We start from the raw sequence: 135476 nt of genomic DNA on the forward strand, positions 1-135476 counted from the left end.
AGATCCCAAAAGTCCTGCGGTGCAGCCAAAAAATTTGAAAAGAAAGCAAGCCACCTAAAAAAGCAGAAGTTTAAAAATTATATATTTAGAGAAAAATGTTAACAACAGTACAAGTGGGCAAAAATAATGAAGGCAAAGCACAACTCAAGGCCCAGTTTCAGCAATACTGGCTCACACACTAAAGGCAAGATTTCTGGCCTCACAGCAGCCAGGTTCAAATCCCAGTTCTGCCTCTAAAAAGCTGCCTTTTAGGCAAGACAGTCCACCTCTGTCAGACTCAGTTCCCCCGGCTTTAAAAAGGGTGGCACCTGCCACCTGAGAGCTATTGAACAGATGACGCGTGTGAAGCGCTTACTCAGTGCCAGTGCCACTAGCGCTCTCTAAAATTAGTTACAATGACGACAGGCGACGAGGCCTGCGGCCTTCCCGGTTCAGTTTGCTGAGGACCCAGTCCCGCGGGGGCGGTCCACCACAGATTCGGCGCCACGGCGTACAGGTCTTCATACGCAAGCTCTTCCCTCAGCAACCTCTCACAGGCACCTGCCCCCGGCTCGGAGCCTTAATGGCCGCGCCACCAGACTTCCGCTTCCGGGTCACGGAGGCGACTTCCGGTAGCGTGACCGAGGCGCGCTAGGCCGGCGGGGTCCCGGAGCCGGAAGGGTCTGCGCTGACGGCCGGTTAACCGGACGCTGGGAGTGGCCAGGTGGGGCGCCGCTGACCCTCGGCCGGGAGGAGTGACCTTCGTCTTCCGACCCGGACGGGCCACTGGCTGCATTTCAGCTCTATCCGCAGTGGACCCCTTCTAATTCCCTTTCCCTGGGCTTCACGTGCTCCCCGGGATTCCCGTGATTAGGGCCCTTCGGGTGGGAGTCGGGAGACGTGGGTTTCATTCCCGCCTGCGCCCCTGGTTGGCACTCTGACCTTGGTTGGATACGCCCTTTCGTGGGCTTCCGCCCCCTTATTTAGTGATTGTGAGCTCCTTAATGGCAGGAACAATGGACTTCCCTGTTGACTCAGCTGGTAAAGAATCCGCCTGCAATGCGGGAGACCCGGGTTTGATCCCTGGGTTGGGAAGATCCCCTGGAGAAGGGATCGGCTACCCACTCCAGTATTCTGGCCTGGAGAACTCCATGGACTGTATAGTCCATGGGGTCGCGAAGAGTCGGAAACGACTGAGCGACTTTCACTAATGGCAGGAACGGACTTTTATTTGTGTTAGGCAGTGTCGCCTGTCCCGGGTACAGAACAGGGACAGTGTTGGAACTCCGTGTCTGCTTAAGTTGTTTGGGGTTACGAAACTTTGAAAATCTGGCGAGAACTTTTGATCTCCACCTACCAGCTCTCTAGTCCACCCTGCCTCCCACCATACCAATGCTCAGATAAAGGAAATTTCGCTTACAGTTAGTTTCAGATAGTTCACAGATCTCTATTGATGCCCATTCATGTATCCCAGAGCCTGTCCTGTCCTAGGCATTCAAATATTTGTAATCACAAGACAGTAAATGTTCAGTTAATTATTTTTTTAAATGCATGAATCACTATCCATTTCAAAGAGGAAGATAGACATCCTTAATTAGCAAGTAGGAACTGGCAGTAGTATGCCATTCTTGCATCATAAGTCTTTTAATAACCCTAGGAGAGAGCCATTATTCATTTCCCATTTGCCAGGTGGGGAAATAGAGGCAATGGAAAATAAACTTATTTTAGGTTATTCAACTTTTGAATGTCCAGGGCAAGAATTCAAACCCAGGTCTGAAATTCCAAAGCCCCCTGTGCTTAACTACTAGCTGAAGAAGGATTAAATGCGGGAATATTTTTAAATGTGCTCTAGCAATCTCTGTTTTGAGATTAACTTATGTAGTTATGTGATGACTGTCATCAAGATGGGTGATCTCAAACCAAACGTTGCATACTGTGGAAAGACTTGTCTGTCTACATTTCTTTTATAGTATCTGTGTTGCTTGTTTAATAATACTGTATTTTAAATCCTCCACTTTGACCCATGTTATTCAGTCCCTATAACTTTGGTGAATACTGATTTGGTTCTGTTGGATTGTTCTGTTAGACTTCCAAATTAGGTATTTTGATGATAATGTTTGGGCATTATTTCTTTTTCTTTTCTGTACTACTTTTAAAGGGACTATATTCAGTATCTTGGAAGCACTGCCAATATGTCTGATGTTCAAGAAGCCACTAACCAGCTCCTGGATGTGAATCTTCGTGAGAACCAGATGTCTGTACAAGTGACTGAAAGTGGCCCCAGAAGTGAGTCTGAGCATCTCCAAGTCACTATTGGTGCCACTGTGCCTACTGGTTTTGAGCAAACAGCTGCAGATGAAGTGAGAGAGAAATTGGGGTCATCATGCAAAATCAGCAAAGACCGGGGCAAGATATATTTTGACATTTCAGTGGACAGTCTGGCTCAGGTTTGAATGAAGCAATGTTTAAAATGGCTTTCTAAATAGATGATTTTATGTTTACTTTCTTAGTTTACAGACCTCTCTGGAATCCTTACTGCTTTTCTTTGCTCTGCCCTATATCAGGTGATTTTAAAGTATTCCTGCATTTTCTGTTGGGTACTGATTTGTAAGTTTGCTTTATTATTATTTTTTCTTTTAGAATTGATCCTAATATTTCCTGAGGATCAATTCACCAGAAAAAATCCTGTGAGACTCAGAAAGAAATTCTTAGTATCTGCTATTCCTCTTAGAATTTATTTACTTTGACATGTAGCTGAAATTTAGACTTCAGTGTTGAAGCATAAAGGGAGAGATTTTTCTTTCTATCTGTGTCAAATTTATTCATGCTCAAAAGTAATTAGGATCACTGAAGGTGAGAAGTGAAGGTCAGCAAACTGCCATCCCTCTAGAGTGAACACTAAGCTGTATCTCAATATTACATAAGCAACACGAGGGCAGGGATTATTGCCTGTGTTTTGGGGGTTTTTTTGGTCAACATTTCCCAAGCTCTTAGTGTCTGGCATATAGTAGACCTGTATTTTTCATCCAATGTTTAGTTGATAACCTCAGCAGCTTTGTAAAGATAGGCACTATCATTATCCTCATTAATCATTAAGCTTAATAATAGGTAATTTGCACAAGGTTACTTAGCTAATAATCACCAAGCTGAAGATCAGACCCTACACAGTATACCCTAGAGAGCCGTGAAGGCAGAATAAAGCCCTATTTCACTGCTTCATCTTTTCCTTCTCCCCTAACTCATGTTGCCCACAGAATACTTCTGGCTTCTAGTCTTCCATCTGTGTTTTTTCCTTTTCTGTAGGGGAATAGAACCTGATGGGTAGCCAAAAAGATGGGAGGGTGGGGAAATGGGAAAAGTTTTAAATACAAATTATAGGTATTAGCTGCTTTAAAATCTTTGTACCTAATTTTTATATTTAAATGTTGATAGTTTATGCACTTCAAAAGCTTGCCCAGAATTTGTCTCTTAACATTTTTTTTTCCCTACCCAGGTTCATTGTCTGAGATCAGTAGATAATTTATTTGTGGTTGTTCAGGAGTTTAAGGATTACCAGTTCAAAGAAACAAAGGTAAGCTTTCCTAAACATGGAAGCTAATTTTCAGCCATCTTCCCAAAGAGATTATTTCCACTTTTCATATTCTGTGTATCATTTAACATTACTGCTTCTTTTATGATAATAGAATGCTGCTGCTACTGCTGCTAAGTCGCGGTCAGTCATGTCCGACTCTGTGCGACCCCATAGATGGCAGCCCACCAGGCTCCCCCGTCCCTGGGATTCTCCAGGCAAGAATACTGGAGTGGGTTGCCATTTCCTTCTCTAATGTATGAAAGTGAAAAGTGAAAGTGAAGTCACTCAGTCATGTCTGACTCTTCGAGATCCCATGGACTGTAGCCTACCCGGCTCCTCTGTCCATGGGATTTTCCAGGCAAGAGTACTGGAGTGGATTGCCATTGCCTTGTCCGATGATAACAGAATACTGGGAGGCTTTTACAGTAAAACCCAGAGATTTGTTGATAATCCATTTCTAAAAGTTGCTTTTAAAAATTATTATTGCAGGGTGTGGGGAATGGGTGAAGGAAGTCAACAGATACAAATTTCCAGTTATAAGAGAACTGAACATGGTGACTGTAGTTAGTAATACTGTACTCACATTTTCCAATTGCTCAGATAGTAGATCTTAAGAGTTGTCATCACCAGAAACCTGTATGGTGACAGATATTAACTAGACTTGTGGTGATCATTTTCCAGGGTAAACAAATACTGAATCATTTTGTATATACCTGAGACTAAATTATATGTTAATTATATCCCATTTTCTTTTAAAGGGGAAAGAATAACAGAAGAAATAAAAATCAATATTGAAAAACAAAAAAATAAATCAATATTGAAAAACAAAAACTTAACAAGAAATAGAACAAATGATTTGACTTTCTGACAAAAGAAAGGCACCTTAGATGAGCTTTCCTGATATATATGGATTCAAATAGAATTGCTTCCCGGCTGTGAAGCAAAGAGCAGGCATCAGTTTGTGTCATCTACCAATAACACTTTCTCTCACCATTCTGTTTTTGCCCTGCTTTCTTCTCTAACTTGTTTTTTGAAATAAAGCCAAAGTAATATCTAAATACTCCTTCAGTTGTTAGGACAACAGCTTTGTTCCTAACTTGTATTTAGCATCAGATTCCTAAATATTGAGATGCTGCCTAAGCTGAAGGCTGAAAATAGATTGCAGGCCGGCTTTAGTATTTTTCCACATTGCTTTTTAAAGGTCTCATTTCCAGAGTCAAATGCTTGAAAACCTTTTTCTTTCAGTTTTATTGCCTATATTAGAAATGATCTTTTTAAAACTATGATGTGCTGATTGTCTAATTTTTATTTATTGGTAACAGGTTGATTTCCAAAACATCATTCAGAAACCAGTCAAACTGATATGAACCCACAACCTGGAAAAAAAACAGACCAAAAAGAATTCAGACTGAAAATAGATGATAATTTTATTAACTAAAAATGTAACTTTTAACACTAATTTTTTCAGCCTTCTGATGGGCATTGCCAACCAAATCATATCTACAGAATTAGTAAATAACAGGCAGGCTGCTGACAATCTTTGCTCCTAAGTATTTCAAAATTTTAATAGCTGATTCTATACATGAGTAAATGTTGACATATTTTAAAAATATGTGTCCATCTTAAATTCTTGCCTCTAACCTACTAGGGTATTATTAATAATATTTTCTTCAATTGCCATGTTTTTGCCATCCTGGAATTTGTATTATTTTGGGTATTCTTGATCTCTCTAATTGGAGGTGAATTTGATATTATGGAGCCATGTTTCCAGAGCTGCCTTCTAAGTAACTGCAAAGGAGGTTACTGGTAGAAGTCCCAGAAGAAAACAGCAAGGATTAAAGTAGATTTTCAGATCTCTGCAAGGGCAACTTCTGTTGCATATGACCATGAAAAATTGTTAAGCCCTTCGTGGACTTGAGTTGCAGCATGCCCCCAGTAGAACCTTGTTTTGTTTGGCTTCTAGTTTTCATTCTGTTGACCATCAGTTTTTTCCTTTGTTGCATTATACTTTCACATGTCTATAAAAACCTGTTCGTTTAAGCATCCTAATGGGTTCTCTATTTTTAAATACTCAGGTGATATCATGAATTCTATTAGCGTTTTTATTAACTAATTTTTTTAAAAGGGTAACAACTGTGATTTAAATTGTTTAGCCAGTTTATATATTTATTTAGAACGAAATTGTAAAGATTGAAAAAATACACAATGAAGCATGTTCCTCTGTCTTCATACTATCCATTTCCCTTCTTGAAGGCAACAGTTATTACCAATTTCTTAGATATCCTTCAAGAGATATTTTAATACGTGTATTTTTTTTACATATTTACACAAATGGAAGTATACTATACATACTGTTCTGTTCTGTGTTTTTACTTGTGATCTTGGAGATCACGCCACTGTCATTGTTGGATTTGACTGCATCACAATTTAATCAGTCCCATTTTAGGACATTAGGATTTTCCACACTCTCGTCATTACAGTAGTGCAATGAACATCCTACATACATCCATGTACATGTTCAGTCTGAGGATCATTTTCCGTTTGATAAGTTTATTCCATTGCTAGGACAGAAGTGTTTGGTCTTGGTTCTGTCATGATCATTTTCCGTTTGATAAGTTTATTCCATTGATATGACAGAAATGTTTGGTCTTGGTTCTGTCATGTTTATGTGACACACATTCAGCTTTTTAAAAATTTATGTGTTTGCTTTTTCCACATGCATGTGTTTTAAAATATTTGGAAAGTTTGTGTTCTTTATCTAGCTGTTAACTTTTATAAATACTGTTTACACAGTATTTCTTGAATCTCTGCTAAGAGCAGTGATGAAGTTGGCATATTTTCCACGTCTCCCCTCCGTCCCTTTCATCCTCCAGTTTTATAATTTTTCTTGGTGTTGACTCATATGCCTTTAAATCCTTTAAGTATACTTTAAAAAACATTAGCTTTAATTTCTATCCTTTGACCTCAGGGTATAAGAGAAGAAGATATCAGTGTGCTTAAATTACTAGCCATGTTCTGTTACCTTTCACTCCAAGGATACATCCCTTTGTAACATTTACATTCTGTTTTGCTGTCATAATCTGTGTGTTTGTTTTCATTTTAGTCTTTTCATTAAATTGATTATAGGCACACTGCTTGTCTTTTTGTTACAGGTTTATCTCTTGGATGGCATGAGTTCAGAAATGTTTGTCTTTCACCTCTATACTTGATTAATAGTTTGGGTTAAAAATTGGGAGTCATGCTCTCCTTCCTTAAGAATATCATAGACGGTGTTCGTTCTCTTCTAGCATGAAATGTTGCCATGGAGAAATCTGAAGCCAGCCTGTTATTCCCCCCCCTTATTTGTTGCTTTCTTGTTATTTCTGCTTGATGCCCAGGTGATTTTTTTTTTCAATCTTTGAAGTCACCGGAACATGTCTCCTTGTTGATAATTCCTAGTTAGGACATGTCAAGCTATCGAGCAATTTGTATCCATTTATATTTAAGTTTTCTTGAATTATTTTTTTTAATATGTTTTATTTTAAATCCCTTTCTCAGGGATAAACCAGTTATACATATGTAGGATCTCTTTTGATTGTCTTTGATGTTTTCTGTTGTTCTCTCTAGTCCTTTTAAAAATCTTTGCTCATTTTTACTGTATTTGCTTTGTTTTCCTTCACATCCCTTACTGTATTTTCAGCAGTGGCTTTCATAAATGGTGCATTCAGTGTGGTCTTCATTTTTGCCATGGTTTTGTTTTCTCATTCAACTTTTTCTTTGAACTTTACAAACTCCTGTTTCATCTTCTTCTGGCAGCTCCCCTCATCTTTTTCCTGCTTTTATATCTCTTCTTTGAGCTCTTACATTGCAGAAGTATTTCCTTATTACATATTTTTGATTTCATGTCAACATATCTCATCATGGATTTCAGTTGCTTTGTGTCAGTATCTTTCTGGTCACTGGTTGTTTCCTGCTGTTTGTTTTTCTGTCCCTTGCCTCCTTTTTTCCATTCATGTAAGTTTGGTGCTAATAAGTTTTGATAATTGCTCATCCTTGAATGAGGGAGTTCCTTCTTGATGGGAGATTCAGGAACTGTTCCAGGCCAGCAAGAAATCCCCCTGATTCACTTTGAAGTTCCTTCTGGCAAAAGGTTGTGGGTGAATGAGTTCTCCTTTTCCTTTTTTTAAATAGCTTTATTGAGGTATACTTTCCATACCATTTACTGAGTTCTTTTAACCATTCCTTCTCCCTAGTTGGAAGGGTTCAGGAACTTAAGGTTATTTAGTATAGAGTATTTCTGCACATCTCTATTGTTTCTCTCCAGCAAATAGAGCCAGTCTCTGAGAGTCCTTTTTCAGCCTCCATTTCTCGCCTCTGCTGCTTTTGGAAACAAACAAGATCCAGGGAAGCTCCCTCTTGATGCACGCTCTTCTTCCCTGCTTTTCCAAGAAGAATTTATTTATTCCTCCTTTGGAGACTGCTCCTCCCTTTGCCTGAGATGTGTAGGTATTCTTCCTCAGGTGTCTTCCTACACCTCTGCTTGAGCTTCCCTGCACTCAGGAATTCTTATGTTAGAATTCTTATGTTCAGGTTCTAGGTTAACAGATACCATGTAGATTCTATTACTATCAAGTTGGTATTTCTGTTGTTCTTTTTCTTGTTGTTTTTTTTTTCTTTTTGGCGATGCCGTGTGGCGTGTGGGATCTTAGTTCCCTAACCAAGGACTGAACCTGCACCCCCTACACTGGAAGCTCAGAGTCTTAACCTCTGGACTGCCAGGGAAGTCCCGGCACTTACCTTCTGAGAGGGGCCTTGGTAATGAACCTAAGAACTTTAGATGATGCTAAGTTATTTAAAGAAAATGAAATGAGAAGAGAGTGACTTGAGGGTAGAGCAGGTCTCTCAGAAGATGTGCTTTTTAAATTGCTGTTGAATAATGAGAAGGGAACCAGCAGTGCAGAGAGGCTGTGTGAAACACACACCTTCACATGTGACGCAGAGGTGGGGAGCTTGGGAGAGATGATCCTGACATGATACAAGAAAAGGAACATAGACAGGAGTTGGCTTATTTGGGCTTTTTAGGGAATTTAAATTTGGGGGGATGTAATAAGCTGTTGAGATACTTTACACATGATCAGATTCACTTTTTTCACAGATGACTGTATATAATATTTAGATACTGGATAGATACCTCTTTAATTTTTAAAGTTTGGGTTTTTTCTTTTCAAAACTATATAGTATATATACATAGCCACAAAATTAAATAGGAAGTCAGTCATTGAGAGGTCTGCTGCCCTCTCATGTCTTTCATCCACCCACTTCCCCTCCCTATAGGTAACCACTGTTAATAGTTCCTTATTTGCTTACATTTTAATCTAGAAGCCCAGCTTGTAATCTACCATTCTATCTTGTATTATTCTGTAGTGGCCTTAATTTGTATAAATCTTAATATTCTCAATTAAGACTTTAATTTTCTCAGTTACAGGCATTATATTATTTACTCTTTTGTCCTATATTCCTGCCACCCCCAACATAGCGATTAATGTAGTCCATAGGCAAAGTAAGAGTTTATTTGTTCAATTAAAGTGGTAAAAAATGAATGAAATTAATGGATTTCATTCTCTGTCTTTTATAGGAAGAAGTTCTAAAGGATTTTGAGGAATTGGCTGGGAAGCTTCCATGGTCAGACCCTTTAAAAATATGGAAAATTAACACATGTTTCAAGAAAAAAAAAACAAAGCGCAGAAAGATAAATCCAAATTTAGGTAAACAGAAGATTGATAATGGACGAGGAGACACAACAGTTGAGAAGGATGTTAAAAAAGAGTTCACTAACAGTGTCTCAGATTCACAGATCTTAGACTGTTATGAAAATCCAACCATCAAAGAAGAGGTATCAACATTAATAGGTGATGATTTGACATCTTGCAAAGATGAGACTGAGGAAACCTCAAAAGAAGAAGGTGATCCTGAAGTGCTGAAGTTTAGAGTCACGTGCAACAGGGCAGGAGAGAAACACTGCTTTTCTTCAAATGAGGCAGCAAGAGATTTTGGGGGTTCTGTTCAAGATTATTTTAAGTGGAAGGCTGATATGACCAACTTTGATGTGGAGGTAAGTGCATGTTCTTACTGTGATGATTCAAGAAGGTTGTCATAACAAATTTGTAGAATTTTCAAGACTGACTTAGTCTTATGGACAATTAAACTGAGGTCACAAAGTTAATGGGGTATCATTAACAAGAGTATGGGCAATGGAAACAGCTAAATCCAGATTTGTACTCCATAACTGTGTAGCTTTGGACAAGATATTCTCTCTGAGCCTCTATTTTGAATTGGAGCCAATAACACTTTATACCTGTGTGTCCTAAAGATTAAATGAGATTATACTTTTGAAGTATCTGGAATGATACCTGGTCTATACTACATGCTCAGTAGGTGGGGGAGCTATTGAGATTTGAGTTTTCTAAATTCTAACCTTGTGCTTTTTCTAACATGGTGTGGACACTCAGATTATAAAATTCAAAAGAATTAAAGCAACTGTTTTGTTGTTGTGTGTCTTGGTTGCAGACTTTACTACTAAAGTGGAGTATATTTTTAAAACAAACCTTGACCTTCTAAAATGAGGACATCATTGCTAACACTCATCCTGGAGCTGGCTCTCTTCTTTCTTAAATTGTTCTATATTCCCAAGCTCAGATCCTCTTTTACATGCTCACTCTCCTTGGTCTCAATCTTCTGCTATATGGGTGATTCCATGTGGGCCATAATGACTAATCTTTCCATCTCCCAACAGTTTAAAGGCCTCTAGCAGCTGATGTTTTTACCAAGGGGTTGTTTACTGTTGCTTTAGGGACACTTGAATCTGGGGCAAGTCGTTATTCTCTCTGTTATTTTTGCATATCGAATTGGAAGAGCAGTTCCTCATTCCTTTTTCCTTGTAACAGCTGTTATGATGATGAACAGGCTAACTAGAACAGTGATGTCCATAAGTTAGCAAAAGGGCTCAGAGGACAGATTCAGGAGCCATACTACCTGGGTTTATTTATTTATATTATTTGGCTGTGCTAGCTCTTAGTAGCATCTTTGGTTGTGACATGTGAACTCTTAGTTGCAGCATGCAGGAACTAGTTCCCTGACCAGGAATGGAGCCCTGGCCTCCTGCCTTGGGAGCGCAGAGTCTTAGCCTCTGGACCACCAAGAAAGTCCCACTAACTGGGTTTAAATCCCAGTTTATGAGCTGTATGACTTTGGGCAAGTAAAAGTGACCTCTTTCTGTCTTAATTTCCTTATCTATAAGAGGAGGATAATAATATCTAGCTCAGAGGGGGTGGACATGAAATGAGGTAACAAATATAAAGTGTGTAGACCAGTGGTTTGCATAGAGCTAGGTAAGTGTTAACTGCTGCTGTTGAGATCATGATGAGGAAATTTGAGGTGGAAGATAGAAGAACCCATTTTTCTTTTATTTGAATAGTTAATATTTAACTGTGTGTTAGAAAAAATATAACGAGGACCAAAAAAATTCTTTCACAGGCATTACTTATGAGTCAAATTTTTTTAAAGTACTAAGAAAATAATAGGTGTTAAAGCATATGTGGCCTGGCATTAACAGTTGGTTAATCTAAATGAAGGGTATACTTAGAGTTCATTGTGCCAGTATTCTTGTAAGCATTTCTATATGTTTGGAATTTTTTCCCCCAAAGTTAAAAAATTTTTAAATGCATTTTAGAAGCCTGAAAACCTTCAAAATATGTTTCTCTTATAAAAATCGGAGGAAATCTGGTTATACCTAACTTGTAAAAACAGTGAATCAAAATGAGAATAAAATAATTCTAAAATAGTATATACTTATATAATTTCCTTTATATGATGCTCAAAAAAATTTATCATGATTGTGGTCAGATTAATGACAGTTTGGGATGGGTACTGACTTAGAGGGCAAGAAAAACTATCTTTTTCTGGGTGGTGGTTACACAGCATGTACGTGCAAAAATTCACTGCACTACATACTTAAGACTTGTGCATTTTACTGTATGCAAGGTATACCTTAGTAATAAAGTAACAGAAATTAATGAAGCTTCAAATTTTAAAATCTTAGTAATAAGTATAATTTGAACTCTCTTAAAGCTATTTTATTCTGTCTTATTTTATTTGTAGGTTCTTTTGAACATCCATGATAATGAAATTGTTGTGGGCATTGCGTTGACAGAGGAGAGTCTCCACCGAAGAAATATCACACATTTCGGACCCACAACTCTTAGATCTACTCTTGCCTATGGGATGCTCAGGTAAGAGAATGAGTTAGCCTTGTAGGTTCAAGTGACACTTTGCTTTGAATTTTCCCTTCAAAATCTTCTGTGAGGTACTGTGTTAGAATCTAGTAGATAAAGAACAGGATGAAATGTTAAAGATCTCTTTCTTTGTATCCAGTGTTGATTCCTTGAGATTCTGAAAAGATCACGTAATTAATATCTCAGTTTTCTTGATTTAAAATTAGAATCATAGTTTTCATCTGCCTTTTGAATATAGTTGTCACATTTCTGTTTAGAAAGGATATATTCCATGTTGAGAAATAGAACAAATTTTGTTCTGTTCCATTTCTGTGCAGTGAAGCAGATGGATAGCAGAGATTTCATAAATGTGTATAATGTATAAATGAACACAGAGAGCTTTTACTTATATGTTAAAATTTTATACTCACATAAACCCAGGAATCATCCTGGAATTTTCTGCTTTACAAAGAACAAAATGGCTTTCTTTCTTCTTTGCTTGTTTCCCTTTGACTGGGTGTTTCTTTCCACCACTAGGACAAGATGTCTTCTCTAGGTTTCTGTTTGCCAGACTGCAAAATAGGTTTGATGTGAGACTTAAAGGATTATGAGTGAGGAATAAATGCAGAAACAGATGCAGAATACCTGTTACATACATTATCTGGCACACCTCGTAGTTAATTCTATTTCCTTGTCTTCCAATCTTTGCTTCTTCTTTTCCCCTGCTCATCCTTGGAATCCTAGTTCCTGTCAATTGGAACCTGTCAATTCAATGACAACAGTAGGAAAACTGGGCCCATTTGATTAAGGAAGAGCTCCTAGTCATCATTCATTTAACAAACATTTATTATCTACTGAAGGCATTATGGTAGGAGCCAGGAATATAGAGAATTATTATGGGTACAACTGTTAGAAACCTAAATAAGCTAGTTTAGAATTTTAAAAAGTGATGATTGTGTGGGAGTAGGAATTAATGGCAAAATACTGAGATGTCTTGGGGAACCCACAGAAAAACTGAAAGCCATGTCTTAAGAAAAGTAGGATCCTGGTCTTAGAGAAAACCACCAGAAACCTAGACAGTCACTTTTATCTCCCCTGGGAGCTTATGGGCTCTTGCCTCTACTTATCTCTATAAATGGCTCCCCTCATCTAAATTTATATGTTTCTGATTTTAAATAACGAGGGTTTCTAGCTCTTTGTTCCCAACTGTTAGAGAGAATCTAATTGACAGTTTTGGTCATGTGTTTACTCAGACCCAGCAACAGTGGCTGGGAGTGCAGAGTTGCTTACTCCCAAGAGGGTTGCCAAGGATTCTGTTGGTCTGTGTTTTGAGGGGCAGGAATGGGGAAGTAGAGCTGGACAGTTCAGTTCAGTTCACTTGCTCAGTGGTGTCAGACTCTTTGCAACCCCATGGCTTCCCTGTCCATCACCAGTTCCCAGCGCCTACTCAAACTCCTGTCCATTGAGTCAGTGATGGTATCCAACCATCTCACCTCTGTCATCCCCTTCTCCTCCTGCCTTCAATCTTTCCCAGCATCAGGGTCTTTTCCAATGAGTCGGTTCTTCATATCAGGTGGCCAGAGTATTGGAGTTTCAGCTTTAGCATCAGTCCTTCCAATGAATATTCAGAACTGATTTCCTTCAGGATTGACTGGTTGGATCTCTTTGCAGTCCAGAACTGTGGTGTTGGAGAAGACTCTTGAAAGCTGGACAGGCGTTACAATAAGAATCCAGTATTAAAGCAACTATTTATTAGAGAAGGAAATGGCAGCCCACTCCAGTGTTCTTGCCTGGAGAATCCCAGGACGGGGGATCCTGGTGGGCTGCTGTCTGTGGGGTTGCACAGAGTCAGACACGACTGAAGCGACCCAGCAGCAGCAGCAGCAGCATGATGGTTTAGTCGCTAAGTCGTGTCCGACTCTTGCCACCCCATGGACTGTAACCTGCCAGGCTCCTCTGTCCATGGGATTCTCCAGGCAAGAATATTGGAGGGGTAGCCTTTTCCTTCTCCTTGGGAACTTCCCAACCCAGCCATCAAACCCGAGTGTCCTGCATTGCAGGCAGATTCTTTACCAACTATAAAGCAACTATACTCCAATACAAATTAATTTAAAAAAGGAGTCCAGTGTTAGTCCTCAGGAATCTCAGTTTTGTGAGGGAGAACCATAATAGAATGTGGAAAGAATAGCAGGACAAAAGAAGGAAAGAAGAACCTTGTCACCTGTCTGAGGAAGAGATATTTCATAGAGGTGGTAACATTTAAGCCACTAACAGTAATGCCTCTAATTCTGACTCTGTCACCTATTAGCTTTGCATCCACAGATGGATGGGTTCGCATCAGCTTATCTGTAACTGAGAATAATAACAGTAACCTATCTCACCAGGCTGTTAAAAGGATTAAAAGAGATAATACATGCAAAGACCTTAAATCTATGCCTGGCAAATACTAAGAGCTGAAAACTAAAGTAGTTATTTTAATAGCAACCTTTATTGTCTTTAAAAGTAATTAGGAAAGGAATCCTGAATGAGTAATTGCCGGTAAACTTGTATTGATACATTTTGTACTTGACACGTTTGAGTTTTCAATGTAACAACACAAGTTTATATACAAAATAACAGGTATTTTCTAAAAGCATATGTACACACACACACATGAAAAGATCTACAAGCCAAATTCCATTCAAAGTGAAAAAGACTTTGGACGATAGAGGACTTTTAGTTATGTGTAATTTTTTTTAAGTGTGAGGATATAGACTCAACATATAGTTACAAATTTATCTTTAAAATAAATACTGATTGTTGTTTCTTCAGGCTGGCATAACAGACCTGTGATCTGACAGCATCAGGAGTAGTCATTGTGGGTGTCTTGGCTGTTGACATCTGTTCACATAGACTGTTTTCTTCTCTAGGCTCTGTGCACCTCAGCCCACTGATATAATAGTTGATCCGATGTGTGGAACAGGGGCAATACCAATTGAGGTAATAACTTTTCTTTAGCTTTTAGATAAGAAAGTGATGCATCCAGAATGTTCTAGAACCAATGGGTAATGACCAAGGTTAAGTCCATGGACCCAAGATTTGAGTGAATTACACTAGTAAGGCTGGAACTTTTGTGATAAGGATGTAGCCACTTACTATAAATAGCCAAGGACTAGACTTTAGATTAGAAGTCATGTTTATTCACTGGATTACAGAGAAGGCTGAGAATTACAAACTGATGAGTCCCATTTCTGTAGACTTGAACAGAAAAGATAATTGAAGGCATAAGCATAAACTGGAAGAGGGCATTTAATCTCTATAAAGTGAGATTATGTTTCCTAATCCACTTAGGTTCTTGAGGGAGTAAGTATAGTAGTATGATGAGGAAACCTAGGAACATCATTTCGATTTTTTAGGATGCTTAGCAAGGTTCAGTTCAGTTCAGTTCAGTTCAGTCGCTCAGTCGTGTCTGACTCTTTGCGACCCCATGAATCGCAGCATGACAGGCCTCCCTGTCCAGCACCAACTCCCAGAGTTCACTCAAACTCATGTCCATTGAGTCGGTGATGGCATCCAGCCATCCCATCCTCTGTTGTCCCCTTTTCCTCCTGCCCCCAATCCCTCCCAGCATCAGAGTCTTTTCCAATTAATCAGCTCTTCACACGAGGTGGCCAAAGTGCTGGAGTTTCAGCTTTAGCATCATTCCTTCCAAAGAACACCCAAGGCTGATCTCCTTTAGAATGGACTCGTTGGATCTCCTTGCAGTCCAAGGGACTCTCAAGAGTCTTCTCCAACACCACAGTTCAAAAGCATCAATTCTTCGGCACTCAGCTTTCTTCACAGTCCAACTCTCACATCCATACATGACTATTGGAAAAACCATAGCCTTGACTAGATGGACCTTTGTTGGCAAAGTAATGTCTCTGCTTTTGAATATGCTATCTAGGTTGGTCATAACTTTCCTTCCAAGGAGTGTCTTTTAATTTCATGGCTACAGTCACCATCTGCAGTGATTTTGGAGCCCCAAAAAATAAAGTTTTTTTTAATTTTTCCCATCTATTTCCCATGTTTTCCCATCTATTTCCCACTGTTTTCCCATCTATTTCCCATGAAGTGATGGGACTAGATGCCATGATAGCAAGGTTACAAAGTTTAAAAAAAAAAATACCATCACATCGAGAGGACTCAAAAACTACCTAAAGCAAAGCAAGAAATGGAAAGGCATCTTCTAAGTAGAGAACATTTAACAGGAGAGTTTGCTTGAATCATTGTTACTGAATCAATATTATCTAAACTTTTATAATAATGGAGAAGAAGGCACCCCCAGTAAAATTGCTTAAACTTGTGAAACAGCAAGTTCCTTAAATATAGTATATGTAAATCCAATGGGTGGGGAAGGCAATGGCACCCCATTCTAGTACTCTTGCCTGGAAAATCCCATGGATGGAGGAGCCTGGTGGGCTGCAGTCCATGGGGTCGCTAAGAGTCAAACACGACTGAGCAACTTCTCTTTCACTTTTTACTTTCATGCATTGGAGAAGGAAATGGCAACCCACTCCAGTGTTCTTGCCTGGAGAACCCCAGGGACGGGGCAGCCTGGTGGGCTGCCGTCTATGGAGTCGCACAGAGTTGGACATGACTGAAGCGACTTAGCAGCAGCAAAGCCAATGGGAAGAAACTTCAGGGAGGTACCACAGATTCTGAGTGAGCAGAAACTGGACACATGAACAAGTCCAAAGCAACCTACAAAGGGAAAAATAATCCAGAGTGCACTTAGGAAAGGACATCTGCCACTTGGGAATTAGGGTCCCAGAAGGAAATCACAGTAGTCCAGATGATTGCTGTTTTCTGCTAGTATCAACTAGAGAAATTTACTCTGGCTCAGGAGCCACACAGAGGAAAATCAGTTGTTGTCGCAAAGAATTCTGGAAACAAATCAGAGTATTCTCCAGCTGTAAACCATGATGTGTCTGTTGTCTGGAATAGCAGTGAAGTTCAATACATGTCAAGAAATACACAACTAGAGCTAGAGACAGTCCAGAAGAGCCCCTGGCACTGCCGATAAAAAGAAATGTTTGAGGCCTTTCCATGTAGGGGTAGACATGAGAATGTCAATGTAGAAAAATCTAGGCTGATATATGATCCAAATGAATGAAATTATGAAAGGAATTGACAGGTTATAGGACACAACTGAGCGACTTCACTTTGACTCTTCACTTTCATGCATTGGAGAAGGAAATGGCAACCCACTCCAGTATTCTTGCCTAGAGAATCCCAGGAATGGGGGAGGCTGGTGGGCTGCCATCTATGGGGTCGCACAGAATCAGACACGACTGAAGCGACTTAGCAGCAGCAGCAGCAGCAGAGACAGTTTGTTCACCAAAGTCTAAAATATTTAATTTAGAATACTCCCTTTAAAACCTGGAAGTACTACAAAAGCCTTGTCTTTCAGGAGCTGAAAATCTATATAAATAGGTTTAGAAGAAAAAATGAATATTGGGCAATCAAAAATCACCTGAGGCTTTCATCAAACTCTTCATCCTCCTCCCAACATCGCCTTTCTCCATTACCCTCAAAGATCTGGGCAAAAGAAACAGCTATGAAGCACTGTGTCCATGGATGAGGGGGTATTACTGTTTACCAAGAAAGAGGTGCTGTTATTCATCCCTAAACCAAGGGCAGAACTGTTTGTGCTTTCATGTCAGAAACCTGTTAATCTGCACAGAACATTGTTCATGCCTAGGGTAGTCTGTCACCTCACTGCACAAATAATATGAAAAGCTCAGGGTTTATGTTCTGTTGACATATTTTAAACTTACAAAATCCTTTCAAGAATATAGTGGTTATCATTCAAAAGCCCATGTAATGAAGATTACACTTCATTTAAATTCTTAAGTATTCGTTTCTCAGATTATATAAAAATCCCATAATCACAAAAGGGTATAGGTTAGTCAGTTTGATTTGGTTAACTTTTTCAGAGGACATTTAAAGTCTGCAAGGCCTCCTGTGTGGTAGGGAGTACTGGGTGAAGGATTGAATAACATACCAGACCTATCCTTAAGGAGTTCCCAGATTTGTTGAGGACCAGATAGGTACAGAAGTATGAAAAAGGGGACAAGTACAGTGGCAGATATATGTACAAAGTGCTTTTGGAAAGGCAAATGAGAGACAGCTTCGAGAGCTGGGGTTGATGTCACAGAGGCATGACGTTTGAGCTGGGTCTTCAAAGATGAGTAAGAGTTGAGCAAACAGAACAGGAGGGTGTTACAAGCAAGGGAAGTAGGAATGTTGACAGCATGCAGTGTTTTGCCACTAGAAAAGCATTGGATTATTGACTTGGATTGTCTTGAATATTGACAAGTGGTTGAAATGATTTTACCTTTAATCATTTTGGGTTTTGGGGGGTTTTTTTTGCAGTTTGCTAATTCTGTTTTAATAAATACTCTTGTCTTTTAGGGGGCTACAGAATGGTCTAACTGTTATCATATTGCTGGTGATAATAATCCATTGGCTGTGAATAGAGCTGCAAATAACATCTCATCTTTATTGACCAAGATCCAAGTTAAAGAAGGGTAAAAATTTATAAGATTTTGTAGCATCACTTAGACTTAGATAATCAAATTTCATATTGGCTTTATGAATTAATACAACCAGTGCATTGTGACATTATAACCAAATATACATACTGTGAGACTCCATTTAAATTTTAAGTTGACTGAAAGTAATTTATATTTTTAAAATATTTTAACTATAATTTCCCTTATCCTAATGCAACTATTTAAATTTCTGTCTTCCTTCTTATTCCTATATCTTCTTTTCCACATAGAAGAATTACATAGATTCATTTTAATTAAGTTTTCCATTATGCGTGCAGGCATCCAGCTGGGGACTTAACAGAGACACAAGCGATGTTTTATTGAGTAGGTAATGTACTTTGGAGAAGGCACCCCATGCAGGGGTGAGAGAAGGGGCCTTAGCTGTCCTCCCAGGTCTCAGGGAAGAGGAAGGAGATGGCAGTGGTGCCCTTTTGTCTGAAACTTAATTGAATACAAACAAGGAACTCAATCTTGTGCTAAATGTTACAGGAATTAGAGAAATCCAGGGGGAAAAGTCACCTAATATCAAATACTTGCCTATCCCACCCATATAATCTTTAATGTCTTCTTATTGGTATGCTTCAGGACCACTTTTGATGATTTCATAGTCTTACAGGACCACGTGTATCCCAAGATTTGATTCATTCATAACTCAGACTTTATAATCATTTTTTCACTTCAGAATCTGTTCTTATAAAACAAGTACATATTAAAATATTTTCTTATGCAATTAAAGTTGAAAATCAGTCTTAATTTCTAAATTTACTTGTTCTTACATATTGTCATGATAAATGTTTTAGCTTATGATCTGTGCTTTCCACATACATGCTACCGTAAACATGGTTACAAAGTTGCAGATGTCACTGATTTCATTTTAATTTTTGGACATTATAATAGTCTCTTGAGAAGTCTTTTTAAAATTTCATTCTTCAGGATATGTTGAAGCACCTTTTCTTTTGTCCCCACAGCAAACTGTCCTTGGGCTTGCCCATAGATACTATTCAGTGGGATATCTGCAACCTGCCACTAAGAACTGGCTCTGTAGACATTATTGTAACAGACATGCCATTTGGAAAAAGGTGAGACTTGTAAAAAATGAGCTTTACTTTGTTATTGTATTAGTACATGTCTTCTAAGTCTGTTGTATTTTCTTTGAGCTTATTCTGTCAGAAATCTTCAGTTTCTTTTAGGAGACTTAGGTTTTTACTTCCTTTAACAGTATGATAGATTCACCCATTTTGTTTCTTCTGAGAACTCAGAAGTGTATTAACTACACTTTGATCCTGACCATCACAGGAGGTTCATCCACTTTGTAGCCCATTGTTGAATTACATTAATACTTCAGAGAAAGGTTGAGGAAATCTCAGGATGTTTTTAATCACTAGTTTATGTGGCTTCCCCAGTGTTTCAGCTAGTAAAGAACCTGCCTGCCAATGAGGGAGATGCAGGTTTGATCCCTGGGTCGGGAAGATCCCCTGGAAAAGGAAATGGCAACCCGCTCCAGTAGTCCATCACGTTGTAGACTCCGACACCACTGAGCCTACATGCATCTTGGTTTATATAACTGCTTATACTAAGACAACTTATTATTATAGTTGTCAGTTTCTTTTTCCCTTAACCAGTTCATCCCATTCAAGATTCTAAGCAATTTAGTAGTCTGATCATTTATTTCATTGACACATAAATGGCAAAGCTGTGGCTTTAAAAGGCAACTTTTTTCATACTTCAGGATTTTCTTATTGCAATGAATTTTTAATAACTTCTCATATACAATCCTAGCTATTTACCTTTTGCAAAAGTAAGTGACTTATTCGACTTCCTATTATAGGATGGGCTCCAAGAAGAGAAATTGGAACCTTTATCCGGCTTGCCTGCGGGAGATGAGCCGTGTCTGTAGGCCAGGGACAGGCCGAGCTGTACTACTGACTCAGGACAAGAAATGCTTTGCCAAGGTGCTGTATGTTAGCACAAAACCTCAGCCTGTGACAAATTAGGGACCTTTTAAACTAGACTTGGGGATATTTGAGTAGGAAATATTTTCTCTTCTCCCAGTGTTTTTTACTAAGACCTCTGTGTGGTAGAGAAGCAGTTATCAACTAATTACTTTTCTTTTTGTGTATACACAGGCATTATCTGGAATGGGACACCTATGGCGGAAGGTGCATACCGTTTGGGTCAACATAGGGGGTCTTCATGCTGCAGTTTATCTCCTGAAACGTACACCTCAAAGTTTTGTTCATCCTTCAGAACAAGATGGAGAAAGATGTCCTTGGTAATACAAAGATCGAAAATGATTACTAATATCTATGATATCAGCACGAAGAACTTGCTTTGAGAGAAAAAATAGTATTAATCAAAGATTTGGTATAAATCTCTTCACCATAGTTAGGAAAAGGTATAAATGGAATTAGTCTTATAAGAAAGTAGAGCTTTTCTTTGGTGCTGTTTGAAAGGGGTAGTTGAGCAATTAGTACTTTTCTTAAAAGGCTTTAAAGATGCTAAGCCTACTAAAATGTTCCCGGATTTGGGTTTAGAACATTTTCAGGCTTTGTAACAGTTCCTGTTTTCCACTGTAGGTGGAAAGTTGCTCTGGCCTCCTGGAAAAGCAGAGAGCCTAATCAGAGCATGAGGTTACATTTCATTGCCTGTGCAGCTTTGCTGTTTAGTTACTCAAGTTTTTTACATCAGTTTCTAAAAATGAAGCATTATTATGCTTTGTAAAATAGTGTTTGTTCCATGACAAGCTAAATCTTATATGTCTTGTATATGAGACTTATAGTTTACTATCTGCCTTAAAAGTTATAACATCAGTGAATAACACATTAATCTGAAGATAGACACTCCCGTTTGTAAACAGCAGCAAATACAATGGTAAATGAAAGAAGGGACCAACAAGCCATATTTAAAGAAATTTTATTGTTTTCTTTTAGTACACAAAGGTGATGCTTTTCAAAATCAGACATAAACCTGTCAAAGTATTTTTGTTGGCTTTTCTAAAGGATTAGAGAACTGATGAATTAAAAACTTCATGCAAGTCCTTCTGTCATTTTTCTCAGTCACTCTGCTGTGCCGTGCTTAGTTGCTCAGTCATGTCCAACTCTGTGACCCCATCGACTGTGTAGCCCTTCCAGGCTCCTCTGTCCATGGGGATTCTCCAGGCAAGAATACTGGAGTGGGTTGCCATGCCCTCCTCCAGGGGATCTTCACGACCCAGGAATTGAACCAGAGACTCCTGCATTGCAGGTGGACTCTTTACCAGCTGAGCTACCATATTTGCTTTTCCAGTCCTTCCCAAAACAGTGGAAAATGAAATAACCTAAAAATTAAGTCGTGTGAAACCAGTGCTTCCCTGGGACAGATTAGATGTGCAGTTTTATGTGGGATTCTGTATTCAGTTTATCTTGGAGTTTCTGGCTACATTCAGCTTAGATTTTTCAGTGCCATGTTAGTTACATAACAGTGCAGTTCATAATTAACTTTTGATGTCTCATCTAGAATAAAAGGACAGTCTTTATTTCCTTTGAAAGAGAAGTTCAGATTAGCAGCATAATCCACAGTCTTTGTATGGTTTCTCTCTGATGTACCTCCTATTTGAGTATGAATTGGAAGTGAGACATTTATAAGGGTCTTATATCCTAGACTGGAGTTTCTACCATTATCAGAATGCATAGTTGGACTATTATAGGTTCAACATAAGATCTTTCATCTCTCACAAAATGTTTAAACCTTTTAAAACTGTTAGTCTGCAGTCCACAGGACTAGAGTTCAAGGAACATGTTTGTTTTCTTTGCTGCTTACCAAGTGCCTGACACATGTACCTACCAGCATGGACATTTAATATTTGTTGAACATAGACATTTTTGCATATTGGCTGTTCTTGAGTATATCAGGTTTGTGCTGGATCTATCATAGCTTTAGTCCTATTAAATACCATTGTAAAAACATGAACAGATTGGTTTAAGATGATATATGTAGTGAACACTATAATGGTTTGTCATCTCCCTCCCTAGTATTGTTTTGTAATCTGGTGACAAGAACAGGAAATGTGCTACGTGAGGGATTCAGGAAAGCTGAGATGAGTTATACATGACACTGGCACCTACTAGTTGCATGATCTTGGTTTTTCACTTTTGAAGTGGGCCTGCTGCACCATGGTAATATCAAAAGATGGGGAAGGTAATCTTAATAATCTGAACAAAAAATGACTTGAGGTAATAGACCAGACATTCAATATATTTTAGAGGGAGGAGAGAAATAACAGACATTGAGACAGATTTTTTAAGTTTAATGAAAGGAAAGGAAGATGGTTATCTGAGACTGACAATGTACTAGTGGCTAGAGAGAGAAACATTTGTTTAAACATTTCTTTTCAAGTGGTAGTAAGACTTTCAGAAAATTTTAGATTCTTAACATACCAGTGTCAGACATGGTTTAAGTCCGCGCTACAGGGACTGTAGAGTGAAAAAAAGGCAGTATTTTAAAATATCTGTAAAATACCTAAAGTACATTAATGCCCACAAGTGTGTATTATTAGTGAGTTAGGCAGAGAAAAGCCTTTTCCAAGTTTAGGTGAGGTGTTATGTAAGAATATAAAGTTTGAAAATTCTAGGACAAAAAATCAAAATTATTGTACCTTGGTTACATTTTTAAGTTCAAGAGAAACTCTCCTGTACCAAATTTTTAAATGTGTACAATGTGGAAAAACTATAAGAAGCTTGCTATATCAACCCTGATACCTTTGTCCTAAAGGCTAACACATACACCAATCAGTTATGAAGTAACAACTGTTTAATTATATATTCCATGATGAAAGAAAATTTTTACTGGGAAGGAGGATGGTGTTGTTGTTTTTCCCAAGCCCAAATTTTGAATTTGTTACTTGCCCTTTCTCTGTATGTCCTACCTAAAATTAAAACTCAACATGAACCTCTTTCCCCACTAAAACCTGCTCCCTGTCCCAGCATGCCCATCCTCCCAGTAATCCACATTTAACTCTGGGAGCCACTGTAACTACACTGACATATTTGACAGGTGTGAATGTTTATATATATATATATATACACACACTATGTTTTTATATATACACACACACACACACACTATGCTATAGCAGGTTTCTTCTCAGGAACTCTTTACATTCTTAAAAATTCAGGGCCCCAAGTAGCTTTGTTTACCAGTATCTTATCATATTAGATTAAAATGAGAAGAAAGGTTTCAGTAACAAATATGTAACATTAACATTTTCATAGAAGAAACTATTTTCCACAAAGACTGGCAATGTTGTGTATTTTTGTAATTCAGTTCTCTGAAATCTGTCTTAAGAGAAGGCACTGTGCTGGATTTTTATCTCCTGCATTCAGTTGGTTGAAATGTTACTTATTTGCAATTTTGTTATTTTATGTATTGCCCATGTAGAAATTAGTGGCTCACCTTAGTTACAGAAATATTCCAAGTGTTGGCCCAGCTTATTACATAGTAGCTAAAATCATTACATTAAAAAAACACTAAGTACTGAAAAGATGTCAAGCTCCTTTCAAGCTCCTTTAAGTTTTCCAAAAGTTCTACTCTTCACTTCCAAATTTGAAATTTTATCGATAACTGCTGTCAGTTGTTTCCCCTGAAAAGCTCACCTCCATCATACTCAGAAAAATGTCTGCCGAACAGCCAACTCTGACAACAAAAATTTGAGTCATTCTTTGGAGTAAAACTGGTATTCTGAGAAAACAGGAGCTAATTCAGCCTGCAGTTCAATTGCATATTTTTTCTTGAGACAACCAGAGTACTTTAGCATGTAGCAGAAGCACCACATGTAAACTTTCCATGTCATAACTTAAGTTTTTGGCCCAGATTTAAATAAATAATTTTACTATTTTCACAAGGATATCATTAAATGAAACATGAAACTCTGACCACCACACTGCAAATGGGTGACAGTAAAGAATGACTGCTAGTTTGGGACCACTGTTTTATGCCAAATGCTGGCAGTTTTAACTACCTTTGCTTTTCAACATTAGTGAAAATATCAGAATAAACTGAGATTTTAAAGTTATTCAACACTGTCTCAGGAAATGTGTTTATTGTGCATCACGTAGGATAGTCTGACGCTGCTGCTGACAACTAAAAGCAAAATAACAAAACACAGCCATGTTTGTAGATTCATCCACTGTAAGGCGTTAAGTATATTTCTACGGATGAGATATTCACACACACTTCCTTTATGTCTGACCACAAATCTTACACTCATTGTTAAAGAGTAGCATTACCATGATTTTTAATTTTTATCCCACACATATTTAGGAGCATCAACTATCTGTAAAGTTTCTCTATTACCATGTATGTATGTTCCTTTAGCCAATGCCATATAGTAAATTGTCCTTTAATATACTTCAGTAGATATTATAGTTTTTTTGGAATTGATTCTCCCTCAGACCACTGTGAAATATTAATCTTTTTAGCATTTTCAGACATAAATGGTATCGTTGTGCATTGAACATGTAGTCTTACAACCAGTCTTTTAAGCCAATGATTCATTCTTGAATAAGAAAAATATAAATTGGTTTGAGAAAATTTATATTCTAAAATTGTAATTCAATATAAAAGTTTATAAGTTGTGAGAAAATATTTAAAACCTTATTTCACAACAAGACAACAGAATGTATTCATATTCATGCTTAGGCACAAAGTCTACAAAATTTTATAACAACTGCATAATAATGAAGTTTGCTGGGATTTTGAAGGTATAACCTAAAGAGTGAGTTAACTTCTATAGATGCAGACATTCATACTAAACCTTAGGAAATTATAGTAAATTGAAGAATATTCAGCACCATTCAATTAACATCAGTGATGACAGTACCACATATCATGTAGCCTCTACACACGAGAATAAGTCAGAAAGGTTAATGAGTTGAAAAGTTGGTTTCATTTTAGTATAGTATTTCCGCTACATACAAATGAGTTTCATTCGGAGAACACACTGGTGAATCTAATTTGTTCCTAAGTATAACAAAGTTAGCCTAGGTATTGTTATGCCCAAGTTGTGAAATCTCCCAGGGACCACCATGGAGCCGATGTCCGATGCAAAAGCAATGGAGTCTTTATTACCAAGCTCAAGCTGGGGCCCCCACCGTTACCGACGCAGTGGCTATGGGAAGGAGCCCCGAGTTTTGGGTTACATTGCTTATATAGGGTATATTCATGTAAAGGGGGATTTCCAGGCTGGAGGACATCTGATTGGTCACCCTCTTTTGAAGGGTTGTGTGTTGATTTCTGATTGGGTCTTATTACCTAGGCAAACCACAAATTCCTAAACGTAAAGTCAGATTTTGGTCTGAGGTCTGATTGGCGTGTGGATAGTGGGGTGAGATCGGGTGACTTCCAAAGTCTTTTTCTGGGAACCTCACAAAATGGAGTTCTCTTTTTGACAAGATGGAGTAGCTTAGGTTCTTCATTCCCCCATTCCCAAGGATCCAGGATAGACCAAATCATGGGTCTGTAGTCAGATCTATATTGTCTCCCACTAAGGGGGCTGTTGGTAGGGCTGTATATTGGGACCTGAGCACCATAAGCTGCACCATGTTGATGCAGCTTTTCATGAAGGTTATTAGTTTGTTTAATAAACATGGTCCGAAGGTGAGTAGCAAAAGCAAGATAATCAGAGGCCCTGCCAAGGAAGATATGAGGGTTGTGAACCAGGGGGATGAGTTGAACCAGGATTCAAACCAACTCTTGAGACATTTCTTTCTCTTTTTCTCTGATTTAGCCCTTCCCTTAACTTGGCCAGGGATTCTCTGACCACCCCTGAGTGATCTACATAAAAACAGCACTCTTCTCCTAATGCGGCGCATAGGCCCCCTTGCTGGAGAAAAACCAAGTCTAGCCCCCTTCTATTTTGCAGTACTACTTCCGCCAGGGAGCTCAGCAACTCTTGGAGGTGGCTGATTGAGCTTTCTAGTCGCTCGAAACCAAGATCAATGGCTGCCCTTAGGCTGGAATAATGTTGATTCTGTAATACAAAAGAGGATATCCCGGTTCCTGCCTCCGCTGTTCCTAACCCCAACAAGACTGTGAGGGTTAAAGCCGTGACAGGTTCTCTCTTGGGCCGGTGAGAGTCTCCTAGTTGTTGGAAGAGTTCATCATTGGAGTGATAGAACAGTCGGGGGACTAATAGTACTAACACACAGATATCTTTTGAGTCATTTAACACCTGCCCATGTATACAAGGTGCTAAGCCTGTGGAGGTACCAGGTACTCAGTTGTTTTTACAGAGTCTGTGGCATTGCAGAGGTGTTGATAGGTTTGGGGGACATTCCCTATGCAGAGGCCCTGTCCAGTCACTCATTGGAGAGTTAATCTTGCATCCCCTCTTTGCTGCCATCGGCAAGTTCTGTGGTCTCTCGTTTGGGTGTAATTTCCCAGGACGGCTGTCTTCATAATAAGGGGGTTTGATGTCATAACATAACCAGCAACTATTAGGTCTGGGCGGGTGGAATTTAGGACCTGATAGGTACTATCTATCATGTCAAATAACAGGTCCTGACCATCTTTAACATTGGGCACTGTAAAGTTAATTTGAGGGAGGTTGTTTATACTGGTAAACCTGGGCCCGGGAGGCATCCAGGTAGGCTCTCGGGGCACTAGGACAGAATTACGCCCTATGCCTTAACTTGGGCCTGTCTGTATGGGCTCTATTTTTAGCCTAACAGTGAATAATAATCCATTATCATATCCTGATTGATATAGCCGGAGGCCCCAAGATTGTCCCACCTCCGAACTGGGGAACTTTTTTCCTTCGGTTGAAAATTTGAGCCTTACCGGGTTGCAAAGAAACCTCATACAAGGCCCCGTAACGAGAGATCCCCTCCCATGTCCCCCAGTTAATCCGGCGGGCCCTGGGACACGACTCAAAGTAATCAAGTCTCCTCGAGTAGCAGGTTCCCAGTCGACAGTCCCCGTTGACTCGCATCCCCAAGTGGCACAGTAAAATTTGTCAGCGCCCCCGCAGTTATTGACTGTTGCCCAGTCCCGGTCCCATCTTCCCTCGGGGCATACATAGAAGGTAGTGTCCCGCAAGGCTGCTCGTTGAATGAAATGACTGCATCCAGGTCCTGAGTTGGTAGGGGGTCGGGTATTGCAACGATTAATGCTGGCTCCACATTCTGGTTTACCGGGTGTTCTTACCTCCCAGTCACCGGTGTCCCAAGATCCCACGGCCAGAAGACAGAGGTCAAATTCCAAGTCCGGCCACCAGATACTTTGTAGGATAGATGGCCGAGGTAGAGTTAATTACCTCTCCTGTGGTCGTACTTAAAACCATCCAAGTCAGGTTCATGGGTTGATGGGGGTTAGCGGCAGCATCAGGCCATATAGACAACAGCATAAACAGTATTTTTATCATCCTTGTAGCTTGAGATTTGTCTTGTCCAGCTTGGCATTCCATTGGGGAAGGAACTCTTCTCTCAAGACGAACAGGTGTGCAGGCCATCCGTGAGTGTAGTGAACCCAAGTGGATATGCTGTCAACCTTGAGTGCGGTGGTCGTCTTCAAGACAACCAGGAAGGGTCCTTTCCATCTGGGTTCTAGGGTCTCCTGGTGATGGCGGCGCACGAACACCCAGTCTCCTGGCCGGTAGCGGTGGGGTTCAGGTGGCAGGCCTGATTCATACAGAGCCTTGAGTCTCTTCCATGTGTCCCTGTGGGAGATGAAAACTACTCTTTTGTCTCTGGTCATCTATTTCTTTTAGCACCTCTGTTTTTAGGTTAGGAGTTATTGGGGGAGGTATTCCATACATAATCTCGAAGGGGCTAAGTCCCAGTTGGTAGGGGGAGTTCCACACCCAGTATAGGGCTAAGGGGAGGAGAGCCACCCAGTCCCCGCCAGTCTCAGCAACTAGTTTTGTTAATGTTTGAGTGTTCTATTTACCCTTTCTACCTGTCCCGAGCTCTGGGGCCTGTAGGCGCAATACAACTTCCATTTAGCCCCTAAAGCCCGGGCTACCCCCTGGCTTACCTGAGATACAAAGGCTGGCAGATTGTCCGACCCTACCTGTGCAGGAAACCTGAACCGTGGCAAGATGTCTTCAATCAACTTTTTGGCCACCACCTGTGCTGTTTCTCTTTTGGTGGGGAAAGCTTCTACCCAACCTGGGAAGGAGTCTATGAATACCAGTAGATACTTGTATCTGTATCTACCCGGTTTTACCTCCGTGAAGTCCACCTCCCAGTAGGTTCCTGGTCGACTTCCACGCTCTCTAGATCCTGGGTTGGTTGGGTGCTGGGCAGCGTTGGTGAGCTAGCAGGCCTTGCATGTAGATACAATGTTTTTTATTGTTGGTCTGAAGTCTCTCATGGTTATTTTGGCATGTCTAATCAAGTCCTGCATCTTGCAGGTCCCCAGGTGAGTGGCGTGATGCAGCTTCAGTATTTGTTTTCCCAGCTCTTCTGGGAGGATCAGGGAGCTATCCACTGCCCGCCACCACCCGGTCAATTGGGTCATGGGCAAACTTTTTATCCAATCTGTCTCTTGGTGAGTAGTCGGGCTGAGCTGGCAAAACAGGACTTCCAGGGTTGGGCAGTTATAGGGTGCCTTCTATTACTGTGCCCTGGGCAACATCTCGGGCTGCCTTACCTGCCAAGTTGTTTCCTTTTGAGGTCGGAGTGTCCGACTTCTGGTGTCCCAGGCAATGTATTATGGCTAGTTTTTTAGGAAGCCATAATGCTGAGAGGAGGGCCTTTTTTTTCTTCGTTTTTGATCGTTTTACCCTCCGCCGTGAGGAGGCCCCTCTCTCTGTAAATGGCTCCGTGAATATGAGCGGTAGCAAAGGCGTATCAGCTATCAATAATGATGTTAAGTTTCTTGCTCTCTCCCAACTGGAGAGCTTTTGTTAGGGTGATTAATTCAGCCTTTTGAGCCGAGGTGCCCGGAAGTAATGCTTCCGCCCATATGATTTGGGTCTCAGTGGTTACTGTGGCCCCTGCATACATGAGTCCATTTTGGACAAAACTGCTCCCATCCATATACCAGGTAACTTCAGCATCCGCTAGAGGGCGATTTTGCAAGTCCTCTCGTGTTCCATGTACCTGGGTTAGTATGTCGCCGCAGTCGTGGATTGGGGCTTCTAAATCCGGGTTAGGAAGCAGTGTAGCTGGGTTGAGAGCAGGAGGCTGAAGAAAGATGATTCTGGAGGGGTTTAGCAGTAGTCCCTGGTAGTGGGTAGGCCGAGCGTTGCTGATCCATCTATCTGGGGGTTTTAGTATACCCTCAATGGCACGGGGGGCGGTGATACGCAACTCTTGCCCCAGTGTCAGTTTATCTGCATCCTTGACCATTAGGGCCACTGCTGCAATCATGCAGAGGCATGGTGGCCAGCCTGACGCCACGGGGTCTAGGTCCCAAATGTTGCATCTCCCTTTTGACACTCCCTGTTTTTCATCTACATACAGGAGAAAGGGTATTGTAACGTCAGGCAACCCTAGAGCAGGGGCTGACAGCAGGGCTGTTTTAATGGTTTTGAAAGCCGTCTCCATCTGTTCCGTCCAGCTGAAAGGGGTGTTTCTCTTTGTGGCTTCATATAAAGGTTTAGCCAGTTCCGCATAATTAGGGATCCAAAGGTGGCCAAAGCCAGCAGACCCCCAAAATTCTCTCACATTTCAAGGTGAATCTGGGGTAGGGATTTTGAGTATCGTCTCCTTTTGTGCCCCCAACAGCCGTCTCTGCCCCTCTTTTAGTACATACCCCAAGTAGGTGACCTCCGGTTGGCATATCTGAGCCTTTTTGGCTGAGGCTCGGTATCCTAATTTTCCAAGGGTCTGCAGTAGCTCTTGGGTGCCCGTGAGGCAGGTTTGTTGATCCTTGACTGCAATCAAGAGGTCATCTACATATTGTAACAAGGTTAGTTGGGGGTGTTGTCTGAACTCACCCAGGTCCTCATGAAGGGCCTCGTCTAAGATGGTGGGGGAATTCTTGAATTCCTGCAGCAGCCGGGTCCAGGTCAGCTCGCTGTTAATTCCTTCTTCCGGGTCGGACCATTCAAAGGCAAAAAGATTCTGGCTTCTGGGCGCCAGGGGAAGGCTGAAGAAAGTGTCTTTTAAATCTAGGACCGCATACCAGTGTTGGTCTGGTGGGCATGAGCTCAGGAGGTTGTATGGGTTCGGCACAGTGGGGTGAATATCTAAAAGTCGGTGGTTGACCTCTCATAGATCCTGTACTGGCCGATAGTCATGAGAATTGGGTTTTTTGACGGGGAGGAGGGTATTCCAGGCCGACTGGCAGGGTCTCAAGATCTTCTGGGCCAGGAGTCTGCGGATATGCGGGGTGATCCCGTCGGGCCTCCAGGGTCATGGGGTCCAGACAGGGTTGGCCCCTGGCTTGAGATCTATATATATAGGAGGGCGGTGTCTGGCAAAGCCAGTTCCCCGTCTTGGCCCATGCATCGGGGAATTCATCTAGCCATTTTTGAATGTCCACCAGGGGCGGTATAGGTTTCTGGTGCAACCGATATTCATCTTCTAATTGGATGGTCAGTACTTGGATCAGTCTGCCCGACTGGTCGAGTATTTTAGTTTCCCCTGGGAGGAAATGAATCTGGGCCCCCATTTTGGTCAACAGGTCTTGTCCTAACAGCGGGAAGGGGCATTCCGGAATGACCATGAAAGAGTGGGATACCCATCCCGCACCCAAGTCCACTGATCTTCGGGTAGTCCATTGATAGTTTCATTCCAGTAGCCCCCTGCACCCAAGAGGTGTTTTCGGCCGGTTTTCCCTGGGGCTCTAGCAAAACCGAATATTGAGCCCGTGTCGACAAGGAAGTCAATTGGGGTCCCCTCCACTTTTAGGGTTACCCTGGGTTCAGGGAGGGGCGCTGAACCCCGTCCTCCCTAGTCACTCATTTCTTCGATGGCCAGGATGGGGGTGTTTCGTGGCCCCTTTTCTCCTTGGGACGTTCTTTGGCCCAATGTCCCTCTTCTTTACAACAGTCACAGTTTTTTCCCCAATGCTGGTCGCGTAGGGGGACGATTCTTACCTTCAGTAGCTAGGCGGCGCAATTGGCACTCCTTTCTCCTGAGTCAGGAACTGTAGTGGCCAGCAGGATGCGTGCCATGTTACGGGTCTGGCGGTCCGCTGCTTTGGCTTATTTTTCCTCAGGGGTCTCTCAGGTGTTGTAGACTCTTTCTGCTACAGTCATTAAATCTTGGATACTCTTTTCACCCAGGTGGTCTAATTTTTGTAGCTTTTTTCTAATATCAGGGGCCACCTGATTGACAAAGTGCATTATCAAGGTGGCCTGGGTGCCTTCTGCTTCTGGATCCATGGGGGTGTATTGTCTAAAAGCTTCCATCAGCCTTTCCAGGAAGGCTGCTGGACTCTTGGTGGGGCCCTGTTGAACATCTCCTACTCTAGCTAGGTTAGTGGGTTTCCATGCAGCTGCCTTAAGCCACCCCCTCCCCCCACAAGAGTCTGGCGGTAGACCCGGAGCCTCTCCTTACCTTGTGCCGTATTGTAACCCCAGTCTGGTCGTGAAAAAGGAAAAGAGGCATTAATTTCATCTATATTAGTGGTGGGTTCTCCATTTGCCCCTGGGACCCTTTTTCAGGCCTCATTTTGTATTCTCTCTCTTCTGTGGTAAAGAGAATCTGGAGCAGCTGTTGGCAGTCATCCCAGGTGGGCTGGTGGGTGAAGAGCACAGTCTCTAGAAGATTGGTTAAATCTCTAGGGTTATCTGAGAACTTGGCATTTTGGATCTCCAGTTATATAGGTCACTAGTAGAGAAGGGCCAATATTGATGAGTTTGGTTTCCTTCCTCATCGGGGGGGCCGGCCACTCGTAAGGGGAGGGCAATGGTTGAGTCTGCCGGCCCCTCCAGGGCCATGGCTCACCGATGGCGTGTATTTTGTGCGGGCCCCCCTCCCTGTGTTTCGGCCCTGGGTGGAGGGATGGGGGGGGGGGCAGGCGGTGGTTTGGGGGGTTGGTAAGGGGGAGGGAAGAGGAGTTCTTCTTCTGTTCCCTTCTGCAGAATAGGGTAGAGTGGTGCCGTTGGTTCAGGCTCCTTGGGATTCTTCAGGCTCTTTTGGGTCACTAACACCTGATTGATAGAAAATCCCTGTTGAGGAAAGAAAGGTTTTACCCAAGGAGAGGGGGCGCAACACACTATTTTCCCATACGATGATATAGGGAACTTGGTCAGGGTGTCCGATCTGCGGTCGGATGATGATATCTCGGACTCGGTGTAGTTTCCAAATCAAAGGTGCCTTCTGTGGGCCATCCTACATTGAAGGTTGGCCATTCTGCACTGCAAAAAGTGATTTATTCTTTTTGACTTCCACAGAGGTCATGAGTGCGCATTCTGACCTCCTTGAAATGATCAGTAATCAAGGATAGAGGCGTGGGGCTAGAATGGCATTGCCCCATCATCCCTGGATCAATCAAATGTTGGTAAATTAACACAGACAAAATGGACAGCCACACAGACAAACAGAGAGACAGAAGAAATATACCTCCGGGAGTTCAGAGGCAAAACTGAAAGTAAGACGATGGCCTCCGGCTGTTCAGCAGGAGCGACCCGCTACCGTCTACAGAGAACAGGGGCACTCCGTCCCCTCCGAGGGGGTCGGGGACGTCTCCCAATGACCCACACCGGCGACCCGTTGGCACGTCTGCCTGAGTCATATACCGGTTTCAGAAAATAGGCCTTATCAGAAACAAGGAAAAAGAAAGAAAAAAGCTTACCGGCTGCAGATGACTCTCCGGATCAGTCCTCCCGTGGAGCCGGTGGGAGATCCTGGACGAGCCCCCAAATGTTATGCACAAGTTGCGAAATCTCCCAATGACCACCAGGGAGCTGATGTCCGATGCAAAAGCAAGAGAGTCTTTATTACCAAGCTCAAGCTGGGGCTCCCACCGTTACCAATGCAGTGGCTATGGGAAGGAGCCCCGAGTTTTGGGTTACATTGCTTATATAGGGTATATTCATGTAAAAGGGGATTTCCAGGCTGGAGGACATCTGATTGGTCACCCTCTTTTGAAGGGTTGTGTGTTGATTTCTGATTGGTTCTTATTACCTAGGCAAACCACAAATTCCTGAAGTCAGGAGTTTTTGGTCTGAGGTCTGATTGGCACATGGATAGTGGGGTGAGGTCGGGTGATTTCCAAAGTCTTTTTCCGGGAACTTCACAAAATGGAGTTCTCTTTTTGACAAGATGGAGTAGCTTAGGTTCTTCAGGTACCTAACTAACACAATTGACTATATTGTATTATACTGAAACAGGTTTATAATACTTTTCACAGAAACATTAATACATAAACATTTTTAATTTTTCAGTACCCTGAAAAGTACAATAATATAGTGCAAAGGCTGGCATAAAGGGCTGGCATCGAGGGAACAGGCAAGAGTTACTGACTGGAGGGGGGAGAGGAGGTGGGAGATAGTAGAGTTGAAGGTTATCAGCAATAGGAGATGGAAAGTAAGCTGCAGTTTCTCTGATACCTGACCTGGATGGCACAAGTTCTGTTTCCTTGCTGGACTCAAGTCTGTCTGAATAGCACAGATTCTGGTTCTTCGCTGGATTCAATTCTGTCTACCCTCTTGAATACCTGATCCAGTGATGTCTGGGTAGTAGCTCTTTTTTTCTCATCAGAGAAGACACAATAGCATTGGATGGCATTAACAGTTGCTGCAACCTCTATGTACTGGTCTACGTTTGGATCCTGTGTCTCAAAGAGTACCAGTGCCTCCTCAAAGAAAACCCCTACATCATGACGGTGTACACAAGACATGTGAACTAACTTACATGAATGGAGAGAAAGTTTGCAACTTGAACGTTCATATGTAAGGGACTTAACTGTATTACGAAAACAGTTTTGACCCTGAAGACCTCCATATACTTAGGCAACAGGGATACAGACATAAACAAGCAAAGTCATGCCCTGAAGGAGCAAGCTAAAGAAGTATGCAGAAAACACCCCAATTAAGAATTATAATTGTGAGAAATGCTATGACACCATTCAGTTGGGGAACCCAATATACTGGAGTTAAGGCATCATGGAAGGCTTCCTTGAGAAAGGAATCTGTTGAGACTATTCTTTTCAGTGACTGACATTTAGCTAGTCCAAGTCCTTGTCTTTCCATCTTGACTGCTACCACTGTATATAAGCCCTCATCGTTTCCTGTTTGGACTACTATAAAAGAACCTAAGTGGTCTCTCTGCCTTCAACCACACAGCCTATCCTGTATGTGCACCTAGATTAAATTTTCTAAAAGACTGTTTCCATCAGAAAAGACAGTACTCTAAATTGGTAATAGCTAAGCAAGTCAGACCAGAGTTTGGATCCCTGGCCCTTAATAAATTGCTGTCTATAGGAAAGTTGTTCAGTCTCACAGCTTTAGTTTCCTACTCAGTTAGATGAGGTTTTATGTATCAGAACCACACTAATACACTGGCCAAAATTCAGCATACTATCCAGTACACAACTGGAACTCAATATTATTAGTTCATTTCTTCTATCCTGTGTTTCCATTAGCTTTGCCTATAATATGCACTAGAGTAAGCTGCCACTGCTTATTACAGTAAAACATCTGGGATGAGATTTTGACTGAAGGTCAGTAAAAAGAAAAAAGTTTGTAAAGAGTGTTGACTGAACTGACCAGAATCCATTCGCTAGACATGCTTAGTTAGCTGGTAAAATAACTAGTTCTACAAATGTACCTGAAAATGTGTTACTGTTGTCAGCAGGAAGAGCCCAGTATAAACAACTTTTTCAAAAACCCAAAAAACTAGAAAACAAAGGGTAATCAAGTACTACTACAAACCAAAGGCCCAGGGAAAAAACTGGAAAGTAGGGTTATTAAATGTAGCCATGACTTTTAGATATAATCAGAGAGGCAGAAATAGTCTCTCTAGTCACCAGTAAGGGTATACCTTAGTGGTATACCTTCAACTCTGGCCTACATAAATCTAAATATTTTATTCCATCCATTAACAGTTCTCTAATATTCCAGTTTCTCACCCATTCCATTAAGACTCCATGGGGGGTCATGGATAAGAAAAAGTCTTCTAGAGTAATACATTCTCCAATATAAAGTAGTACACTATCAGGTAACTAAATCAACAATTCTCAGTCTGCAATCTAAAGTACCAGACTTCTGGGTACATGACCTAACGATGTGTTCCATAATTAAGGTTGGCCTGTGAACTTCCCTGGTGGTCATTAAGACTCTGTGCCTCCAATATTTGGTGAATTAAAATCTCACATGCTGCCTAAAACAAACTACTCTTACCCTCCTGATGCTGATCCCTATCACATTTTGTATTAATAGTTGCAAACCATAATTTACCATACCTCTTCTGTACACAAAAAATATGATAGAAAAATTTATGTTCAAATTTTATAAATCTTTTAAAAAATTAAGAGCATTTACAAAATCTTCAATTCTCGCATGCAAGTATGTTTTCATTCTACTCAGTTTTTGTCCTAGGAGTTTAAGAAATAATATGGCTCTACTTCAGAAGGAGCTAAGTAGTGGGTTTGTTTAAAAAACTGTTAATAAAAGTCTAAGGAATTCAAGCACAGGAAGAGGCTAAGTGCAAGGGTTTGTACAGGAAACCCAAGGAAGAGCTAAATGGCCGACAAATGTATTCAGAGACCATGAGGCATCAGTTTCCTTTATGAATAGAATATTAGATAATTTGGGTTAAGTTTCTCCATAAAAGGAGCATTGTTTCTGTGGACTTAAAACTCTTATCTGAAAATCAATTTCACATATAAGTCAATAAAATCATTTATTGAGTACTCAGCTCTAACTTCAGGCACCGAGGAATCAAAAACAAATCCATATCCTTGAGGAATGCATGTAGTGGGAAAATAGACAAAAAAGGAAACTTCTTTCTCAAAAAAAAAAAAAAAAAAAAATTAACTTGAAATAGTCTAACATTCCTTCTAAAATAAAAACAAAACAATCTGACCTATAAGCTTCTGAAACTACTAAAGACAGGCATACTGTAGTCCCACAGGACTGTATTCATAGTGTGATTTCCAGCCTACCAACATCGGAAGGATATAAAAGACACAGAATTCTAATGCCCCCCCACCAATCTTAACTGAATTCAGAATCTCTGGGTGTGAGACTGGGAGTCTGCATTAAATAAGCAAGCCAATTATGTGCACATCTCACATTTTAAGGAAAAATTTTAAGTTAAAAAGTTTCCCTTTTAAAGTCCTATTCCTCACTAAATTTGTCATCATTATGGTTTAATGAAACCCCACTTTCCTAAAATTCATTATGTATTATTTTTTGAAACACAAAACACATCAATACTTGCTTTCTCAACATTGTTCAAGGCAGGTTTATCTTTAGAAATGGTTTTCTGGATTTAGCTGTCAGGAAATGGTAACCTGCTCCAGTATCCTTGCCTGAAAAATCCCATGGATAGCGAAGCTTGGTGGGCTATAGTCCACCAGGTTGCAAAGAGTCAGACATCACTGAGCAACTGAGCAGAAGAATACAAATAGGTATTGGGTTGGTCAAAAAGTTCATCTGGGTTTTTCCATATCATACGGAAAGCCCAGATGAACTTTTTGGTCAATCCAGTATTAAAACCTGCCAACCAACCAACCTGGCAGGAGTCAGGGGTGGTGTGGGAGGAACTTCAATGTGCCAGAAGTTCCTTACTGCTCTGTATGAAGAGAAAATTATCAATGTCCATATAAAGATTGAAGGCAGGAGAAGGAGATGACAGAGGACGAGATGGTTGAATGGCATCACCGACTCAGTGGACAAGAGTCTGGGCAAGCTCCCAGAGATAGTGAAGGGCAGGGAAGCCTGGTGTGGGGCAGTCCATGGGGTCGCAAAGAGTTGGACACTACTGAGTGAGTGAACATTAAGTATTCTGCAATCCAGAGTCTGTAGCTAGAGCCTCACTAAATTACAGCAGTAATTTAAATTATATAAAATTTAAAATTCAGTTCTTCAGTCACAACTGCCACATGTCCAGGGCTCAAGAATAACTTCTGGTTAGTGGCCATCATATCAGCACACTACAGAACATTTCCATCACTGCAGAATCTTCTACTGGACAGTGCTAATCTAGAACACTAGCCAGCACACAAAGAAGTATTAACAGAGGACAATCTATCAAACCTTATAAAGACATCTACAAGTCACTCACTCCGTGTAAGGTTGGCTAGCCATCAAGGAATATACTAGGAACTTAGGTACAACACTTAACAAGAAGCTCAGAATAGTTAAGAGAACTTAAATAAGCACTGACAACCACCTGAGAAGTGCTATGATTCAACCTGCTACGGGACCAAGAGAAAGGGGATTCTAGCTTAAAGCATAGACCACAGAAGGCAAGATCATAGGGGAGATATTTGAGTTTCAACAGTATTTATTGGAAGGGTAAGGACTATCAAGGGTAGCATTCCAGGAGGAACCACCCTACAAAGAGGTCTAATAATGTTGTTTGGAAACAAAAAGGCTGTTAAGATGAGGTTGTCCACTGAGGGACCTTTCACATCACGTTTGTGATGATGGAATTCATCCTGTCAGTAGTTACCACCCAGTAAAGGAGTTGATCAGTTACTTCCATGCTGTATCTTTGTATGAGAACAACTGTCCTGGACACATGAAAGTTGTATCAGCAGATACCAGACACAAGAGATACTAGTTCGGAGGATACTAGCCTTATGGCAACTGAGCTCGATTACTAACTGTTGAGCATATCAATGAAAATGGATTGAAAGGTATTCTAAGGATATAAAAGAGATGCTGCTGAACCTCACGTCCAGTTCTCAGCAAAGCAGTAGTCAAGATCATCTGGACTACTCAGAGGGACAGTAGAATCCCAGCTGAGGTTAAAAAATTAAATGAATATCAAGGTAAAGACTCAAGAATATCCATAAAAGAGGAATAAACGCATTGCTGGGCAAGAGTGAAGCCTATGCTCGAGCTAGGTAGCCTTAATTGGTGGTGAAACCTGTCTAGTTTCATGACTCACCGGGATACCAAGAACAGGAGAGGAGAAAGCCAATGGTATGACTGGGACAGGATGAGCAAGTATAACAAACAGAAAATGGGCTGAAAGTATGAGTGAGAGTTGCTAAAAGGCCTGACTCTGAGAATGCAAGGGTGGGGAATTAAATTTTTAAGATCTAATCTAAGACGCTCTGTTTTGGCGGTGTAGCAACGGTCTCAAATGGGGAACTCAAGAGATCATGCCTTTAACCTATTTCTCAACTGTCTCAAACGGGGAGAGTATAAAAGTCAGGAGATCAAGCTTTTAACCTCTCTCAATCTCCTGGAAAAAATGCAACAAAAGGATGTTAAGAAGTAGTAACACGCAGTCTCGCTGCATAAAATCAGTCCCAGGTGTTGCCTGGACTTCATTTCACTCCACCACCCCATTATAATTATTTTGTGACACAAACTCAAGTCTGTGGGAAGATAAAGAAATTGGGTTCGTCCTCTAAATCTTATACCTGCTCGATCCACTGCAGGACAACGCCCAGGATTAAGGTTAAGCCTGGGCAAAAGAATCCCGCCCATAATCGAGAAGGGACTCGACATGGAGGCGATGACGAGATCGCGGGGGAGGGAGGGATTCTTCTAGGCCCAGGGCGGTCCTTAGGAGGCAGGAGGCAGCAGAGAACTCCCATAAAGGTATTGCGGCACTCCCCTCCCCCTGCTGAGAAGGGTGCGGCCTTCTCTCCGCCTCCTCCACTGCAGCCACCTCAGGATTGCAGCTCGCGCCGATTTTTGGAGAACATGCACCTCCCACCCACAAGCCAGCCGCACCGACCCCCACTCCTCCCTTCAGCCCCACGGGTCCAGGAGCAGGTCGGGCTAGTCTTGTCCTTCAGGCAGCGGGCGCCCAGGGCGGAGCCGCAATCACCACCACCCAGAATCCTCGGCCCGGCAGTCCGCCCCCACCTCCAGCGCGCGCTTCCTGCCACGTTGCGCAGGGGCGCGGGGCCAGACACTGCGGCGCTGGGTCTCGGGGAGGACCGTACCAACAACCGCCTCCCCGCCGACCCGCGCAGTGGTTTCGCTCATTTGGGACCCGAGCCAATAACAAGGGGCCGTTCCCTGAGCTTCAGCAGCCAATCAGATGCCGAAGCCAAGCAGGCGGCGGGTAAACCGACTCCCCCGAAGGAAGGGGAGGGTGGTAGGACGCCCGCGCGAAGCCACTTTCGCTGACCCTCCCTTCCCACCCCCACCCCTACCTCCCCGTGGGAGGCCGACCGCGCCTGCTCATCCAAGTCTCTCTCCACCCTACCTACCTAAGCACCCACCCAGTGGGCAATGCGAGAGTCCCTAGGCGGCTGCGCACTCCCGAGGCTGTAACTGACAGGCGCTTTACTCCAACCAAAACCCGCCATTTGTGTTTTCACACACGGCGGGAGGAGCAGCAACCAATCAGTGACAAGATAAGAGCCGGAAGCGCTCCTCCCTCTGCAGGAGCAATGGCTCCGTCCGGATTCGAGCCTTTTCCGCTCCCTTCTCCCTCCCCCTTCGCTTGCCGCAAGGGGGGCCGCACTCTCGCCTGCCTCTGACCACCTCTTTCCCTTTCAGCGTAACAAACGCTATGCTCCCGTCTTCCCACCGGGGAAGGCGACCCCCAGATACCGGCCAGACGACCTCAGCCACCCATCCCCCCACCAATCCGCCGGACCCCCTCCCACCAGAGTTCCGCTCCCCTACCTAGCCGAGGCTCTCTGAGGAGCCGGAGCCCCAGAGCACAGCCTCTTCTCTAGGTGGCCCCGGCGGCTTCCGCTGATTGGCAGCGAGTTGGCCAATGGGTGCGGGGCGGTGGGCGGAGGGGCCAATGGCGCGGCGGGAGGGGGCGTGTCCCGGGTGCCCCTGGCGCCGGCGCTGGGAATCCCCGTGCGGTCAGTGGCGTTTCCGCTCGGGCAGCGGGCTGAGTGAGCTGCTACCGCCGCCGCCGCCGCCGCCGGGGGAGGGGCGGCCGCCGCCCGCCTGCGCTCAGAGACTCACGCAGCCCCAGTCCCGCCAGTCCGCCAACACTGTAGTGCCGGCCCTCCCTCCTTCCCTGGCCCTTCCCCCTCCCCGCCTTTGGCTCGCTCCGCCTTTCTGCCCCCCACCCCCACCTCACGGGCACGGGCCATTCCCGGCCAGGAAACGCCGTGGCGCCGCGTTGGGCCTAACTCGAGTCCTGCTGCCTCCCGGGAGTGCCGTGCGCCGCAGCCCGGGCCCAGGCCTGGGACAAGGTAAGGGTCCAACAGAAAAGAGAGACCTACCCTCACGACCGGGCTCCGGGGGAGGGAAGGGTCACCTCCTCCGTCTCCCCGCGCTTGCTCTCGGGACGTGGGCCTGGCCCTCCCCAGGCTCTCAGTAGGAGGATGCTGCCCCTTCTCATCCCCCTCGCCGCCCCCCACACATCGTTGCACCCCTTTCCCAGGCGGAGAGGCCCCATCCGTAATCTCATCGACCCCACTACCCTTTTCACGTCTTTCCTGGGTCAGGACGCTTCCCCTCCCCCCACGCCTCTTCACCCCTTTTCCTGGGAACTGCCTACTCCACGTTTACCTTTTACTTGAGGATAGGCCTCTCACTGCTCTCCTCTCAAAATACACAGGCACACTTTTTTTCCCCTCCCCAAACCTCACCCCCACCCCCATTCGCGCGGCCTTGTGACAACTCTGATCTTTCTGGGGGGGGGCTTCGATCTCCCCACCCCACCCCCAAATGTTCCTGGACGCCTTCCCCCTCGTCCTGGGGTCCCCATTCCAGATGATTGCTTCGTTTCCCACACTAAGGACATTACCTTCGCCACCCCCACCTCACATTCTTGGGCTCTCAGTGGCGTAAGCCCCAGTATATCTGAGATGGCCTCACTGGATTTGTAGGGTTCTAGCTTGGAGTTGAGCCAGATTGTGTCGTTTTCCCTGCCTTGGGCGTGGAGAGCGATCATTTGCGAACGTCTTTAAAGGCAGAAAAATGTAGCCTTTATGAATTCTCTTTCCCTCTGCGTGGAAGCCAGGGATGCGAAGTGAATGGTGATGAGAAAAAGCCCTGGTTTTTAAGTAGGTGAATCGCGTGAGAGGGAAAGTTTCTATTGGGAAAGCCCCTTCTATGCTAATTTATTCTACAGAGCTCCTTTGCTCCTCTCACTTCTTGGGAATAACTGGTCTTTCCCTTGGATACTGATGCTGCAGCCAGCTCTGCTGGTCTGGGTCAGGGTTGCGTGTATGACCTGCATTTTCTGCTTTCTCATGTTACTTGTGCAATGTGTTCACCACTAACTCATTTCTTGCCCAGACCTCTGGGTTGCATTGGGCTTTGTCTATACTTAGTTTATTTTTCCAGTTTTCCCCGTTCTCATAGTACTAAAAGAATCCCCAGGTCCTCTGCAAATTTCCTTTATCTCTTGATGAAACGAGTTGCATTTAAATGACATATTTATGACCAAGGTCATATTAACATTTTTGTTGGGCAGATGTTACATATTACATAGCAATACTGTGATTAGGGTGGATCCAGCTGAGTTGAGTGTCCTGAGCTTTTCAAGAGAATGTGTACCCCCTATTTGGGAAATTTTCTTGATTAGTTTTATATCAATGTTTGTAGGTCACTCTGAGAGGAAAATTATAAGTGGTAATTTGAGGTGTGTGGAATCTGAGATAGTAAACCTCACCTTTTCAGAGGTTTCTGGGCCTGTTGGAGGACAAGAAATTTTTTTATTAGATTTCTACCGGTTTTTTCAGGAGGATCATTAGTTTTCTTCTGTAGCCAAAAATTCTGACTCGTTATGGGATTAGAATCTTTTAAGGTTTACTGAAGATGTCACTGTGTAGAAAAATGATTATGTCCTTTGGTAGGACACAACAGAAGCTTCTGTCTTTAACTGCAAATTTAAATTTGACTGTAAAGAGAATGTTTAGCAAATAGGCCTTTTAAAGACTAAAGGTTAATCTTCACTCCTAAATTGGTGCCTTATTAAGTGTATATTTGGAATTTGGTAAATGTTGATTTTTCTAATAAAAAGCCACAGTTAAAACTAAAAGGGTGACCTTAGGATTGTTTCTTTCTAAAGGCATAATTCCAGCCCTTCTGGCATGGAGCACTGGTCCAAAAAAAAAAAAAGAATGTGTAAGGAGTGGGGGTGGGGTAAGAAGAAGGTTGTTCCTTTGGGCTGGATCACAGGGGTGAGTATACAAGGCAGCAGCAGCTGCTGGCTCTGGAGCTCTGGTTGCTACGTGAGGAGCTTGAGTAGTGCTGGCTGCTGTCTCCAGGGAAGGACAGCAGTGCAGCGTCCATTAATGCTGTTGGCTGCAGGGAGCTGCACTTAGGCAATGGCTGCTTCAGGGCTAAGACGGAAACCTTGCTTTCCTGGGAATTTTCACTGCTGTGCTGGTTTGCATTTTATTGGTGGGGAAATGAGAATTAGCAATTCATAACCTTCTACCCATTTATGGATATCAGCATTTGGAAACTGAATCGTAGTTAAAGACTTTCATGTTTGGTTTTTGTGGCAGATTTTTGGTTTTAATCTGGGGATTTTGCTTGGATAGGACCAGAAGTTCCATTTGAGTTTTAATTTTTCAATCCTTTTAAAACCAAGGTAATAAGAATTTAAGGATCTTCATGAGAACCAGAATGGAGAAAATATCAGTTGATTTTTCTGCAGCTGGCATGTTTTCCTCCATCTTTTTAATCATTAAATCAATTTTAATACTTTACTTGTACGTCTTCTTCCTTCCAGTTGTTAGACCATAGTTACCTTATTGAACAGATGTTTTGCTAAACATTTTACTATATTTAGGGTCTTAAACTCTAGAAACAACTGTCCTTTGCAGAACGATTTCTATGTATAAATATCAAGTATTTTCTTATTTTCTGTGTTAGTAATAGATTTCTCCAAATTAGATTATTTCTTTAGAATTTGACCTGTGATATTGATTTATAATATGTGTTGAGTATAGTTGTCTAAGATCACAAGGATCTATATGTTTGACAGTGATCCATTTGAAATATGACAGACTAGAAGGAATACTCAGAAATTGAATAAATCTAGTATACAGGATACTTGAGATGATAGCATCTAGGCCCCTTATGTAGTCTTTCTTCTTCCACGGTTCCCACAGTTTAGGAAGATCTCTGATTAAGCAGAACAGTTTGTTAAATATGGAAGTACTTGAAGGAGAATCACCAGCCCAATATACCATCAGTTACATCCGATACTTAACAGATAGATGCCTGTTATTGTCTCCCCCTAAGACTCAGGCATCCTATATATATATATATATTTTTTTTTTTTTTTTTTCCTTCAGAATTTTAGTATGTTCGGTTTTGTGTAAATGAACCCAGTCATCTATAATGTGTAGTATGACACTGGCGTTTGTGGCGGGAACCAGAAAGAATGGAAATGAGTTTTGTCATTCACAAATGTTACTTGCATTGTCTTTCAGTGTTGCAAGGGGAATAATGAAACAGAACTTTTAATGGATAACATTTTAGGTGGTTCTAATTCTTATTACTATCACATATAAAAGATGCCATATCAGATAAGTATGGTTCTACTCATACTGGCTGTTTAACATAGATACAAATGTCTGTAAGTTGTCTTTTATATAATATGAAAGCTACCTTATAAAATAATTGCTTTTAACTTGTATTTCCTGTTTGGAACCCCTTTGAGATCTTAACGTAAGATCATTTCCTTAAGAGCATAGAAGGCCTTTTCATAGAATTTATTTTACCAGCATGCTTGAAATTTTTACTGTCTTCTGATAGTGTTTTGTGTCCAGAAATGTACATACTTTGGGGACTTATTTTGGCCTTTCTGGAGGAGGATGGCCACTTCATTTTGTCCCTTTGGACAGGAAAATAATATTGTTCAAAATGCATATGTGCAGACAACCACTTTTACGTTATCCTCTTCATATTCAATTAATTTATGAAATATTGGGCAGAAGCTAAAGACAATCAGTGATTGTTGGATACATCTTACCAGTGAAAAAGTGGATCATGAATAAAATAAAGTTTTCTTATTTTTTGTTATTTAGGACAAATGAAACTTCAACCCTGCAAAATTATGAGATAATATATATTTAGTAATACAACTGGCGGTTATTTGTAAAAAGAAAAAAATTCAGTCATTCCTCAAAGTGTAATGTACCTATGATAAATAACGATTGATACCATTCCTTGCTGCCAAAAATTCCAAAGTATGTGATGAAATGGCATTTTTAACCTTTCTGTTGAAGCAGTGATGTCTCTTGTGGTGAAGATTCAGGGTAGTTCATGAGAGGTTGATAGATTATCATTTCTTTAATTTCTCAGTACATATTTTGTTTAATCAGTTAGTCTTATGAAAAATGTTCTGCTGTATATTCATTCTGAGTTGAGTAGATACCCCATAGCTTGGTGGGGGGGGGGGGGTCAGTGTTGGAAAGCATTGCTTTAGAGAATTCTTATTCTGACAATATATTAAACTCCTAACATTTTTGAAGAGAAGTATAAGAGATAAAAGGAACAATGAAGCAGAATCTCTGTCTACTTTATATCCGCTCTTACCAAGCAAGGAATTTGTAATCCCATCCTGCCTCACTCAGTTTTTCCATCATATTGATTTTGTTTGCTGAATACCTCAGGGAGAGATGTAAGGGTCACTTTAAGTATCTTTGACATAAAGACAGGGATAAGGAATTTTCTGCATATTGGAATAATGTCTTAGTATTTTTAAAACACTAAGATTATTGGATGTCTTTATCTGATATATGTGACTTGATAATGATCTTACCGATATCTGTGCTCTTCTGCCTTCCCTTGAAGTATGAACATTCTCAGGAGTTTTGATGGCAGATTGAAGTAGTAATCATTTCCTGAGCTGTGTTAGTCATGTATATACACCTAGAGCTGAGGATACTCCTTGGCCTGTGTTACGAATCACAGAGAAAGCAGTAGATGTAGGACTTTACTCAATGTTTCTGTCTGGGGAGTCAAGTTTCTGATGTGTTACCTAGTTGAGGGAAAATGCAGAATTCATTGCTGTGCTGTTTTGAAAAATAGATGGAACGATGGGAGGAGCCAGAGATGCCTGCAGCAGGACTTGGTCTGAGTAGAAAAGGAAGATTTTTGTTTCAAATTGCCAGCTGCTTATGGCACACTGACTTGCTTATTATGCCTCTAGTTGGCCTGTCAATATGGCCAAACAGCTAGATAAGTGCAGGGCAGGACAAAGGGCTCTTTGCACAGCAGGGAGGCAGTGCTGGTGGGGGAGGGGCAGGAGGTGGGAAAGGCAGGAGGAGGAGGTTCTCTTCCCTGGGAGATGATTCAGTTTGGCTTACAGTTAAAGAAAACATTTATAGTTGCTACTCAAGCATTGAATTTGTGCCAACCATATAATGGTAACCCCAAATTTAGTATATCCCTGAATATCTGGTAGGAACCCATCCCTTCCTCCAAGGAAAAATGAAATCTTAAAGCTTTGTATAGATTAAAAAAATAAATCCCTGTGCTCTACCCCCTAAATTCAAATCACCTCCCCAGTAGACCAGTTCTAGAGCATCTGACTGTTGAATTCTCATTTAAAAATAGGAAAGAATATTGTATCTGAATAAAACCTTTATATTTCAATATTTGATTGTCCATATTTGATTATTGGGTTAGACCAGAATAGTAGAATAATTTGTTTCCCTTTGTAAAATAGTTACGTGTTGTTAGCTGCAATTTTATATCAGTATTATGAAGAGCACCCTTCAGCATTCAAGTGTTGGGTTGCCATCATGTAAAATGTTAATTAAAGAAAGGCTGATTATTATTTCAGTCTCATCGCTACTTCCTGGACAACCTGATATTCCCTAGAGATTACCCAACCTCCCTTTTAGGTTAGGCACAACCTTGTTTGATACGTAAGTGCTCAGCTCCCAGCTGCAAGTGGGGTGGTTGCATCTAGCTTATTAGAATTAATATGAATCACAGAGTTGGAAGAGATCTGACCTTATTCCTTTATGCAAAATCATAATGAACTACTTCAAAGTTTGTGTAAGTTTGCATTAAAATTTTAAAAGGATCAATGTCCTAAACAGTATTTATAGTTACTTTTAAAATGTTGAACAGTGCATGTGTGCCTGTTCTTTTTGTTTGGTTGAATTTTTGGGCCAGTTGTTTTTAAAAAACCAAAATATTGAAGAATTGCATTTACAGACAAGTTACACAGCAATTATTTTGATTGCAGAAGGAGTCCTACATTTTAAAAAATATATATATTCTTTTAAATGCTTAATATGTTTTCCAAGAATATGATTTTTAGACATAATTGATTTGAACTCAGTTTTCTAAGAGTACATCTGTTGCTTGGATTGAGATACCACCTGCATTGCAATGTTATTAAACCAGCCTTAGAGTTTTCCCTTATATCCAGACTGCAGGCGATAACAAAGGAAACTGGAGTGTTAATTTTTTTTTCTTATGGATTCAGAGCTTGTGGCTGTTGGCAAAGAAGAGGTGTTTTAACTCAATAGAATAATTAAAAATACCTTTAATGCACATTTTAATAGTAAGCAAGCCTGACCAAGTTTTGTGTCTTCTCCCTTAGTAAAAGAAATATAAATGTGTTACCCACTTAACATTATATTTTTATGCACAGTGGTCTTGGCAGTAATGATATATTTTGACCTGAAAAAGGAAATTTGAGTGACTAATTATTGCCATTAGACTATTTTTCATGAAATAGTAACAACATTAACATGAGATTTAGTGGGCTGCATTTTATATTATTATAGAAATTTAGGGTAGTCATTTCTTCTCTTTAAAGTTCATTCACATGGATTATTTCCATAGATTTGTGTGACTAAAATAGAAGCAGTCTAGTTCAAACTCTGGCCTCCATTTCAGACAGTTTTCTCTACATGTCCTAAGACTAACCTTGCTAGCACTAGGGTAAACATCCTTTGTGCATATACATGTGCATGTACACACACACAGGAATGTGCACACCACTTTCCAAGTAATTAGAAATCATGTCATCCTGGCTTCTAGTACTCCTATTAACTGAATCTTGCCAGGGTCCCTAAAAAGTTCCAGGCAAAAGTGGGGAGGGGGCACGATTTGATCCCACAGGTTTTGATATCTATCTGGCTCCCCAAACAGCTCATCCCATTTGCAGTAAGCCATAGCCAGCAGTCGGCTAGAATGGAGGTAGAACGCAGCGCTGTACCTCTCGTCTGTGCAGCTGCTCCACCTTATTTCCTGCTATTATCCCACAACGCCTCTCCCTAGCAAAAAAAATAAAATAGGACAAAGGGGAAAAATTGAGTTGGCAAATATGATTTTTATTATGATTAGATTGTGTGCTTGTTTTTTTATGTACTTAAATACAAAACTTATTTGTCCTATTCTCAAACAGTTGTCCAATTCTAAAAAGTCCATAGCAAAAGAGATTTTATAACTAAAAGTATCTTCTTTTCTCTTTCTTGATAAACCATTTCAATTCTTAGCCTTCCGGGGAAAAAAGAAATGTTTTTAAGCGTACTTGTGTTTCATTGGTTGATAACACAGTCACTATTAGCACCAGATGCCACCATATTAGCTTGAAGAAAGAAAAGAATTTCTTCTGTAGATAATATTTGCAGTTTGAATTGGGAATTACTAACTTGTATAACTCAGATGTATGATAATAGTAAGGTTAAAAAAATTAAACCTTGATGAAACCCCTTTACCTTAGTGGAAGTGGAATTGTTTGCATATAGATTTTTTTTCATCCTTCAGAGTTCTTTTCTTCAAGCTGCTAATTTATGTTCTGCAAGCCTTGTTTTTTCCGTACAATTCCCCCCATAAGAAATGTTATTGTTTTCTGATGGTGAAATTTTCTCATCCCCAGTCCTGAAATGTGAAGACTCAAATAAAACCTAGTAGTCTAATTAAGGCATCTGCACTGCTGAATATAGTAAGAGGATTATTTCATAATTCTTAGAAATTATGATCTAGTTAGGATGTTCCAGTATAGTGTTAGCATATTTAATAATATTAACTTGTTAATTTTGGTGTATGTCCATATGGATCTCCTGGTTTTATATTCGAACCCATTGTTTGTCATTTTGTTTAAGGTTGTTTTCTTTTTTTTTCTTTTTTTTTGGTCCCCCTGTCTTTGTGGGTTTTTTATTTCTGTCCTGTTATGATCTTTGGCCTGTGTTGAAAAATTGTTTCCTTCCACCAACCTCTGTGTATTCCTCAACACATAAAATTTGTTTTCTGTCACAGCTCTGTGAAGGAGGATGATCTGCAGTTAATAATCAACTGTTCAGGCATTCTTGATATCAAAGGAATTTTTTTTTATGAGGAATAACCTGGAAGGACCTGTTGACAATTACTTTGCCTGTATGTTACATTTTCCTTCATTGATGTAGGCTGTTAAGAATTGACTTATTTTATAAGAGAAACCAGGTAGAAATGGAAGAGCCACAGTTACATATGATTAATTTAAAAATAAATGTTTAATATGGTAACATTGGGATAGAATCTAAAAGGTACTTTTTAAAAAAAACCTGTTTAAAAAAAAACTATATTTTCTAAAAACAAAGGTGTTTAATCACCTAAAGTAAAATCAAGAGAAAGACTTTTGAGGCACTGTGATTGATTGCATGCTGAACATTTAGATTGCATGCTGTAACATTAGATTGTTGGATGACATAAACTTTTATTTTCTTGATTTCTGTGGTGCGGTCTGCTATAACCATGCAAGTTAAATGTCTTTATGCCCACAGTCTGGAAAATATAAGGTGAAATGACTTTAAGAAAACAACAATAACAGAAAACAGATTTGAGGAAATTGTAGAAGTCTAAATGTTTGAAATCTGTTTTTAATTATTTTTATTCTTAGACTTATTTATGGTAATTGAAACTTTAATGTTATAACTCAATAATAGAACAGAATAAAAGGTTGAAATCATGTCAGTGCACATTTTAGGATGGGGCTAAATTATAGGGCTCCGTGGTGAAGAATTCATCTTTCAAGCAGAAGATGCAGGTTCAATCCCTGGAGAAAGAAATGGCATCCCACTCCAGTATTGCCTGGGAAACCCCATGGACAGAGGAGATTGGCAGGCTAAGCATGGCATGGGGTGGCAAAGAGTCAGACTACTAGCAACTAAACAACAACAAATTGTACCAAATTGTTGCATATTTTCATGTTTAAACTACTTGCATTGGAAAAATTTACCAAATATTTAAAAAACTGATTAAATGGGATTAAGTATTTAGAGCTTAAAGGTACTCATTTCTTGGTGGCATATATTATATAAGCAATATTAAAACCAGATATTTGCTAAAGATTCTTTTTTTAAAAAATTATGCCAACATCCTGTATGAAACTCTGCAGTTACTATAGCCATACCACTTTAGATTAAGTAGGTGATAATAATGCCAGTGCCCTTAGGCCAGATGAAATGTTTTTGCTTTTTCTTCCTTACTTTACCCTTAGGCCATTAAGATTTGAAGTGTTGCTACTTGTAAGGTATCCATTCATAAATTGAGTAGGAGCCTGATTAGGTCTTATGTGGAGGTCCATGGGAAGACATGTATTTTTAGAAAAGCAAGGCTCTGGGTAAGTGTAGCTTTCCTTTCATCATTTATCATGCACAGTTGGTATGAAAAGGAATGGCTGGATGTTTGTAGAACATACTTAGCAACAAGAGGAGAAGTAAACATATCTCACTTTATGATACAACTGTGCCAGGCAGGAAGGATGAAACATAATTTTTTTGTATAGAATACCTTAGCTCTTCTGAACTCTGTAATACTAGGAATATGGTTCTTTGGAAAATAGTTAACCCAGAGGATTGAGTTGAATATCTACTGTGAAAAATTATTTTTTTAATTTAATATTTTATGGATAGAGTGACCATGTGTCTTGTTTCCCTGGGACACTCCTGATTTATGTCTCCCAAGTAATTAGTAATGGCACCCTTTTCACTCTCAAAAGTGTCCTGGTTTGGGCCATAAATTATATCCTCACCCTAATTATAGAGGATCGTGGGAACTTTTGATCACTCTGTAGCAATGCAGTTTTTTTAGAGCTCTTCTGATTGTCTTTGCTAGGACTTTTCTGTTTGCTTCTCTGAACCCTCATATTAGGGTCTTCCCTAATAGCTCAGTTGGTAAAGAATCCGCCTGCAATGCAGGAGATCCTAGTTCGATTGCTAGGTTGGGAAGATCCGCAGGAGGAGGGATAGGCTACCTACACCAGTATTCTTGGGCTTCCCTTGTGGGTCAGCTGGTAAAGAATCTGCCTGTGATGCCTGTGATGTCGGAGACCTGGGTTTGATCCCTGGGTTGGGAAGATCCCTTGGAGAAGGGAAAGGCTACCCACTCCAGTATTCTGGCCTGGAGAATTCCATGAACTATGTAGTCCATGGGATCACAAAGAGTCGGACAGGACTGAACGACTTTCATTTTCTCTGAACTCCTATTTTCATATGGACAGTTTTAGAATGGAGAAGGAAATGGCAGCCCACTCCAGTATTCTTGCCTGGAGAACCCCATGGACAGAGGAGCCTGGCAGGCTCCATGGGGTTGCAAGAGTCAGACATGACTTAGCAACTAAAGAGAGTTTTAGAATGCCCTTTTTCTTTTTAGTGGTAGTGAGGAAGGAAATAGATACAGATTTAATTTTTTGTTATGAAAAACTCTAAATACAACAAAACAGAGGGGAAATAGAAAAAATGGGCTCCCTTTGAATTTTAATGAAACCATTCCATTTGATCAAGATAAGGTCCCTACACTGCACTTGGTTGATAAGTTTGTCTTTCTAATTTATAGGTTCTCTTTTCCTCATATTATACACTTAATGAAATTTATCATTGTGTTGAGTTCTTACTGTTGGATTTTGGAAATTATGTCTCCATGTTCTACTATTACATGACACCCCCCCCCCCCCATATTCTGTGTAAATTAGCGATTAGATCCATTGCAAGTATAGTGACCATAGTGAAGTTGCTCAGTCGTGTCCGACTCTTTGCGACCCCATGGGCTGTAGCCTACCAGGCTCCTCTGTCCATGGGATTGTCCAGGCAGTAGTCCTGGAGTGGATTGCCATTTCCTTCTCCAGGGGATCTTCCCAACCCAGGGATCAAACCCGGGTCTCCCGCATTGTAGACAGACGCTTTACCCTCTGAGCCACCAGGGAAGTCATACTTTATAATAAAGTACTAGGTACTTTACTTAAGAGTTACATAATGTCTGCTTGTCTGTGTGTTGTTAGGCAGCTGTTCAAGGCCCCAGAGAGTTTCTGTTTGTATAGTTTCTATTGAGATTTACCATACTAGAAATTAAAATAGAGTATTTTTTAATGTTATTAACTAATTTTAGAATAGCAATAACAAATCCTGCTGATGTATGTAACATGATTATGAAAAATAACTTTCCACTTTTTTTAATGGTATTAACATTTAACAAATCTCTTTGGTGATAGAAGACAACTGCTTTCTTATAGTCCAGTTCAGTTCAATTCAGTCGCTCAGTCGTGTCCGACTCCTTGCGACCCCATGAATCGCAGCACGCCAGGCCTCCCTGTCCATCACCAACTCCTGGAGTTCACTCAGACTCAAGTCCATTGAGTCCGTGATGCCATCCAGCCATCTCATCCTCTGTCGTCCGCTTCTCCTCCTGCCCCCCATCCCTCCCAGCATCAGAGTCTTTTCCAATGAGTCAACTCTTCGCATGAAGTGGCCAAAGTACTGGAGTTTCAGCTTTAGCATCATTCCTTCCAAAGAAATCCCAGGGCTGATCTCCTTCAGAATGGACTGGTTGGATCTCCTTGCAGTCCAAGGGACTCTCAAGAGTCTTCTCCAACACCACAGTTCAAAAGCATCAATTCTTCGGTGCTCAGCTTTCTTCACAGTCCAACTCTCACATCCATACATGACCACAGGAAAAACCATAGCCTTGACTAGACAGACCTTTGTTGGCAAAGTAATGTCTCTGCTTTTGAATATGCTATCTAGGTTGGTCATAACTTTTCTTCCAAGGAGTAAACATCTTTTAATTTCATGGCTGCAGTCACCATCTGCAGTGATGTTGGAGCCCCCCCAGAATAAAGTCTGACACTGTTTCCACTGTTTCCCATCTATTTCCCTTATAGTTACTTCTGTATTTAATTTGTTGTGATAAATTGTTTTGGTTGACAACTGAAGAAAATCTGGCCTCCCACAGATACATAGTTGAAGGGAAAAAGCCTTTACTTGCTCCTTGAAAGAATCTAAGAACTTCAGAAGTTCTCAGACCACACTTCGAGAAGAACAGGCTTAGATTCTATCACTGCCTAATTTATTTTCTTTAATACTCACCCTCATTAATTATGTGGGTCCCCTAAGATAACAATTCGAATAGGAAAAGCAAAATCAGTGCTTGCTTTTTTCCCCCTTACTTACTAGTTTTTTCAAGATAATGGGTTGGTAACTTAGCAACCTCTAGAGCTGAGCCATGAAGAGTCATTATTATTGTGTACTTAGGGTTTTATACCTGTTTGATATGTTTCAGTCTCTTTTGGTCATTAATGTTGACATTTAAAAATGGCCCCACATTTAGCTGTTAGCGCCAAAGCCTTTTTACTCCTTATCAGTTGTTTCCTGACTTGCATTGCTTGATTTGTTGCTTTCTAGTGTGACAAGATGTTCCCGGATCATTTTGTATATTTCCTGCTCCAAACCTGGACTTAACTCATTTCTTCAAAACTGATTTCTTTTAGTGGGAAATGCTATTTAGAGACCATGGTTTGGGTGTTTAGAAGTGTTTGGTTATAGACCATTTCCGTGAATAGAACTAAAAAATGGTTTCATCCTTTCCTCTTTTTTTTTCCTTTTTCGAAATACCAGTTGTTGATATTATGTGGCAGCCTGGATGAGAAGGGATTTGGGGGGAGAATGGATTCATGCATATGTATGGCTGAGTCCTTTCACTGTTCACCTGAAGCTGTTGCAACATTGTCAATTGGCTTTACCCCAATACAAAATAAAAAGTTTATAAAAAATAAAATATCAGTTGATATTTGATAATTTCTGTTTTGAATTTAGTGCTCCATGATATTTTTATAAATGTAATCTTTCCCCATGCCCCAAATCTCAGTTTCCACTAATACACAATGTAAGTATCATGCTTTGCCCCACATACACACACAGCAGTTTAGAATGGCAGAACAGTGTGATTACTGGAAAGTGAGTTTGTTTGTTTGTTTTTGCCCTTAGGATATATCTTTCCAGAGATATACAGTCCAGTCAGATTACAGTGTTTTAAAATCCCTTGGGATAGATCTTTGTGTGGTTATGTCACCAACTTGATAAACAGGTTAATTTGTTGTATTTCAGGCTTTTCAGGGATTACTTTCGGTTTTATAATTATATAAAATATGGTTTCTAAGTGGAATTTAAAAATTGAATATAGTCAGATCTAGCTTCTAGATTTTTCCCATTGTCTTCTTTTCCCATTCCTATTATGTAAGACATAAATTATGAATGCTATTTAAAGTGAAATTTTGTCATGGTACTTCTATTATAACACAAGAAGCATTTAAGTTATTTTATTTACTATAATTATCTGCTTCTAGATTTTTCAGTTAATGGTAACTTTTAGGCCATAGAAGAGGAATATAGACTTTTTTCTTCTTCTGTTGTCCAGAATTTCTTGACTTAATATAGCCAGTTCCAGATAAAAGACTTCCTTTCTCTGGGAAGAAAGGAAAACGTTCTTTCTGCATTTGGGGCGTGGAAAAAGATTACATTTATAAAAATACCATGGAACACTAAATTCAGAATAAAAGCTATCAAATACCAACAACCGATATTTTATTTTTTATAAACTTGTTATTTTGTATTGGGGTAAAAATTCTCTCTCTTGAAATGCTAAATCATTTTCCATTTGTCTTCGATGATTTCAGATACTTGAAACCTGACAAGCACTTGGGCCACTGGTGCCACTTGTAATACAGAGATCATCAATACCATTTTTTGAGTGATTCACCCTTAGACCTGAAATTTAGATATTATCTTAGAAAGTATGACATCTGATTTTTAACTTTTGTCATTTAAAAGTCAAATTACTTGATTTTATATGTTTTAAGTTAAAAATCAAATTGTTGAAAACCTGGAACCTGCTAAATATTAAAACTGTTTTATCCTTTCTAATTATAATACATAAAAGAAATTACCACATCATTTCAGCAATCTATCTTACATTCTAATATATTTATTTTTATTGCTGCTGCTGCTAAGTCACTTCAGCTGTGTTCAACTCTGTGTGACCCCATAGATGGCAGCCTACCAGTCTCCCCTGTTCCTGGGATTCTCCAGGAAAGAATACTGGAGTGGGTTGCCATTTCCTTCTCCAATGCATGAAAGTGAAAAGCGAAAGTGAAGTTGCTCAGTCGTGTCCTACTCTTAGCGACCCAATGGACCGCAGCCTACCAGGCTCCTGCATCCATGGGATTTTCCAGGCAAGAGTACTGGAGTGGGGTGCCATGTTAAATCAAGATATGCCAGATGGTGACATGATAGTAGTTAAAGGTGTGAGTGTTCTGCAGTTGGGTAGACCTTGGTTCGGGTTCTAGTTTGTGGGTTTTCTTGCTCTGGCCTTGGACAAGGTTCTCAACTTGGTGAGTTTAATTTTTTGGCTGCATAAATTTGTTTTGGGCATTACATGAGCTGGTGCATGTAAATTGATTTAGGACACAATGGCTTTAGAAAAGGAACATCCTATCAATGTTAGCTTTTATTTTGGAAGTTATTGTTAGGAATATTTGATCATTTCTCTAAATTCTTATCTGCATCTAAGGATAAGTAATGTAAACATAGAACCTAATTTTCAGGACTCCACCAGTTATATGAAAAGAACGAACTGTTAAAGGAATAATTGGTGTCTAGCTAAAATTTGAGGCTTCTGACTACAGATATACCAGTGCTTGCTCTATGAATATAATTACATTAGAAATGTTAATAGAGAAGGGAGCTTTAAGGAAACAAAGCTTCTTTTCAGGATCCAAGGTCCCTTTCAGACGTTAGAAGTTGTTTTATATGAACAACTTGTACAGTGACTAAAGTTAAAGGGATTTTTTTTAACTCTGGAGTTTTAAGGTATATCTTGAGGCCTTTTAAGTGCCTTCAGATAAAGCTATATAACTCCAGGTTACTCATCTGGTCAGATGTTTGGGAGGTTTTTGTTTTTAAGCTCTATTGAGGTATAATTGACAGGTAAAATTGTGATAAATGTATAGCATACAACTTGATGACTTGATATATGCACAAGTTGTGAAAAGGATTCCAGCAACTGAGTTAACACTTTTCGTTCATCACGTTTACCTTTGTGTGTGTGAGAGAGAGCCTGTCGATTCTAATCTCAGCAAGTTTCAGTTTTATAGTGTGTGTTATACTTTAGATCCTTAGCTTTTTCATTGAAAGTTTGTACCCTTTTAGTGACTTCCCATTTCTCTTACACTCCTGGCAGCCACCATTCTACACTCTGTTTCTGTGAGTTTTTGTTTCTTTTTCCATAATTCCATATATAAGCAATGATTTCTCTGTCTTCACTTAGCATAATGCACTCCAGGTTCCGATGCTGTAAAAAATGGCAAGATGCCCTTTTTTAATGAATACTGTTCCATTGTAGGTAGGTAAGTAGATAGAGATCATGTTTTTTTAATACATTCATCCTTCAGCAGACACTTAGGTTGTTTCTATAACTCGGCTATTGTAAGTAATGCCACAGTGAACGTGAGAGTACAGATAGCTCTTGAAGATAGTGATTCTGTTTCCTTTAGACATAATCCCCAGAAGTGGGATTGCTAAATAAAATGGTAGTTCTACTTTTAATTTCTTGAGGGACTGCCACATGGTTTTCTGTAGTGGTTGCACCAATTTACATTCCCCCCGACAGTGCATGGGGGTTCCCTTTTTTCCCACATGTTCATCAGCATTTATTATCTCTTTTTGATAATAGTCATACTAACAGGTGTGAAATGATGTCTTACTGAGGTTTTGGTTTGCATTTCCCTGATGATTGGTGATATTGAGGACCTTTTCAAGGATCTGTTGGTCATTTTTCTGATGACAGAGGATGAGATAGTTGGATGGCATCACAGACTCGATGGACGTGAATTTGAGCAAGCTCCAGGAGTTGGTGATGGGCAGGGAAGCTTGGTGTGCTGCAGTCCATGGGGTCACAAAGAGTAGGACAAGACTGAGCAACTGAACTTAGGAAAGTACCTATTCAGATCCCTAGCTTTTTTAATTTTTTGATTGACTTGGCCGTGCTGGGTCTAGTTGCGGCACTCGGAATCCTCGATCTTGTGGCATGCAAGATCCTTAGTTGCAGCATGTGGGAGCCAGTTCCCTGACCTGAATTGAACTCAGGACCCCTGCAGTGGAAGTGTGGAGTCTTGGCCAGTGGACCAGCAAGAAAGCCCCTGCCTATTTTTTAACTGGAATTTTTGTTGTTGTTCTTTTTTGGCTCTTGAGCTGTATGTGTTCCTCAGATGTGTTTTATGTTAACCCCTTACCAGCTGTGTGGTTTGCAAATATTTTCTCTCATTCCATAATACCTTCTTGTTGCATTGTTGGTTTTTTTGCTCTGGAGAAGCTTGTAGTTTGTTTTAGTCTCACTTGTTTATTTTTGCTCTTGTTGTCTTGGCCTTTGGTGTCAAATTTTAAAAAATTTTAGGCAATAAGATAATGGTACACACATACAATGGAATATTACTCAGCCATAAAAAGGAACAAAATAATGCCATTTATGGCAGCATGGATGGACCTGAAGATTGTCATACAGAGTGAAGTAAGTCAGAAAGAGGCGTATCATATAATACCACTTATCTGTGGAACCTAGAAAAATGGTACAGATGAACTAATTTGCAAAGCAGAAATAGTCACAGATGTAGAAAAACAAACTTACAGTTACCAAGGGGGACAAGTGGATGAATGGGTGGAATGAATTAGGAGATTGGAATTAACATGTATGTACTGTGCTATGCCTAGTCGCTCAGTCATGTCCAACTCTGTGATGCTGTGGGCTGTGGCCCACCAGGCTCCTCTGTCCGTGGGATTCTCCACGCAAAAATACTGGAGTGGGTTGCCATCCTCCAGGGGATCTACCCAACCCAGGGAGCAAACCCAGGTCTCATGCATTGCAGGTGGATTCCTTACCATCTGAGCCACCAGAGAAGCCGACAAGTCTGCACTACTGTATATAAAATAGATCATTAGTGAGAACTACTGTGTAGCAAAGAGAACTCCACTCAGTGATCTCTGGTGACCTAAATGAGAAGACAGTCTAAAGAAGGGTGGATGTATGTGTAACTGATTCACTTTGTGGTACAGCAGAAACCACCACAGCATTGTAAAGCAACTATACTCCAATAAGAATTAATTTTAAAACCTTACTGGCAAGATCAGTCTCAAGGAACTTATCCCCTCATTTCTTTGAGGAGTTGTATGGTTTCAGGGTCTCACATTCATGTCTTTAATATATTTTAAGTAGATTTTTCTATGTGATATAAGATAGGGGTCTAGTTGCATTCTTTTGCACATGGATATTCTGTCTTCCAGACACCATTTATGGTGAAGAGAGATTATCGTTTCCTCATTGTGTATTTTTTTAATGAATGAAATTTTAATTACTTGCATTTTTATTTTATATTTTAGTTATATGCAAATCAAAGAGCCACTTTTAGTTTCTTTTACAACTACCATAATTTACAGAAAAATTTAACACCAAAATGCCGTTGTATAAATTTACATTTAAAGTTAAATTCAAACTTAAGCAGATTTGTATAGTTAAACTTTTTAAGAAAAATTATTCCATCAGAATCATCAGCTTTAGAAGAACTGATTTTTATTTTGAAATGATTTACTAGAAATTTATTCCTTGTATCCCTTTTCTCCTTGGTAACCATAAGTTTGTTATGTCTATGAGTCTTTTTATGTTTTGTGGATGAGTTTGTGCTATTTTTGAAATTCCACATGTAAGTGATACCATAAAATTTTGTCTTTGTCTGACTTAGTATGATAATCTCTAGCTCCATCCGTTTTGCTGCAAATGGCAGTATTTCATTCTTTTTCATAGCTGGGTGATATTCCTATATATATATATACTGTATCTTTATCCATTTACCTGTTTACGGACACTTAAGTTGCTTATGTGCTGTCATAGCCTATAAAATATTCTTAACAGCCCTGGTAACAGAGATGCTTCTCAAAATTAAAGACTATCCAAAAAAAGTCCTGATTCATAGCTTTTGCTGAATTTCTCCCCATTATAAATTCTTGATATCGTTGCTGAAAATTAGTTTGCCATATATGTATGCATTAATTTCTGGGCTCTCTAGTCTGTTCCACTGATATATATGTCTTTTTATGACAACACTGTACTGTAATTTTGTATTATAGTTTGAAATCAGGAAATATGATGCTTCAGATTTCTTTTTCTTTCTCAAGATTGCTTTGGCTGTTCAGTAAAAAATGCCTTTGGAATTTTGATAGGGATTGCATTGAATCTGTTGGTCACTTTGAAGAGTATGTACACTTTTAGCAGTATTTCAGTTGATGAGCATGAGCTATCTTTTCGTTTGTGTCTTCAGTTTCTTTCATCAGTGTTTTATGGTTTTCATTGTACAGATCTTTCACGTGGTTGAATTCATTCCAAATTATTTTATCCTTTTTGATGTTTTTGTAAATGGGATAGTTTCTTAATTTCTTTTTCCTGTAGTTCGTTGTTAGTGTATAACACAATTGATGTTTTAAATGTTGATTTTTGTATTATATGACTTTGCTGAATTTGTTTATTCTAATCAATTTAGGTGGAATTTCTAGGGTTTTCTAGATGTAACACCATCATCTGCAAAGAGATGGTTTTACTTCTTTCTTTTTTTTTTTGCCAGCCAGTGGTCTGTTTTATTGACAGCTGGATGCTCAAGCCTTAACTGCATACTTCCGGAGGGGGTACAGCCGCTCCTTCCGCTGCTGCTTCTTGGTCTTCAGGGTCTCTTCATGCTTGTTGAGCCGGCGGCGCATGGCACGTGTTTTCTTGGGCCGCAGATCCAGGGGCTTGTACTTGCCCTTATAGAATTTCCCGAGGTTCTCTTTCTGAGTCTGGTTAATGACGGTCAGTACACGGGCAATGGATTTACGAACCACTCGGATCTTCGAGAGTTTGGAAGCCGCGCCGCCTGTCACTTTGGCCACGCGCAGCTGGGACAGCTCCACCTTCAGGTCTTCTAGCTGTTTTAGCAGCTCCTCCTCCTTCTTGCCGCGAAGGTCTTGAGCCTTAATATTGGCCATGGCTGTAGAGTCTGCCTCCGCTGCCTTCTTGGAGGGAAAGAGGAAGGGGCGGGGCTGACCTCCGCAACTACTGCCGGGTGGCGGCGGGCGTGGTCAATAGAGCGGCCTACTTCTTTTCTGATTTGGATGCCTTTTCTTTTTTCTTGCCTAGTTGCTCTGGTTAGGACTTACACTAGTCAATAAAAGTGATAAGAATGGAAATTTTTGTCTTGTTCCTTATCTTAAATAAAAAGCTTTTAGCTTTAGCTTTTCTCTATTGAGTATGATGTTAACTGTGGGTTTGTCATACATGGCCTTTGTTATGTTGAGGTACATTCCATATGTACCAAATCTGTTGAGAAGTTTGGTTTTTTGTTGTTGTTTTCTACTTTTTCTGCATCTATTGAGATCATCATACAGTTTTTATTCTTCATTTTGTTAATGTGAATCATGTTAATTTGGGTGGTGTCTGGCTTTGGTATCAGGGCAAAATGAGTTTTGAAGGTTCCCTCTTTTGAAAGTTTTTTCTTTTTTTGTTCTGCTTTAGTGCTTTGGCATTAGAGTGAGATTGAGAAGTGCGATGATAAATTCAGATTGGATGACAGTTCTAGGAAGGGACAAAATAATGGCTAAAATTATCTCTCCCCACTCCCAGAGGGGGTAGGAGATAAATCAGGAGATTGGGATTACTATATACACACTACTACATATAAAGTAGTTAACGAACAAGGACCTACTGTATAGCAAGGTACCTCGACTCAGTGCTCTGTAATCCTGTATGGGAAAAGAATCTTAAAAAGAGTGGCTATATGTATATGAATAACTGATTAACTTTGCTGTACACCTGAAATTAACACAACATTGTAAATCACCTCTTTTCCAGTTAAAATTTTAGAAAACAATGATCTTTCCCCCAAAACAAAACTACAATCCACGCACTTTTTTTAAAAAGACTCTACCTTTTAGCAGTGCATGCTGAAATATTTGTGAACAAAATGATGTTACTGGTGTTTCCTTTAGAATGAAGGAGAGGGGAAAGGTGAAACAAGATTGACTGTGAGTTGGTAATTGTTGAAATGATACACATAAGTGAAGTTCCTTGTAAAATTTTACTTTTTATTACTTGTCTGAAACTTTTCACAATAAAAAAGTTTAAAGGTTAAAGTAAACGTATCAACTTGGCTGTTCTGAGCCTTGTTAAAGAAGGTTAGTAACATAGTCAAATGTTTTGGTTTCTCCCCATTGGTGCTACTTGACTTTTGAGCCCAGTTCCTCTTGTGACTATTACATGATGTTTCCAATCAGTGTAAAAACAAGAGTGACTACAGATATATAATAACTTTGAACTAAAAAAAACTTTAATATTTTTTAAAAGTCTTCATAGAATTCAGGAAACTCTTCCTGACAGGAATTGTACAGGATTGAGGAAGCAAGTGGGTAAATTAATAGTATATTCAGTATACAGATTTCGTTTTACAAGATGGGTGAATTTCTGAAAGGAAATATTACAAATAGCACATCAATGCCAGAGAGTGAAGGTTTCTCTAAGAAAATTAATAGAATATTTGACTAAGAGTGCGAATTACTCTGTGACTGTTAGCAAGTCTTGACGTTAGTAGACTTGGGGAGTTACTAACAAAACTCAAACTGTAGATTTCTCTCTTCCACTAAATACTATTGCCTTGGAAGCAGGAAAGTGGCTCCTATTTGTCTTCCTTTTGACCTCTGTTTGCTTCTTTAATATTGTAACTCTGCATACCAATGTGCTAAGTGATTGGGTAGTTCAAATTTTTCTGTAGGATATAGTAGAAAAACCCGATCTACCTTTTTGGCCCAATTTCTTGCTAAGTTCTGCTAGTGTTATTTTACTTCATTCTCAAAGTAGTGTTATAGGTTGGTCTCAAATGAACAAACAATCAGTGATTGCACGAGTAGTAATAAGGTGAGTCAACTCTGTATGGTTCCAGGATTTTTTTCATTATACTACATTACTTAGATTATTTAAGGAAGGCTCCACGAATATAATCCGCCCTTGCCTCTCCTCCTGACTTTCCGTATTGCCGTCCATCTGTAATTTTCCCCTTTTTCCTGTAGGATTGTTTGCCTAAAATTGGATAGAGGAAATGGATGAGGTTTTATTGGACTTTGTCCTCTCCTAGACAGATTGTAAATTCTGACTTCCTTGATATTTACCAGGGTATTTACCATTCAGTCAATTACAGGCTTCCTTTATCCCAGACTGCCTGCAGTGCAGGCAAGAGTGTAGATCAGAGGGTGTGAATCCCTGGAATTTTTTCCTTGAGTTTTGTCTCTGCATTTTTCTGAGGGAAAGGTTCATAAGCTTGATAAGATTCTCACGGAAATACGTGATTACGCCTCAAAAAGGTTAATAACTATAAACATCCTAGGATTTATTCCTAAGAGAAAAACTTGACTCAGTTGATTTCTTCTTCAGCCTGAAAAAAGGCCCCCCTTTGACCTGTTGGGCCAGGCAGCAAACTGTTACAGAGCCTACCTGTGGACATATTCAGTACTTGTTTTCTTATAAAGAATCTGGAAGTTCTTGTATTTTTGAAAATTCAAATAATTTTGCTACTAGAGATCAAAACCTGCTTGTATCAGATTGACATAGATGGACACTCAGTTTTGCTTGGTAAACCAGTTTTTTCCCAAAGAAAATACCTTCTGCAAAGGGAGTAAAGAAAGGAAATCATTAATAATAAGGCTAGAAGTCAGGTAAGACTTCTTAAAGGAATTGAATTTCTGTAGAATAAGGAGTGGTGTCAAACAGCTTCCAAACATCTTTAAAACTTATTCGACTTGTAAATTAGGATTTGTTTTTCATTGTAATAGACTGATAGCCAAAGAAACATTCATTGTAGGTCCCCCTCAAAACAGACAAATATTGTTTCCTTTTTAACAGTTCAGTAATGCACAGTTGGTAGGAATTTAATGAATATGTATGCTCAAATAATAGCCAAGAAGTATTCTGCTAGAAAAACAGTAACAAGGTAGATATACCTCAGGTGAATTTTTAAATATTAATGCTAAGGCAAATGGAGATCCTGCCGCATGGATTTGCTTCTTGCTTTCATATACTTATAGGGGAAGAGTTGGACTTTAAAACGTGAAACACAAACTTGAGTCTTAGTGGATTTTTAGGAAACTAAATTCATTGATGATCCATGGATTGTGTGATTTTTTTTTTTTTTTTTCCTGCTTTAACCAGGGGCTTTATGGTGGTTTGGCCCAAGAGGTCAAAGGACAGCACCTTCTTAGGGAGCTGCTTTGTTTCCCTTTTTTTTGGGGGGGGGGGGTCACACTTAGTAAATATCATCTGATATATTTATCAGAGTATAAATTGTTTAGCCCCAATCGCAAAAGATCTAATGTTTGCTGTTTGTTTTACTGTATTTTCCTAAATGGCAATTAAAATTTTTGCACTTTTCTTTGAGGCTAAAACTCTGAGATCAAGGTGTTGGCAGGAGTGGTTTCTCCTGAGGCCTCTCTCCTTGGCTTGCAGTTGGTCACTCTCTTGCCTCTTCATGTGGTTATTCATCAGAGTGTACACGTTCCTGGTGTGTCTCTGTGTATCCAAATTTTCTCTTATAGGACACCAGTCATATTGAATTAGGGCACATCCTAATGGCCTCAGTTTTTAGGCCGTTTTTTAATTGAGACTTAATTGACATATTTCAGGTGTACAAAATGATGCAGCCTAACATGCTGCAGTCCATGGGGTCACAAAGAACCAGACACAACTTGGCGACTGAACAACAAAAAAGCATAATGATTTCACAATGATTTGAATACAAAGTCTTGTTAACACATCTCACCTTAAATAGTTAAACAAAATTTTCCTCTGATGAGAACTTTTAAGATCTCTTAACAACTTTCAAAGTTGCAGTACAGTATTAACTAGTCACCATACTATAGATTATACCCCCATGGCTCATTTATTTTATAAATGCAAGTTTCTACTTTTGATGCCCCTATAGCCATTTCTTCCACCCCTAAAATTTTTGCAGTTTTAAAAAACTGTGCCCAACAAATTTGGGAACCACTACTCTTTAAGTAGGGGTGGTCTACAAGAGATTTATCAAAGTCTGGGGCATAGGATTTTTTCTTATTTGTTTTAGTTTTCATATTGGTTATCAAGCACTAGAAAAGGATATGTACAGTATTCAAAAACAGTAGCATTGAATATTTAGGAATATTTTACTTAGGAAAAAATAAGTTTGTAAATAGAAGATGTTTTAACAGAAAGGAAAAGTGGAGGGTAAAACTAAGATGCTTCATGTTCTCCACTTGATTCAGTGCTGGAATTCTGGGCTTTGCTTAGGGTCAGACTCTGATAGTACCGAAAAACTGGCAGAGGCGATTGAAAGAGATGGTAAAATACTTGGGGAATTTCAACAGAGCTTATGGTTGTGATTATATTTTGCATAAGAATTTGGAGCAATTTACTAAATTCTTTGTATTCATTTAAAAGTAGTGCTTTGACTGTGCCCTGGGGCTAATTTAAGTATTCCTAAATGAAGGGCCTTCCTGGTGGCTCGGTGGTAAAGAATCTGCTTGCAATGTCGGAGACCCCAGTTCAATCCCCAGGTCCAGAAGATCCCCTGGAGAAGGAAATGGCAACCCACTCCACTATTCTTCCCTGGGAAAGCCCATGGACAGAGGAGCCTGGCGGGCTGCAGGCTATGGAACTGGAAGAGTCAGCCATGACTTAAGGACTGAACCCCCACCATCAGTCAGTAAAGAATCTGCCTGCAATGCAGGAGACTTGGGAAGATTGTCTGGAGAAGGAAATGGCAGCTCACTCCAGTGTTCTCGCCTGGAGAATCCCATGGACAGAGGAGCCTGGTGGGTGACAGTCATGCTGTCACAAGAGTCTAAACCACCACCACTCATTAATGAATGAGAATTTTGGCCCCAGTATAACTGAAGTGTTTATTGAAACTGGTTTATCAAGGTTTTAATTTTTATTTCTTTATATTTTGGCCACACTGCACTGCCTGCAAGATCTTAGTTCCCCGGCCAGGAATTGAACCCAGGCTCTCAGCAGTGAAGGCACGGGAGTCCTTCCCGTTGAACCACCAGGGAACTCCCTGTATCAAGGTTTTAAATTATTTTTCATATTAAGGTTTCCAGAGAATAGTTTTACAGTTCATAAGTTAAATATTTTTTATGTTTTGCAGATACGTAAAGTTTCTGAGTCTCATAAAAAATTACTAGCTAGTTGGTCCAGAGATGTTCAGCTTCTTCTAGGGAAATAATGTACTTATTTTCCCAGAGCTGTCATTCTACTCAGTAACCTACTGTATAAGTAAATATAGGCTAGTTTTTTGCTTGGACACACACAAAAAAACCACTGGATACGTCCCTGTTTAACTTTACTGTTATCAATACAGTTTATGGCGGGTAGTTTGGTAATAGAATGTTTAATGCTATATATTTGCATTGACAGTGATTTGGGCCTCTTTTCCACTAACTGGATCATCAGATATCTCTGCTTTGTGGTTTATGTAGGAATCAGCTATCTACATCCCACCTGTTTCTCTTCTTTGACACTCACCATTGTTAGTACTGTGATCCTTACCATTATTGGTAAGTTATTTTTTTGACTGTAAAGTATGTCTTCATTGAGTCGGTGAGCTTTTTTAACCCAAAGTTTGTCATCATTCTAAGGTTCTTGTACTCTTAAGAAATGGCTCATTAAGAACAGCTAGCCAACACCTCAGATATGAGCCATTGCTACTGTGATAATAAAGAGAAGGATAATCAGTCCTCCTCTTTTTAATGCTCTGGTTTCACTTATTTTTACTTATTGGTGCATAACATATACTTACAGAAATACTATGTCACAGACTGGCTTGTGTGTCTGCTTGTGCTTAACTCTGCTACAAGGAGAAACTTGCATTCCCAAGAACACAAGAGATCTTATCGTCAACAAACTCAAATCAAAAAATAATTGTATACAGGGACTTAACTTCCCTGGGCTTCTGCTGTAGGGGACTTGGTCCACGGGGGTTGGGTAGCAGCGGCACACCAAGATCCCACATGCCCTGTGATGCAGCCAAAAAAGTTTTTATAAAATGAATCATAAGTGACAAAAGCTTTTTTAAAAAATTGCTTTCAGTCCTTTTTTTTTTTTGGCCACATGGTTTGTGGGATCCGAGTTCCCCAACCAGAGATTGAACCTGTGTGCCCTCCAGTGGAGGCAGAATCCTACCACCAGGGAATTCCCAGTAATTTTTTTCTTTAAAAAAAAAAAAAAAAAAAAAGACATTTTTTCATAGCCATGTGTGTATTAACATTACTCAGCAAATCAGTTGATGGGTTACATTAAGCTTTTTATCCATTTTCACTTTTGCAATGAAATGATGGTCTTTCCATATCACTGCCACCTGTCGTCATATGCTAACCACTCTCACAATATTTAAAATAAACAAGGGACAACTTTACTCAGCAGATGTAATACATACTACTTGTATTTCTGGAATTTACTTTAAAATAATAGTGTAGAAGAGGAGAGGTTATAAATAAGATTGACTGTGAGTTGGATGTTCATTAAAGCTTGGTAGGATCTGTATCAGTTCAGTACAGGGTTTTCTGTGGTTTTATATTTGTTTGAAATTTCTCATAATAAAGTTTTTTTAAGGTGCAAAAAAAACACAAGCATATCAGACAAGTAGTGTGAACAAAATTTTGAAAGAAAAGGTAAAAACAAGGTTAATATCTAATTAACAAAAGCAATCTTTTATTCAGGCAGAGTCTGAACTAACCCAGTAGATATTAGGTAGCCATTTTAAGTTTTAATAGTAGAATGATAATGACCATAATTAGGCCCTAGAAGGATTAGCATTATGGGAAAATCAACAGTTGAGAACCCAGAGGCCTTGAGAGTAGTTCATTGCCACCTTGAATCGTGTTGCTGAATGGATGGAAGACAATTCGTGAACTATTTCAAAGGAGAAAGAATCGCTATTCATCTAGGCTCTCAGGTGCCAGTGCCAGCACAGCGACAGGGAGGGATGTTCTGCCTCCTTTGGCACCCACTCCAGTGCTCTTGCCTGGAGGATCCCAGGGACGGAGGAGCCCGGTGGGCTGCAGTCCAGGGGGTCGCGAAGAGTCGGACACGACTGAGCGACTTCACTTTCATGCATTGGAGAAGGGCATGGCACCCCACTCCAGTGCTCTTGCCTGGAGGATCCCGGGGACGGGGAGCCTGGAGGGCTGCAGTCCATGGGGTCGCGAAGAGTCGCACATGTCAAGCGACTTCACTTTGGCTTTTCACTTTCATGCATTGGAGAAGGAAATGGCAACCCACTCCAGTGTTCTTGCCTGGAGAATCCCAGGGATGGGGGAGTCTGGTGGGCTGCCGTCTACGGGGTCGCACAGAGTCGGACACGACTGAAGCGACTTAGCAGCAGCAGCATGAGACAACTGTAAGAAAGTACTTTTGTTCCGTAATAGTACCTTATCTAAGTTTTACTTTGAATATCTCAGCCCAAATTTAGTGAAAAAGTAACTAAGATCTCCTCCTCAGTATAAAAGAATTTCAGAGGTCATCCAGTGCACTCAACAGTATGTGAACTGTGAACTTGCAGAGGTTCAAGCTGGATTTAGAAAAGGCAGAGGAACCAGAGATCAAATTGCCAACATCCGTTGGATCATCAAAAAAGCAAGAGAGTTCCAGAAAAACATCTACTTCTGCTTTATTGACTATGCCAAAGCCTTTGACTGTGTGGATCACAATCAACTGTGGAAAATTCTGAAAGAGATGGGCATACCAGACCACCTGACCTGCCTCTTGAGAAACCTGTATGCAGGTCAGGAAGCAACAGTTAGAACTGGACATGGCACAACAGACTGGTTCCAAATAGGAAAAGGAGTATGTCAAGGCTGTATATTGTCACCCTGCTTATTTAACTTCTATGCAGAGTACATCATGAGAAACGCTGGGCTGGAAGAAGCACAAGCTGGAATCAAGATTGCCAGGAGAAATATCAATAACCTCAGATAGGCAGATGACACCACCCTTATGGCAGAAAGTGAAGAAGAACTAAAGAGCCTCTTGATGAAAGTGAAAGAGGAGAGCGAAAAGGTTGGCTTAAAGCTCAACATCCAGACAACTAAGATCATGGCATCTGGTCCCATTCTTGGCAAATAAATGGGGAAACAGTGTCAGACTTTATTTATTGAGGCTCCAAAATCACTGCAGATGGTAATTGCAGCCATGAATTAAAAGACTCTTGCTCCTTGAAAGAAAAGTTATGACTAACCTAGACAGCATATTAAAAAGCAGACATTACTTTGCCAACAAAGGTCTGTCTAGTCAAAGCTGTGGTTTTTCCAGTAGTCATGTAGAGTTGGACTGTAAAGAAAGCTGAGCATGGAAGAATTGATGCTTTTGAACTGTGGTGTTGGAGAAGACTCTTGAGAGTCCCCTGGACAGCAAGGAGATCCAACCAGTTCATCCTAAAGGAAATCAGTCCTGAATATTCACTGGAAGGACGGATGCTGAAGCTGAAGCTGATGCTGATGCTCTTCAACTGATGCAAAGAGCTGACTCATTTGAAAAGACCCTGATGCTGGTAAGGATTGAGGACTGGAGGAGAAGGGGACAACAGAGAATGAGATGGTTGGATGATATTACCGACTTATTGGACATGAGTTTGAGTAAAGTCTGGGAGTTTGTAATGGGCAGAGAGGCCTTGCGTGCTGCAGTCCATTGGGTCACAGTCGGACTCCACTGAGCAACTGAACTGAACTGAGTGCACTCAATCAATAGTCTTAATCACTGAATTATTGAGACTTCGTAGTTAATTTTCATTTTAGGATTTTCTCTTAGGCAGTAGAGAGTCTCTTCTAAGGAAGAGACTGTATGAAGACTGTTAGAATTGAAATTATTTTGAAACTTATGAGAAAATACAGCTTTCCCACTGCGTTTATGGGAGTGTAAAATGGCTTTAACTTTCTGGAGTGTGGTTCAGCATCACTAGTAAATATGCTTGTGCCCTTCTGGTAGTTCCACTTCTAAGAATGTCTCCAAAGGAAATGTTTATACACGTGTGTACAGAAAGGCATATGTACATGCATTCAGTGCAGCATTGTGTATATTGTGGAAAATTAGCAACAGTCTAAACATCCACCTGCAGAGGATTGATTTGAATTATAGTAGATCCGCAGAATAGAATACAGTGTTGTCATTTAAGAGAAATAAGTTTGTACTTATGCATATAAATGTCCAAAACTAAATGAGCCAGGTAGATTAAAGAACAATAGGGTTATCACTTTCGTCTTTGGGAACTAGACTTGTGTGAGAATTTCACTTCTACTTTTTATGCTTTTGTAATGTTTGTATATTTTTATATTTTATATTATATAATATATTTTGTAACTTTATTTAAAATAAAGCACTTAAAATTTATGTTGTTATATTATGATGTTTATCTTTTTAATTATAAGTCAATAAAGATACGGCTCTTGGTCAGGAGAGGATCCCTGTTGTGCATATCAGAGTTACTAAGCTTTAAATTCCTTTACTGCCATATACTTTGGCACCTCGTCAGCCAGATAATCACAGGACATGTATGGTCAGGTTCTGTTTGTGTTTTGAAGGTTCTTGCTGCCCATTGTTCATCATTCTTCATTCTTAATAGAAAATTTCATGAGACCAGTCAATGATAAGTTTTGTCTAAACAGTTTAAAAGATTTATTACAGAAGAATCTGTTTCTGTGCTCTCCGTGTCACTGCTAAACTATGGAGTGGCTTGGGTTTTCTTTCTTTGGGGGCAGGGTGGTGTTTTCACTTCAAGATGACTCATTAATTGTAGAGGCACACTTTAGGATTTTCTATTCCCTTCATGGTTGTGAAAATGAAATACTTGGCACACAGGCAAACCAAAAGAGTTTTTACTGAGTACCTACCCTTTTCTAGTTGGATAAGAGCAACATTTGTAAATAGCTCTTAACATTGTTTTTATACATAGTACAATTATATGAGTAGTTACTTCATGGTTATTGAATGAATGGATGAAGAAAACCCTGACAAATTTAGATAATATAACTCCCAAGAACCAGGAATGTTGATCTGAACTTGTTTGTCTAACGTAGAACCAGTAACAGCTGGCGCTTAATTTTTTTTAATTTCTTTTAGGAAATTCCCTGGCAATCCAGTGATTTGGACTCCATGCTCTCACTGCAGAGGGCCTGGGTTCATTCTCTGATTGGGGAACTAAAATCCCACAAGCCGCTCAGCAGCCTCCAGAAAAAAAAAATTTTTTTTTAAATTCTGATGTTAGTATCTAATTTTCTTTCTGTACTCCACTACTGGGTATGTGGCTTCTTCTAAGTTAATATTTTTAAAGCTCTGGGGTTTTTTTTTCATCTATTTAGAATAGTGGATTAGACTCTAAACTTAAAACTCTGAATTTTTTATCAAGTAGAGAAATTTTGCTTAAACTAATGAAAGAATAAAATTAATGCCTTATAAATGTCCATAACCTACTTTGTCAGGAGTAAATAAACATTGTTCCCATTTCAAGGTTTGGAAATGAAAAGGTATGATTGAGAGGAGGAGGCAAACAGAGAAGTAGGAGAGGTTCTTTTCCAGTCTAATGTAGAAATGGCTCTAAAGCATGATCAGAGGCTACAGAGTAGAACAGAACCTTTAGGAAGTCTTTTGAATATAGCTCTTGAAAGAGATAAATCAGAGTTCATTGAGGGCATCATCTTTACTTGAAACTTAAAAAACTAAAATTTTCCCAATTGATTATTTCTAAGGATAGAAAGAGTCTGCATCCTTGGTTAGTTTCACAGTAAATATCTGTTTACCATTGTTAAATGGGTTATAAATAAAATACTTTTTTCCTTAATGTAATCTAAAAATAAGTTAAGATCGCAGTAGTTCCATTATTCACAGCCATGTGCTCTTATCCTGTCACCCTCCCCTCCCTCCCAGGTACAATGAAGTATGTCTTTGTCTCTATAGTATTACCGTTAATGAAGTTTTTCATGGGGAAAGAAATTTTTACTATGGACTGAAATAGGGTTTTTGTTTTTTGTTTTTTACTGGGTTTTAATTACCTCCTATTCTAGTAAATTTAGAGCTTTTATAGACATCAGTTTATTGTGCCAAGCCCATTTGCCCCTAGAGGGAGTATAAATTTAGGTAAAGAAGCCAGGGGATAAACAAGTGTTGAAGGAGAAGAGGTGGGAGAAAAGGAAAACTTTATCTTGACTCTACATTACTAAATCATGGTCTTCCGTTAGTCTCTCTAGTTTATCACAACACGTTTGTCTTTTCTTCTCTTCAGCCCTGCACTTCTAGATCCTTTGCCTGTATTAACTTGCTTCAGATTGTAAGCCTAACTTATACTTACACTACCCCAAGTATGTGAACTTTCCCCCAGAACTCTGAGCTCTCTTTCTTAGAGTGTATGTCTTATTTTCCATTAATTCTTATTTATTTATTCTAATGCTTGTTTCTTATCTCTCCTAGTTTTTTTTGCATGTTTCCCACATATCCTTTGCTCACATTTTTACTGTAGGAAAGTTGAAATACACACTGTTGGAAATGAGTGAAAATAATTTTTAGCCATCTTCAGGTTATTAATAGCAGCTCCTCTCTGTTTACATATATTTAAAAGTTACAGCCATTTAAATTCTTGTTTGCTACAAACACCAATCCGTGTGCACCTTTGAGTCAGCAGAATAGGTATTCTTTCTGTTGTACAATGAGAAGACGGACTTTTAACACATTGCATTAATTGTCAGTGCCAGGATTCACAGAAACTTAGAGCATGAGGAAACCCAGTGAAGATTTTAGAGGAATTTAAGGTTCATCTATAAAATGTTATTTTTCTGAGATCACCAAATTAAATAAGTTGTAGGTTAGAACTCAAATTTCCTAACTCCTAATGTATTATTTTTTCATATTTTTTCTTGTCCCAAGATAAAAAGCTTTTATGTTGCTGTAAAACGGCAGTGTTTTTCCTCAATATCTCACTTTGGATTGGAAATGGAAGATAAGCATCTAAGGTAGCTGCCACATTAGTTCTCAAACAAGTTGGTCATTTATATACAACAAGTTGTATATTTATTGCATTCTTAATTATTCTGTGATTTAAAAATTAAGTTGAAGGTAATAATCACCAAAAAGTCTTCTCAGATACTTTCCCCATCTTCTCTTTTTACTGTTTAGTCATTCAAAAGTAAGAAATTTAAGTAAAGAGCATTTAAGAATAAATTCAGCTTATATGTATAACAAAATTTTGAATAATCAGATTCAGAAATTAAATCTTAAAATTAATGGTTATTTCCTTTTAACTAACCCTTATTGAAAATTTTTCTGACATGTTTTCTTCTTAACTGAGTTGGGTTTATTGGCCTGTTAAAAGTCTTTTACTGCTTGCTTCGGAGTTATTCTGTTAATCTGTTGGTTTTTAATTTAATGTTATTTAATAGTTTAAATATTAGGATAGTAGATTTGACTGAACACATTGGTTTCAGAATGCATTTTAGAAGCTTGTGTTTTTGGTGAACCCCAGTTTAAAGGTTATTGCTTTCAGAAAGAAAAAATTTGGTTAATTGTGGCTTTTGGCTAAAGAGTTTAGAGAATAGAGTTGTCTTGTATACAGCCTTTTATTTAGTATTCCGGTGAAGGAGAATCCCAATAATTTTATAGTAACAATACTGTGTTAGCAGCCTGATAGCCAAAGCTCTGAAAAAGAAACCAGATCTAGGAGGTGAATCTAGGGAGTATTTAAGTTGATTCTAGAATAGTAAATTGTGGCTAATAGGATGAAAATAATCATTACCCCCTCTTAAAAGATTGATATCACTGCCCTTGAGAAAAGTGGGCATTGCATACTGTAACTCAGCCTACCTTTTATGTCAGCCTAAGTGGGAAGAGATTATCTCTTTTTCTGTAATACGTGCCTACTTTTAACATACTGAGTTTAACATAATTTCAAAAATACCTATAAAATACACCTTTCTGGCCCTTAGTTAGTCATTGTGCATGATTTATCTTTACTCTGAAATCTCATAATTTTGCCCTAAATTTCTAAGTGATTTTAAAACTTAGGAAAGCTACTATACCTCAGAACATATATTTATGAGAATGAAGGAAAAAGGTGTAAAATTTCAATGTAAGTAAGTACCTTGGTGATAACATGAGAATTCATAAAATAAAAGCAATCTCAATGTTTTATTTCACATTGAATGATAGAGGATAGATATTATAAAACCAGAGGAACTAAAAAGGGACACACTGAGAAAATGGCGTGCTTGTATATGCCTAAATATATATTCACTTACATGCTTTGTCAGAGACCAAAATTTAAGAAGAAATTTGACTTTCTGGTGGTTTGTGGAGAGAGCTGATCAGAGACTGCTTCTTGGCTAAGTTTCTGTCTGCATAGGCTGTTAACAATTGTTTCTCTGGCAGCAGATCTTGTTCATCAGGATTGCATCATTTCTGGGAGAATGGCCAAGGTCCACAGCCACAGTACAAAGACTGTCTGAAGCATATGAGGTCTGTTCTTTTTCTGAAGCGGCACTCCTCTTCCTGCCAGCCCTCTTCACAGGATTACTGAAGCAGATTTGTTCTGAGTTTCTTTCATCGGATTGGCTGTTTATTGGACTCTTGTCTCCCAGCTGCTTCCGGCTCACCTGGCTGATGCAATTTCTTTTTCTGAAGTCTCTTAAAACACTTATTGTCTGTCTCCTCTGAGAGTGACCTGGCAGACCACACGGGTCTTGTGCTTTCAGCAAGTCACGCAGAGAAGAGACTGTTAGAAAGACAGATACAGAGACTGTTGACCATTTCTGAACCCAATTAAAAAGACAGGAGTAATGATAAACCGTTTCTGGCATGTTCTTAACAGCCTTTTCCTTAGAAACTGTAGGTATCGGTAAATGGTGATTTCTCAAAGAGTACTCAGGACTGGGAGACAAGCTGATTGTGTTTTTGAGTCTAAGAATTTATTACTGTTCCTAGGGGTTCTGGAGGAGTGTTCTAATTGTAGTTAAATTGAAATTCCAGAGCATTCATTTTCCCCCTGTTGTATACTCATGTATTTATTTCTCTTTTTACTCCTGTCATTTTTTTTCTTATTTGTTGTTGCTAAAAGACTGTATTTCTTCCTTGATGTAATTTCTTCCTTTCGTTTACTATTACCCTCATGCTTTTCATTTTTATGACTTCCCTGGTGACTCAGACGGTAAAGCATCTGCCTACAGTGCAGGAGACCTGGGTTCAATCCCTGGGTCGGGAAGATCCTCTGGAGAAGGAAATGGCAACCCACTCCAGTACTCTTGGCTGGAAAATCCCATGGACGGAGGAACGTGGCAGGCTACAGTCTATGGGGTCGCAAAGAGTTGGACACAACTGAGCCACTTCACTTCACCCTCAGGCCTTTCATTTATATAGTTCTGAATATGGTTCTTTAAAATGGTTTCTAAAGAATAGTTTATTTTCCAGGTTTTAATAAAGTTAGAAATCCATAAGATATCAGCATAAAGAACATTTACTCTACTGCTTGGTACTAGAATCCCTCAAACAAGTATTTTCACATATATGATATATTAACACTTCAGATATTGATACCCTTTTCAGGCTACTGTTAAATTGACTTTGTCCCCCTCCCCAAAATCCTGGGTCATCACCTGTTTTCCTCTTCTTTTTAGAGTGTAGAAAGCAAATTAAAGCTCTGTTTTCTACATGTCTTCCATTATGTGGTTGAGAAATCTTTCTGTAATAGGATAAGAGGATGGAGAGATGTGTTGGGGGAAGAAAAGAGTAATATGAACTTTAATAAATGATGGTGAGTCCCTGTTTGACTGGAGAGTCACATGGACTTGATTAAAGAAAAGCCTGTGAATTTAGGAATGGGTCAGGAAAGAAGCACCTTCTCAGAGCGAGAAAAAGAACAAATCCTTTGGGAAATGGAAGAGAACTCTAATTGGATGGAAACAAAAGGCTCACCCAGAGACAGTACTTACCACTTCTTAACTCAAAGACAGTTGCCTTTTCTACCTTTTATTTAGGTTCTGGGTTTACAGGAAAATAATGTAATGAGGTTAAAGGACAAAGATAAAGCACTAAATGGAACGTAGTATTGTAAACAAGGCAGAATACAGAAATGAAACAAAATTGCCGTTAAAATATTATTTCTCTAGAATTCCATGCTGTGTGTCCATCTTTGTTATTTCTGTCTATACTAATTCGTTTCTCAACTTTTTCTAGGTCTTCACAGCTACTGGCAGATAATTTGGGGGGACTTCATATTCAGAGGTCTATAAAAAGGTGACTGAGCCAAGTAAATTCTTTTGTTTTAACTTTTGCACTTTAATGAATACTAAGTTTAATTTTGATATAATAGTGATCATAATTTATTCAGCAAATATTCTCAAAAATCTCTGTGCCAGGAAATATTCTCAAATACTTGTTCTAGACTTTGGAACTATAGCAGAGGATAAAACACAGAAATCCTTGTCCTGATTGAGTTTATATTTTGGTAGGAATAGAGACAAATTAACAAGTAAAAGAAATCTTGAAACTGTTCTACAAAGAGATGTTAATTCTTATCACTCTTTCTAGGACATATCTCCAAACTGTGTGAAAAGTTAGTAACTGCTATAACTGCTAAACTTTGTAAACTGTAGTAGGAGCCTGTTGTATTATGTTATAAAACTAGAGTAATTATAATTACATATTGCATATAGATAATGTTAGAAGTTCTTCAGTTAACATTTTAATAGCTACATTTTACATGTTATTTGGAAGAGGAACTAGGCTCAGCGTTATATGAGAAGTTTGATTTTGCCATCTTTTTTATTATTATTAAAAAGGCCCAATATTATGAAAGTATTACTTGAAGCAAGATAACCATGCTAATCTAAAATGCCTTCATCAGAAGAGTGGAAGTGGTCATGTAAAATTACAAAAAAGTTTTATTTTATCTAGACACCTGCATTTTTTTAATGGTTATATAACAGTAATGGCTATGACAGGATTTTTTAGTGGTGTTGAGTAATTGGGGGTTATACTGAAATATAACACGTGATTCGGATTCAAGTATTGGTCAAGTGACTTCACTTTCACTTTTCACTTGCATGCATTGGAGAAGGAAATGGCAACCCTCTCCAGTGTTCTTGCCTGGAGAATCCCAGGGACGGGGGAGCCTGGTGGGCTGCCGTCTATGGGGTCGCACAGAGTCGGACACGACTGAAGTGACTGAGCAGCAGCAGTATGATTATTATTAGATTGTGTTCTGGTTATTAAGTTAAGTAGCCTTTGGATTTTTTATTTATGTTTTTAATTCCAGAATTATACTGTGATATCAAATAGAGAAAGAATTGTAACCAACAGCTCCCAAAGTTCAAAAATGCCCTTTTGGACTTACTTGATAAGTATTCTCTCTTCTGTTTTTTTGTAGATTTTATTTCAGTTTCCCAGAGGCTCAGAGGGTATACAGATCCACTCTGTTTGAATATATTGTTAGGGAAAAGAAACATTTATGTGTAGGTTGGGCCCAAAAGCATAAAGTTACGCTAGTCACTTTTTTTTTTTTACAAGCTGTAAAGACAATAGATAGGAACATCTTCCTTTTTCATTTCAATCTCAAGGGGAATATGTCACCCCAGGTGGAGTAGGAGCAAGCGTATTGCCACACCCAGATTTTGGAGCATGCTAGATTCATTGGTGAGATCCAGCTCTTTCCAGTGCAGATGCCCGGGAGGACTACTTAGTTTACAGCTGTTCTAGCACTTTAAAATAATGATATAAAACAGGAATATTATTTTTATGTGTTCTTAAAAATCTTGGCCTGATTCATTGTTCACAGTTGGTTTTCTTTTCCACATTAATTTGCTTCATATTTCAAAATAAGAGTCAAGCATCTCAGATCATCTTAATCATTTTAAAATTTGTATTAATCCCCTGGATTGACTCAATTAATATGCTATTACTTTTCATTTGATTTAATTTTTTAGTGTAAATGATCATTTTCTACTGTTATTTGTCTTATCATGAATCAGCATTTCAATCATGACTTCTTACTGGGTTTTTTTTTTCTTTTTTGCAAAAACCTTTGTTAACCTGAACCTTAACAGTCACATTGAGTTTCTTTCCTCCCACATAAAATACTTCTTGTTCCATTCTTTTAACGATTTTTTTTAACAAAGCTGTAAAATCACTAATGTAAAAATCAGAGTACACTTTTTCCCTTTGTACCATATTTCCAAATCTCTTAATCTAATTTTGTTTGTTTGTGTTACTGAGTTTGTCTTTCTGCTCCCAAATTCCACTGGCTGTGGTCACCAACTCAAGGTATCCTCACTGCTTTTCCATGCAATATTTTCTAATTTTTATCATGAAACTGTACACTTTGTGTTTTATGTTTTTATTCATACATAGTGGTGGATATCACCTTAAAAATATAGTTAATCATTACATCTTCTCCCCAGATTATAGTTATTTTAAAAAGTTTAAAAATAGCAAAAGGGTATTCTATGTCAAAAGAAAGCAATAAAAAACAGCTATTTTCAGTCAAATATAAATAAATTGATTGCTTTTATCATCCTATTTCATTTGGAAGGAATAACATTAAACTGTGATAATTCTTTTACCATTATCTGACTTAAAACTCATTAGTTAGGTCCTAGAACATCTTGTTTGATAAGCAGTTGTGGAATGGGAGAAATGTGCTCATTGATGAGCAGACTATAACTTTTTCCTTTATCTGAAAAGAAAAACATGAAAATGGAAATGAAAAGAGAGCATAATTTTTGTTACCTCACTTTGTGGAACATTAATGCAGAGCATAGTAAATGGACAATGCTGATTCCTTGTACTTTATATCTATCCCTTAAAAACTTTGTTCAAAAAAAATAGAAAAATATTCATTAGCATTTGCAATAAATTTAAAGAACTCTCTGGTTACTAGATATTTTCATTTTTTGTGCTAGGATTCCTCATGTCCATAACATGTTGGTTGAGGCTCTGCAGCTCACCCCCACTCTCAGAGTGGCCAGTCTCCAATAATTGGACCCCGTGATTTCCACTCTCTGCTGTGCTGGACGTCATGAGCATTGCAATCCCTCTGGGAGTCACCACACCAGATACATCCTACTCAGATATGGCTGCTGGATCAGAGTAAGTGCTGCTTCCTAGGTAGTAGGTACATTACCAGTTTGTATCAAGACAAATTTCTTATGGGCATCTAATAGTAAATATGTAGTATTTTCTACACCCAAGCCTAGCCCATTATAAATGACATTAGACCGTTCCCTTTCCCCTGTAGAAGCTGGAGGCAAAAAAGAGTTAGAAGGGGGAGGAAAAATTTGGGAGGGGGGAGGTATTTCTGAGTAAATAATTAATAGAATTAAAATTTCAAGATAGTGATTATTTTCATTTGTTTTGATGGGTAAGGAAGACAAGTAGGTGTCACTACCTGCTTCTGTAGAGTTAATGATTATCTGATGAATGGAGGATAAAGAGGAGTTCTCTCCTGCTGATTTTCCTTGAAGGCCTCTTCCTATGTACTTCTCATTGTTCTAGAGTAAAGGGGCTGCTACTGTATGGGCAGGTTACTTAGACCTTCTGATATTTGGGATAGAAAATGTGGAAAGTAGTGTCACCTGTTTTTTATAATATTCATTGCCTAGAAAGAGGACCTTCAAAATCAGTGGTACCAAACTTTTTTTTCAGCTAAGAGCAGCTTTAGGAGTTCAGAATTTGTCGAAAAGTCCAATCCCTAAAATAGACTCTCAATTCTTGAAGAATTTAAATGCCAAATGGCAATGAAGGTAGGCCTTCATTATAAAACTTTATATATTATTCAAAGTTTTAAAATTTTTAGCCTTTTGTATCCCTTCTCTTTTAAGTTGTCCGAGATTCCCCCTGCTCACAGATTCCCCCTCTTGTCCTTTTACCTCCCTTGTACCCAATCTTCCTTGCTTACAGAAAGGAAGTGGAAGCCCCCTACCTTTCAAGACGAAGTGGCACTACACCAGGATGTGAAAGTCCAGCGAAAGAGACCCAAGGGGCCTAGGGGGCAGCACACCCCCAGAAGCCAAGTCTATTCCAGGCAGTACCAGGGATTAGGGTCTGGGCTGGAAAAATCCTGGTGTTTTGAATATGTTCAGGTCCAGTTCAGACTCTTGATCCCACAGCCACTTCTTGAGTGAGGTGGGTGTTGCTCTAATTCCCCTGTTTCTCTTGCCATTTTCACAGTCCCTGGGGATTCTTTCCCCTTCAGCAAAGTAAAGAAACTGTTCCAAAACTCTGGGTTCAACTGCATCCCTGATAATAGTGGTTTTCTTCCTGGAAACTGAGAATATTAGTAAAGAGCATGTGTATTTCTTCACAAAGCCACCTAGAATAACTGTTTGATGACTTCCTTAAAGAGGAAGACTTAAAATGAAGCTACCCTAAGAGGCAGTCTGTTATATATTCTGGGGTAGTCTGTAATTGAAAGCAGTTTTGGGCCTTATTCCCATATAAAAAAGAAGATGGAGGGTGGGGGGTGGGAAAGGGTGGATTGTGTTACTTCCAGAGCCCTTTATCTTGTTTTGTTTTGTTTTTATTTTTTTTGCATGCCAAAGAGATTTAGTTACACCAATAGCTGAAGCTTCCAATTTTATAACCGTTTCGCAGACAAAGTACTTAAAAACTTAACTGCATCAGTAGGTAATTGTATAATGTTAATGGATTTGTATAAAATCAACCACTAGCCTCCTATATGGAATGATTAACAAACTGTATAAGTAGACAACTCTTAACATTTTTGAGAAATTTCAACAACAAAAAAATTCAGTGTTGATTAACTCAACGAGATGGGGATTCGTAGCTAAGAAAAAGACCTAAAACAGTTATTCTTAAAACATGTGTTTTTCCCAGAGTACAGAGGTGACTACCCATAATTGTTGCTTAGGGAGTCCAGAAATAATTACAGAATCAAAAAATATTTCTGGCCTAAAAATTTGACTGCAATGTTTCTATCTCGTGAAACATTTTCATCTATGATCTCCAGACAGATTTCCGCTACTGTAGTCATAGCTAATTTTTCAGTTTTTCATTTTGTATCCCTACAAGGCGAGAGAATGTCAACAATTAGCTTATATACCATTCTGTTACATAGTTGGTGATATTTATTAATGCTTCATTATGCGTGTGACACAGTCACGCATATTCCACCGTTCTGGGCACTCTGAGATTAAACCTGGTATTAAGGGCAATATACTCAACTAAGTAAAAAGACCTAGACCTTACTTTATGGGATTTTAAATCTGATGGCAGTGGTGTACATTATGTTTTGTTTTTGTTTTTTTGTATATTTGTAGGAAAACCTCTAGATGTAACAATAGAAGGAAAGACTTTTCAGAGTTTACTGTCCTGCCATAAATGAATTTCAGAGGTAGTGTTACAACAACAGGCTGCACATTGTACTTAAAACACAATTGATGGAGTATATCTGTTGTGAGCATGCCTTCTGTGTATGTGCCCAGCTGTCATAGAAGTTTAAACATAGGGGAAGAAAGGCTCCAATTATATTTTCATAAAACAATTGGCTAATAAAGAGATGCAAACCTAATACTCAAATTCTTTATCAGTATTTTAAAATATAGAGATCTGGTATATGTGTATATGTCAAGGAATATCCTAGGAAATCCTGTAGTTACCTGTCAACGTGTAATTATGCATTTAATCTGTAACCAGTATGGAACTTGCAAAGTTTCCTCATCAAAAGATATGAGCTTAAATTTTAGTATTTGTCACACATAAATAATATATTAAGTGCTATGCTTAACTACAAAGTATTATGACCATGGGATGGCCTTTTAACCTACACAATATACATTTTATTTTTATTCCCTAGACTTGCACATGAAGTGCATATGTTCATATTTACCCAGTTTGGAGATGGGTAAGATACAACCAGCATAGCTCCATCTCCATGGCCATCTTTTATCTCATGCCACTTTCTTTTATCCCGTCCAAAAAAAAAAATCCATTTCTAATAAACAGCTGTCATGTTTCACCCCATGTGTTCAGTGGTACAAAATCTTTTACATAAAATATGTACAGCTCTTTGAAATACTTATTTATGTAGTAAATTAACAATGCTGTATGAAGTTATTACTTTCTCTTAACTGTCCATCATAGAAACTAAATTCTACCTTCATTTTATTAATGCTTGTTTGCCTTTGGTTTCATTTAGGAAACTCCACCTGTTTCCTAATAATCAGAGCTGATTGCCTCTCAGTGAGCCATATTCAGATCATCTATTTCTCAAGAATACTGACCTGCATTCTTGATGTATTCCCCCCCACCCCTGTGCAGTTCCCATCTTGCAGACACTCTTTAAGTAATAAAATGCATGCACTTCACTAACAGAGAATACTTTCCTATGTCTGAAGTTCTTCTTCACCTAGAAATTACCTTTGCTGTTATTTATAAGATCCCTTCTCACAGTTTTGGAGCATATAACTGGGTGAGTTGGATACATATCTCAGAATTTTCTTTTATCCCTCACTTCTCAGCTGACATTGCACCACATTGAACTGCACACTTTATTCCACCCAAGTCCTATATTATGTATATTTCCAAGCAGGAAAAATGTTTATTACGTGATACAAACAGTAGTCATTATTTGATTCCCTAAAAGACCCTTTGATCGATCACCAAAGCTGAATTATGTGTGTCTTTGGAGTTTCTAATTTATGAATCTCAGTGCAAGTTTGCTAGTTAATGTAAATGACAGATAATCCGTTATTCAGTTTTGCAAAGTCAACAGTTGCATTCCTTAATAATATTGCAGAATTCTCCAAAACCTAACCAGTTACCTAAGCAATCAGTTCAGTTCTTTTTGCCCCAGAACTTGAATTTTGTCCTTAGCCACCTCTATCTTGTTATTATCAAATAAGGGCTTACATTAAATTTCTTAACTTAAAACACATTTATAATTATTTTATATTAATAAATTGTGCTTAAACAGTTTATTTTCCACTCAGTGTCAGTACAGAAAGATACTCAACCAAGCTTCACAATAAGCCTGGTTACTTAAGATCTTACGTCATTTTCTTTAAAGGAAGAAGGTTACCCTGGTTTCCAAACTAGTTAGGTGTAGTGGAAAAAGCATAGATTTTGGAGTCACACATTGACTGACTGTGTGACCTTGGTAAAGTTATATAATCTCACCACCTCAACTTCACATTCTGTAAAAATAAGGTGCTCTTTACCATGTTTAGTAGTTGCAGAGTAAACAAATTAATACTGTAAATCTCCTAGAAAATAATAGACAATTCAGAATGGTACTTACTACTACTGTTGTTATTTATCACTAGAATAAACTTCTGAGTGCAGTTTTGATTAGTTTGAAGTTCTGTGGTATTACCATGCAGCTATTAAATAATTGTGTCCTTGATATGCTTGCATGTCATTGGTGGATGAGAAATTATTATTCTTAATATGTGGAAGGTGTTTGGGGGTTCATCAAGATGAGAGGTATGATAAATATAAGATGCCATTGTTTTTACCTGTACTTTCTTCAGGGTATCCTGTCTTGGTAGTGAATGGAAGAGGGCCTGGTCCCTGGGGCAGTGCAGAAGGCACTTTCATCATCTCACTCACTGCAAATGTCATGTGAGGTTTCATGGAAGTATTAAGAGAGCCAATTAAGAAGAATAGTTCTGAGTCTAAACCAGCCCAGAGTGGCTTCTCTAGGGGAAACTCCCTGCTCAGCTGGTACGTTTGTGTTTGTCATTAGGGACACCTTGTATCCCAGGTGCCTGCTTTGAGACATCTGCCTATACTGGCTTCATGTTACACACAAATCCACATTTAATAACACTCCTACTGTTATTTATAGGCTTAGTTACGTTGATGAGATTGTTTCACTGAGTTCTTTCTCTTACTCTAGTGGCTGGTGGTTGTGGAAAGAGGAGGGGTTAGAATGGGAAGTTAAGTCTTAGTTTAAGGAAAGATTAGGTGTTATGCTATCATGCGTTGCTTTTCGCCTTTGTGCAGCCCTGAATCTGTGGAGGCTAGTCCAGCAGTTAATGAGAAGAGCGTGTATTCCACTCATAATTATGGGACCACTCAGAGGCATGGGTGTCGAGGACTGCCTTATGCTGTGAGTATGCATTTATTTCTCTCCAGAGCAGTGATCTTCCTGGAGTGTAATCCATTCTTATACATTGTGACTTTCTTGAAATGTTTATATGCAGCATGACGAAGTTGCCCCTTTTGCACTTCCCTGCCTCCAGCGGACGTCTAGCCCTGCATCATTGTTCTTGTTTTTATGTCCCAGTTGACCTTGGCATTTTGTTTTATCACTTTCCTGGTTGAAGCCAAAAAACGAAGGGTACTACTTTCTTCTTTCTTTCCATATGTACCATACTTTAGGGGAGAGAGGGGCCAGTGTTTGGACACTGTTGATTTAAAAAATCTTATTTTCAGGATCATAATTACGGAGCCCCTCCTCCTCCGACACCTCCTGCTTCTCCCCCTGTCCAGACGATCATCCCTCGTTCTGACCTGAATGGCCTGCCGTCGCCCGTAGAGGAACGCTGTGGAGACAGCCCGAACTCAGAAGGAGAGACTGTTCCTTCCTGGTGTCCTTGTGGTCTTTCTCAGGATGGCTTCCTTCTCAACTGTGACAAGTGCAGGTAAGATCGTGTTCCATCTAAATCCAACCCTGGGTTACTGGGATTAGGGTTTCTTATTAGTAGGGAAAAGCTCAAAGTATTCTTTCTTGTGTTTGTTAATGTAGATGATTCCTTAGTGCTCCTTGGCTCGAATTCTCTGCACTAGGTGAGAATTGCTGACAACAAGGAATGAGAGATTGATCTTAAAGCTATTGAATTTGATATGAAATTTAATGTCCTGGAAACATTTGGTAGGTGGGAGGAAGGGGGTAGTATATGCAGAGACACTTCTCCCATGTGTGCGATGACGTGCTGCATGCTGTTGGAGGGACTACTTTAAGTTTGTTTTCCCTCTTTAGGGGAATGAGCAGGGGGAAGGTTATTAGACTTCATCGGCGGAAGCAGGACAACATATCAGGTGAGCCAAAGATGGGTTTGGCCCATGTTTTGACACATACTATTTTTGGGTTTTAATATTCATCCTAAGAACCCCTCTTGAGAGTTCCCATGGTCCCCAGCTCTTTTCATGGATAGTCATTGAAGTCTTCTCAAAAACCGTTGTAATTCTGTTGTTATGAATTAATTGTATCCAGAATCAAGAGTTTAGGCCTATACTAATCAAAATATTCCCTGTGAGTGTACACACACACCTAAGAACAAATCCTTTTCTGTGTTACATACGCATCAAGGCAAGGGAGCCTGGGGACCAAATTCAATGGGGGAAGTACACATAGAGAATAGAATTTGTATGTTTAGTGAGAAAGATACAGATAGAATTTTGTTTTCATATGGATTGTGGTATTTATGTTCTAATAGAGTAGGTAGAAGTAATGACTTACTGAGTATGGGCTAGATGTAAAGAAATGAGCTGTTTTTTAATGTACTTAGGATTCTTATGCACTGTGAACTGTGAACTGACCTTTTTCCAGGTGGGGATAGCAGTGCAACAGAAAGCTGGGATGAGGAGCTTTCTCCTTCCACTGTGTTGTATACAGCAACACAGCACACACCTACAAGCATCACCTTAACTGTTAGAAGAACCAAACCCAAGAAGCGGAAAAAGAGTCCAGAAAAGGGTCGTGCAGCACCAAAGACGAAGAAAATCAAGGTATGGAGGGCAAAAGTATCTTAAATAGAAATATATCTGAAATAGGCCAAATGTTGGATGAAGAATACACCGAAGTTCTCTTAAGAAATTTGATCCAGATGTTTGATGGGCCACTTCTGCTCTGTTTGCAAAAATCAGCTAATCTGTGTTACTCACATACAGATCAACCTCTTTCTGCCACTCCATACCATCACAACTGGCACATAGTCTCTTTTACTCCAACCCCACATCCCAGGTATGATATCCCAGCCCCACCTGACACAAGTCCATGTGTACAGCTGCCTCCGGTCTAGGCTTCCGCTGTCCTTAAAGTATCTCCTGCCTCCTCAACCCCAAAACCCAGTCTGAAATTCTTGTGCTGGTACATGCCCAGTTCATGGTTGTTGGTTGATTGTTTTTTCCCTTGTTTCCAAAAATTCAGGAAACATCTCTTGAACGGTCTAGGCTTACTCAGTGTTGTGGTTACTTTCCTGTATTCTCAACTAAAAAGTCTCCAGAAGAAACCTCTTCTGTTTTGTGTTCTTTCTTCCCCATCACAGCAACTTTGTTGCTTCTAGGTGACTTGCCCACCCCTTATTAAGGGGATTGGTCTTTATTTCCTTCTTAATTTCAAACTGGTAAATCTGTAGCCTTACTTAATATTTTTATATACTTTTTCTTTTAGTGTCAGGGGTGCATATAGGGTTTAAGTGATGCATGCTCTTCCCTGTTAATTACCTAATTTCACAGTGGAAAGTATTGTTATTAGCCTCAGAGTTCACTGGCCTTATGCCACCCCTTTTCTTGACAATAGTGTGGGGAATTCCATTGTATTTGTTACCTAGAGTAAAGGGGACAGACTAGAACACTAGTTCTTGCCTTAGTTTTAGTCTCAGATAGGTGTAACTGTCATTCTTGGTACCAAGTTTTGTTTTGTTCTACTTGTTTTCCTCTTTGGGATAGGCATTTCGAGAGGGATCCCGGAAGTCCTTGCGGATGAAGGTAAGGGGTCTTCTTCTCTGATGGTGTGTTTTACTTCACTGTGATCTGGCATTTTGGTCAGCTTCTTTCCTGACATTGATGGTCTGGGAATCTTGGATTCTGCTTTTTGTTAGTTTTTAATTGTTGCCATTCAGATTTCATAGAGCCTTTCTCCAAAGTGGATTTTCTTGGCCATTTTCTAAAATATTTTTTCCTTTCTGTAATCAGGCTTCGTTTACTGGTTTTTCATTAGCTGCTTTTCTTGGGGTACAGGGTAAGTGACATTTTGCCAAACAAAATGAGGTTGATGTTTGGCCTCCATCTGATTGGCCTCCATCTCAGGAGTAAGGTTTTTCTAGTGATAGGGGATCTCTTGTGTGTTCACCCTAGCATCATGTACACTTTAATCACCAGTTGGAAGGATAAATTTCATCAGTAGGAAAGTAGTAGTGTTGATAAGAATTATTCTTACTGGAATTACTTACTTTTGAGCTGTTTTCTCCTGGCATATCTACTTGGTATAGAAGACTCAGGTGATGTTAGTGCACTTCTTTTCTTTAGTTATCAAGTAAAAGCTTATGAGACATGATTTCAGGTAGTAGTTGGATAATAGAGAAATTATGTGCAATATTTAAAGGAACTTTTAGCCGATGAAGAGTTTGCCCAAAGGAAATTTGAATATACTGTCTGATATCTTCCCTTACCTATTTGCTTATGTAGGATAGTGTACCTCCCAAACCATTACTTATGGCTACAAAGTATTTAATTAGAATTAAGGTCTAGTTTAGTTCTGTTAGTATTCTTATATGTGGATGTGTAAATGATATAAAAGCAGAATCTTTCTTATTGATCATTATAGGGTAAACATTAAACTCTTTAGTGAGGATAAGCTTTCTTAGGAAATATAGATATAATACGCATTTATATGTGGAACACCAAATTGACTCATTTAAAAAGATCACAGGTAGCACTTTGTATAAAATTACAAGGCCTCACCTTGCATATACCCATAAACAGACTTGTAAATATCTGTATAAAAGATGGGAGAGGACTTAGAGCCCAAGACCACCAGAATCCTGGAATGTCTTGGAACACAGTTACTGTTTCTTTGCTAGATCATTCTCCTGTAAGGAGACCGTTGCTTAGAGGAGACCTTAAATAGATTTATGGGGCAGACATAGCCCTTATCCCAGGTGTTAAACCCTTTTCTCTTTTATCAGCTATTGTAACTTGCCTCTAGAAGTTTGAAACTTTCTGAAAGCTATTGACTGGCTTTCCCAGAAAACTACATGTTAACTCCAAATATTGCTTGCAGTTTTTGAGATGTTGACAGCTCCATAAGCATGTTAAAATTTAAATAATTAAAAATTACCGGTTTATTTTGATTCTTGTATCATAATTCTGAGTTATAAATTCTGTACTCGGAATTAATTGTTACTAAGAACCTTACCAAAGATCTGAGTGGGAACCATAGCATAAGAATGAGAAGACTCTATCATTTGGCTTTTTAGCCCTAAAGTTGAATTTCTCCACTGGAAACTGGTCTAAACCAGGGTTTTTTAACCTCAACACTGTTTGAGCCAACAACATTTGAACCAAATAATTCTTTGTAGGGATCAGAGCTGTCTTTTGCATTACAGTAAACTGTGTAGCATCATCCTTAGCATTTACTAAGTGCCAACAAAGCCACATATTAATCAAAAATAACTTCAGGTATTACCAAAAGTCTTCTTGGTGGCAAAATCCCCACTGATTGAGAGCTGTTGCTCTAAACCCACTGAGATGGCATCTCTAGTACTCAGAAGAACAGGATAGCAGACTAGACAAGAGTTGTGTTAGTGAACAATAGCTAAAACTATGACACAGGCTTCCAGTTTACATTGTTTAACAAGTCAGAAGTTTAGTGATCACTACTGGATGCTTAAACCTGGGAATTCTACTGGGGCACCCCTAATCCCCAGTCTTATAAGCTCCCTTAAAGTCTTAAGTTTTGCACTTTTTCTTTTGCTCAGCTGCTACTGTCCACCTCAAGCAGGCAGTGTTCTATTCTCAATGTGTTGGCCTTAGGTATTTGTTAGATCCTTTTGTTTATTGTTCATCCTTTTGGAATCTAGTGAGTAATGTGAAAAACAGTGGCATTAAATTTTTCCTTCCATTTTCCTGTTCCTTGGGGAAGGATGGTAGACGATAGTCGATCAAAACTAGTAACATAGAAATGAAAGAAAGCTATTGTTACAGTGGGTGTAAGTGTTTTCTCTATTGTTCGTGGAAACCATATTAATTTTTGTATACCTGTTTTTGCAAGTTTAAAGTCGACATGGATTTATAAGTAGCTTTGGTATTAGTGTCTTTTCCTTCTAGTTATCACTAGTGTGAAATCATCACTATCAGTGTTGGTTTTGTTTTCTGATAACACCTTAAGTCCTGAACACCGTGGAGGAGAACATATATCAGACTTCAGCTGTGTCTGTATAGCAGAAGCACATATAAAAGTATTTAGGAAGATGTTGCCAAGATATGATGTTTCCTCAGTACTGTACTGTCATAGAGGGCAGCGGTTTTCCGAGTGAAGTGTAGCAGATTATAAGCATTTCCTACACTGCATCTACCCATGCCCCTCCCCCACCTTACCTCTTTATTGTGTGGCTGTTTTGCAATGTCATAAATAGCATGCTAGAAAGATATACTGAATGATAGCTTTTTCTGTAGGAGGCAAGATTATGAGTTACTTATTTATTTGGGTCACATGTAGCTTTTAAGTGAACATAAATTAATTGTATAATAAGACATGCAAAAACATACTCCTGGATAGTAGTAAAACTACCAATTTGAAATGTCATACTGATGTTTGATAAGTATTGAAAACTTAAGCAATGTGAGTATTTTGAAGTATCACTGTTGTTCATTTTTATGAAGATTTTCTTACAAACTTGATGTCATTGTTCTGATAAATTTGATTTTTATGACATAAAGATGGTCATAAAATCATAGTGATGGGATTGAATTACAATCCAGATTGATTTCTCACTTTATAAATAAGGAAACTGAACCTCCCAGCTTACTGATAATAAAACCATGATAGAAGCCAGATCCTGACTTCCCAGGCCATTGCTCTTATGCCACACAACTGCCAAGTGAAAACTAATTTTCTCTGAATGGTTAGCCTGGCAGTCCCCCACCCAACCCCTTCCTGTCCCATCCTGTCCCTTTTATGGACTCTCCTAATCTACTTGACCTTTGTTCTCTACAGAATTCTCCTTCTGAGGCACAGAATTTAGATGAGAATACAACTGAGGGATGGGAAAATCGGATAAGACTATGGACTGATCAGTATGAAGAAGCCTTCACTAATCAGTACAGTGCAGATGTACAGAACGCCCTTGAACAACATCTACACTCTAACAAGGAATTTGTGGGCAAACCTGCTATTTTAGACACTATTAATAAGACTGAATTGGCCTGTAATAATACAGTTATTGGGTCCCAAATGCAGGTAAGGATCAAAGGGGTAAAGACTCCTAATTAGTTGAGATTTTAAGAACTCAGGAAAAGGATGTATTTTGAAATTAGCCTATCTTTCAGATGTATAAGACCTTAGGGTAACAAAATAGCCATCTATTGAGGAGCATCTTTAACCAAAAGCAAGTTTTGCTCACTTGAAAACTGTTCAGATACATACTTTAAGATATATATCTTTATTAATTAAAAATAGATAAATTAGGATATAGAAAATTTATACCACCTCAATAGAAATTATTAAGATTAATGGAAACCTAAGCTCTTACATTACACATAGAGCCACAAAAATTTTAGTCATATTTTTCTTAGTTTTTTTTTTCTTTGGGGGTAAGGGGGTGGCAAGTTCACTATACAGAACCTATTTCCTAGAAATACTAAGATTTCATCAAATTTTAAAATGTCTCATCATTGAGGTAAATAACATAAACAAGTAAAACCTAAAAGTATTAGTGCTTTTCCTGCAATTAAGAGATAATTTAAATGTCTACTTAGCTCCTGTTGATAGCATCTAATGTCAATACTCTGATTTTATTCAGCTACAATTGGGAAGAGTCACTCGTGTTCAGAAGCACCGGAAGATCCTGAGGGCTGCAAGAGATTTGGCTTTGGACACTCTTATAATAGAGTATCGAGGCAAAGTCATGTTACGGCAGCAATTTGAAGTCAATGGGCATTTCTTCAAAAAGTAAGACATCATTCATTAAGTATTAAGGGCTAAAGTGGGTCTAACAGCAGTATAGCTGTAAAAGCCATCCTTGTGGGTAGGATGCTCTTGCAGGAAAACTCACGCCTCTCTGCTATTTGTAGAGAAGTGCAAATAAATCTGCAAGTCGTTTAATCTATGAAGTGGTGATGACTCCTTTCTAAACAAAGCATTCCTTGCTTTGTGCTTTTTCTTTAATCAAAAGCAGACAAGCATGTGATGTTTTCTAAGTTCAGGCGTTGCAGAGGGCTGCTGCCTCTTCTGTCATGGTGTGCTTCATATTTGAAATCATGGGGTAGCCTTTTTATTTCTGTTGAGAATTACAGGAATTTTAATTATATTCCTAGACCATACCCCTTTGTGCTCTTCTACTCAAAATTCAACGGTGTAGAGATGTGTGTGGATGCACGTACTTTCGGTAATGATGCTCGATTCATCAGAAGATCATGTACACCGAATGCAGAGGTAAGATTTCTGTAGCAACTTCTCTTTGAATGGAACCACCAAAAGGACAAATCAACTAAAGAAACAGTCTGAAAACTTCATCCAGATTAAGGTCTGTAGATGGTGGTCATAATATTTCATTGTAAGAGATGAAAATCAAAAGTAATGGTTTATTTATTCTGACAGGATGAGGTCAAGGAGTAGATTTTCTTTAGAGAAGGCAAAAATGCAAAAAAGCAAGTTGGCATTTGCTAAAGAGAAAGAGCTAGGCTGGATAGGAAGGCAGTGAGATTATATTATATTAAAGAATTGTCATACAAAAGATTTATCATTGGGCCAAAACTAAGGTGCATGGTTTCATTTTTTAGATTTTAGGTGATTCAGGTTGAAGGAGTGATTCTAGACATTTCTGAAGTTGATTATTTGGTGCATAATGAACGCAGCCACATCAAATGCAGCAAGAAAATTCACAGAGCTTTTTTTATAGATTAAGAATTTTAATTTTCTGGTACAGCTGAAAACAGCTTTAAGATGTAGATCAGTGTTCTTACTCTGATTGCTAACATCTAAAAATTTCTTTATTTCAAGAAATATCATAAATTTTCAAGCAATTACTGTATGATAGTATCAAATGGAATAACAGACTACCATAACTAAGTGAGGAAATATTATTTGAGTTAAAGGTTTTTTTTTCCTCTTACAGAAAGTTTTTGTTGTTTTTGATAAATCATAATCATTAGCCTTGTTCACACAGGTGAGACACATGATTGCAGATGGGATGATTCATCTCTGTATCTATGCTGTGTCTGCTATCACCAAGGATGCTGAGGTCACCATAGCATTTGATTATGAGTACAGTAACTGGTAAGATCTCAGCCTTTCCTAACATGAGTGGCCTTGTCTTACACTTTAAGCTGTTCTTTCTGTTCAGTCTGCTTTCGTGCCTTGCCATTTCCTTTTTCTTTTTTTTTTAACCTTTTGTTTTCATGAATAATGCATTTTCTGCCTGGAAATTATAGAGGGAAAGACAGAATGAGGGTGTTGTGTTTAGTTTTAAGAGAGACATAGTGTGATACTGCTTACCAGTCTTCTAACCAAGGGTGTTTTGGCCTTTGCCTCTATCTAGCAAGAATAACAAAAAGAATATGCATGTAACACTCCTAGAAATTACAGTAGTTATCTATTGTTACACACACAGCTATTGTACCAACTATCACACAGAATAAGAATCTAAAGATTCACCTCATCCACTCTCATCATCCACTCAGATCATCCACTATAATCCAGCTATATATGACAGTGCAGAAAAACAGATAGTAAGTCATAGATGATTACGTGATGGGTTTTGTAAAATGACTGCTTCTTTTGCCTTGGTCGTTGTAGGCAATAGGGTCTATGTAGTAAACTGATGTCAGGCACAGGTACATGAAGAAAAGGTATTAATAATAAGTAGGGAATCAATAGGCAAGAGTGAGGACATGGGGAAGGCAGACACAAGGTAAGTATGACTACTTCAGACTCTGTCACGGATTCACTGCCTTTAAACAGCACAAAGACAGTTGAGAGAACTGAATTTAGTGAGGGCTTGCTTTCCCGTCCACTGAGTGAGTTTGGGTTATATAGAGAAATGCAGAATATTGAAAATATTTATAGGACTCTCTTAATGACTCTATTTAACTTGTTCAAAAATAATACCAAAGGAAATTACTATACTAAGATTTCAAGATAATGAATAGATAATATAACTGATTTTCATGGGTACTGAGACAGGCACTTTTGGTTGTTTCTTTGGAGCAGTAATTATAAAGTGGACTGTGCATGTCACAAGGGGAACCGGAATTGCCCTATACAAAAAAGGAATCCCAATGCTGCAGAACCGCCGCTCCCACCTCCTCCAAGTCTACCTACCATCGGAGCAGAGACGAGACGTAGAAAAGCACGACGGAAAGAGCTAGAGATGGAGCAGCAGAATGAGGCCCCTGAAGAGGATAACAGCCAGCAGCCAGAGCAAGTTCCTGAGAAAGTCACTGTATCCAGTGACCATGAGGTAATCTTCCCTGGTCAGAAGATGTTGCTGTGGTGTTGATCCTCTTCATATGAAGTGGATCCCAGCTTGCCACATGTTGTTTTATGTAGGGAATCTATGTTAACACTTAATACCCTTCATATCAAGGTGGGTATGCATTCATTCATTCTGTTTTGTCTTTTTTTTTTTTTTTAAGCAATGTCAGGAGCATCCTTTTGGGTACTTACCAGGTTTCAGTGCAGTAAATTGTATTTATCATCTGTGTTTACCATGTGACCCCCATATAAGTAACACTAAAGCACTGGAAATTGTTTCTACAGAGTTTTAAGCTCCCAGGGAAAAACCAGGGGTTGATTTTTTTCCTAGAGTTTAAGAATACAGCTGAATATTGCCTCTATCTTAAAGGAAATAGACAATCCAGAAGAAAAAGCAGAAGAGGAGAAGGAAGAGGTTGCAGATGACCAGGAGAGCCCAGCTCATAGCAGGAGGGTGGGTACCTTCTAACATCTTTTTGTTACTGCTGATTCCTGCTACCTATGGCATGTGAGCCCCTTCAGAATTTATATCATTTTATTTCTTCAGTAAGTTCTTACACCATCACCTTTAGGTCACAATTTCGGCTTTTTCTATAAAGTAGATTTTATGTTTATTTTTTAAACATACATAGTTAAACACATATAGTTTATATATAGTTTATATAAACATATAGTTTATATATAAACATATATAAACACATATATAAACATACATAGACACAGTTCTCTAGTAGCTATTATCTGTTGATGGTTTTAAGAGGTTTCTTAACTGTCTTGTTGAAACAAAGTATCTTTGTTTGGGCTAACTTAGTAATTTCCTACATTTGTGTGACTTGACATTTAAAAAACCAACAAAACCTGCAGTCATAATGGATTCAAAAGTTCTTCTTTATGGCTGCAATCAGTCATGTTTATTTTTGTCCTTGAGAAGCTGCTGAAGAAAATCTACTTGATTTTTTTTTTAACTGAAAATGCAGAGAAAAATTAGTTTTGATGGCTATTTTTCTTTTGTATTAAAAAGTTTCAAAATAGCTGACCTCTTTTGAAATAAATGTCTATCAGTTTGCATTAATAATACTTGTGAAAAGCTGTTGTCTTCTCCTGGTAGAGGCTTCCTTCTATGCTAATGTCTTTTCTTTCTAGACCCGGGAAGATAGGAAGGTTGAAGCCATCATGCATGCTTTTGAAAACTTAGAGAAAAGAAAGAAGCGACGGGATCAGCCCTTGGAACAAAGCAGTTCTGACGTAGAGATTGCTGCCACCACCTCAGAGATTCCTTTGGGAGAGGAGACAAAAACTGAAGCCCCTGAACCTGAAGTTAGCAACCCTGCTTCAAATATTGCCATCACAAGCAACCCACAGAGTGTTGGAGTGAACACCCGGAGGTCTTCCCAAGCAGGAGTAAGATGAAAAGACTCCAGGCCTTAGATAACTCCTGTTAATATCAGTTGCCTATCTTTTGGAATGGCTATAATCACCGTTTTCAGCTTTGCCTTATTTTGCAGTAAATAAGCTGATTTGCTTATCACTTAGCTGATTTGTGGAATCAGGGAAACAGAATTTGAATAACTAGATACTCTCAGACTAGAATGGAACTATCTACAATTTCTGCCAGATAAATTGTTGGTGGTGAATTCATAAAGATCTTGTGGTTTCTCTTTGGCCATCTTTGTAGCATAGTTATGTACCTGACATTTCATAGGATCCTCAGAGTAACTCTTCCTTTTCCTATCTTTGCCACAAATTCTAAGCTCCTCAGAGTAACTCTTCCTTTTCCTATCTTTGCCACAAATTCTAAGCCTTAAGCTAAAACCTCAGTATCTGAGGGGAAAACAGAGGAGGATTTACCTTCCCTGCTAAGAACCTAAAATTTGGTGGCTGCTTTCAGCTGACTTTTGACCAATTTTATAAATACTTTCTGGAAAAAGAAGTAACGGACATCTTCCTGTAGGCTTTCTGGCTGGTTTAAATGTATAAATTTTGTAAGGATTATATTTGAAATTAATGTTTGTTAATGCTCAGTTTTTTCACCAGTGAACATTCAGAGTGCTTAAAGTGAATAGGAAACAGGATAAAATATTTGCTGATATTGCTAGTAAGCAGTTAACTTTGCTGTTATTGTAGGATATTGCTACAGAAAAACCAGTCCCCAAACCACCTCCAGCAAAGCCTTCTCGGCCCCGACCGAAGAGTCGAATTTCTCGGTACCGGACCAGTTCAGCCCAAAGACTAAAGCGTCAAAAGCAGGCCATTGCACAGCAGGCAGAGTTGTCACAAGCTGCCTTGGAAGAAGGGGGAAATAACAGCTCAGTAACTCCTACTGAAGCTGGAAATGTAGACAGTTCAGGAGAAAACAGGCAATTAACAGGGTCTGACCCAACCGTGGTATCAGTTACTGGATCCCATGTCAACCGTGCTGCATCTAAATACCCCAAAACCAAAAAGGTAAGTTACAAATCCATCTTCCTAAGGGTAGTCTGGCAAAAGCTGTTCCTTCGTAAAGTAAAAGGGTGTATAATCCTCAGGGGAGAAAAAGCAGTCTACGAATTATTAGATTTGAGATAAAATGCTTAGACACTGAGTCCATGCTGCTACTTTACTTTGGTTCCCATAATTTTTAAACAGAGCTTAAATTACTGATAGCTGAACTCATTCCTCCCATAGTGATCATGGAGAGGGTGAGCTAAGATGCCCTTGTGTTCTGATTATGCGAATCATACTCTGCAGCTGTTTTATCTACCTCGGTCCTAGTTCCTAGATGAGGATTGTCTTTGTGAGTTACACTGCTGCCTCTGGCCTTTACATCTGCAACATCATCAACTGACAGTCTCTTTTTTAACTTAGTATCTAGTTACAGAATGGTTGAATGACAAAGCTGAGAAGCAAGAATGTCCTGTTGAGTGCCCTTTACGTATCACCACGGACCCAACTGTACTGGCAACAACCCTGAACATGTTACCTGGTCTTATCCATTCCCCGTTAATTTGCACCACCCCCAAACACTACATTCGCTTTGGCTCACCCTTTATCCCTGAGAGGCGTCGAAGGCCACTTCTGCCTGATGGCACGTTCAGCTCCTGTAAAAAGGTATGTTTACGTGATTTCTTTTCTTTTTAACCTAGGATGCCTGTAATGGTGACATATCAAACACATGCTCTAGATGAGTGCACTCTGCCCATATGAGTTTATAATGAGTTAGGTGTTAAGCCACCAGTATTGGTGCATCAAGAGTCAGTGAGACTAAGGTGGGATGTAGACTACATTTTGGTGCTCAGTTTGTCTTAGCAACTTTGTCTTTGTGTTCACTGTTATCTTAGCAGTTGGTGACTGGGTAGAAAGGGGTGTTTTGTGTGTGCTCTTGTGATACTGGTTAACATGTCCATTTGTGATTATTCTGTAAGATTGGGCCCCAGGTACTCTAGAGCACTGTTGCACAAGTTAAAGAATGATCAAATTTTGTTTTGGATTAACTCAGTCACTATTATCATTTGATTGAGAGTAGAGGAAAAGTCTTGTCACAACTGACAGAATTCCTGTTCCTTGATCAAATGAGTGTTTATTCCCTAGTGATTATGGAACCTAGTATAAAGTTTTCTGTCTCTCTCTCTCTCTCTGGTTTCTCTTCTGTAGTTATGTTTTGCTTTTGGATCTAGTGGCAGTCATATTTGATGGTTGTTTATTTTTGGAATGCTTTCTTAATTCCCAGAAGCCCTGCTTATTTTCCAAAGGTGTCTCTCAAGAATAGATCACACCCTCAGATCTGTAATGTCATTTTCATGTTTCTAGAAGTATAGGACACCCTTTCATTTGGTACCTTTGAGGTAGAGTCTGTTCCCTGGAACACCCTTTTCTCTTATCCTCAGATCTGGATTCAGGCTGCCTTCCTCAGTGTCTGCCATTGCCCTCCTCCACTGGCATCACGTACATGAGGATGCTGCATATAGATTATTTGATGTGATGAAGTCTCCAACTCCAGGCAGGTCTTCCCTGACTCCTCAAACTTAAAGCTTTTCTCTTTTCCCAAAGAGCAGATACTATTTCTTGGGGGAGGGGCTTAAAAGATGAACCCAAGTGTTGGGGGATATGGAGGGGAGGAGGGCAGCAGGGATCTGCACACAAACCAAAGGCGCTACCACTGAATGAGCAACATACACTGAAGAAAGTCTTTTCCTAATCTTAATCTAAGTGTTTGAGTCACTTACGATTTATTTAGGGGAAATTCCCAAGTAGAACAGCTCCTAAAGAGAAATTTGATCATGAGATCTTTGCCAGAAGGGTTTGTGGATAATAGAGTAACATAACTTTCAGGTGTCAGAAAAGAAAACAGTGACATCTTTAAAAAGAAAATAAAACAAGAAATTTACTAAAGGAAATGAAGGTTAGGTCTCTGGGAATCCTTTATTCTATACCAAGTTATTTATCTTGGATCTTATAAATTATCTGAGAAGGAAAAAAAAAATATTTGCCGTTTAATGACCATTATTGATTAACCTTGGCTTCTCTGGTGACTTGGTGGTAAAGAATCTGCCTGCTTTGCAGGAGACTTGAGTCAGGAAGATCCCCTGGAGAAGAAATGGCAACCCACTCCAAATATTCTTGCCTAGGAAATCCCATGAGCAGAGGAGCCTGGCGGGCTGCAGTCCATGGGGTCGCAAGAGTCGGACACGACTTAGCGACTAAACAACAATAACAATGATTAACCTTATTCTGTAATAATTGGCGGATTTCATTAACTCTGGTATGGCTTGTAAAACTAATCTTACCATTACTTTTAGCTCAGTCCCTCATTAAGGGTAATAGCCCAGAATCTACATTTTCAGAGTAGTATCGAACAATTAGAGAAGCTGTCTTTAGTTTAGAGGAACAGGTCAAAAGATGGCTTAATATATGAAATAAACTTCTTCCTTTTGTTCTGTCTTTGGATGGACATAGTACTAGACTTCTAGGATGTTAACTGTTGAAGTATCTTATCAAGTCAGATAATAGATTTTCTTTGATCCTTTAAGAAGGGCTAATAATTATTAATACAGAATAATAAAGAAGTCTGAACTGTAAATAGTATGGACTACTTTCTTGAAATGCTGCCTTTATCATTCTGATGCTAGGTTGTATCTTTCTATTCCCATCTTACTTTTTTCCAAGTAGCAGAGTTCTGTGAAAATCAAAAAGTGTAGAAATATGACTTCAAATCTGATAGACAGTATATTTCTTAGAGCCCTTTTTACCTGGTTATGGTTTCAGACTTACATCTGTATCTCATCTTTGTGTCTCTCCACTGGCAACAGTTAGAAATCCCATTTAATTCATATTCATGTTATAGTCTCTACATGTATCTGACCATCCTTAGTCTTGTTTTATACAGGCTCTACTCAGACACTTTTATCTATTTGTGTCATATTAGTCTTTAAGAAGAGTTCAGGCTATGTATGTTGACACATAGCAAAGTATCTTACTTAAGTTGAGTCTTTGAAAATTGTTTAAATCACAAGTTTAATATTTGCTGATAATGTATCAAGATTATATTGCAAAACAAGAATATAACTTTTTATGGGACAAAACTAATGAAATTGGGTCCTATGTAGAAATTGAACTCAGGTTTATCCTAGATGGAGATTTTTTTAGACTGGTTAGAAAATACTCACATGGTGCAGAACCTAAGAAGATTTCCATAATAAACTTGTAATAAATTTCTAAAAACCACTGAGAGAAGAATATAGTTAAACAGAGAGATGAGAACAGTCGTCCTCCATGGGATTAGTTAAAACAGCATGTATTCCCAGTAGGCTTACTCTGTCATATCTGATTAAAGGAGGTATAAAGCCTTTATAAGTTTAAGAGTGTAAAGTTGCATGTGTATATTTGCACCCAGGTTTTTAGAGTATTTGGCAAAATGTTTTATGATGTCGCTGTAGTTTCTAAGTTAAATCAATTCACAGCTCTGAACTAGCATGTTATAGTATGTCTTGTTGAATTTTACTTAACTTGTTCTTTTGAAATGGAAGCATTTATGGGTGGCTAACAAGCCTTTCAGTAGTATCTCTCGTTGTTCTCTCTAAATCTCTGAACTCACCTTGTAGGCATGATACGTGTGGGGCATTCGATCTCCCATTTAGACTGAAAATGAAACACTATGCTTTGCATTGATATTTTATTGTGTGCACTGGAGTGATATTAATCTGTATACTCTGTACATAGCCTGAAATTCATTTGAACTAGTTCTCACTGAACAGTGTGTGCCCAGTACTGTGCTACAAGCTTTCTTCACATGCACTGTCTCACTTAGCATTCATGATAACCCTGTGAGCTTGGGATCATTGGGTTCAATTTACAGATCCAGCTTTGGCTCAGACATGAAAGTAACTTGTTCAAAGTTAAGCATCTAGGAAGACGTGCAGCCAAGTTTCAATCCATGTCTTTGAACTCTAAAACCCAAATTAATTTCTTTCCCTTTCCCCATCATTATGATACTCTTTAAAACATTTCTGTTGCCCATCTCTGAGCTTCCTAAAAATCTCTTCAATACAGAGTTCCAGAGAAGGAAGAAATGTTCTTTTGACCTTAATAACTGTAGCTAGAACTTAGGGAGAAGGGTCTAAAGTTAATTTATTATCCATAGGAGTGATTCGAACTTGTTAGATACAAATAACTGTTGGTATTCCTTCTTTATGGGCCCTAAAATACTGTGTAGACAGACAGTAGGGCCAGGAGGAAAGAGTTGATCAAGTTGCTGGGTTCGACCATAAGCTAACCAGAGCAGCATCGTATTCCTTAGAATGCCCCTGTCTTGGTTTTAATTTTCCTTTTTGTAGTCATAAGATGCAGAGAATTATTTTATGGGTGCACCTGTTTGACACTGGAAATACATGAAATTAACTTGCCTTGGAGAAAAGCACAGTGACCCCAAATGAGTCCTGTCATCTGCTCTGATAAGGAAAACTTATAGTAAGGTATCTATATAACAAAGAATTTTCCCTAATTTTTGGTCTCCTGAGCCTAATTTTTCCCCATCTATACAAGAAATAGTTTGGACAAGGTGACCTCTGAGGTCTCTTCTATGTAGGGAGTTACAGTTCTGACAGTTCGTCTTCACATCAGTATTCTGTATGTAGGAGAGTAAGTTCATTCTTGGTCTTATTTTGGCTTCAGAGACTTGATCAAATCCTAATATGATGTGATTCAGTTGATGTTACCTCTCTTTTAGATATTCACTCTCTATCTCTTCATGTTTATACTTTTGCTTTTATTTGGCAGACCACAATGCCATTTACATGATGTAAATGTTTTCTTGGCTTCCTCACATTATTTCCTAAGTTCCTATTAGAATTGCTATCTTTGGTAAAGAGAATATTTACTTACCTGTAATACTGGTTCTCTAAAGGTGTAAGTTACAATCACCTTTACTCTTCCTATTTGGGATATGGTCTGACTCAGAAATTGATGTTTATCAAAATTCGATCTGTCTTGTGTCAGGGCAGGAGAGCCACAGAGTGGTGAGCAACCTACAACTGTGTGAGTGTATCTTAAGAGAACATAATTAGAGGTAAGAAATTTTCTCTCTTCCACAGGTTGAGTAATCTTACTATCCTTATCTCTGTAGGCTTCCTTTCTAAACAAAGTTTGTTTCCATCATTTTAGGTTCCAATATTCATTACAAAAAAAAGTGACTGATTAGAGAGCTCTTTTTGACTTTTTTCCCTTGATTTCTGCAGAAGGATTCTGGTAATGATTTGTATTATTCATCCATAATTTAACCAAACTACTTAACAAGGAGGGAAAACTCATAGGATATTGAGAGTAGTCTTTTTGGAAGCATTTTGGCACTTGTAGTAAAGAGCTATTTATTCTCATCCAGAGTTTTCCTGTGAAACTTTTCTGTTGTTTCTTCAGATATCCCCAGCACAGGACAGACAACTCTTAAGAGATCTATCTTCTTTTTACACACTTACTTTATGTGCTAGCTTTATTCTGTGTGATCGGAGTCTCTTATATGAACGCTAAGATTTCTTCCTTCTCTTTTCCCATTTATTCCATTCTAAGCAGTATGAAAAGTTAAATATTAATCATTTTTATTGTTTGGTTTTTTTTAAGTGGGACTTCATTATGTGTAATCCAGGCTTTCTCAGTTATGCTCCATAGAAGGAATTGATGGGGCAATATCCTAAAATGCTGAAACACAAGACAAAAAATACTTTTGACTGTGGACCTAAATGAATGTGTTGTATTAATATCTGTCGCCAGTTGATATATAGTGACGCAGTTGATGCATTTAAAATAAGTAGCCAAATAGTTTTAAATGATTGTTGATAATTCCCTGGTTCTTTTCCCATTATAGCGCTGGATAAAGCAAGCCTTGGAAGAAGGAATGACCCAAACATCATCTGTACCCCAAGAGACTAGAACTCAGCACCTATACCAAAGTAATGAGAACAGTAATTCTTCTAGTATCTGCAAAGACAACGCAGGTACGTATGGCAAACCTTTCTGAATACATGAGCAATGATTACTTTGGGTCTACATTAAAAATTTCACTGAATACTTTAAAAAGTATGATACCAAAAAAAAAACCAGCATTGTTCTCTAAATAGTTACTTTACGTCTGTCTTTACAGAGGAAGAGAGAGATCTCAAGTCAGGGATCAGTATTCCCAGGACGGCAAAGAAGGAACTAGACAGTGTACAGATAACAGCAGAAATGGTTTTTAAAAAGGTTAGATATATTTAAAGTAGTAAGTTTAGGAGCTCTATATCCATATTTATAAGAGGGGAAATAAAAAAAGATGTGGGGCACTCTTCGAGAAAGAATCAAAAATGTAGGTGATTGAGTGGGGTGGGACTTGTTGAAGGGGAACGGGGTGAGTAAAGTAAATGAGAAATTATTATGAATTGGTTGTTTTCAAAAGAGCTTGCACAATTAGTGTAAATTTTTTTAAAAGACATGACCTTGAATCCAATTTAAAGTACTCATGAATTTTTAAACTGGAGGGTCATGAAAAGTCATCTGGTCCGTTGGTTTTGCTGTAACTCTTGCAGGGGTCTTGATTGTAGTTGAAAGCACAGGTGCATGAACTTGATACCAACTTATTTGGGGATATTCTTATTACCAAGTTTCTCTTGGCCAATATTATTTTAATTGAAAAGTTCTGTGTGATTTCTGTTTCTTTATCTCTAAATCAATTTTGTGAATATTATGCAATCAAAACAAAATACCAAAATAAATACAGTGCTAAAAGTCATGCAAGTCTGTATCTAACATAGTAATATTTCAAATTTTCATAGAAACCTCTTGTTCATTGCCTAAGTAAATATGAACTTGAATTAAATAAAGAGATTTGTACTAGTAATATCTGATTTATACTAAAACTTTGTGTAAGATTATATTTGGAAAAAATAGGCTGCTAAAAATAGGTTTTTTCAAGTTATTGATTTAGTTTATTTTTCTATCCCTAGACTGGATTATACCTTATAAGTTATCACATATATAACCTCAATATAATAAAATCTCAGTGTAGAACATCTGGAAGATAAATGATACCATATATTTAAAATACTTTATTCTCTTCACTAGTGATTAGGAAGATTTACTTGAACCAGGTTAATATAAAGAAATGCTGGTAACAGATTTTCATCAATTTTATCAATTTATTGGCAGCTTTTACAATACAGTGAGACTATAACAATTGGAATCTTATGTGTAGAACACATACATATGCATATGTAGTCTGTGTGTTGTGTATGTTAGTATTTGAGATTGGGAAAGGGAGGCTGTGTTAGCAGTTCATGTCTTGACTGGCAAAGATTCATAAGGAAGGAAATTGCCTTCATTATTATGTGCCCTAGTTAGAATGGAGTTAAGACTGTTAGTCACCAACCTTTATTAAAGTTCTCTTGTTTCTAGCATCGAGAAAGATTCAAATCATACACCTTGCCTTTAAGCAACAACATAAACTGGAAAATATTTAATTGAAACCAAGCAGTACTCAAATGAGCATCTTGGTATGTTGCTACTAATGTAAATCCTGAGGAGTTATTTTTATTTGTTGCTTTGGTTTCTTTGGTTTGGGGTTTTTTTATTTTGTTTTTCTCATCTCAGAAAGACCAAGGAGATATTAATCAAGAAAGGGAGATAGATTGATACAGTGGAAAGAATCCAACAGACCTGAATTTAAAGATCATCTCTACCCTTTACTAGTGCTGACTTCCCTGTAGCTCAGATGGTAAAGAACTGCCTGCAATGCAGGAGACCAGGGTTCTATCCCTGGGTCGGGAAGATCCTCTGGAAAAGGGAACGGCGATCCACTCCCGTATTCTTGCTTGGATAATCCCATGGACAGAGAAGCCTAGTGGGCTACAGTCCTTGAGGTTGTAGAGTTGGACATGACTGAGTGACTAACACACACACACCCTTCACTAAGTCAGGCAAGTTATAAAATACCTCTGAGGCTCATCTGTGAAACAGGTGTAGTAATATCTGCCTTGTAGAGCTAATATGAGATTAATGTACATAAAGTGCAGTATCATACCCTCATTATTATACACACATTTCTTGTTGAAAATTTATGGAAAATTTACAGAAATTAATCATATACTAGAATACATTAAGTTCCTTAAAGCTAAAGTTGTGTAGAAATAAACAGTATTAACTCTGTAGACAAGGGCAAGTATAATGTTCATTATTTCTAAATGATGTGGATATATACCTAGGAGTCTAAATATATTTATTATTTTGAAAAAAATAAACTGCTAGATATGTGAAAATTAATAGCATTTATGTACCAAGAAAATAAATGAAAAATTTGCATTGCTGAGCTCAACAAAATGAAGAAACTGCCTAGGAATAGCCTAGGAATAATGATGGAGACATGTAGAACAAAGCATTACTGAGGAATATTTTTTAAGTCCTGAGGAAGTAAAGGGAACTTCCATATTCCATTCCAGGGCTTCCCTGGTGGCTCAGATGCTAAAGCGTCTGCCTGCAATGCAGGAGAACCGGGTTCGATTCCTGGGTCGGGAAGATCCCTTGGAAAAGGAAATGGCACCCCACTCCAGCACTCTTGCCTGGAAAATCCCATAGACGGAGGAGCCTGATAGGCTACAGTCCATGGGGTCGCAAAGAGTCGGACACAACTGAGCAACTTCACTTTCACTTTCTTCCATAATCCTTAATGGAAAGAGGAAATATAATGAGTGGGTTTTTTTTCTTCATACAGTTTCCATCAAGCTAGTTTGTTTGGGGGTCTGATTAAATGGTCTTGGAAGTTTATCATAAAAAATAAACATGAAAGTAACTAAGAAAAATTAAAAAAGTAATGACCAAGAAGTACCTAGTAGTATAAAACTAGCTTCTAATATGATGCTGTAAATTGGTAATTAAATTAGTACAGATTCAATAATGGATATATATATGGAACAGAATAGCCAGATACAGGCTTTATGTAAGTGAAAGATTTTGTAAATTATAATTTTTACTTACGTGGGAGATGGGAAAGAATTAGATCTTTGCCATAGTAAATTCTGTGTACAATCACTGTTTGGCTTTGTTTTCTTTTTTTAATTAAAGTTTCTATATCTTAGCTCTCTGAACTGATAGAGGACAAAAATACTGGGAGAAAGGATTTGCAAAAATGACAGGGAAATAATATCTGTACTAGAAATTTGAGAAGATTTATCATATACATTTTTAAAAACCTAGTTGTAATTTTTCTAGTACTTATTGTACAGAAGTAGGTGTGGACTAAAAGTAGAAGTAAACTGTGGACTCTCGCACAGTCTTAGTCATGAAATGATTAATAATTGCCGGTAATACAGAATAAAGGTGACCTGGGTTTCAGTGAATAAAGAAATGGTAGAATTTGTGGTTTACCTTCTATTGCCTATACTTTTGATGAAATACTATACAGTAGCATTAAAATTTTTACTGTTGATTTATTTTATCAAATTAACCTCCTAAAAACAGTACAGTACTACTTTTGAATTAGATTTCAGTCATCTGAATCTTGAATCTGTAAGAATACTATTATTATGACCAAATAAAAATTTTCCATGGAATGTAAAGGAGATTCAATACTTGAAATTTTATTCATATAATAATTTATTAGCCAACCAAATGGAGGAGGGGGGAGTAATAGCATAGTAAATGTGATTTTAATGATAAATAACATACTGAATGATTTTCTTATTTTACATCTATCTGAAAACAGTTGCCAGATATACTTCATGTTGAAAAATATATTAAACCTTTTAAATGGGTTATAAGATTATCCCAGTATTACCATTCTTATTTAACAACATTTACAATTGTTGTCCAAACTGATTATCAAAAAAAAAAAACTAAAAAACAATGATATAAAGTTTTGGTAAAGAGGATGTATAGGTTATCATTGTATGCAAATAATATGCTTACCTCCTTAGAAAAGCCAAAAGAATTAACTGAAAAACTGGTAGAGGTCAATAGGGTAGCTAGATACAAAAATATGTAACATAACTGAATGATTTTCTTACATGTTAGCAATCACATTTAACTAATATATAGGGAGAAATACATCTAATTCACAGTATTGACGGAAAATACAGAACACTGGAGAATAAACCTACTTTAGAAATGCAGCAAACCTGTAGTGAAGAAGTATAATATAAGGGATTCTCCGGTGATCCAGTGGTTAGGACTCCACGCTCTCACCATCGAGGGCCTGGGTTCAACCCCATAGGCTGCCCAGATATTAATAATGATGATGAAGAGGTATATGAATGAAGGCATAAGTAGGTAAAAGATCATGCCACAGTGCTCAGTGAGAATTCTCCACAGATTACTCATGAATTTAATACAGCTCCAGTCAGCCTTGGGAAGGGGAAGTATCAGCATAGTTGACAAATGATTTCTACAGTTCATTGACATGGAAAGTATGCTAGAATAGGCAAAATAATTTGGAGAGCTAGAATAGAATAACTGGAATTGTCCAAACAGTTTTACTAAAAGTGTACAGAATAACATTCAGAACTAAACTCAGTATCTAGTAGGATAAATGTCATATTTCAAATCAGTATAGAAATATTCTATAATTACAAAATAATTTGGAAGAATATGCTAGCCATTTGCCCTGTGAAAAGGTTAGAACATTCTGAGTTAAATTTGAAAATTAAATATGGAGATAATGGGAAAATAGGTCATTTTTATAGTCTTGGGGTGGGGTAACCAAAGACATGTCTGAGGCAGAAAATAAAGGAAATAGTTGATACGTTTGACTAAATAAATACAAATATAAACTTTGTATAGCCAAAAAAGACTTAATAAAATTAAAATATAATTGTTAACATTTTTGTCATTGTAATGGAAAGATTTTTATTATGAGTGAAGATAGCAGGTTATTTATTCAGTGTGATTTAGACAAAGAATCAGTAAGGCCATGTCAAGAAAGAGATTGGGATGAAAATACCCCAGGACATTAGCAGTGCATTAATTTGTGAATATGATTTCAAGTTAAGTATGTGTTTCAATATGTGGATGTTTGTTTATATATCTTTTACTTATGAATTACATAAGTAAAGGTACAAAACAATAAAAGATAGATAGATTTAACCAAGAGATTTGATAACTGTGTATGGCAAAAAGAAGAAAAATGAAACTTTAAAAGAAAATTTTGTAAATATAGTGTTGTTCATAGAAAAAAGTAGGCACATTACCACTGGCCTGTAAACTTCATAAGGACGAGTACTAGGTCTTTTTCGTTAAATATATTATAATAAATACTCAAAAAATATATTTTAAATGAGTAACCTATAAGTTGATTTGGAGATGGGAGAGTTCTTCTGAACTTCATAACTTTTCTACAATGAGCTTTGTAACTTACATAATTGCTTTTAGTAGTTACAGTGTTGGACCTAGCAGTATAGTGGTCTTCTAAAAGATTTCGCTGTTGAAGACTCTTGAAATATATAAACCTAAATGTAAGTTATGAATCACATGTTTGTTTTGTTTATACCTAGGCACTTTTCAAAAGGAGAAAAGAAAAACAGTATCTGGAACAGAAGGAAATTACAAATATACTTCTAATCTAGGAAAATTTTTAATTTTTTAGATATCTGAAAGGAAAAATATGTATCTCCAGTATTTTTTGCTTTTATTTTTTCTCTGTTTCTCCCCCTACTGTGCTAGTTTAGTGCTTCATAACTCTTTCTGTGTAACTACTCCATTAACTCCAAATAGTTTCCCAGTGTTCATTTTCATGCTAACCATTGCTACCAGGGGAATTGTTTTGAAGCATAGCCGTGCTGCTGTCCCAAAACTTTTCCTCAATGGCTTGGGAGGAAACCTAATCATTTAACCTAATGATTAAGAATGTAGATGGGAACCAGATTGTCTACTCCTTTAAAATAGGAATGATAATACTAGTACTAGATTTATAGAGTTATTCAGGTTAAACCTGCTAATTCACATGAAGCACATAGAATAATGCCTGGTATGTAATAAGCCCTTAAAAGCATAATTTTTTTTTTCCTTATGCATAGTAGTATGACCACCTCTGTTGAGGTTCTTAAATTTATATTAAACATCTTTTATGTATGTTTTCTTTTTCTTATGCTTTCATAAACCCTTTTAAAATAGAATATATTTTTAAAGTATATGATAACCATTTTCCCGCACATACCTAGTTCAGTGGTTTCCATTTAAGAGTTACTAAATAAATAGATTAAACGAATAAAAATAGATTTTTCCTTTGAGAAAGTGAGATACGTGCATTGCCTTGAGTAGTCACTAAAATTTAAAGCATGTTAACTTTCTTTCAAAGTGGAACTAAGAAGTCCACCAGAGAAAGTAGGATATTCCAATCAGAAAAAGAGTACCAGCCTAGTTTTTGAAAATGAGGTTTATGTAGAAATGATTTCACACTTTGAAGCACTCTAAAACTAAGTACTCAGTAAGGATCAGGTAATCATGTAACTCCCTCTTGCTGAAGCAGAATATTATGTAAAGAGCTGCTAAAGAACAGAAAAATATATAAAAGCTTGAAACTGAGTTGGTGAACCAACAATTCAACAGAGAGTGATTTTAACAGAGACACAGATTTGAGGGTTTTTTTAGAATGTGAAAAAATATAAATTCATGTTTTCTACTACAAGAGATTAAATTATCTCCAGGGATTAGTTATTTAAAGTGTCAGATTCATCTGATGAGTTTTTGGGAGGTTAGAGAGTTTTGAGAATCACTTTTAAGTGTGGCAATTAAAGAACCTTTGGGCTTTTGGTTTGATTGCAGGAGATAACAGTGGAATGAGGCGAAGGTGGAGTTAGGAGCCATTGTGGGCTAGAGATTAATGGCTTCACTACGAGTATCCCTTTAGGCTGTAATTTCAGACCTCTCATCCAAGCTTTGTATTTCACAGACTTGTTGAGCCCATTAAAGAAATGGAAGTCTCGCTATCTGATGGAGCAGAATGTCACCAAGTTACTGCGGCCTCTTTCTCCAGTCACACCACCCCCTCCCAATCCAGGCTCAAAGAGCCCCCAGCTGACCACACCTGGCCCATCTCACCCGGAAGAGGAGTGTCGAAATGGATACAGCCTCATGTTCTCACCAGTCACATCTCTTACTACTGCTAGTCGCTGCAATACTCCTCTGCAATTTGAGGTGATTTGGGTTTGGTTGTTGGGAGTTCTGAATATGAAAATCATCATTTGCACCTCCTCATTTCAAATATAATACCATTCCAAATGTTTCTTTACCATGTTCTTTGCCCACCTTAGCAAGAGAATGGGAAACCTCAGGGTCATTGTGACCTATTACCTGGTAGCCTCTCATCTTGGCAGTCTCTATACTTCCCCAAATAGGAAGAGCACTCCCACAGGTGATACTCATCTATCTTTTGCATGCAGTTCATCAACCTCCATACCTTTAGGTGGTAGTCTTGCTAGACCTTCATCTTTATCTTTACTGTATGCCTTGGTTAAAATTGGCCTCTAGTTTCCTAGTAACCATTAAAATGACACCAGCCTGAGAGTGCAGATTACAGTGATTGGTTGTGCCTCCATTTCTTGGCCTTTAAGTCAGTGAAGTGTCTTTGCTATTTTGCATTCTCTGTGTGGCCTCAGTAAACAGATTTGGAAAGCATTGAGGTATGGTTTATGGCAAGTTAGGATTTTCATTTCCAGGTTACTTTCCCTTCTTGTAATAATGTGTTAGAAATGAGAAGTAGAAAGAAGCTAGCAACATGCATTTATAAAAACCAGATTTATTGCTCACTCTCTGGTCACCTGTTTCAAAAAGTTAATTCTGAATTGCGTTAGTGTTCAAGTTTGAGTGATAGTAGGTTTATGGAATAGAATCCACGTGGGTGCGTTAAAAAAAAAATCTACTGCATGTTGCTTTGACTTCTAATTAAACAGACACTGTTCCTTCTCAGAAAAATTTGTTTTGATGACTAAACACAGCTTGTACTTCTCCAGATGTCTTGTTTGATAAAGGTGAATGTTCTAATCAGTGTCATCCTACCTATTCAGTTTTTAAAAGAGGACGGGAATTAAAAAGACCTGAACCTTTAAATAGCTAACTCAGAAAGGTAACTAGCAACCTTGAAAATAAGAGGAAGCTATATTCTATGCCTAAACTACTTTTGGAGCAAACGTTTTTCTGAGAGGGGGGATAAAAAACCTTCCTGGTCATATTTGATTTCTAGGGAAGTTATCCTTTACCAAAGTCCCTGTGACATTCTTTTAAGCCAGATCGCAAAACATCTGATATGGGCCTTAGTTTACTTAGCTCTAATTGCAGTTGACTTTTTATTTAGCAGCTGAAGTTTGATGGTAAAATTTCATGAGAGGACATTCTCCCTGTCAGGCAGTAGATTATAGGAATAGAATTTCATAGTTTATTATATTATAATTAAAAGTAAAATTAGAAAGGGGAATTGCCTTCTAGAACAGACAGGTTTTGCACTCAGTGTATACCCTACTCCTTGTAGCATTTTGGATAACTGAAACGCTATGCAAACGTAAAGTTTTTTTTTTTTAATCAAAGATCATTTAAGTGATGCATAGTCTCAGCATAATGTTAGAACACCAGGAAAGAAAGAAAATATTATAGTATATTAAATAACTCATCCCTTCAAAAAGTTGAGTGTGTGTTTTCACTATTTTAGTCTCATGATTTAACTAAGAAAATTTGGCCTGTTTCATCAATTCAAAAAAAAAAAAAAACCAGATTTCATCATCCTGGCCATCTTTAGCACCATTTTAATTGCCATACACTTTCCTATATTCTAGTATGGGGAAGTAGGGAGCCTTACTTTCACCTAAGACTGTGACACACAAATAGCAGAGAGATGACACAAGTAAAGATCAGTTTGTTGGGGAAATAACATTTTTAAAAGGAAAAATAACCTTCCAGAATAAAACTGAGAAATGCTATGCGGATGAGTTGAAACAACATGTAATAAAAAAACAAGATCATGAGAGGGAAGCATCAAAAAAAGAGTAAAGCAGCATTGGGAGGGCAAGCTTAATGAACCCCTTCTTTCCACTGAAATAACCTTTCCCTTCCTGCCTTGAGAGCCATACCCCACTATCCATCCCATACATACAGCACCCCACCAAATGAAATTATTAACAGCCAGTAGCCCTGCTGACGCAGCCTCATTTCCTCTACCACAGAATTGTTCAGCCACCCACGCCACAGCTATCCAGAGGCTACAACATTAGAAACCCTCCTCTTTCCTTGTCACAGCTACCACCATCATTCCCTGCTTTCCCTGCTTTTTCCCTCCATATCTTCCTATCCAAACTCACTGCCCAGTTACTATTGCACTCAGGAGTGCTGCTTCAGGCAAAAACCCTAAGGATAAGCCCTTGTTCAGGACCAGAGGCTTGAAGGGTACACATCTGCCTTTTTTTTTTTTTTTAATCCTTTTCTCTCTGTTCCTCAAAGTACAGTGGATTATGTTACGAACCATCTAGCCTGTGAGCTGGAGAATCCATCAGTCATAACTCCTGCAACTGTCATTCAAGAGGAACTGGCCATCTCCCTAGCCCTGGCACCCCCCTGCATGCTAAGCAATTCCCCTGGGTAAATATGGCAGGCCTGAGTCACACAAGGGAATGAGAAAATGTGACGTTCAGAAGAGGGAGTGGGATAAAGAGGAAAGGTGCCCTGAAGCATGAGGGATGAGTGATAGGATGCCTATCAATAACAAATACTACAGGTTACTAAAATCTCATCTAACATAGAAAGACATAATGTAACAGTATAAAATCTCACCAATTTAACTCTTGTTATCCGCTTCAGATGTTTACTTATAGCATGAAACATAACCAGTTTATCCTTAAATGCTTTCAGAGACACTAGGAAGCATTTTAACAAGTCATTCTGTCCATTGAGATGATTCTGCATTTAAACATTTCCCTTGTGCATTCTTATCCCTCTCCCTGCCCCACCCCCACCCCACCCCCCCAAATTTGTGGCTAACCATCTATGCTTGCTTTTGCTTTATTTTTTGTTTGTTTTGTTTTGCTTCTTTGAGTAGATGAATAACAAGATGCTTTTCCCTCCTCTAGAACATATCCTCCCCTGAGAGTTCCCCTGCGAATAGGCCCGAGTCCCTGTCACCCGAGGTAGTTATCACACCATCTCAATCACACTTGGAGGCTGTGAGTGAGTGGGCACGAGTGTGTTCCTGCGTGTGTGGGGAGGGCTTGGGGGATCCGAGTGAATGGGGTGATGGGCTGGAGGGTGGCCGATTGGTCACTGTAAGGTGAATGAATCTTCCCATGTGTGACTGTGGTTACTCAGAATTCTCAATGTAGATGGAGGAAAATGAAGTAGGTGTGTGTGTGTGTGTGGTGGGGTTCGTTTTTGTTTTTGAGGGGAGGGCGGTGGGTATGGCTGAAGAGTTCTTCTAAAGTAGAATAGAATCTAGAAGTCAAGTTTAAAGGAGCTGAAAATGTGGGAACCTTGTTAAAGTCTAACAAAGTGTGTTTGTTAAGCAAGGAAGGTTAAATCAACAGTTGGTAGGCGCTGTCTTTTGATATTTATTATCTTGGGCTTGATGAAGGAGCAGCTTATATTGAAAAAGTTAGGCAGTGATTTATGCTTTATTCCAGAGTTAATCTGACAGCTCTGTTTAACTGGATGTTTTGAGCTTTGGTTGATATATTAAGCATCTTCTTTAGAAAGGCAGAGTCATAACTCTCAGCTTAAATCATCCCATGGCTTCTGTAACTCAGGCGTCCATTCTACAGTGGTTGAGGAAATGGTTGCTGTACAGATGGTATCTCTTAGAATATCAAATCTTACTGCTATGGAGATGTTAAATTCACATGTTAGTGCTAGAGTTTCTTAACTTGTTACAAGATTTCGACAAAGGTAGCAATGATAACTCCATGAATCCATGTGGAGCCTTACTCCTCTTGAAAAGAAAGTTACAGTCGCTCATAAACTTTTAGAAATACAGAACTTTTATTCCCACACCCTTCCAGTAAAACGTTAGTGCTAAACTCAGTGACAGGTGACTAAATTCTGAATTGGTAGGATTTTATAGATCAGTATGGAACTAAAGATTATATTCTAGTGTACTAGAGGTTTTCTGAGTAGTTTTTTTTAGTCTTATTTTATAAGGAACACAGAGCTCTCTCTCCTCAGTTGCTAAAGATTCTAAGATAGAATAATTTGGAGGCTGACAATGGTGTATTATCTGGGTTTCTGATTCTATTCTTTCTAGAGAGTTAGCTATAGTGGACATAGTGGCAGAAAATCTTTGATGTTAGGAGGTAATGATGACCAAGTAGATGGGTTTATTTTTGGTATGTTTCAGCATTTCAGATACTCTGCAGTCATGGACATTAGTGGTCTTTTGGTATGTTGACATACATTAGAGGATGCAGAAAGAATTGAGTGACCAGAAAGTTTATGAGAAACACACATACTTAATAGTGGAAGTGAGTGAAGAACTGGTTGGTTGATGTCTTCAACTAATAACCATTCTCCTTCCCTGAACCAGTAACTTAAAGACTTGACTTTTCGTCTACTTTCTACTTTTTTTCACCTTTTCCCCTCCTCCCACCTTCCATCAATATTAGTTTAGAAACGAATAACACCAGAAGCCAGTTATCTTAAGACACCATTCTCATCTCTGTGGCTCCATGGGGCTCAGGTAAATCCCTGATTATACTGCCAGTCCCTGAATGTAGTGAAAGGTGACTCAGCAAACCTGATGAAAGGCTAAGCAGGCAAAATAGTCACATTTGGCCAATTATCTGATTCTGACTTTCCCAGTATTCTCATCCAAAGACTTTAAATCAATTTGGGAAAGGCCAGGATTCTTTGGTAATCTGGCATGTGTACACTGGTGCTACATGGGACCTTTACAGATGTTAATGGCTTTCTCTATTCTACTTTCGTCCCTCTTACCTTTCCTTATTCACCTGTGCCCCCTCACTTCCCTTCTTTTCTGCCCTTTGACTTTTTCCTTTCTCCCCTACCCCATGTCTCCGTTGATTTTTATTCTTTCAGCTTTGTCACCGAAAAGACCTGGACTTGACAAAAGTAGGCTACCTTGACTCCAACACTAACAGCTGTGCTGACAGACCTTCCCTGATCAACTCGAGTCATTCTGACCTGTCTCCTCATCCCTCTGTCGGACCCACCTCTGAGACTGGTTTTACAAGCAGGAGTGGAGATGGACATCAGACTCTTGTGAGAAACTCGGACCAGACATTTCGGACAGAGTTTAACTTGATGTATGCCTACTCCCCATTGAACGCTATGCCTCGAGCAGATGGATTGTATCGAGGGTCTCCCCTGGTAGGGGATAGAAAGCCTTTACATTTGGATGGGGGCTACTGTTCCCCTGCAGAAGGCTTTCCCAGCAGATATGAACATGGTTTTCTGAAAGACCTCTCTCGTGGATCCATGTCACCTGGTGGCGAAAGGACTTGTGAAGGAGTCCCATCTGCCCCCCAGAACCCACCACAGAGGAAAAAGGTAAGTGTTTCACATTTTATAGACACTTTTGAAGAACATTAACTGAATAATTCAGTAAGTAGTCACTGAGTTACCACTATGTTCTCAGCACTGTTCTCAGTGTGAGGAAAATGAAGTAAGACACAGTCTCTTGGCATGTTCAGTGAAAGACTATATATTAATACAATTTGATGAGTGTTGTAAATATTAAGCAAATTTAAATGCTTCTCATGTATGTGCCATATAGTTGGCTAGACAATTCAAAGGATAAAGCAATGAAAATGAATAATGCTACTTTACATGTTCTATGCTACTTTTCGTGTTCTGGGCACCGTTAGGCTCTTACGCATTTAGCCTCACAATAGTCCTATAAGTTGGGTAATTTCCCATTTTGCAAATGATGGAATTTAAAACCAGTTGCATAACTTGCCCATGGTCACACAGATAGTATATGATTGAGCTAGGACACTCCCCAGGTCTGCCTGATTCCAGACGGTATGGTCTTATGCCACCATGCCATATCGCCGCTTCGATTTCGCCCTGATGGAGCTTATAGCAAGTGAGACTGAGCTTAGCAGATAATTATATTAATGATGAGAAAAAAGAACAACTTAATAGAGGAAACCTGGCCAAGTTGGATAGTAGAGGGTGCTTGAGGACAAACAAGAGGTTTGTAGCCAAGTTTGCGAGGAATAGCGTGAAAGGTGACAGGTCACTGGTTTGGCTGATCTCAAACAGTAAGTAATCAATCTCTCAACATATTGAGGGGATGAAGATGCTGCAGAACAGAGCATAACAAGTAACTGTGGCACTCCATTGAGCAGGCAGCAGGAATGTGACACGATTGCAGTTCAGTGTTGCTGTGGTAGCAGGTGAGAAGTGAGGAGAATAAAGATGGACAGGGCCAGGTCACAGAGATCTGGTTTGGGGCTTGACTTGTAGGTGATGCCTGTTCTGGAAATTACGAAGCCAAAAATTTGCTTTTTATGTCAGTGATTTTCAGCTAGGTTTATTTGGAAATGCACAGGAGTATTTTGAGCTGTCCAGTAAACTTCCATTTACTGATCAGATCTAGAGATCCTTAAATGTCCTCTGTGTGTGACAGTCTCACGTAACTGCCAAGTGTCTATGGTACTCTTGTTCACATGTAGGCTGGTGGCTTTTTATCTTTGCATTGCAATGAAATACATTACCAGAATTCTTACACTAACTCCTTTCTGTGATTGTGTATAGAAATTGCATACACAAAATTGTCTTACTTTGTGTTTTTGTTATATTTTATATTTGAACAGAAAATGAGAGCCCTAAGTGATTAAAAGAAGAAGGAAACACTGGCAGATAATTTGTAATAAAATAGCACTGGGGGCACTGCCCTGGCAGTCGAGTGGTTAAAACGCTGAGCTTCTACTGCAGGGGGCTTGGGTTGGGTCCCCAGTCGGGAAACTAAGATCCTGCATGCCAGGAGGCATGGCCACCCTGCTCCCACCCCCCACCAAAAAAAAAAAAAAAAATTAGCATTAGGTTTAGAATACTTTTGCATGAGACTCACAGATTTAGAGAACAAATTTCTGGTTGCTGCAAGGGAAGGGGGACAGTTAGAGAGGTTGGGATCGACACGTCTGCACTGCTGTATTTAACATGGATAACCAGCAAGGTCCGACTGTATAGCACAGGGAACACTGCTCAGTGTTATGTGGCAGCCTGGATGGGAGGGGAGTTCAGGGGAGAATTGATGCATGTATATGTATGGCTGAGTAGCTCTGCTGTACACCTGAAACTGTCACAGCATTGTTAATCAGCTATACTCCAATATAAAATCAAACGTTTTTTAAAAAAAGATTACTCTTGCATGAACAGTATTGACTAGCAGGAACAAAAATGGTAACAAGTCTTTGAATTTCTGGTTTCATTTATTGTGTGCAAAAATGATTGAAATCATGATCTGTTACTTCAGAAATACTGTTGAGCACCTGCTATCAGGCAAGTTCTGTGCTGGACATTAAAGACAAAAAGCCAAACAAATTTGTTCTCTGCCCTTGTAGAACATAACAGTTTATAAGTATACAAGACCCTGTGTTAGGTCGAAAGCCAATGTAAGCACAGTGTGCTATAACAGCCAAAGGTGGATGTACTAGGTGGGGCAAGGAAGGGGGCTTTCAGTGTGGCAGTCAGGAAAGTATAAGGCAGAGGAATGGCAAGTTGGAGAGAAGTTTCGGTGGCACAACTGTAGGGATTTCTGGGGATTGAGGAAGAGACTTTCTCAAACTGCACAAACTCCCAGCTCTTTACCTTCCCTTTTCATGTATTTTTGTTTGTTTTTGGCCATGCCACGCAGCATTTGGTATCTTAGTTCCCCAACCAGGGGTCAAACCTGTGCCCCTGCCTTGGAAGCACAGCATCTTAACCACTGGACCAGCAGGGAAGTCCCCCACCTTTCTCGGTGCTACCTTTGTTGCAAATAACTGTGATAGCACACTTCTGTTACATGGAACTGTGATCTCACTGGTTTTTCTGAAGGCAGAATAAAGGTTGTGGTCTACTTGTAAATGCCATTTTTCAAAAATGTCATATCCTGGTATATTCTCTTTTTCTAACCAGCTTCTCACTGATTTAAGTATGTAGCTGTGCTCAGGTGTCTCTCACACCTGGAAAAAGTCACCTGTTGGTGCCTGCTTTGTTTGCCTGGCCTACTAGCGGTTTCCTAGGGTTCCATGTTCTTTCCCCATTGCTAGTGATCCACAAATGATGTCTAGCTGGAGTCCTGTTTCTTTTTTCTTTCCTAGGTATCCCTGCTGGAGTACCGCAAACGGAAACAAGAAGCCAAGGAAAATTCTGCTGGTGGGGGAGGTGACTCCACACAGAGCAAAAGCAAGTCTGCAGGAGCTGGGCAAGGCAACAGTAACTCGCTTTCTGACACTGGTGCCCATGGTGTGCAGGGATCCTCAGCCCGAACCCCATCTTCCCCTCACAAAAAATTCTCCCCGTCTCATTCCTCTATGTCTCATGTGGAGGCGGTAAGCCCATCAGATTCCAGAGGCACTTCATCTCACTGCAGACCTCAAGAGAGTATCAGCAGTAGGTGGTAAGTTTAAGTTTGACGCTCTTATGATTAAATTCAGGAGGGAAATAAACGTCTAGACTCTTTACCTAAGATATATGGAAACACTTACTTGAGAAAGCCAGCCAGCAGTACTGTGTATCATATTCGGCTGATTTAATAGTATCAGTCACAATCCCCGAACTTTACAGAAGCAAACAATTGCCACCGAGCCTGCAGAACAGTATGTTGGACGGCATGTAGTTGTGAACACAGAGGAGCTATTTCATTCATTGGGCGCTAACACTGCCTCTTCTATTTTCTCATTTCATGTGCAAGGTAAGTCAGGAGATGAGCTCAGTTCCACTGAAATTAACATCAGGTGTCTCAGTTCCACATTGCTAGCATACATATATTTCAGACACACTCTGAAAGGATTTGTCTAGTTTAAGATAGATGACAAATAGATAATGTTGTCAGGTACTGAGTATCAAATGAGTGAAATATAAAGAATGAGGCATTTTAGGGATATTGAACTGAAGAAATGAGGTCTGGGAAAGAAGAGACATGGCTCAAATGAGTAATGTTCATTAATCTGTGAGACATTACTACTACCTACCAGTCACATGACTTCACAGAAGAGAAAAATAGCACTTCAAGATGGAGATTGAAGGCAGTAGACACCTTTAAATACCCCTTCTCCTTGATTGTGTTTTCTTAAAGTGTTTATTCTTAGGTGCCTGACATAGTTTGAGGCAGAGAAAATACCTTGTTTTAAATTGGTCATGAAGAAAATGTTTTAAAAGAGGATATTTTAAGAAACATTGTACAGCTGTTTGTCAGAGCCTTGTTTGTTCTGTACTCTTAACTCTCAAGTCCTGTGGCATAAGCGTACACCCTGTTGCCTTCACAGGATGGTTCCCACATCGGTAGAACGACTCCGAGAAGGAGGGAGCATCCCCAAGGTCCTCCGAAGCAGCGTGAGGGTGGCCCAAAAAGGAGAGCCTTCTCCCACATGGGAGAGTAACATCACAGAGAAAGACTCAGGTGAGCCGATGGCCTTTTTCTGCCAGCCAGGTTCAGGGCCACATGAGCCAGGCTCCACACAGTTCACACCAAATGCTGGGCTGAGGTGAGTCCATTTCTTAATGAGGTTGGGCTCCCTTACATGCAAAGTTCCAGCGCAGTCTTGCTTTCATTTTCTTGGGCAATAGCATTCTTAAGGTCTAGCGTTGCTTGCTCTCTGTCTGCTCTTTTTTCCCAAAGGATACCTTTCTGTAACTCATCTCTCCAAAGCCCTGGGAATCACCTTGATGAAGGATGAAGAGAAAGAAGGAGACAGAAATCAGATCAGGCATTTAAAACAGCCCATAATTAACCACTCATTTTGCCCTTGTGGCATGCTGCACTCAACTGATTTATCAGAGAGCAGCATGGGTTGGTGCTGGCATTGGTGACTTGAATGAACAATTGCTCTCTCTCACTCATTCTTAGAAAAAGAGTTGATTTTGTATTACCTTCCAGACCCTGCCGATGGTGAAGGCCCAGAGACACTGAGCTCAGCACTCTCTAAAGGAGCAGCCGTTTACAGCCCTTCCAGATACAGCTACCAGGTGAGGCAAGAAAGTGCTCATCTCTGGGTGTAGGAATGTGTTCTGGGTTCCAAATGTTTTGTGATCCTGGCCGTCCTTTGCAGTTGAGATACCGTCTTTGCATATAGTTTCAGCAGCCTTGGAAGTAAGTCATCATCAGCTCACCTTCAGGTAATAAATCATGCCAGAAAATTGAAATGACCAAAGACAGCCATTTTACTGTCTTTGGTATCCTAAAAAGAACAAATGTTGAAGAAGATGAAGAAGAAGAAGAAAAAGAAAAAGTAGGGTCTTTTAAATTTCCACGAGCCTAAAAGGCTTAAATAGGGACTTTTTCACCTCCTTATGCTTTTCCTCCCAACTCTTTCTAGCTCCTGCAGTGTGATAGTCCACGGACAGAATCACAAAGCCTCCTTCAACAGAGTTCCTCCCCCTTTAGAGGACATCCCACCCAGTCTCCGGGATACAGTTATCGAACTACTGCACTGAGACCTGGGAACCCCCCTTCTCATGGTTCTTCAGAATCCTCCCTCTCTTCCACGTCCTATTCCAGCCCCGCCCACCCTGTGTCCACAGACTCGTTGGCCCCATTTACGGGGACACCAGGGTATTACAGCAGCCAGCCACATTCTGGAAACAGCACCGGCAGCAGTCTTCCAAGGAGGAGCTGCCCTTCTAGTGCTGCTAGCCCTACCCCACAGGGCCCCTCAGACTCGCCGACCTCAGACTCGGTTTCCCAGTCCAGCACAGGAACTCTGAGTTCCACCTCCTTTCCTCAGAACTCTAGGTCGTCATTGTCATCAGACTTCCGGACTATCAGTCTGCCCAGTGCTGGGCAGTCAGCTGCCTACCAGGCCTCCAGGGTATCTGCGGTTTCCAATTCACAGCACTACCCACATCGAGGGAGTGGGGGTGTGCACCAGTACCGACTCCAGCCACTGCAGGGGTCGGGGGTCAAGACTCAGACAGGACTTTCCTAGGGCTTCTGGATTTGGGCAAACAGAACTTGAATGAGCCCATAGCTGCTTCCTTCCAGCTGCCTCTGGAACCTAGGCCGAGCATATTGCTGGGGAAGGGGGTACAAGGTGCCAGAGGATTGGGTCTGGTCGACAAGAAACAAGACTTGTGGTCACGACTGGCTCTGGCCCTGGAGAAAGATGTAAATCTTGTCTGAAGCAGAGACTATAAAGAAGTTGCTCCCTGCTGTTAAGGGTACATTGTTGACAAGCAAATGGTGTTTCGGTTAGTAACGATTCTAAGTGCAATGAGTTGTGTTGAAGCCTCCATCTCCCATCCTTGCCTGTAGCCTGTAGTCACTTGTGCAGTGAGGACATCTTTTTAAATCCAAAAAAGAAAAAAGTTTTCAAAGGAAAAAAAAAGGTGAAAAGAGCCAATCTCAAAGCCCCAAGCCATCTGAGTAGTGTTAGAGTTTTATGCACTTATGAAAAAAGGTGGGTATATAAAACAACCATTCCAAAAGCAGGTATCTGGCCAAGGTGTGTTCACTGAGAATATTCCTTACCTTTGTCTTAAAAACACCAAGAGGCAGGGATAGTGAAGTTTGGTGTGTGCTCTGAGGGGGTTCCTGGATCTCTGAAGAAATACTTGTGGTCAGTTCTTGATTATTCAGAAGCAGATTATTGTAGTAGATTGTCTGAGCCCCCAGCTGGTACCAACCCACTCCCCTTCCCCAAGCTATTTCACAGCTCAGTAACCCATGAAGTAAGTAGGGAAAGAAAAGAGAGATGGGCCAATTGCATTGCTACTTACCAGCCATTGACAATGCATTTGATTAGGAAGAGTTCCAAGTAGTTTGGGAGTTCTTTGAATTTTATTTTTTCTACTCCCAGTTAATCAGGAGTTGCCAATCCCCAGAGTAGGACCACCTCCATGATTGGAGAGCATGCACTCGTGACTGCAGGGTAAGAGTGGAAAGCTTTGATTGTGGAATGGCACCGACAGGACTGTGATTGTGTGTGGGCATGTCCCACGTTTCTTTGGGAGATGCTTATTTGAGAGTGGCCCAGGTGAGAGTGTTTTAAAGCCACCCACACACCTAATGACACCTGTTCTGGATGAGAGATGAGAGCAGACTGGCTTCTCCCCATCAGTGCATTGTGCCTGTTGTACACCCCTGGAGGAGCCCTGGGCCAGCCAGGTGGGGTACACAATCTTTTTAAATTCCATACGGTTGCCAGCTTATTTCTTTCACTTGTTTACTGTAATATCCGGCGTGTTTTTATTTATCTAATTTTTGTATTCAGTTATAACCATGGTAGGGGTAGCAAATATCTGACAGGTGTAATCCCTGGTGCTGCAGTGGACCTTACTTCTTTCTTTTGGACAAGATAATACTGTGAGTCTCCCTCCTTCCCTCCAATTCGTTTTTTCCTTTTTTTCCCTCAGCCTCTTGCATCCCCTTTTCTTTCTACCCTCTCCTACAACTATCATATGCACAGTCTTCTCTCTTTGTGTGTGACTGTTACAAAATTTCACTTTTTCAAAATTCAAATCAGGTGTTTGCTCAAATGAGGGGAGATTTTTTTTTAATGCTGAAACGTCAGCAGAATACTTTTCTTTATGTTGTTTCCCCCACAAACCCATCAGTCTGGGAGAGCGTTGGAGTGGAAATCATGTTGCCTGGGATGCTGGTTTCTTTGTATATTATATAAAACGTATGTAAATGTCTCTCCATTTGGGCTGGGGTTTGCATTCTCCCCTTGGCTATTAACCAAGGGGAGAGGCCAGCGGGCAGGCGGCCCTCACCCTGCCTGGCACGTGCAGAGACCCCAGCCACTCTGTGTGGGCAGGGTGCTGTCAAGACCAGACCTCTGGGGGGGGGGGGGTGGGTGGGGCGGTGGGGGGGGACTCTTGGAAGGGAAGAAGTATCACTTCTTTCTCAAGTGGAGTGTTTACACCTTGCTGTAACATTTGAACTTTCACAAGAGATGTAATAATTTTGATAATAAAATTCTTAACCATAATAATCGTAAGTTGAGAACTTCTTTGTCCAATTCTGTGACACTGCCTTGCTTAGTTTTCCTGAAGCTGTCCTTAAAGGGAGCAAGATGGACCCACATTCAGGAGAGTGTGCTCTTGGTGGAGTTGTGTTGCCCATAATGGGGCCAGGAATACAGTTTGATCTTCCTTCACCAGTTTATGACTAAGATCAGGCAATAAGTGGGACTTCTCTGTTGGTCCAGTGGGTAAGAATCTACCTTCCAATGCAGAGGACCCAAGTTCAGTACCTGGTTGGGGAACTAAGATCCAGCATGCTGTGGTCAACTAGCCGCACACTACAACTAGAGAAGCCAGCATGCTGCAGTGAAGAGCCCACGTGCTGCAACAAAGACCCAGCCTGGCCCAAAACCATCAGGCAGTGGTCCTTTACTAGAGAGCTGCTGGGTGCTAAACTGTATATGAAGTGCTGGGAGTATGAGGTAAGACAGCCACCGGCTCCATTCCGAGGTGCTTTGCTTTCGGTGTGACGCAGATGTTAGAAGCGGAACTGTGGTAAGGAAATAAGCAAGTGCACGTTGTATACAACTTCCTAGTTCACCAGACTCTTCCACTTAAGTCATTTGCTAGCTCATTGATCCTTAAAATGTATACAAGGTAGGTATATTATTCTCATTCTATAATTTTTTTTTAATAAGTTTCAGAGGATACAATATGTCTAAGATTTCTCTCATCCAAATGACAGGCTCAAGCTAACAGTCTTGGAAATTTTGCAGTTTACCCAGGAGACAAATAAAGATGCTTTGAAACTAAAAATCGCTTAAGTAACTGAAAAGTTGTATCATTTTCTTTCTTGCCTTAAAAATAACAGTCCGGCCTTTTTAGCTCTGAGGAATCATTTTTATGGTACAGGTTCTCTGTTTGGCACAGCTCACCCTGAAGAAAAAAGTGCACTGTTCTCCAAATGGACTATGTATTTACTTCAAAACCACACTGACCATCAGGGCATCAACCAGAGTTGGAACAGCCTTCGTAACCTGCTATGAGGCTGAGACAGAAAAGTTCCTATGCTTAAGATCAGTAAAGGAAAGAGCTTAGAGATAAGCATAGCTACTGAAGGAGATGCTGTGCCTGCTCCTACACTCAAAACTTAACTCTGGGAAGATAATAGTTTTGTATATTTCTCAAGTACTCCGTAAAAGCACACAGGGCAGTCACGGTAGCAGAACAGAGCCTTGGACAACTTTATGTTATAGGAAGCCTCCATATCCCCATCAGCCGCAAAACGAAGAAAGCGTGAGACGTTCGTGTTCCTGTGTCCTCTCGCAGAGGAAGCAGTGGCATGTCTGCTAGGTCTCGGAACTTCAGATGAACCCTCAGCTGGAAGTTCAGCAAGGCAGTGTGAGAACAGCAGTCAAGCTAGCATGGGTGTGCAGTGTGTACAGAAGGTGTGTGGTTAAGTCTGAAGGTGCTGGAGCAGTCTGGGCCCAAGAAAATTCTAAATGGAATTTTGCAGGGGTGAAGGATCACGTTAAATGAAGTATTTGGAACGAGTAAAACTAGCATTGTCCGTAAAGGTGTTAAATAACTTAATTTTGTTTTTAACTCCTGAGAGAAACAGTTGATCATAAATCGGTCAGCTGGATTTCATCAGCTGTTGTTTGCAAAGTCCATATTTTAGTATTTTGCACGCACAAAATATGTGCTGTAGAACCTTGAAACTGGGGGTGGGGGAGAATCATTCCTCCCTTTATTGACCCATTAAAAGTGGGTAATATTACCAAAGTCAAATTCCAAACATTTACAAGAAAGGAGCAGAATAATATCCCCACAGACAGTAAGTGCATACTAATACAATATGACAGGAAAAGGAAATAACAGTATACAGATTGGTAAGGAAGAAATAACTGTTCACAGAGGACATAAGTATCTTAAAAAGAAATGACTGCTCACAAAAACAAACTCCATGCAACTAATAAGCATTTATAGCAAGGTTGCAGGGAATGAGGTTAATAACTAATGTCAACTGTTTCCCTATATATCAACAACAAACAAGTGGAATTTGAAAGTTAAAACACAACATTTACATTTGAACCCAAAAAAGTGAAATAAGTAGACATCTAATAAAAGGCCTAAAAATCTATATGAGTGAAACTACAAAACTCTTGGTGAAAGAACTAAAAAATGTTCCATGGCCATGAGTGGGAAGACTCTGTCAGGATGAATGATCTCAACTTGATCTTTAGATTTGTAATCCTAATCAGATTCCCAGCTGATTATTTTCAGGATATCAACAGAATGATTCTGAAGTTCATAAGCAGAAGAAAAAGGCCCAGAATAGTGAACACAGTGCGAAAAGGGGTGAATAAAGTCGGCCAGGCTTTAATATAAAGCTAATCAAGACAACCTGGCATTGAAATAAGAATAGACAAATAGGTCAATGGAACAGAATATAGCACCCAAAACCAAACCCACACAGTTAGGTTCAGTCGCTCAGTCATGTCCGACTCTTCGCGACCCCATGAATCAAAGCACGCCAGGCCTCCCTGTCCATCAGCAACTCCCGGAGTTCACTCAGACTCAAGTCCATCGAGTCGGTGATGCCATCCAGCCATCTCATCCTCTGTCATCCCCTTCTCCTCCTGCCCCCAATCCCTCTCAGCATCAGAGTCTTTTCCAGTGAGTCAACTCTTCGCATGAGGTGGCCAAAGTACTGGAGTTTCAGCTTTAGCATCATTCCTTCCAAAGAAATCCCAGGGCTGATCTTCAGAATGGACTGGTTGGATCTCCTAGCAGTCCAAGGGACTCGCAAGAGTCTTCTCCAACACCACAGTTGAAAAGCATCAATTCTTCGGCTCTCAGCCTTCTTCACAGTCCAACTCTCACATCCATACCTGACTACTGGAAAAACCATAGCCTTGACTAGACGGACCTTTGTTGGCAAAGTAATGTCTCTGCTCTTCAATATGCTATCTAGGTTGGTCATAACTTTTCTTCCAAGGAGTAAGCGTATTTTAATTTAATGGCTACAGTCACCATCTGCACAGATAGTCAGTATTACTTGACCAGCAAGGGCAATACAATAGAGAAAAGATAGTCTTCAACTAATGGGGCTTGAATAACTGGACATCCATATTCAAAAAAGGTGAATCTAGACTCAAACCTTACAGACATCACAAAAATTAACTCAAAATGGATCACAGACCTAAACATAAAAAGTGAAACTGTTAAACCTAGATGATAACAGTCTAGAAAGTATACCACCAATACCACCATCCTTGAAAGAAGTAACTGATAAGCTGAACTTGATTAAAATTAACATCTGTTCTGCAAAAGACTGTCAAGAGAAGAAAAGCCACATACTGGGAGAAAATACTTGGGGAAGACACCTCTAATTAAAGCACTGTTACCCAACATAAAAAAGCTCTTAAAACTCAACAATAAGTAAGCAGACAATCTTCAGATTCAGTGTAATCCTTACCAAAATTCCAGTGGCATTTTTCACAGAAATAGACAATTCTAAAATATGTATGAAGCCACAGAATACCCTGAATAGCCAAAGCAATTTCGAAAAAGAACAAAGCTGGAGGCCAGTTTCATGCTTCCTAATTTCAAACTATACTACAAAGGTATGGTGATTACAGCAGTATGGTACTGGCATAAAAACAGACATGCAGATAAACGGAACAGGACAGAGAACCCCAAAATAAATCCTTGCACGTGCGATTGATTAATTTATGACAGAAGAGCCCAGAATAAACAGGGGAAAGAGTCTCTTCAGTAAGTGAGAAAACGGGACAGCCACGTGTAAAAGAATAAAATGGGATAGCTATCTTAGACCAAGTTCAAAAATTAACTCTCGACGTATTAGAGACTCAAATGTAAGAACTGAAACTATAAAACTTCTAGAAGGAAGCAGGGCAGTCTCCTCCTTGCCATTGGGCTTGGTGATGGTTTTTTGGGTTTGACACCACAAGCAAAAGCAACGAAAGCCAGAGTAAACAAGGGGGACCACATCAGACCAAAAAGCCTCTGCACAAGCAAAAGGAAGGAGATCATGGACAAAATGAATGGGAGAAGATACCTGCAAATTTAAAAAATGACCAGGAGATCTGGAAATACATTTTTCCAGATAAGACATACAGATGGCAGACAAGTACATAAAAGATGCTCCCCATTATTAAGCACCAGGGAAATGCAAATCAAAAACTACAGTAATTCATCACTTCACGCCTGTTAGCGTGGCTGTTAGACAAATGTCGTGAGGATCTGGAGAAAAGTGAACCCATGTGCACTTTTGATGGGGGTATAAAATTGGTACAGGCTTTATGGGAACCAGTATGGATGTTAAAAATTAAAAATAGAACTACTATACAATCTAACAGTTCCACTTGTTGATATTTAACTGAAAAAAAACAACAGTAACCCAGAAAGACCCCCAAGTTCACTGCAGCATTATTTACAGTAGCCAAGATACAGAACCAACCTGTGTGTCCATTAACGGATGAATAAAATGTATATTGACAACGACAGCCATAAGCAAAAAATTAAATCTTGCCATTTGCAACAACACAGATGTTCCTTGAGAGCATTATGCTAAGTGAAATAAGAAAACCAGATACCATATGGTCTCACTTATATGGGTAATCTTAAAATCAAGTCATGAACACAGAGAACAGATTGGTAATTGGTTGCGAGAGGTTGAGGATAGGAGTAGGCAAAATGGGTGAAGGCGATAAAAAGGTCAATCTTGGACTTTACTAAATCAGTCTTAGGGATGTAACTACAGTGTGATGACTAGAGTTAATAATACTGTATTTGCCAGTTACTAAAGGAGTAGATCTTACAAGTTCTCATCACAAGAAAACAGTTTTGTAGCTGTGGTGATGGATGTTGATTAGACATTGTGGTGATCATTTTACAATGGGACTTGTTGTATACAGGAAACTAATATGTTGATAACCTGTTTTGTGTTTTTAATTAGAAGTTGAGGACAGTATGGCAGCAGATCTACATAGCCTTCACATTGTAGGTCCAGCCTACACATTTAGCTTTATTTCACTTACATAAACTTTTTATGTCAACTAATATGACTCTCGCTTCTTTACGGTCAGGATTTTACTATGTTTACAGAGGTTTGCATACAGGTTGTCTTAACTCTTTCAGAAATTGACAGAAGGGAAGTGAGAAGGAATAGCACTTTTTTGAGAAGTAAATGGGTTTTCCTGATTAGAACATCACTAGACAGAGTTGAGGTCATGAAGTATAAATTGAGAAAAATGTTTACCTGGAGAAGCTTGCAAAATGGAAATGGTGGTGAGGAAAGTAGCAGTGTTTAATTTACTGAAAGGGTTTAGCAAATCAGTCAGACTAGTTGGTTTTCAAAGACTGTACTTCAAGATGTGGATACATTTTAAGGTCCAACAGTATTGAAACCCTCCAGGAGGTATATAGCCTACTAGAGCTCTTCAGTTCAAATAAAACTCTATTTGGGGTTACCTGGAGAATGCTTTTTTATCATACTCTTGGCAAGAATAAAGAGAACAGCCTTATTTCTAAATGGGCAAAAGACCTTGATCAGATAATTCATGTACAAATGGTCAAGGAGCATGTGAAACGATGTTCAACAGCGCATGTCACTAGGAAACTGCAGGTTGACGCAATAGTGTGATGTCATTACCTATTAGAATGACCAAAATCCAAAACAGTGACACTGCCACATGCTGGTGAGGATGTAAAGCAGCAGGAACTCTCATTCATTGCTGGTGGGAGTGCAAACAGATGCAACCACTTTGGAAAATAGTTTGGTAGTTTCTTAAAAAACTAAACATGCTGTAGTCCTGCCACACAGTTCAGCAGTCGTGATTCTTTGTGTTTACCCTATGAAGGTGAAAATGTACACAAAAGCCTGCACGTAGATGTTTACAGCAGCTTTATTGATAATTGCCAAATCTTGGAAGCAGCCAAGATGTCCTTCAGTAGGTGAATGGGTAAATGAACTGGTATTCCTGAAAAGTGGATTATTATTCAGCACTAAAATGAAATAAATTACCAAGCCATTTAAAAAAAAATGGAGAAACATTTAATACATGCTACTAGTAGAGAAAGGAAACCAATCTGGGAAGGCTACATACTGTGTGATTCCAATGATGATGTAGAAGTGCAGAAAAGGTTACAACTCAGCAGTTAAGACAGGAGGGTGAATGGGCAGAACACAGTGTTTTTGCAGTGGTGAAACTTTCATATAATCCTGTAATGAGAGAGACACGTAATTTTACATTTGCCCAAATCCACAGAATGTGAACTTTACGGTAAACTATGGACTTCATGGTGTGTCAGTGTAGGTCCATCAATTGTAACGTCCCATTTGATGGGGCTTGTGGATAATAGGGGTGTCTGTGCATATGTGGGGCAGAGAGAATATGGGAAATCTCTACCTTCTGACTTTTGTTGTGAACTTAAAATTGCTCTAAAAAAGTCTCTTTTTCCTTAAGTGACAAAGGCCAGGGGGAAAAAGGACACGTAAAATAGATGTTTCCAAAGACAGACAAAACAATACCAAAAGTTATAATTTGAGAAAACTTTCCCTGAAATATTTCAAACTACAAATTGAAAAAATATATTGCATACCTTGTAAATTCAACCCAGGATTCAAACCCAGTATCAAAACATCCTAAAATTGGTGGCATTCAAAGAAAAGAAGAAGCAAAAATGAAAACCTGGGTGGATATCCAGCCCTCCTTAACAAAGTTGTTTCTAATGGAAGAATGTTAAGCTCTATCAGGCTTCCTGACAGCAACACTTTATGGCAAGAGAGAATGATATATTTAAAATACTCAAGACTGTGAACCAAAAGTTTCATAGCAACTATGTTATAGCAGCAAACTGTCATCTGCATGCAAGAACTTGGGGAGCTTTATTCCTATTAATTCTCTTTCTTAGGAATCTGTTAGAAACAGCTGATTGAGGTGAACAAACTGTCTTGAGAAACATCAGCAGAAAGTCTGATAGTTAATTATATGCAGTTAGAACTATGAATGCAGAATGTAAGGTGAAATTGCAACATCAGCTGGTGTATGTGTAAATCAGTTGTAAATACAGTGCAACTACAAAGAAATAGGAAAGAATATGGTTTTACATATTCTTGTAATGGTGATTACATTGATGGTATTATATCTGATGGCTTTAATGTGAGATAAATGAATCCAGTTGTGAGAACCAGAGTTCACTTAGAGGTAAAAAGTTACAGATGTTAGGCCAAAACCTTCCTTGTATCAGTATTAACTTGACGTATTTTGTCACAGAGATTAGATTGATAGATCCCATATCTACATATATATGTGTCTGTCTTAACTCTGTCAACTGGAAAGGCTTAGAGAAATGGCAGATATTAGTCTGAGGGAGGAAATGTACCAGGAGCACCCTGGAACATCTTGTCATGTCAGAGAGTGAAAGTTGCTCACTCATGTCCCACTCTTTGCAACCCAGTGGAGTATACAGTCTATGGAATTCTCCAGGCCAGAAAACTGGAGTGGGTAACTGGTCCCTTCTCCAGGGGATCTTCCCAACCCAGGGATTGAACCCAGATCTGCATTGCAGGCAGATTCTTTATCAGCTGAGCCACCAGGGAAGCCCAAGAATACTGGAGTGGGTAACCTGTCCTCCAGCGGATCTTCCCGACCCAGGAATTGAACCAGGCTGTCCTGCATTGCAGGCAGATTCTTTACCAGCTGAGCTACCAGGGAAGCCCATCAAGGGAGCAATGATACTATCAAAGATGATTTACGGTTAGGTTTGAAAGACTTCAACTTTTTTTTAAAGAGGCTTCTGCTGACCGATGATACAACATTTTGAGCATTAATTATGATAAATGTGTCAGAATCAAATACATTTAAATCCATGAGTTCATAATGGTCACAAAACACAAGTAATTGTTCATCTTGGGAGAATGTTAGGAAAGCAACTCTTTCTGAAAACTAGAAAATGAAAGAATTCAGCAGTCTTGCCTTTCCTATACAACTGTATAGGCTAGACCGAAAATGAGGATGTTTTTCTTTATAGAAGCTTTCCCACAAATAAGAGGATGATAGAATTGGAGCATCACTATTTTTCAACCCCTTATTACACAAAAGCAATTAGACAGTATCTCTTGATGAAGAAAACAACTATGAACCAGTCATTAAAATGTGCAAACACACACTTGAATGTGAATCAGCATCTAGATCCAATTTGCTGGAAATGCAGAGAACAGAGGAAACTCGTTTAACTGAACCACAAGAATAGAGCCAGCAAACTCCCAGCTACAGAACTCTATAGAACAAATGGTCCAGTTTCTTCAACCAATTGCAAGGAGGGATAAAAAGAAACCAAGTGGTAAAGGCATAGTCAAAGACAAAGAATAGTCAAAACTAAACCATTTTGTTTGAAGATGCTCTCGGATGAAGAAATTACAAACGTTGGGAAGTGATTACACTAAAACAGTGGTTATTAGGAGAAAAGGAAGGGGATAGTGTTTGGGAGCACTTGAAAGGCTTCTGGGGTGGTTAGCAAGAGTCTCTGGTTATGGTTAGAAGATTATGTGTAATAGTTCATCTACCTGTACATTTGTTTTATACTGCAACATGTCTAACAAAACAACATGTCTAACAAACCACAATAAATAGGCAAACAGCCCTGCAAAGGTCATTTGAACCCAGGGCCTCTGTCTGACTTATTTGCATATTTCTAGAGCCTAGAGCAGTACCTGCCTAGAACAGGCATTCGACCCATGTTTGGTTGAATGAGTAAATGAATCTGAAGAAGCCTCCAACCACTCATGTTGAATTTCGATACCTAGGTGAGCTTTCCAACACCTCCAGATCTGTATGGGTGCCAGCATATGACATCACCAGTCCTGCCCTGCCTCAGGAGATTTGAAAGGGTCTTAAACTAGAGCTCTGTTGTAAAGTTGGAGTCTGGCAAGTTCCACAGGCTTCACGCTCCTTAGTCACTTCGCATGATGACAGCTCTCCATGCCACCTGGCTGCCCAGTGCTTCTGCTTTGACAGCGCACCATCCTTCTGTCTTTCTGTCCCACCCTTCTCTTTAGTCTTTCCTGCAGGGCTGTTTCTATGATAGACAAAGCCTTAGCTCCTCCATATTGTCTCCTGACCTTAACTGAATATGGTCCTCTCCTTAGGACACCCTCTCCTTTGTGATCTTTGACATGGAGGCTGCTCCTTTCTCACACCCTATCACATGGAGTCTCTCCCTCAGTGTTTCCAGACAAAATACATCTTGTACCTTCTATTAAAAATCTGTATTTCTTCTGCTCACGCACTGGTTATTGTGCTTTCATCCCTCTTCCTGCTGTGGTCTTAACCATCCAAACTCTGATTCTTTGATTCTTGGGGCAACTTTGGCTTGTCTCCTGCCCCTCCATTTCTGCCATTATTGTCATCATTTGGGTGGACATTCTAGCCAGGGTACCTCACATCTCAAAATCTTTTTCAAGAATTACTCAGACTATTCAGGTCAAATACCCAACTTTCCGGTTAGCTACAGTCTCCTAACCTTGCAGCTGCTTTGTGTTAACTTCAGTGCTTTCATTTCTCCATGTCCTGCATCGGTCTGCCCCGCTGCAGTCTCTCCGTTTCCCATACCCAGCCTTAATCTGTTGGTGGATCTCAGAGTCGCCTTACCTTGCCCTTGCCTTTCAGTCTGTAGTCTACCTTCTGTGCCTGCCCTCCCACCTGTTGGTGCCACCACAAATTCAGTCACCTGTCAGTCCTTTTATTGATCCTTTTTTTATCCTTTGACAGCTCCATTAGCAACTGTTCTAAAGTTTCACAATTCTTACTTACTCCCTTCTCTTTTCAGTAGACAGTCTTGCCTCCTGCTTCACTGAAGAATTGGCTGCCATCAGGCATGCATACGTGCATGCATGTTAAGTTGCTTCAGTCATGTCTGACTCTGTGGCCCTATGGATTGTAGCCTGCCAGGCGCCTCTGTCTGTGGGATTCCCCAGGCAAGAGTACTGGAGCAGGTTGTCATCAAGAGCTCCCTAAACCTTGTACTTAAACCCTGTACTCTCCCCCACAAAAGAGGCTTCCTCTCTTCCGTTAGTCATCCTCTCTTTATCTTTAAACTCTTAGCAGCCATGACTTAGAAACCCTCAGAACTGTTCCATGTTGAAAAGAGATTCCATAGTCTCCTCTGGATTACATGCTGATCCTGTCCACTGCTGGTTCACTATACTTCATAGTTCCTGAAAAAATCCCACTGATGTCCCCTTCTCGTCCACACTTCTACGGTAATCCTCAGTCACCTGCCATTCTCTCCCAGAACAGACCTCAGTTCGATTCTACTCTCACTCTGAACATGCTTTTACCAAATCCAGCAGTGGACTCTTTGTCCCCAAATCTAAGGGACCCGTTTTTAAGTCCCTAAGTCTGGACCTCTCTACTCCATTTGACCAGTTGAACTTCCCCTTGAATTCTAAATCCTTTGTTTCCCTAACACCACATTCTCACCATTCTCGTCAAAGCTCTGACTCTTTCCGACATCCATTCCTCTGACCATTATATATTAGTGTTTCTCAGCATTTGGCAACGCAGTTTTCTCACACAACACGGCCGCCCTGAATAAGCTCATCTGTGCTTCACTTGTCATCTGCCACCTGCGTGTTCATCTTTCTGGCCCATATCTTTCTCGAGCCCCCAAAGCCATGCAAGTCAGCTGACTACTGGACAGTCCATCGGGATGGCCCACATGTATGTCTCGAATTGATTGTCTCGTCCCCTGCTATCCTGGCAATTTTTCCCTTTCCCCTCAAGCAAAAAATTTAACTCTCCTCCTCAGTGCCACAGTCCCTTAGCACACCACCACCACCTCTGTCAGTATAATTCAGATTCCTAAATGTTAAATCCTTTACCTCTCTCAAAACCACTGCCACCACCTTGCTTCAGGCCAGACTTCTGCTTTATTAAATTGTCCCCAACTAACTCAGCCCCCAAAGTGCAAGAAGAAGAGGGATCTATCTGAAATGCATATCTAATTGTGTCCTTTTTCTGCTTGAAATCCTTCCCTGTTGCTCTTAGGTCTGAACTGCTGTAAACAGTGTCAGAGCTTTGTCATCACCTGGCCTTTGCTGATCTCTCCAGATGAATCTCTGACCCTCCCTACCTCACACTTTACAGTTCAGCATTATTAAATTGCTCTTCTCCACAGGTTCAATTCTATTTCTCATCTCAGCCTTTTTCCCCCAGCTGCCTTCTTTCATGAATGGCTTTCCTGGCCCCTGCCTACCTACCTCCTGTTCATTCCACAGTAAAACCATCCATCCCCTGCTCTACCCACCCCACCTAAAGCCATGTAAGGTATCCCTGTACCCACAGTACCCTGCACCAGGCAGATTTCACATTATTGTTACATGTTAATATACCCAACCAGACCATTAAGACAAAGGCTCTGATTTTCTTCGAGTTCTAAGCAGATACTATGTGCTCAAAATGTGTTGAATGAAGGCTCAATTCCCAAATGCAAAAATTATAGCCAATAGAGCTGCCATCTGGGGCATGTTACTATGGGTAAGACACTGCAACACAATTCATGGGCATTCCCTCATCTGTTCCAAGTTCCCTGAGAGCACTGTCATCATCCCCATTTACTCAGTGGGATTTAGAGGTGAAAGGACTTGCCCACAGCCACTCAGGAGGAAAGGGTGGAGCCTTGTGTTCTAACCCATGCAATCAGGAGCTGGCAAAGATGCCCAGCTATTCTCTCTCCTGGAAACAACTCCAGTTTTAGTTGTTAACAGACTACATTTCAGTTAGGTGTGTGGTGTGACTCAGTCCTGTGGGATCTCAGGAAGTCTCCTTAAAATGAAATATGGACCAAAGTGACAAGTTCAGACAAGGTCATGAGGTGTCCTTGAGGATGAAAGCCAGGATTGAAGCTGGTGCTGAGTTCTGTGTCAGTCATGGTCCGGCTACCTTCATGTAAGGTCTGTTAATACACGGCTATACCTGGTACAAAGGGTCAGTTTGAATCTCACCCCTCTTAATCCCCTGGGGGCCAACTCAGAGAAGGAGAAGCTAGCATGGGTGATATAAAGTGTGTCTTTATTTGAACATCATTCCACCTGCACTGAAGCTCAAATCCAGCAGCAGCAGAAGGGGTCAGGACCAAAATCAATGTTACCGAATTGGACGATGAACAGCAAGGACACGTTCAGACAGAACTTACTAATGGAGTGTAGACAACACCAAGCTATCCTAATGACACACAGCACGGGCCCTCTGCTGGTCAGAGCTCAGGGGAGGACTGTGGCTCCCTTGTTCACTTCTCAGGAAACTCCAGTCCCACCTGAAGGCTAGCCCTGAGCCAGGCAGGGGCCTGCGGAAGTTTCTCGTGCCAGGAAGATCCCAGCTTCTCCAAAGAGAGGGTTTTTTTTGGTTTCCCTCAGTTCACACTGGGAGCTGCAGAAGGGTGAATCCCCTGTGCCCAAGCAGGAACCTCAACAGGCAGCCAGGCAGGAATTTTTCCCCACACAGCCTTCTCTAAAAGCTCCCCACTTCTTGGCTATAACAGGCCTGAAAAAGATCTTGAACCTACCCCTGGTACTGATCCCCAAAGAGGAAAGGTCTCACATCCGGAGACCTGGAAGGACTTGAGCAAGCAGTGCTCTGAACCCCCTCGAGGTTGGAGCTGCCTTGGCCTCTCCTGAGAGTCCTGCATCAGGGAGAGGAAACCCTTTCTGGTCCAGGCACGGCGAGGGGAGGGGTGCCTCAGTGGACTGCTCACACACGGCTCAGCCTCTTTCAGGGACCAAGAGATTCAGCAGGGAACAGACCATCTCCTCTGCTTCCGCCTCCTCCCAGAGGCTTAAACCAAGTTGCCAGGTGTGGGTGAGAGCAATGAACATCCTCGCTGTGATGGCTTCCTGACCCCAGAGAGCCATCTGGGTCCTGGCTTGCTGACGCTTCAGCCTCACCTGGGGCCTCGCTGAAGCATCTCCTTCCTACTCTGCTCCCACCTCTGCTGAAGCCTCAGGGACAGGACTTTGGTTTGATACCCACTCCAGCCTCTTTCCCTTCCCTAAGGTACCCTGGTGTTCCTTCAGTCCCACCAACACTCTCCTCCTAACCCAGGCTCCTGGGTGCATTGCCCACTGCCCCCTAGTCAGGGCAGCAGGGGGCTGGGCGGATGGTGGCAGGGAAGCACCGTCCAACCACTCCAAAGGAAACCACCCCCCTCTACCACTAACCCACTCCAGTGGCGCTAACCTGCTGGGCAATCACCTAGATGCAATTCCTTCCCAACGGGGTGGGGCACGGCTGCCTGGGCCCCGCCTCTGCCTCTTAGGAGCTAGGTCCTAAGCTTCCCGCCAGCAGCCCACAGGGGTTTGTGGCTCCTGGGTAGCAGCGGCTCCCCATTCCCCATCGCCCTCCCCTTCCTTTCTTCCCCAGCACCTGGCCCCCTGCAACTCGCCTCTTCCTGTCTCCTCACCATCCCTGTGCCTTCCTTGTCTCCGGCCACCTCCCCTCCCACATCCTAGTTCTCTATCCATCACATCCCCTCTCAGGTCACTCTTTCTCTACTCTGTCATACCTCGTTCAATCTCCTCGTAGCTCCATCCCTCCCCCCTCCCAATCTCTGTGCCGCCGCCTCTTTCCCCTGTCTCTATCTTCTTCCCATTTCTAATCACTGGTTCCTGCTCCCTCCTCCTGTTGGCTTCCAATATCGGACTTTGGTTAGGATCCTGAAGGAACTCACTTCTACCCCTCACCCACCCCCCACGAGGCTCCCCCACCCTCTTTCTCACTCAGCGCGGGTCAGCGCGGGACCCTGGGGGGAGCAGGAGGAGGGGCACAGTGCAGGGCCCGGGGCATGGGGGAGGGGGGTGGGGGGGTGTGTTTGCCCAGGAGGAGGGAGTAGAGAGGGCAGGGATCAGGACTGTGCACGTTCCAGGTTTCAGGAATCCTCCCAAAACCGAGCACGTGATTCCAGTTAGGGTCCAGCTGGGGGACTCTAGGGTCTCTCTTGGCAACCCTAACTCTCAGGTCCAGGTCCAGGGGAAATGAACACAGGGTTGTGAACACATGGCACTCGCTGCTTTCCTCTCTCCTTCGGCCTCATGTGACATGGTGACCACGTGCTTCCCCACTGAGCCTGCAGGGGCCACCTGCTGCCCCTCCACAGTGGGCCAGGCAGCAGGTACCTGGAGACAGAAGTAGGCACACAAGATGAAGCTAACCGGCCACCCAGTGTGGGGCTGGAGGGGGCCATCCACACCCCAGGCCAGATGGCTCCAGGACCCCCAGGCAGTGACGGGAGGTCAGACACACCTATAGTCTCCATCCTGTGCTCCCAGGGGCAGAGGGGAGAAAGAGGACCCTTCATCTGCCCCACACACACACACAGGCGCGCACACACACACTCACACACATTCACTCATGCCTCGGCTCCAAGCATGCCCACTGGGTTTGAGACCGTGGGCAAACCGCAAGGCAAGAGGTGGGCAGGGAGAAGGAAGAGGTGGGGACAGGGTTACAAGGCCTGGGGATGGGGACAGGGGTACCCTGTTCAGAGGTGACCTGCAAGTTCAAGTTATGCAGAAAAGTATCAAAGAGGCAAGACAGTCTCTGCCCTTGGCAGAAGGGGGTGAGGGGACAACATGAGATGGGGCAGAGGGGTGAGGCATCCCCTAATTCCCCACTCATGGGCCTCTCCCCCAACCCCCAACCCTGACAACAGGGCCAAGAAGTCTATGCTGTACAAAACAGGCCAGGGTCAAGGTCCAGTCCCTGGTGAACCATCCACGCAGGGAGGAGATGGCCAGCCCCAGGCTGAGCCACTTTCAGCCCCAGCCTGCAGCAGC

General features: G+C 39.9%; 3 protein-coding genes and 2 long non-coding RNA genes across 15 annotated transcripts; 2 read left to right on the top strand and 3 right to left on the bottom strand.

Annotated features, from left to right (window-relative positions):
- The first annotated feature begins 616 nt into the window (after positions 1-616).
- THUMPD3 (THUMP domain containing 3) lies at positions 617-21655 on the top strand. Of its 2 annotated transcripts, XM_052635599.1 has the most exons (11): positions 617-703; positions 2138-2426; positions 3473-3550; positions 9165-9641; positions 11687-11817; positions 14709-14778; positions 18235-18350; positions 19343-19453; positions 20203-20326; positions 20501-20646; positions 21431-21655. In XM_052635599.1, the coding sequence occupies exons 2-11, from the start codon at positions 2172-2174 to the stop codon at positions 21477-21479; spliced, it is 1557 nt and encodes a 518-aa protein (XP_052491559.1). In that variant the 5' UTR covers positions 617-703; positions 2138-2171; the 3' UTR covers positions 21480-21655. The 2 variants fall into 2 exon arrangements, with proteins under 2 accessions (XP_052491559.1, XP_052491567.1); XM_052635607.1 differs by lacking the exons at positions 20203-20326; positions 21431-21655 and having other exon boundaries at positions 20501-20617.
- On the bottom strand, positions 12261-13498 carry LOC128043306 (uncharacterized). Its single transcript, XR_008198946.1, has 3 exons — positions 13293-13498; positions 12456-12560; positions 12261-12371 (listed from the first exon to the last, which is right to left on the bottom strand). It is a non-coding gene; the product is annotated as an uncharacterized LOC128043306 (long non-coding RNA).
- A 3448-nt stretch (positions 21656-25103) lies between the features above and the next one.
- On the bottom strand, positions 25104-40115 carry LOC128043300 (uncharacterized). The gene is made up of 3 exons (XR_008198945.1): positions 40069-40115; positions 33099-33210; positions 25104-28065 (listed from the first exon to the last, which is right to left on the bottom strand). It is a non-coding gene; the product is annotated as an uncharacterized LOC128043300 (long non-coding RNA).
- Positions 40116-40481: 366 nt separating this feature from the next.
- On the top strand, positions 40482-120482 carry SETD5 (SET domain containing 5). 10 transcript variants are annotated; one of them, XM_052635502.1, is made up of 26 exons: positions 40482-40595; positions 77610-77796; positions 78607-78831; positions 82197-82389; positions 82672-82777; positions 83104-83312; positions 83651-83709; positions 84221-84399; positions 85342-85380; positions 88610-88852; positions 89415-89563; positions 89929-90046; positions 90780-90889; positions 91823-92072; positions 92457-92540; positions 93230-93487; positions 94211-94531; positions 94931-95173; positions 100419-100548; positions 107463-107707; positions 110626-110682; positions 112580-113050; positions 115813-116111; positions 116980-117113; positions 117591-117679; positions 118030-120482. In XM_052635502.1, the coding sequence occupies exons 4-26, from the start codon at positions 82298-82300 to the stop codon at positions 118636-118638; spliced, it is 4494 nt and encodes a 1497-aa protein (XP_052491462.1). In that variant the 5' UTR covers positions 40482-40595; positions 77610-77796; positions 78607-78831; positions 82197-82297; the 3' UTR covers positions 118639-120482. The 10 variants fall into 10 exon arrangements, with proteins under 10 accessions (XP_052491462.1, XP_052491504.1, XP_052491496.1 ...); XM_052635544.1 differs by having other exon boundaries at positions 83161-83312; XM_052635536.1 differs by lacking the exon at positions 110626-110682.
- Positions 59248-59672, bottom strand: LOC128043289 (60S ribosomal protein L35-like). Its single transcript, XM_052635618.1, has one exon. It carries the CDS (start codon positions 59646-59648, stop codon positions 59280-59282), a length of 369 nt encoding a protein of 122 aa, XP_052491578.1. The 5' UTR covers positions 59649-59672; the 3' UTR covers positions 59248-59279.
- Positions 120483-135476: the final 14994 nt, after the last annotated feature.

The sequence above is a fragment of the Budorcas taxicolor genome, chromosome 1 (genome assembly GCF_023091745.1).
Source record: "Budorcas taxicolor isolate Tak-1 chromosome 1, Takin1.1, whole genome shotgun sequence".
NCBI classification, from domain to species: Eukaryota; Metazoa; Chordata; class Mammalia; order Artiodactyla; family Bovidae; genus Budorcas; species Budorcas taxicolor.

What these genes read in the sequence shown, in the direction of transcription:
- THUMPD3 (XM_052635599.1), top strand. Translation starts at nt 2,172, where the DNA reads ATGTCTGATGTTCAAGAAGCCACTAACCAGCTCCTGGATGTGAATCTT. An exon ending in CTTGCCTATGGGATGCTCAG is followed by an intron (nt 11,818 to 14,708) that starts GTAAGAGAATGA and finishes TTTCTTCTCTAG; the next exon opens with GCTCTGTGCACCTCAGCCCA. An exon ending in CAGGGGCAATACCAATTGAG is followed by an intron (nt 14,779 to 18,234) that starts GTAATAACTTTT and finishes CTTGTCTTTTAG; the next exon opens with GGGGCTACAGAATGGTCTAA.
- LOC128043289 (XM_052635618.1), bottom strand. Translation starts at nt 59,648, where the DNA reads ATGGCCAATATTAAGGCTCAAGACCTTCGCGGCAAGAAGGAGGAGGAG.
- SETD5 (XM_052635502.1), top strand. Translation starts at nt 82,298, where the DNA reads ATGGAAGTATTAAGAGAGCCAATTAAGAAGAATAGTTCTGAGTCTAAA. An exon ending in AATGGGCATTTCTTCAAAAA is followed by an intron (nt 89,564 to 89,928) that starts GTAAGACATCAT and finishes TTATATTCCTAG; the next exon opens with ACCATACCCCTTTGTGCTCT. An exon ending in GATTATGAGTACAGTAACTG is followed by an intron (nt 90,890 to 91,822) that starts GTAAGATCTCAG and finishes TCTTTGGAGCAG; the next exon opens with TAATTATAAAGTGGACTGTG.